The 120,463-nt window shown below is 63.9% G+C and overlaps 7 protein-coding genes across 13 annotated transcripts; 5 read left to right on the forward strand and 2 right to left on the reverse strand.

The window, feature by feature from the left end:
* Positions 1 to 592: 592 nt before the first annotated feature.
* On the forward strand, positions 593 to 22,960 carry AXL (AXL receptor tyrosine kinase). Its single transcript, XM_074937035.1, has 20 exons — positions 593 to 1,220; positions 4,646 to 4,844; positions 5,341 to 5,441; positions 6,392 to 6,574; positions 9,803 to 9,883; positions 10,173 to 10,288; positions 11,178 to 11,373; positions 12,072 to 12,211; positions 12,696 to 12,834; positions 13,530 to 13,556; positions 13,973 to 14,105; positions 15,102 to 15,193; positions 15,779 to 15,874; positions 17,222 to 17,299; positions 17,489 to 17,581; positions 18,465 to 18,586; positions 20,476 to 20,585; positions 20,867 to 21,026; positions 21,747 to 21,883; positions 22,588 to 22,960. The coding sequence occupies exons 1-20, from the start codon at positions 1,151 to 1,153 to the stop codon at positions 22,943 to 22,945; spliced, it is 2,631 nt and encodes an 876-aa protein (XP_074793136.1). The 5' UTR covers positions 593 to 1,150; the 3' UTR covers positions 22,946 to 22,960.
* A 4,467-nt stretch (positions 22,961 to 27,427) lies between these two features.
* Positions 27,428 to 35,757, forward strand: LOC141976764 (olfactomedin-like). Its single transcript, XM_074937926.1, has 5 exons — positions 27,428 to 27,493; positions 27,815 to 27,967; positions 29,073 to 29,285; positions 33,559 to 33,706; positions 34,313 to 35,757. The coding sequence occupies exons 1-5, from the start codon at positions 27,428 to 27,430 to the stop codon at positions 35,104 to 35,106; spliced, it is 1,374 nt and encodes a 457-aa protein (XP_074794027.1). The 3' UTR covers positions 35,107 to 35,757.
* Positions 35,758 to 36,901: 1,144 nt separating this feature from the next.
* Positions 36,902 to 61,847, forward strand: HNRNPUL1 (heterogeneous nuclear ribonucleoprotein U like 1). Of its 2 annotated transcripts, none has more exons than XM_074937923.1 (15): positions 36,902 to 37,088; positions 39,356 to 39,490; positions 40,339 to 40,651; positions 42,533 to 42,606; positions 43,415 to 43,554; positions 46,407 to 46,506; positions 47,008 to 47,120; positions 48,563 to 48,829; positions 49,891 to 50,013; positions 50,625 to 50,753; positions 57,084 to 57,252; positions 57,997 to 58,326; positions 58,962 to 59,164; positions 59,354 to 59,518; positions 60,959 to 61,847. In XM_074937923.1, the coding sequence occupies exons 1-15, from the start codon at positions 36,917 to 36,919 to the stop codon at positions 61,073 to 61,075; spliced, it is 2,550 nt and encodes an 849-aa protein (XP_074794024.1). In that variant the 5' UTR covers positions 36,902 to 36,916; the 3' UTR covers positions 61,076 to 61,847. The 2 variants fall into 2 exon arrangements, with proteins under 2 accessions (XP_074794024.1, XP_074794025.1); XM_074937924.1 differs by having other exon boundaries at positions 36,917 to 37,088; positions 58,962 to 59,182.
* Positions 61,848 to 64,606: 2,759 nt separating this feature from the next.
* Positions 64,607 to 69,339, forward strand: CCDC97 (coiled-coil domain containing 97). 2 transcript variants are annotated; one of them, XM_074937041.1, is made up of 5 exons: positions 64,607 to 64,697; positions 66,004 to 66,996; positions 67,655 to 67,897; positions 68,089 to 68,218; positions 68,627 to 69,339. In XM_074937041.1, exons 1-5 carry the CDS (start codon positions 64,655 to 64,657, stop codon positions 68,739 to 68,741), a joined length of 1,524 nt encoding a protein of 507 aa, XP_074793142.1. In that variant the 5' UTR covers positions 64,607 to 64,654; the 3' UTR covers positions 68,742 to 69,339. The 2 variants fall into 2 exon arrangements, with proteins under 2 accessions (XP_074793142.1, XP_074793143.1); XM_074937042.1 differs by having other exon boundaries at positions 66,007 to 66,996.
* A 20,201-nt stretch (positions 69,340 to 89,540) lies between these two features.
* TGFB1 (transforming growth factor beta 1) lies at positions 89,541 to 99,202 on the reverse strand. The gene is made up of 7 exons (XM_074937065.1): positions 98,551 to 99,202; positions 92,473 to 92,630; positions 91,993 to 92,110; positions 91,426 to 91,503; positions 90,906 to 91,056; positions 90,306 to 90,459; positions 89,541 to 89,793 (listed from the first exon to the last, which is right to left on the reverse strand). The coding sequence occupies exons 1-7, from the start codon at positions 98,906 to 98,908 to the stop codon at positions 89,635 to 89,637; spliced, it is 1,176 nt and encodes a 391-aa protein (XP_074793166.1). The 5' UTR covers positions 98,909 to 99,202; the 3' UTR covers positions 89,541 to 89,634.
* A 5,078-nt stretch (positions 99,203 to 104,280) lies between these two features.
* On the reverse strand, positions 104,281 to 117,359 carry B9D2 (B9 domain containing 2). Of its 5 annotated transcripts, none has more exons than XM_074937512.1 (4): positions 117,244 to 117,359; positions 105,732 to 105,823; positions 105,320 to 105,445; positions 104,281 to 104,709 (listed from the first exon to the last, which is right to left on the reverse strand). In XM_074937512.1, the coding sequence occupies exons 2-4, from the start codon at positions 105,817 to 105,819 to the stop codon at positions 104,396 to 104,398; spliced, it is 528 nt and encodes a 175-aa protein (XP_074793613.1). In that variant the 5' UTR covers positions 105,820 to 105,823; positions 117,244 to 117,359; the 3' UTR covers positions 104,281 to 104,395. The 5 variants fall into 5 exon arrangements, with proteins under 5 accessions (XP_074793613.1, XP_074793612.1, XP_074793614.1 ...); XM_074937511.1 differs by lacking the exon at positions 117,244 to 117,359 and adding an exon at positions 111,540 to 111,655; XM_074937513.1 differs by lacking the exon at positions 117,244 to 117,359 and adding an exon at positions 106,902 to 106,979.
* Positions 111,048 to 118,582, forward strand: TMEM91 (transmembrane protein 91). Its single transcript, XM_074937514.1, has 4 exons — positions 111,048 to 111,140; positions 113,557 to 114,001; positions 115,272 to 115,409; positions 115,949 to 118,582. The coding sequence occupies exons 2-4, from the start codon at positions 113,846 to 113,848 to the stop codon at positions 116,105 to 116,107; spliced, it is 453 nt and encodes a 150-aa protein (XP_074793615.1). The 5' UTR covers positions 111,048 to 111,140; positions 113,557 to 113,845; the 3' UTR covers positions 116,108 to 118,582.
* Positions 118,583 to 120,463: the final 1,881 nt, after the last annotated feature.

Consider the following 120,463-nt stretch of genomic DNA (forward strand, 5'->3'; position numbering starts at 1 on the left):
GGCAGCGCCTGGCCCGACAGGGCCCTGATCTCGGTCGGGGTCTGGGCAGCGCCCGGCGCGACGGGGCCCTGATCTCGGTCGGGGTCTGGGCAGCGCCCGGCGCGACGGGGCCCTGATCTCGGTCGGGGTCTGGGCAGCGCCCGGCGCGACGGGGCCCTGATCTCGGTCGGGGTCTGGGCAGCGCCCGGCGCGACGGGGCCCTGATCTCGCTGGGATCTGGGCAGCGCCTGGCGTAAAGGGGCCCTGATCTCCACTGCTCACTATTATCATGTTAATAAGAATAGAAAAGGTTGAATTTTTACTCGGCCCTGGTGTGCCCTGGACGCGGGCAGCAGCCTCCCGCCCCCCTCAGCACCCCAGCCCCACGCCCGCCTGCCCCGGGCCTCGCCTGCTCCTTTCCCAGCGCCTGTAACTTTAACAGACAGAAAACTTTCTTTCAGGCTTTCTTCTGCTCTCCTCCCATTAACCCCTCGGCTGCCGGCTGGAATTTCCCAGCCATTCACCCCAGCGCTGGGGACAGCAGCTCCCTGCCCCCTTCTCCATTCGGGCCCAGCCAAGTTTCAGCCCAGGCAGCGTGGGTGGGTGGGGAGCCAGGCGGGGAGGGAAGCGTCAGCAGCGCTGGCTCTGGCCCTGGCCCTGGCCCTGGCTCTGGCTCTGGCTCTGGAAGGAGAGAAGCCAGAGGGCTGGGAAGGGGCCAGGCACTCGCTGGGGTTGGGGTGTGTGTTTCAATCTTGCTTTGGGAACTTTTCTGACACCCAGGTGCCGGCGGCTGAGAGAAGCGGGGAGTCAGGTGCGGACACCGCGAAGGGGGACGCAGCTGGGAGTGAAAGGAAGGAGAACTGGAACCAGCTCTGTTTCGGGGGGGCTTGCGCTGTTCTGGCCCTTCGCAGGAGGGACTCGGCCGGGAGGAATTTCTTTCCCCCAAGCCCCGGCAAACCAGTCTTCGAGGCACGGATCCGCCGTGTGGAGCCAGCGCTGCTTCGGGACCCGCCTGGACCAATTCCGGCTGTGGGACAGTTCCCAACCCCTGGGTGTTTCTTTCCGAGCAGGGCTCTTGGCTCTGGCCCCCACCCCGGCCCCCCAGATCAATTCCGGGAGCTGGTGACTTGGGGGGAAATCGGAGCCGACGGCTTGTTTTGGTTTGCAGAACATGGGCAAGGCCCGCAGCTCCCTCCTGTGCGTGCTGGTGGCCTGTTGGATGGGCTCGGGCACCCCGGCGGGTGAGTACGGCGAGGCTGCAGAGTGACCCACCCTGAGCCCCTCCGCAGAGGCCTGGTTCCCAGGCTGGGCCAGGCGCTGTGGAAATCTGGCCCTTTTAAGGCAGTCGGGCCCCCCAGGCAAGTCACCCTGGCAAGTGTGACCCTCCCTCACAGTGCTGCTCCGCCGGGCCGGACAGATTGGTGGTGAAAGCCTTTGCAGTCCTTCTGGAAGGGCCTGGGCTGGAGGTCAGGACACCTGGGTCCAACCCCTGGCTCTTCCACTGCCTCCCTGGGCCTCCTGCAGCAAGTAGGGCAGAGCCAACCCACAGGATCGGGGCCATCTTCCCCTGTGCCCCACTGCATGCAGAGGCAGCTGGGTCCTAGAGGGTAGGGCAAAGGGCTGGGCCTATGGGAGATCTGGGTTCAAATCCTGCCTCTGCCACAGACTCCCCATGTGACCCTGGCCAAGTCCCTTCACCCCCCACTGTGCCTCGGTTTCCCCATTTGGGATCAGGATCTTGACCAATCTCAGGGGCGCGGGAAGGGTAAATCTCCGTTGGGTTTAGGGGTGGGCTGGGATAGAGAGGAGGTCAGACTCCCTGCGCTGTTGGGGAGGTGCCCAGAGCCCACAATGAGGAGGGTTGTAGAGGTGCCTAAATAGGTGGATGCTAAAAATGGCTTCACCAAAAAGTATGCTGCGGGCAAGGGGCCTGGTCAGAGCCCAGCAGGGCTGGTGAACTCAGGGCCCAGGGCTGGGCTAGCAGGGGGCTGCGAGTCGGGAGTGAAGGGCACCAGGGCACCGGCAGAGCTGGGGGACAGGGCTGGGACCCAGGGGACTGCGGGTCAGGGCTGAGGGGCACTGGCAGAGCTGGGGGGGGGCAGGGCTGAGATCCAGGGGGCTGCGGGTCGGGGCTGAGGGGAACCGGCAGAGCTGGGGGGGCAGGGCTGGGACCCAGGGGGCTGCAGGTCGGGGCTGAGGGGCACTGGCAGAGCTGGGGGGGCAGGGCTGGGACCCAGGGGGCTGCAGGTCGGGGCTGAGGGGAACTGGCAGAGCTGGGGGGGGCAGGGCTGAGATCCAGGGGGCTGCGGGTCGGGGCTGAGGGGAACCGGCAGAGCTGGGGGGGGCAGGGCTGAGACCCAGGGGGCTGCAGGTCAGGGCTGAGGGGAACCGGCAGAGCTGGGGGGGCAGGGCTGGGATCCAGGGGGCTGCGGGTCGGGGTTCCAGCAGAGCTGGGGGGCAGGGCTGTGCATGTCACACATGACGTCTCTTGGCTGGGAGAGTTTTGCACCTGCAGCTCCCCTCAGCCAGCGGCTCGGGGACCAGCACGCCCAGGGCCGGGCTGGTGGGTCGCTGCTCGGACCAGCCCCCCCCACCCTGAAGGGACCCAGAACAGCTGAGGAGCCCGCCCTGCTGATCGGGGCCAGACATCTGGGACTGGTTACAGCCAGGCCGGCCTGTACAGCCCCCGCCCTGAAGCCAGGCGTCCGGGGGGCCTTCCAACTGGCCCGAGAGCCCGACCGAGATCAAGCCCCCCCTTGCCAGGTGCTGCCCAGACCCCGACAGAGATCAGGCCCCCCCTTGCTGGGCGCTGCCCAGACCCTGACCGAGATCAGGCCCCCCCTTGCTGGGCGCTGCCCAGACCCTGACCGAGATCAGGCCCCCCCTTGCTGGGTGCTGCCCAGACCCTGACCGAGATCAGGCCCCCCCTTGCCGGGTGCTGCCCAGACCCCGGCCGAGATCAGGCCCCCCCCCTTGCCAGGTGCTGCCCAGACCCTGACCGAGATCAGGCCCCATCGTGCCGGGCACTGCCCAGACCCCGAACGAGATCAGGGCCCTGTCGTGCTGGGCGCTGCCCAGACCCCGACCGAGATCAGGCCCTGTCGTGCCAGGCGCTGCCCAGACCCCGGCCGAGATCAGGCCCCATCGGGCCGGGCGCTGCCCAGAGACACAGGCCCTGCCCCGACGAGCTCCCAGTTGACCAGCCCGGAGGAAGATGATTCTCCTCATTTCCCAGAGCGATGCAGGGACTGACCCCAGGCTCCCCGGGGTGGCAGTGGCAGAGCTGAGATTTGAATGCAGGTTTCCACAGCCCTTTCACCACTAACCCAGCCCTCCCCGGGAGCCTCTGCCCAGCCCCCCATCTCTGAGCCCAGCTGGGCTCTCGGGGGTGAGTCCCAGGTCCTGAGATCTCTGCAGCGGGCTGGGACATGCTGGGAACAGCCACCCGGGGGGGCCCTGGCCCCGGCCCCTCTGCCGGAAGCTCGGAGGGGAGAAATGAAAGAGGAAATAAATAGTTTTGAACCACAATAGGGGGAGGGGGAAGGGGGGGGTGTCATGCTCCAGCCCGGGTGCCTGTGGCTGATACACACAGCTGGGGGGGCGGGGGAGTTGGGGGCAGGGGCTGTACAGAGCTCTCAGGCTGCTGCTGTGACCCACAGGCTCCCAGAGTGAGGAGCGGGGCCCTTGCCAAGTTGCTTCTGCTTCCCACGCCCAAGGGTGGCAGGGGGCGGGGGGGAATCTGGGAAGATCCCTGCTCAAGGGGGCTGCAGAGTTATCATCTGTCAGTTGGCCGCTGGGGAAACCGAGGCACGGAGGGGCGGGCAGGGACTGTCCAAGGCAATGCAGAGAGTCAGTGGCCAAGCCAGGGATGGAACCCAGGTGTCTTGATTCCCAGCCCTCTGCTATGCACAGGCATTCAGGTGATACGATACCAGCATGGGGGCAGCCGTGCCTACCCCAGGCACCGCTGGCTGCCAGCTCGCCTTGCACAAGGCAGGCCACTCCCACGTAATGCCAGCTCATGCATTCCCTCGGCGCTGTGCCAGCCAAGCGCCTCCCGGGGGGGGGGGACAAGGGGCCTCTGTCCTGGGGGTCCCCCTGCCCCCCAGCCCAGGCCTCAGGGCGTCGCTGTGCAGGGGGGTCTGTCAACCCGGGACGGGCTCCGAACCCTGCCCCACCTTACCCAACACACCAGAGATCCGGGCCCTCGGGATGAGCCCCCCTGGGCCCGCTCCCAGCAGGTGCAGCGAGTCGCATGCTTCAGGGCCAGAGCCCCAGGGGTCAGGAGGGACATCCCCTCAAACCCCAGCCCACAGGCCGGCTCTGGGTGAAAACCAGCCTCTGACTGTCTCTAGGACTTCGGGACTGAGGCTGTCCCAGGGGCTCATGATGATTTATGTCCCTGGGATGTAGGCATACACAGGGATCCCTTTCCCAGCAGAGATGCGGCTGCTTCTGGGGTGGGGCGCGGGGGCTGTTTATCCAGGGACCCCTCACCCAGAGCTGAGATGCAGCCACCTCTGGGGTGGGGCGCGGGGGGCTGTTTATCCAGGGATCCCGCGCCTGGCTCTGAGGTGCAGCTGCTTCCATACCCAGGGGATTCTGGGGGGCAGCCTCTGGCTCTGGACCCCTTCATCTCATCCCCTCTTCCCCCCCCCCCCCGCAGACCTGCACTTCCTGGAGAGCCCCTCGAACCAGACCTCATCCCTGGGCAAGGACGTGCGGCTGCGCTGTGCCGTGCAGCTGAGCCAGGAGCTGCCCGAGATCAGCTGGCGGCGGGATGGGCAGGCGCTGGAGCTGGCCGACAGCAACCAGATGCAGATGCCCATAAACGACACGGTCTGGCTGGCCATCAGTGAGCTCAGGTGAGCGGGGACCTGGGGGGAGGGTCCTGGGGGGCACAACAGCTCCTGGGGACCAGGCAGGGTCCCCCCTGCCGCCTCCTGGTGTCGGCACACGGGGCGGCTGCCTGGCCCGGTAGGGGAGGAGCCAGGATCCTGGGCCAGATGGGCCCCTTGGTCTCACCTGGGGTAGGAAGGACGGGGACACGGGGCTGGTGGCCCGTTGCTCTGATCTGGCTGTCCGCGGAGGCCCCTGTGTTGGCCCCATTGGGGAGAGGCGGGTGGACTGGGAGAAGGGCAGAGGAAGGATTGGGGGGAGGTGATATTGGGGGACCACCCTCGCCATGGAGCCCATTATATCCCCTCATTAATAATGACTTGCCTTGGGTGGGCAGCCCCCAAACGACCCACCTGTCCCCCACCCCTGCCCATGGCCATGTCCCTATCCGGGGGCGAGCGGTGAGACCTCGCTGTGCCAGGGGGGTGCCCGCCCTGCTCACGCTCCCTCTCCACCCTGCAGCATCCCATCCGTGCAGCTCTCAGACGCGGGCAGCTACCAGTGCGCCATGTGGGTGAACGGGGAGGAGGTGCTGTCCGACACAGCCCACCTGGGGCTGGAAGGTGAGTGTCCCTGGGCCAGCTCAGGGCGGGGCATGCATAGCCCTGATCCTGCCACGGGCACCGCGCCGGGGGCCCGGCATAGATGCCCATGGGGTCAGGGCGGTGTCTGAATAAAGGGAATTGCAGCGACGCAGCCTGGATCTGCCGAGAGCCTGCGCCCGTCGCTGGGGAGTGATGCCCCAAGCGTGAGTGACACAGCGACGCTGCCTGGGTCTGCCGAGAGCCTGCGCCCGTCACTGGGGGGGGGCTGCCCCGAGCGTGAGTGATGCAGCGACGCTACCTGGGTCTGCCGAGAGGCTGCGCCCGTCGCTGGGGGGGGCTGCCCCAAGTGTGAGTGATGCAGCGACGCTGCCTGGGTCTGCCAAGAGCCTGCGCCCGTCGCTGGGGAGTGATGCCCCAAGCGTGAGTGACGCAGCGACGCTGCCTGGGTCTGCCGAGAGCCTGCGCCCGTCGCTGGGGGGGCTGCCCCGAGCGTGAGTGATGCAGCGACGCTGCCTGGGTCTGCCGAGAGCCTGCGCCCATCGCTGGGGGGGCGGCTGCCCCGAGCGTGAGTGACACAGCGACACTGCCTGGGTCTGCTGAGAGCCTGCGCCCGTCGCTGGGGGGGGCTGCCCCGAGCGTGAGTGATGCAGCGATGCTGCCTGGGCCTGCCGAGAGCCTGCGCCCGTCGCTGGGGGGGGGCTGCCCCGAGCGTGAGTGATGCAGCGACACTGCCTGGGTCTGCTGAGAGCCTGTGCCCGTCGCTGGGGAGCTGCCCCGGTGTCTTGTGGGGTGCTAACACCCAACCCCACTGCTCTGGGGATGCTGCGTAGGGCAGTGTGGGGAGATTGCAGCTAGAGATGCCCCAGCTCCTGGGGGCCCCCCAGTGCCCGTCCAAGTGGGGGCGACGCTGTGCATGGGCGGAGCCCTGGAGGATGGACTAGCCTGAATGCAACTCTGCCCTCCCCCAGGTCTGCCCTTCTTCTCCGAGGAGCCCCAGGACCTGGAGGTGGCAGCTGACACCCCCTTTAACCTGAGCTGCAGCGCCCAGGGCCCCCCCGAGCCGGTGCGGGTCATCTGGCTGCAAGACGGGGCTCCCCTCAACTCCCTGGTGGACCCCATGGCGCAGGCGCCCTCCATGCTGGCTGTGAGCGGTGAGTGTGGGGGAGGTGACCCCTTGGGGGCAGGGGGTGGGGGGCTAGAGCACCCCTTCTGTGGGCTCTGTAGAGCGGAGGAGTCCTTGGGAGCGGGGGATGGGGAAGGAGGCAGAGGCAGGAGTGGGGGGAGCAGCCAGCAGAGGCGTGCACTGGCCTCCATCGCCATTCAGTGGGGGGCCCTCGCTGCCCCCCCCACCAGCCCCGCTCTCAATAGGCCGCTTGTCTCCAGCCCGCGGCCCCGTTTGTCACCTGTCTGGAAGGTGGCATTGGTCACTGGCAGCGGCTGGTTCTCCAGGGCTGAGGCTGGAGCAGGGGGCCACTCTCCGGGCGTGGGAATGGCTTCTGCCAGCCCCCAGGGCGGGAGGCTCAGCCCGGGGCTCTGTTATTGTAGGGTTGCTGCTGGGCAGGGTGTTTATTGCAGAGTCGGCCGCTCGTGCCTGCTGGGTCAGCAGGGCTTGTCCCTCCCGCCCGCAGCTCGCCCGGCGCTCGACACAGGGTGAAACCACTGCGGATCCGTGGAGACGAGCACACTGATTCGGGCGACAGCTTTCGCAGGCTGGACCCCACTTCACCAGCTGCATGGGGGGAAAGTACAGAGGCAGGTAGAAATACACAGTGCCTGAAAAGCTGGGAGTTGCCTTACCAAGGGGGGGCAGTGGGGGTCACTACAAAAACTACTCACACCTTCTTGTCAACTGTTTGAAATGGGCCACCTTGATTGCCATGGCCTCGTTAGCACTACAAAGGTGATTTCCCCTCCCTTGGTATTCACCCCTTCTTGTCAGCTGTTGAGAATAGCCCACCTCCACCTTCACTGAATTGGCTCGTTAGCCCTGCCCCCCACCTGGCAAGGCAACTCCCATCTTTTCATGTGCTGTGAATTTCTACCTGCCTCTGTATTTTCCACTCAGTGCATCTGATGAAGTGGGTTCTAGCCCACGAAAGCTTAGGCCCAAATCAATGTGTTAGTCTCTAAGGTGCCACAAGGACTCCTCGTTGTTTTTGCTGATACAGACTAACACGGCTGCCCCTCTGAAATCTTTATACAGGATGTCGCTCATTACAGGGAAACTGAGGCGCAGAGCACTGAAGCAGCATCCCCATGGTCACATAGGGAGTCCATGATAGACCCAGGAGTCCTGCTTCCCAGTTCCCCCGCCCTCAGCCAGGGAGAGAACCCAGGAGTCCTGGCTCCCAGCCTCCCCCACCCTGCTCTAACCACTAGGCAGGGGTGGAACCCAGTCTAATTAGCCGAATGTTGAAACAAAAGGCATTTTGACCCGAAAACGGGAATTTTTCCTTGTGAACCATTTGGCTGGTTCCGGTGTCCGTGGGACTGCGGGGAGCTGGGAGATGTCGGCGGTTGCCCCATCCACGCTGGACGATCTGCATGGGGAGGGTCTCGTCTTGCGTGTGGGGAAGGGTCTGTCCCGCCCGGATCAGGACCAGGGAGGGTGTCCCACTGGCCCTGTGCACCGTGTGCAGGACCCCGAAGCCAGAAGGAGCAGGGCCCCTACCCGTGTACCTGGCAGTCCCGGGCTGTGACAGCGTCCGACCCCCCCCCGCCCCAGCCCCTGCGGACGTGGCCAGCCCGGCTGTGCTGACTCAGGCCGGGGGCACGCGCGGCAGATGCAGGAGGTGACCAGGGAGTGAGTCAGGCGCCCATCCCAGCCAGGCTGGGGGGAGGAGGGGCTGGAGAGGGGCTGAGATGGGTGATGGGGGCTCTGGAGCAGCAGCATTGGGGGCTGGGAATGGAGAGGCAGCGGTGGGAGGGGCAGGGGAACAGGGGTGTGGGTAGGGGGTGCAGTGCAAGGGGTGCTGGGGGCAGGGGGACTGTGGCGAACAGGGAAGGTGGGGGCAGGGGGTGCAGAGCAAGCGGTGCATGCAGGACATGGGGGGCTATGGCACGGTTGGCACAGGGGGGCCACAGGGGGTACAAATCCCTGGAAATTGCTTTGCCCGCTGCCCCTGGGCAGTGGTTCTGGGGCTGCTGCCCAGATCCCCACAGCCCTGCCAGATCCCCTGGGCTGGGATCCAGGCAGCGGCAGGAGTGCTGGGGGGGGGGGGGGCAGCACAGCCCCTCACCCAGGTGTCAGGTCTCATGGTGCTTGAGCAACACCTCAGGCCTTCCATTGGCTGTGTCTCTCCTGATCTGTACCTGCTTATCAGCCAGGAGAGAACCCAGGAGTCCTGGCTCCCAGCCCCCCAGCTCTAACCAGTAGACCCCACTCCCCTCCCAAAGCTGGGGGTGGAACCCAGGAGTCCTGTCTCCCGACCCCCCCAGTTCAGCCCCTAGCCCCGTTTGCAGTCCCTGCGCTGAGCAGCGAGACTGGCTGCGGCCAGGGAGCCAGCCCCGGAAATGCCGAGCACACGGTGGGAGCTGGGGACCCGCCTGGCAGCTGGGAGGGAGCCTGGGCCCCAGATGTGCGGGGGGAGGGGGGCACTGCCAGGCTGGGGATGGTGGGTCTGACTCCCCGGGCAGGCGCCGGATGGGTTCATGGAGCACAGTGTGGACAAACACACGCCTTGCTGCCCTGCCCCCCGCCCCGCCCCCTCTGCCCCCTGTCAGGCTGGGGCATCCTGGCTGGGCCTGCCCTGCCTGGTGCCCTGGGCTGCGGGGGGCTGGGGACCCCCTCCCATCACTGCAGTCGGGGGGGCCCCAGGCTAGGCAGAGGGGCAATGAGTGGGGAGGTGCCAGGGATTTGGGGGCGCTGGGAATGTGGGGCACTGGGGGGGCCTGGGAATTTGCACCACAGCCGCTCCCTGCCAGTCACCCGTCCTGGCGTCCTGAGCAATCTGGCCTTGGGCCGAAGAGCCAGCACCCCGCCCCCCGCGCCCAGTGCCCCTTCTCCCAGTCCCTGCGGGGGACGCCCCGATAAGCTGGAGGCGCCATGACCTTGGGGGACGGGAGGCTGCAGGAGCTGGCGCTGGGAACAGGGAGGGATGGGAACACTTGGCAAGGACGCCCCCTCGCCCGGACAGACCCGGCCAGGGAAGGGGCAGGGCCTGGGAAGCGGGGCGGGGGTCAGCAGGCGGGCGCTGCTGGGCAGGAGTGAGGGGCACGGGGGGGGCAGGGCTGGGATGGCAGGGGGCTGCCAATCGGGAGTGAGGGGCACCGGGTGGGGGTAGGGCTGGCTTTGGGTTCAGAGTGAGGGGCACCGGGGGGCAGCCTGGCCCCCTTGCCCCATGCTCTCATCACTCCCCCCCCCGCTTTACCCCTTCCAGGCCTGAACAGAAGTGCCTCCTTCTCCTGCGAAGCCCACAATGCCAAGGGTGTGGCCACCTCCCGGACCGCGGCCGTGACAGGTGAGGGGGCCGGGCCCTGCCCCGCGCTGTGGATCGGGCCCCGGGAGCCCAGGCTCAGGCCCCATGGCTGATTGGCAGCTGCTGGGCTCCCCACTGCACTGGGGGGAGGGCGCGCCCCAGGTTGCTTGCAGGGGGCAGGCCCCTGCCCCGACCCCCCCATGAGCCCACAGAGGGTCCCTCAGGATAGCACCTCCCTGCCCAGCCCCCCACAACCTGGAGCACAGAGGTGGGGTGACGTGGGGCACAGGCTGGGGCAGCCCCTGAGCCCTCCCCCATTTGCTGCCGGCAGTGGTCCCCCAGCGGCCCAGGAGCCTGGTGCTGGTGACGCGGAGCCAGAACGCCCTGGAGGTGGGCTGGGAGCCGGGGGCCAGCGGGGCGTCGCCCCTCAGCGTCTGCACCGTCCAGGTACGCTCGGCCGGGGGCTGGTCCGCGGGGATCGGGGCCCTGGGGGGCTGAGCACACAGGGGGCTGGTCCGTGGGGATCAGGGCCCTGAGGGGGCTGAGTACACGGGGGGCTGCTCCGCGGGGATCAGGGCCCTGAGGGGGCTGAGTACACGGGCTAGCTCCGGGGTTGGGGGGATGTTATGGGGGTGAACATCCCCGGTGGGGAGGGGGGCGGTCACACAGGGGGTTAAGCAGGTGGGGGGGAAGGTGACACGGGGGGGCAGCAGCCCCCCATTTCCTGTGACCCACAGCTGAGAAAGGGGAAGTGCAAGTTGCTGAGCGCCCGGATTTGGGGTTTTTGAAAGAAGTCGGCCTCCCACTTCTGCTTTCCCCAGAGCCCGGACGTCCCGTTCCCCCCCCACCTCCCGTGGCGGGCAGTGACCGCTGCCCACCCTCTGTGACCACTGGCCCCCCCACACTGTGTCTGCTGCCCAGCCCGGCACCCTGGGAAAATGAAACTCAGGAGGGGAAGGGAGTTTCCATGGGGGGACGGTTGCCCCACCCTGCTGCCCTTTGGCCCACGTGCGATGGGGATGGGGCTGAGAAACCTTCCGCCCCCCCGCCCTGGGGCTGGGGGCGGGGGTTAGGACTGGCCCAGCAGCGAATGCAGATAGGGGCCCAGTTCTGGGGAGGGGTGGGGGGGCTCTTGGCCACCCCACTGGTGCGAGAGCCTCGTCCTCTGCAGCCTGGAGCTGCCTAGCTCTGCTCCCCCAAGATTGGGGGTCAGAGGCCCGGGGGCGCCCCGTGGCTTGCAAGGGGGATTGAAGAGGAATCCGGACTCCTGCAGGCAGGGGTGGGGGCACCCCAGACAGGGCCCCGCCCCCACTAATGCCCTTGCTGTCTCCCCCAGGCCGTGCGCACAGACCCGGACCTCAGCACCGTCCCCGCCGAGGCCATGTACAACCAGAACCTCAACGTGCCGCCCTTCCGCCACCTCATCCAGGGGCTGGCGCCCTTCGCCTCCTACCACGTCCGCGTGGCCTGCCGCAGCGGGGCTGGCGCCTCCCGCTGGACCCACTGGGTGCCCATGGAGACCCTGGAAGGGGGTGAGGGGTGTCAACGGGCCCGGGGGGGGCTGAGCGGGGAGGGGAGTGGGGTCTAGTGGTTAGAGCAGGGGGGCTGGGTGCCAGGACTCCTGGGTTCTCTCCCAGCTCTGAGCGGGGAGTGGGGTCTAGTGGTTAGAGCAGGGGGGCTGGGTGCCAGGACTCCTGGGTTCTCTCCCAGCTCTGAGCGGGGAGTGGGGTCTAGTGGTTAGAGCATGGGGCTGGGAGCCAGGACTCCTGGGTTCTGTCCCCGGCTCTGGGAGGGGAGTGGGGTCTAGTGGTTAGTGCATTTTGAACCACCCTGCCCAGTGCCCACTCCCCGGTGCCAGCTGGGCATTCGCTGACTCATTACATGGCATCACCATGACTAAGTGCCCGGTTGCCCGGTGGCCTGGATTCCTGGGTCCCCCCTGGGGCAGGATGGAGCAGGGGGCTCTCCTGGCCCCCCAAGGCCACTCCATGTGTCGGGGCGGAGGCGGGCTGGGCTGAGGAATGTTTTGCTCTGATACGGGGCTTTGCGCGGTGCCAAGACAGACACGGGGGCAGGGCCGGGGGGGCTCTGTTCCCATGGGGGGGAGGGGAATCGGCATGTGCCCAGTGCTGCATGGGGGAGTTCTGCTCCAGGGCAGGGCCCTGCCCCCGCCAGGGGACAGGCCTGGAGAGGGGCAGCCCCCGAGTGACGAGTCTGTGCCCCCCGGCAGCGCCCCATGGCCCCCCGGAGAACGTCACGGCCTTCCAGAACGGCACCCGCGCCACAGTGCAGTGGCTGGAGCCCCGCGGGCCGTTGGGCGGGATCCTGCGTGGGTACAAGCTGGCCTATCAGAGCCCCGATTCACCTGAGGTGAGCTCGCCCCTGGCCCGGGACCCCAGCTGTGGGGCACAGGGGGCTCCCCCAGCCCTTGGCCTGCCTGCTGGGGCCACGCAGCGTTGGAGAACCCACCAGCTCACCACCGCCCCCTAAGCTAGGCCCCTACCACAATCCCGGCCCCCTTGCCGCAGCCAGAACCCCACGCTGGGGCCAGATTTGGGCTGGAGCCCCCTAGAGAGGACAGGCCCCCTGCCCCATGCCCTGCCCCCCTTAGCCAGCCAGTCCCTGCCCTGGGGCCAAATTGGGGCTGGAGCCCCCTAGATGGGACAGGCCCCATGCCCTGCCCCCCGAGCCAGCCAGTTCCTGCCCTGGGGCCAGATGGGAGCCAGCACCCCCTAGAGGGGACAGGCCCCCTGCCCCATTCCCTGCCCCCCTAAGTCGGCCATTCCCTGGGGCCAGCACCCCCTAGAGGGGAAAGCCCGGTGTCCCAGCCCTGGCTAACCCCACTCCCTGGCAGGTGGTGGTGGATGTGGGGCTGACCACCGAGAAGACCCTGGAGCTGGTCTCGGAGGTGCAGAACCTGACGGTGCGGGTGGCGTCGTACACCAGCGCCGGGGACGGGCCCTGGAGCGACTCCGTCATGGTCTCCCCGTCCTGTGAGTGCGGGGGGGCTGGGCCGGGTGGGGGACCGGCCCACGGGGTGGGGCTCTCCAACGGGGTAACCTGGGGGTGGTGCTGACGCTCGCGAACCCAGGGATGGCTCTGGTCCAGGTCCTGCTCTCAGCCCATTTCCAGGGACAGGTCCAATCCGGGTACTGTAGTTCTGAACTCAGTCCCCCAGCACCGATCCAGGTCCCATGGTTCTGAACTGGGTCCCCCGGCTCTGATCCGGATCCCGTGGTTCTGAATTGGGTCCCCCGGCTCTGATCCGGATCCCGTGGTTCTGAACTGGGTCCCCCGGCGCCGATCTGGGTCCTGTGGTTCTGAACTGGGTCCCCCGGCTCTGATCCGGATCCCGTGGTTCTGAACTGGGTCCCCTGGCGCCGATCTGGGTCCCGTGGTTCTGAACTGGGTCCCCCGGCTCTGATCCGGATCCCGTGGTTCTGAACTGGGGCCCCCGGCGCCGATCTGGGTCCCGTGGTTCTGTGTTGGCGCAGTTTCTTGCTACCAGCAGAGGCTTTGATTTCTCGCAAACCCAGAACCGAGGCCGGTTCCGATCCAGGTCCCATTTCTGGCTCAAAAGCCCCTGGACCTGCTGGTTGGGCGACTTATTGCACCAGCCCCTAAACTTGTCCCCCCCAACCTGCCCCCCCACGGCTAAGAGCGCCTCTCTTCTCTCTCCCCTCTGCAGATCTGCTCGCCCCACAGACCCAGCGAGGTGAGGAGCCCCCAACCCTCTGCCCGCCCCCACCCCCTCACTCTGCCCTGCCCCCTAACCCCCCTCCCCTCTGCCCACCCCCCCACTCTGCCCTGCCCCCTCTGCCCCCTCTACAGCACTGCCCCCCCAGTCCTGCAGGACGTTGGGGTCAGATCTCACAGGGATCTGTGAGGATCCAGCGCTGGGGGGAGGCACCTGACAGGGGCCAATTCTCCCCACCTGGGGTGCAGCCCCTCAAGTGACTCGGCCCCGCCCCCAGCAGGGAGGGGGTGTTCAGTCTGGTGGAGCTGGGGGGGTGGGGAGCCCAGGGAGAGCCTGGTTCCCGGGCGGGTCTGTGGCCAGGGCTGGGGCAGATCCACGGGGGGCACCGTGCTGCCCGCCCCCCACCCAGATAACCCTCCCCCTTGGCCCTGCAGTGAGGGAGAATGCGACCCCCGCCTTCTCGTGGCACTGGTGGGCCGTGATCCTGGCCGTGGGCCTGGCCGTGGCCTTCGCCGTCTTCTTCGTCCTCATCCTGGCCCGGCTGCGCAAGAAGGAGACGCGGTTCGGGTGAGCGGGGGGCAGAACGGGGGCTGGGAGTGGGTGGGTGGGGAAGGGGGCAGGGGGCCTTTCTCCTGTATGGGGCTGTCATGGGGTCCCCCGGCGATGCTCTGGAACTGCTCCCCACGAAGCCAGGCAGGACTCTGGGGGAGTCTCCTCTCGGGGAGCAGCCTGTCTGCAGGACACACAGCTCACCCAGCTTCCCCCTTCCTGGGTCTGACCTCAGAGCATTCAGCATCCCCTGCCCCTCCCTGCGCTTCCCCCAGCGAGTCCGCCCAGGCGGGGTCCTGGGGAAACCAGAGGGTCCTGCCCCCCAACTCCGCAGTCAGACGGGACTCTCAGCCAGCCAGGAAAACAGAAGGTTTATTAGACGACAGGAACATGGTCTAACACAGAGCTTGTAGGTGCAGAGAACAGGACCCCTCAGCTGGGTCTATTTTAGGGGGCAGTGAGCCAGACAACCTCGTCTGCCCTTCACTCCATGTCCCAGCCAGCCCCCAAACTGAAACTCCCTCCAGCCCCTCCTCCTCTGGGCTTGGTCCCTTTCCCCGGGCCAGGAGGTCACCTGATTCCTTTGTTCTCCAGTCCTTTAGCTCTCACCTTGAGGGGGGAAGGGCCCAGGGCATCAGTGGCCAGGAAACAGGGTGTCGGCCATTCTCTGTGTCCAGACCCCTGCACACACCTGCCCTCTGGGGCTCTGCAATGATCATACACCCTTACCCCACCCCCTAGAGACTTAAGAACTGCCTAGGGGAAACTGAGGCACCCCCACAATATTCAGAGGAAACATTAAGAACAGTCCCGCTTCGTCACAGGGGCGCTGGTCCCGATCCAGTCCTAGGGTGGGGACTGGCTGGCTCAGGGTGGTGGGGAATAGGGCACGGGGCCTTTCCCCTCTAGGGGGTGCTGGCCCCAATCTGGCCCCAGCGCAGGGACTGGCTGGCGTGGGTGTCCGGATGTTGCCGGCAGGGGGGTCTCTCTCACCGGCTGTCGCCCCTCTCGCAGGGAGGCCTTTGAACCCCACGTGGAGCGGGGCGAGGTGGTGGTACATTACCGTGTCCGCAAGTCGTACAGCCGCAGGACCACCGAGGCCACGCGTGAGTACCCTGCCCGCCACGCCCAGCCCCGCCCCGCCCACGGCTCCCCCCACACTCCAGGACCTCACAGTCAACCTGTGGCCAGCCCCCAGGCCAGGCTGGTCCCAGCTGCCCCCATCCTCCTCAGGACATCTCCCGAGAGAGCATGGGCCAGAGACTGGGCCCCACGCGGCTCCCGACACCTGGGTTCCCATCCTGGTTTTGCTGCTGGCTGGCACGCTGCCCCTGGGCCAGTCCCTGGCCCCCTCCAGGCCTCCTTCTCCTCCCGGCCCCGGTATCAGACTGAGAGCCTGATCTCGGCCGGGGTCTGGGCAGCGCCCGGCACGACGGGGCCCTGATCTCGGCCGGGGTCTGGGCAGCGCCCGGCACGACGGGGCCCTGATCTCAGCTGGGGTCTGGGCAGCACCCAGCGCGACAGGGCCCTGATCTCGGCTGGGGTCTGGGAAGCGCCTGGCACGGCAGGGCCCTGATCTTGGTCGGGGTCTGGGCAGCGCCCGGCCTGACGGGGCCTGATCTCGGCTGGGGTCTGTGCCCCACTCTTACTGCCCCAGAGTCTGACCCCTTGTCCCCGCCCTTGCGCTGCAGTGAACAGCCTGGGGATCAGTGAGGACCTGAAGGAGAAGCTGCGGGACGTGATGGTGGATCGGCACAAAGTGGCTCTAGGGAAGACCCTGGGTGAAGGTAGGTGGCTTGCACCCAATGCTGGAGGGCAGCAATGCATTGTGGGATCTGCTACCCCCTGATGGCGTTGGCGGGTTCCTCCCCACGCGGCCCAGGGAGCCAGGCCAGCGGGGTGCTGGAGGCTGCGTGCTCCCAGCGCGGGGAGCTGCGGGGCCGTGGCCAGGCCAGGTTCCCTACGCGCCGCCGACGTGGCCAGGGAGCTCCGGCTTTGGAAAGTCGAGGGCCCGGCTGGAAAAGCCCCTGGCTCGCGGCCCAGCGCTGCCGGTGTTTCCAGTCCCCGCCCCGGCCCGATTCCACAGCCCCGTCCAGCTCCCAGCTTGGCAGGGAGATTTTCCCCAAGCTGCTCCCTCCCCACGGAGCGGATTTAACCCTTTCCGGGCACATTTCCCTCCTGCTCTTGGCACTGAGATCTGGGGGGCAGCTGGGGCTGGTGGAAGTGGGGGTCTGCCTGTCAATTTCCCCACTGAGGTGCAGGCCCCCCCCAAGGCAGGGCCCCTGCGGCCCCCAGGTGGGCATGTAGCTGGTCCCTGTCCCACCACGTTCAGGGGTGCCCGCCGCCCCGCCCGGCGCAGCCAGGATCAGCCACGGGAAGGCTGCGTCCATGTGCGCAGGGGCCGTGCCAGGCTGACGGCGTCGTGCCAGGCAGCTGGGAAAGCCATTCCCATCCCGCCCCCCCGGCTTCCTGTCCCCTTGGGAGCCTGCCACCCGCCATCCCCAGCCAAGCCGACGCCCACGCACCTCGAGTTCTGTCCTGCCCCCCCGGGCCTGGCTCCCAGCTTCCGCATCCAGCCCCGCACTGGGGGTCGAGGGGCTCTAAGCCCGCAGGACACCCCCATGTGTTGGGCCTCCAGTGTCACTTACAGCAGCCTCTGGGCTCCTCTAACTCGCAGTCCACCCCATGGGCCCTGGGGGGCGGGGAATAGCCCCAGCACAGTGCGCTCTGGCTACATCCCTATTTGCCCCTGGCTTGGAGTGGGGCCCTTATTTCCAGCTCTGCACCAGCCGGGTGGCCCCTACTCGGGGCGGGGGCGATTCTCAGGAGGGGCCCGCGCATCGCTGAGACTCAGGCCCCAGAGTCAGCAGCGTGCGGGGTGGTGGGATTTTAGTCCCTGCTGCAGCAGGGGGCGCTGCGAGCAATGGGGGCCCTGGGAGCTCAACAGCCTGCAGGGTAACAACCCCCTACTGTGCTGAATGGGGGGGGTGCACTGCTGGGTGTGTGCACTGCTGGGTGCGTCTCTGTGCACAAGCTGCTGCCCCCTGGTGGCTGCCTGGGGAATGGCTGTGCTGTGTGTCCCAGCCCCCGCACTGCCGGGGATCTCACAGCCCGTCTGCCTCCGGCTTCCCCAGGCGAGTTCGGCTCCGTCATGGAAGGGCAGCTCAACCAGGACGACAGCGTCCTCAAGGTGGCCGTCAAGACCATGAAGAGTAAGTGTCCGGCAGGCGCCTGGGGGTCTGGCGAGTCCCTGGGACCCTTCCCCCCGGAACCCCCCTCTTGTTGCACCCCTAATGGGCCCTCCTGCCCCCGCCACCTCCCCAGGGTCCCCTCCCCTCCCCTGCAGCTCTGCCCTGGTGCCCGCGGCTCTGGCGTCACCCCCCATCCCGTGTCCCCCGCAGTTGCCATCTGCACCCGCAGCGAGATGGAGGATTTCCTGAGCGAGGCCGTCTGCATGAAGGAGTTCGACCACCCCAACGTCATGAAGCTGCTGGGTGAGAGCCCTCCGCCTGGGCATGGCACCCACAGGGGTAATGGGGCAGGGCTTCCCGGGGGGGGGCACAGCAGAGCCCATGGCACTGGCAGCTCCCAGCCCCTCACGGGGGTGCCCCGTACGCCAGGCCGGGGTGGTGAGCGGCTGCAGCCTGGCCCTGGCGGGACAGATGGCCTGGGAAAGCAGAGAGGAGGCTGGGGCCCCGGGGCGCAGGCTGGGCTGGGGGCGGGAGGTTTCCCTGGGAAAGCAGATGTGGGAGGGAGAGACGGGAACTCGGGGCAGCCGCCCGGGGAATTGGGCCCTGGATTCCCTCCCTCGCCGCGTCACGCCTTGGCTGCACAGGGCCCGGGTTCACGCCCTGCCTCCACCACTGCCCCCCGGGCGACCCAGGCCGGTCCCCCGTCTCCCCGGGTTGCCCCCCAGAGCAGAGCCTGCCCCTCGTCCCTCAGGGCCCATGCGGTGCCCAGCTCAGCCGGGGCTCCCCTGGCCACACGGAGCAACGGACCACCGAACCGGGGGAGGGACTCACCCACCTCCCAGAACCCAGGAGTCCAGCTCTAACCCCTACACCCCACTCCCCTCCCCAAGCTGGGGATGGAACCCAGGAGTCCTGGCTCCTAGCCCCCTCCCCCGCTGGAACCACTAGACCCCACTCCTTCCTTTTCGATTGGTATCTAACCCTGTCTTGGTGGCCCTGTCCCATCTCGGGGGCTGGGATCCAGGGGGAGTCTGGGGGTGGAGAACCAGGGGGTCTGAGATCCCGGGGGAGCTGGGATCCAGGGGGAGCTGGGATCCAGGGGGGCAGGTATTTGAGGGGGCTGCGATCTGGGGGGGCTGGGACCCCCAGGGGCGGGTCTCACGGCCACTCCGCTCCCTCTCGGCAGGGGTGTGTCTGCAGACCACGGAGAGCGAGGGCTGCCCCTGGCCCGTGGTCATCCTGCCCTTCATGAAACACGGCGACCTGCACAGCTTCCTGCTCTACTCCCGGCTCGGGGAGAGCCCCGTGGTGAGTGTGGGCCCCCGGCCCCACGCGCCGCCTCCCGGCCCCACGCACCGCCGCCCCGGCCCCACGCGCCGACGCCCCGGCCCCACGCGCTGCCCAGCCCCACGCGCCGCCACCCCGGCCCCACGCGACACCTCCCGGCCCCACGCGCCGCCGCCCCAGCCCCACACGCCGCCTCCCGGCCCCACGCACCACCGCCCCGGCCCCACGCGCCGCCTCCCGGCCCCACGCGACACCTCCCGGCCCCACGCGCCGCCGCCCCAGCCCCACACGCCGCCTCCCGGCCCCGCGCGCCGCCGCCCCGGCCCCACGCGCCGCCTCCCCAGCCCCACGCGCCGCCTCCCAGCCCCACGCGCTGCCCAGCCCCACGCGCCGCCGCCCCGGCCCCACGCGACACCTCCCGGCCCCACGCGCCGCCGCCCCAGCCCCACACGCCGCCTCCCGGCCCCACGCACCACCGCCCCGGCCCCACGCGCCGCCTCCCGGCCCCACGCGACGCCTCCCGGCCCCACGCGCCGCCGCCCCAGCCCCACACGCCGCCTCCCGGCCCCGCGCGCCGCCGCCCCGGCCCCACGCGCCGCCTCCCCAGCCCCACGCGCCGCCTCCCAGCCCCACGCGCTGCCCAGCCCCACGCGCCGCCGCCCCGGCCCCACGCGACGCCTCCCGGCCCCACGCGCCGCCGCCCCAGCCCCACACGCCGCCTCCCGGCCCCACGCACCGCCGCCCCGGCCCCACGCGCCGACGCCCCGGCCCCACGCGCTGCCCAGCCCCACGCGCCGCCGCCCCGGCCCCACGCGACACCTCCCGGCCCCACGCGCCGCCGCCCCAGCCCCACACGCCGCCTCCCGGCCCCACGCACCACCGCCCCGGCCCCACGCGCCGCCTCCCGGCCCCACGCGACACCTCCCGGCCCCACGCGCCGCCGCCCCAGCCCCACACGCCGCCTCCCGGCCCCGCGCGCCGCCGCCCCGGCCCCACGCGCCGCCTCCCCAGCCCCACGCGCCGCCTCCCAGCCCCACGCGCTGCCCAGCCCCACGCGCCGCCGCCCCGGCCCCACGCGACACCTCCCGGCCCCACGCGCCGCCGCCCCAGCCCCACACGCCGCCTCCCGGCCCCACGCACCACCGCCCCGGCCCCACGCGCCGCCTCCCGGCCCCACGCGACGACGCCCCGGCCCCACGTGCCGCCGCCCCAGCCCCACACGCCGCCTCCCGGCCCCGCGCGCCGCCGCCCCGGCCCCACGCGCCGCCTCCCCAGCCCCACGCGCCGCCTCCCAGCCCCACGCGCTGCCCAGCCCCACGCGCCGCCGCCCCGGCCCCACGCGACGCCTCCCGGCCCCACGCGCCGCCGCCCCAGCCCCACACGCCGCCTCCCGGCCCCACGCACCACCGCCCCGGCCCCACACGCCGCCTCCCGGCCCCGCGCGCCGCTGCCCCGGCCCCACGCGCCGCCTCCCCAGCCCCACGCGCCGCCTCCCAGCCCCACGCGCTGCCCAGCCCCACGCGCCGCCGCCCCGGCCCCACGCGACGCCTCCCGGCCCCACGCGCCGCCGCCCCAGCCCCACACGCCGCCTCCCGGCCCCACGCACCACCGCCCCGGCCCCACGCGCCGCCTCCCGGCCCCGCGCGCCGCTGCCCCGGCCCCACGCGCCGCCTCCCCAGCCCCACGCGCTGCCTCCCGGCCCCACGCGCTGCCCGGCCCCACGCGCGGCCTCCCCAGCTCTCCCCAGCCCCAGCCGCCAACCTGGCCCCACGTGCCGCCCGGCCCCACGTGCCGCCCGGCCCCACGCGTCGCTCCAGCCCCAGGCGCCGTGGGCCATGTGGGGGGATGCAGCGGGGGCCCGGCTCGGGGAGAGCCCCCGGCCCGGGCACTGACCGGCTCGTCTCCCCCAGTACCTGCCCACCCAGACGCTGGTGCGGTTCATGGCCGACATCGCCAGCGGGATGGACTATCTCAGCAGCCGGAACTTCATCCACCGGGACCTGGCCGCCCGCAACTGCATGTGAGAGACGCGGGGGGGTCGCCCCCCCCGGCCTGCGCCCCAGGGACGGCTCCGCACTCGGGGCACCCCATGGGGAGCCTGGCCCGCCCCCACCCCCCAGTGCTGCTCACTCCTCCTCCCCGGCCCTCCCAGGGTCCCATTCCCCCTCCTGCCCCCCTAGGCCTGCCCCTCCTCCCCAGCCCCCCCAGGGTCCCATTTCCCCCCTGCTACCTCCCCCCAGGCCTGCCCCTCCTCCCCCAGCCCCCAAGGACCCCCCTCACCGGGCCCCGTGCTCCCCGCAGGCTGAACGAGAACATGAACGTCTGCGTGGCCGACTTCGGCCTGTCCAAGAAGATCTACAGCGGGGACTATTACCGCCAGGGCCGCATCGCCAAGATGCCCGTCAAGTGGATCGCCATCGAGAGCCTGGCCGACCGCGTCTACACCACCAGGAGCGACGTGGTGAGCCGGGGGCGGCGCGGCTACGGACCCCTCCTGCCCGGCCACCGACCCCTCCTGCCTGGCCACCGACCCCTCCTGGCGTGGCTACGGACCCCTCCGGGCCCGGCCACCGACCCCTCCTGCCCGGCCACCGACACCTCCTGGCGTAGCTACGGACCCCTCCTGGCCCGGCCACCAACCCCTCCTGCCCGGCCACCGACACCTCCTGGCGTAGCTACGGACCCCTCCTGGCCCGGCCACCGACCCCTCCTGACCGGCCACCGACACCTCCTGGCGTAGCTACGGACCCCTCCTGCCCGGCCACCGACCCCTCCTGCCCGGCCACCGACACCTCCTGGCGTAGCTACGGACCCCTCCTGGCCCGGCCACCAACCCCTCCTGACCGGGCCACCAACCACTCCTGCCTGGCCACCGACCCCTCCTGGCACAGCCACGGACCCCTCCTGCCCAGCCACCAACCCCTCCTGGCACGGCTACGGATGCCTCCTGGCCCGGCCACCAATTCCTCCTGCCTGGCCACCGACCCCTCCTGGCGCAGCCACTGACCCCTCCTGCCCGGCCACCCACCCCTCCGGGCGCAGCCATGGACCCCTCCTGCCTGGCCACCAACCCCTCCTGCCCGGCCACCAACCCCTCCTGGCGCGGCTACGGACCCCTCCTGCCCGGCCACCGACCCCTCCTGCCACAGCCCATGCCAGCGCTCACGCTCTCCTCCCGCAGTGGTCGTTCGGGGTCACCATGTGGGAGATCGCCACGCGGGGGCAGACGCCGTACCCGGGCGTGGAGAACAGCGAGATCTACGACTACCTGCGCCAGGGGCATCGCCTCAAGCAGCCCCTTGACTGCCTGGACGCGCTGTAAGGGCACCCGCCCCCCGGGACCCCCTGGCTCCCCCCAGGACCTCCCAGCATGCAATGGGGCCACCCTCTGAGGCCCCCCCCGGGACCCTTCCAGTGCCCCAGGATCTCCCAGCATGCCACGGGGCCACCCCTGCAGTCCCCCGGGACCCTCCCAGTCCCCCAGGACCTCTCAGCATGCCACGGGGCCACCCCCAACCCAGGGACCTGCCTCCAGGCATTCCCAGCATGCTGCATCTCAGCCCCCCCCGAGGGATCGCTGTATAACCCCCCTCCCGCGCCCCACCCCAGAGATGGCTCTATCTCTGTGCCGGGCAAGGGGACCCTGTATAGCCAGCCCCCCTGTGCCCCACCCCAGAGGTGGCTGCGTCTCTGCACTGAGCAAGGGGACCCCCGTATAGCCAGCCCCCCCCCGCGCCCCACCCCAGAGATGGCTCTATCTCTGTGCCGGGCAAGGGGACCCTGTATAGCCAGCCCCCCTGTGCCCCACCCCAGAGGTGGCTGCGTCTCTGCACTGAGCAAGGGGACCCCCGTATAGCCAGCCCCCCCCCGTGCCCCACCCCAGAGGTGGCTGCGTCTCTGTGCCGGGCAAGGGGACCCCCGTATAGCCAGCCCCCCCCCCCGTGCCCCACCCCAGAGGGGCCACATCCCCATAGGCTTTGGGGCGAAGGCAGCCCCCTGTTCATCACTGCCCCTCTCCCCAGGTACCAGCTGATGAGCAGCTGCTGGGCCCTGCACCCCAAGGAGCGCCCCAGCTTCAAGGAGCTGCACGGGGAGCTGGAGAAGACCCTGCTGAGTCTCCCCCCCACCCAGGGCCCCGAGGAGATCCTCTACGTCAACATGGAGGACGGGGGCGCGGAGCGGGGCGCCGTGGGGGGGCTGGGCCCCCAGCAGCCGGCCAAGGGGCAGCTGCTTCCAAAGGGGGCCGTGGCGGCCCAGGTGCACCGGGCCGAGGGGGCGGGACGCTATGTGCTGTGCCCCGCCCCCCCCGAGAGCGGCTGGCGGCCGGGCGACCCCCCCGCCTGCCCCACGCCCTGCGCTGCCTCTGAGGAGGGGGCCTGAGGGGGGGCTGATCCCCAGGGGGCCCCGATCCCCGTCTCTCTGGCAGGGCTGGACAGCCTACGGTGGTGGGCAGGAGACCCTCCCTCTACCAGGTGCCCCCATCTCCTGTCTGACCCCCCCAACCCTGGACCCCCACCCCTCATCTCCTGTCTGACCCACCCTCCTGATCCTGAGCCTCCGCCCCCCATCTCCTGTCTGACCCCCGCACTGACCCTGGGCCCCCACCCCTCACCTCCTGTCTGACCCCCCCAATCTTGGGCCCGCGCCCCCCCACCCAACTCCATTCCCCAACAGTTCCTCCCCCAACATCGCCTGTTCCCACCGCCCCTTCCACCCCCAGCAGGGGAACCCGGCCCCCCAAACCATCTTCCCGAATCCCTCCCACCCCTCCCCACCTGCTACCCAGCCCCCCCACTCCCCAACTCCAGTCCCCCAGCTCCTCCCCACCCACAGCGAGACCTTCCCTCCCAGCGCCCTTTGCCATGCGGTGGGGCTGGAGCGTGGCCGGTCTCCCTGCCAAGCCCAGGCCTGGCTGCCCCCCATGGGAGGGACGCCGATTGCCCCCCGCCCCCCAGCCTGCTGGGACAGAGACACTTGGGGTGAGCAGGGGGCTGCCAGGCCTGGGCGGGGCAGGAAAAGGGACTGGCTGGGCCACTGCCCCCCCCCCCGGCCCAGCCCCCCAATTTCCCCTCCAGCTGTTTCACTGCCATAGGGCGGGGCAGGGCCCCTGCCCCTCGCCAGGCCGGGACAACCAGGAAGAGGACGACGCTGGGACAGGACCAGGCCCTCGGGGCCAGACCGAGGTCGCCCCGCGCCGGGGAATGGAGCAGGGGGTGCCCCACGGCGCCGGCCGCACCAGCGGGAGCTCGCAGGAGCCATCGGGAACCCGGCCACCGACTCCCCCGGGCTGGTCCGACGGAGCCGGCGCCGTGCGCAGAGTGTTGCGGGAAGAGAGTCACGGCGCGGGGCCGGCTCCCAGCGCCCTGGGGCCGAGCCGCCCCCTGGATGCTGCTGGCGTCTGGCTCCCCTCCGGGCGGGGCCTCGCGTGGGGCCCCTGTCAGGTCCTGTGTCGCTCCGGAGCTTCGGACCCAGCTGGCAGCTCTGCAGATGCGGCCCCCACCCCGGCCGGCGCCCAGGGTCGCAACGAACCCTGCCGGCGAGCTCAGCGAAGGGCCGCGGGGCCGGGGCGGGTTTGCCGTGGCCAAAGCCCTGGGCGAGGCCGGGCCACCCCCACGTGGGGCCAGGGACACGGGGCTGATGCAGGAGAATTATCTCCCCCCGGCCCGGGTTCGAGACAAAGCCACTTTTGCACTATTGTCCATGCTGGGGCGGGCGCACTCCAGGCTGAGCCGCTGCCGACCGGCTCCGGGTTCGAATCCCTCGTGCCGTGGAGCCGCCCGGACTCGATGCAGCCAGCAGCTCCAGCTGGCCCAGGGCGGCCTGTGAGCTCCGTCCGGCTGGGGGGCCTCTGGGGCTCACGTTGGTGCTGCTGTGGGTCCACGAGTGCTGTGGGGCTCCCCACGGAAAAGGGGCGCAGTGTGGACATGGCAGATACCGGGCCCCGGCCTGCACCCACCATCAGCTGTCAGGCTGGCGTGAAAACCACCGAGGCCAAGAGCTTCCCAGGGCCGCGCCCACCGTCAGCTCCCACGGGGCGCCCGGCTCCGGCTTGGGGGCTGCAGGGAATTCGGCCTTCGTTAGCCCCCCGGATGCAAACGCCGCGTGTGCTGGCCCATCCGGCCTGCGCGCCCCTGGCACCGTCAGCCCCAGCGCTGCCCCCAAGTGCCCGGCAGCAAACCCGGCCCAGCCGGGGTCCGGGGCGAGGGACGCGGCCCGTCTGCGGAGCGGAGCCGTTCCCGGGGACGTTTACGGAAATGTACATACTTTGTTTACACGCTGTATATGGACCGGCTGCTCCGGTGTGTAACGCACCCGCTGCCCTGTCGGGGCGCGAGCCGGGCGAGAGCGTTCGGCCACAGCCCTGCTTATAAATAAACGCTTCCTCCAAGAGACGGCCCAGTGAGCGGCTTTCATTTCCGCTTCAGACCTTCAGCAGGGGAGCAGGGGCTAGTGGTGAGAGCAGGGGGCTGGGAGCCAGGACGCCTGGGTTCTATCCCAGCGCGGGGGCGGGGGTCTGGCTCTGTCACTGACTTGCCACCCGGAGCCAGGCAGGTCCCGTCTCTCTGTGCCCCTGTGTCGGGGCCGCCCCAGCCTTGCGCTCGGCAGGCGGGGGGATTAACGGGCCCGTCCGGCGCTGGGCAAGTGGCCGGAGGCTGCAGCCTGAGCCGACCCCGCAGAGCGAGGGCTGGTCCCCCAGGGCGAACGGGGCCCAGGACAGGGGACTGGTCCCCCAGGGCGAACGGGGCCCAGGACGGGGGGGCTGGTCCCCCAGGGCGAATGGGGCCCAGGACAGGGGACTGGTCCCCCAGGGCGAACGGGGCCCAGGACGGGGGGGCTGGTCCCCCAGGGCGAACGGGGGGGGGGGCGGCGAGGTGGGGGAGCTAGAGCAGGCTCCAGTGTGTCCGTCCATCTGTCTGGGGAGGGGGGAGCCTTGCTGTGAGTATCCTCTTAGCAAAGCATGCTGGGAGTGGGAGGAGCTTCTGGGGCTATAAAACACAGGCCCCTCCGACCCCTGCCTAGATTCAGTGTGAGGGGAGCACTTGGGGGCTCTGTGGGGTCTGGTGCCAGCAGCCCCACCCTGCCATGGGCCCTGCGCTGCCCCAGCCCCACGGGAGCAGGGGGGAGGGGCTCAGCACAGCTGGTTCGGTTCTGCCGCGTGGGTCGGGCCCACGGCTGGTGCAAAGTGGGGTGGTTCTGGTGTCAGTTGAGTGATGCTCCTCACAGCCCCCCAGGGGCGTTCCTCCCCCCAGCCCTGCCGGTGCCCCTCGCTCCCGACTGCAGCCCCCTGGGGCGTTCCTCCCCCCAGCCCTGCCGGTGCCCCTCGCTCCCGACCCGCAGCCCCCCGGGGCGTTCCTCCCCCCAGCCCTGCCGGTGCCCCTCGCTCCCGACCCGCAGCCCCCCCGGGGCGTTCCTCCCCCCAGCCCTGCCGGTGCCCCTCGCTCCCGACCGCAGCCCCCCGGGGCGTTCCTCCCCCCAGCCCTGCCGGTGCCCCTCGCTCCCGACCGCAGCCCCCCGGGGCGTTCCTCCCCCCAGCCCTGCCGGTGCCCCTCGCTCCCGACCGCAGCCCCCCGGGGCGTTCCTCCCCCCAGCCCTGCCGGTGCCCCTCGCTCCCGACCGCAGCCCCCCGGGGCGTTCCTCCCCCCAGCCCTGCCGGTGCCCCTCGCTCCCGACCGCAGCCCCCTGGGGCGTTCCTCCCCCCAGCCCTGCCGGTGCCCCTCGCTCCCGACCCGCAGCCCCTGCTAAGCCTGTGTCTCCAAGCACCAGGTCTCTCGTAGCCGGGGGCTCGTGGCCTGTCTTGCCCCAGGGAGCTGAGCCCCCGGCTCTGGAGCCCTGATCTGACGGGGGCTGGTTTCCGTTTGCCACGGAGCAGGGCCCAGCCGAGAACAAAGGCTCCCCAGTGCCACGCTCAGCGTTCCCCTTATCGGGGGGATTAAGCCATTTTGCAATTGGGAGGGTGGGGGCCCATCAGAGAAGGACAAACACCCCTCCCCCCCCACTCCGGGGGCTGTTCCGCAAACTGATACGGGGGCGGGGGGGGGGGGTGGCGAGAACATGCCAAGTTCCTGCTGGGTGTCCGGCACCAGGCCCCTAATCAGGGCCCGGTTACGCAATGGGATTTACAGCAATTCCCCCCATCACCCTCCGCATCATCAGCACTGGGTTCGGTGCCCGCACTCCCGACCCGCAGCCCCTGCTAGCCCAGCCCTGGGCTCCCCCCCGCCAGATCTGCTCCCCCCGCCAGATCTGCTGGTGCCCCTCACTCCCGACCCACAGCCCCTGCTAGCTCAGCCCTGGGCTCCCCCCGCCAGATCTGCTCCCCCGCCAGATCTGCTGGTGCCCCTCACTCCCGACCCGCAGCCCCTGCTAGCCCAGCCCTGGGCTCCCCCCGCCGCCAGATCTGCTCCCCCCCCACCAGATCTGCCAGTGCCCCTCACTCCTGACCCGCAGCCCCTGCTAGCCCAGCATGGGGCTCCCCACCCCCCCAGCTCCACTGGTGCCCTTCAATCCTGACCCACAGGCCCTGCTCGCCCGCTCCAGCCTTGGCTCCTTAGCACCCCCTGCAGCCCCCCCCACCCCCCGCCGGGTTCCCATCAGGTCACACCCAGGCCTCAGGCCTCTCTTGCTTGGGCATGAGACCCCCCCGTTAATCCCCCTGCCCCGCTATCTCGCTGGCACAAGCAGCCCGTCAATCACCGAGCTGAATGAGCAAACCTGAAACCAGCCAATTTAGGGATCAGTGTCACGTCACCTGCCTAGTGAGCGGCTATTATCGGACCGTCCCTCCGTCATGCGCCGGCCCGCGGCGCCTTCCGCTGCCTATATAAAGGGCCTGGGGGCGCCGGGGGCTGACACAGCCGGGCCATGGCCACCATCGCGCTCGCCCTGTTCCTGGCGGGCTGCCCGCTCCTGCGCTGGACGGCTGCCTCCGTGAGTACCTCGGCCCACGTGCCACTTCGCCAGGGTGGCCCGGAGGGGAACAGCCGCAGGGTTGAAATCACCTGCCCGCCCTGGACAGGGGTGAAATCCTGCCGGGACGGCTGGCGATTCCATCCCTGTCTGTGCTGCGTGGCCATGAAATGTCCCCTGGGTTCCCCCTCCGCCTGCCCCGATCCCCTCTGCCCTGGCCACTGCGCCCTCAGACGCGCTCCTCCCCAGAGGTGGCTGCATTCCTGGGGCGCTTTGCGGGGGACTTGAGATGTGACGCTCCCGTAACGGGTCCCGCCTGCTCCCCCCTCGCCCCCCTTCCAGGCCGTCCAGAATCTGAGCAGCGTGATGGACGCCAGCGGTCACTGCGTCTGCACCGTCATCCTGCCCGACGACACCTTCCCCCTGCAGCGGATCGAGCTGCTGGAGACGTCGGCCCGCAACTTGACCTTCCGCGTGCAGTGGGAGATGAAGAAGGTGAGGCCGGGGAGGGGACGGGGCGGGATGAGGGGTCCTGGGGGGATCAGGGGACTGTGAATTCCTTCCCCACCCTGGGCGAGGGCAGCGCCGGCCCTGGGGCTGGTTCCCACCATCCCTGGTCAGGGCAGGCTACGCAAGGGGGGGTTGGCAGGCTGGGGCCCCACGGAGCCGCCCTGGAGACCGGGAGCGGCCGATCAGCCTCTGGGAGCTGCTGGGCACTCAGCCCTGGGCTGGGCTCCCCTGGGCTGGGCTGGAGCCCGCAGGCTGCGTGTGCCACGGCTGCCCTCTGCTGGCCTGGCTCTCGGCACTGTCGTGGGGGGATGCCCCCGGCCCTGGCCACCCCGAGGGCCAATTTTAGCCCACTCTTTGCCACGAGCGAATCACTCGCAAAACGAGGCCAATGTTCCTTGAGCGACCCCTGTCCCCGCTCTCCCTGCTCCCTGGGGCCCTTGGCTCCCAGCGCCAAGGCCCGAGCCCAAGGGAACCACGAACGACGTCGTCCCGGGACTCGCCGGGGCCCGGACTCAGCCGCAGTGGGCGCGACTCAGTCCCTGCCCTGGTCAGTCTCAGGCCTCCACCCCCCACAGCTCCAGGAGCCCTGTTGGGGGGAGGCAGCTGGATGGTTTTCGTCAGTGTGGCTAATGAAACTGACCCAGGCATGGGAACGGACCCTTTCCCCCGAACTCCCTCCCCGGGGAATCTCGCCTCTGACTCTGTCCCAGCTCGAGAGGAATTTGGGGTTTGTTTCTTTGTTCCCCAAACTGTGAAATTTTTAGGAAAAGGGATGTCTGCTGCCCAGCTGCTGGGTGTGACTGAGATGGGTGGGGAGCTCCCCCCACATCCAGCCTTAGGGGGGCAGGGTCTGCACATATGGGGCTGGCTTCTGGGCTGAGTAACACGGGTGTGAATCCAGAGTCACCCCCAACTGCAGTGGGGTCAGGGCCAGGTTCTGATCTCAGCTGCTCCAGTGTCAATCCGGAGTCACCCCTGACTGCAATGGGGTCGGGGCTGGTTCTGACCCAGGGGAGCAACACGGGTTTACACCAGATGAGGTCTGACACCCTCTCCCCACTTCGGGGTCTTTGCTTCCTCCCCCCGGCAGCTCCAGGAATACGGGCAGCGCCTGGCATGGTACGAGGCCAAGCTGCAGAACGCCAGCCGCCGGCTGCAGCTGCTGGAGGTGGGCGACCTGACCCCCACCGAGCTGGCCTTCCAGGAGCTGCGGAAGGAGATCGGCGAGATGGAGTCCTTCGTGGGCCACCTCCGCTCCTCCCTCAACGGGAGCGACACCACGGTGGAGGTGGTGCATCGGGAGGTGAGCGTCACGCGGTGCCGGGGTCTGACCCCCGGGGCCTGGTGGGAAGGGCCAGGGCCCCCCGGCGGGGCGGGGCTCAGATCCCGTGTGGATCAGACACAGACTGTGGGGGGTGTTCGGGGCGACCCGCAATTCCCACCTGCGCTCAGACCCCCGGCTGGCCATGGGGGGGGGTTCCCTGCAGCATGGAGTGGCCAGAAGAACCAGCCAATTGCAAGCTGGGAAGGCCGCGTGTCACTCTCACGCCTCTTCTGCATCCAATTGCTTCCCTTCCCGACACAGGCCACGCCCACAGGGGATAATCCATCTAAGCCCCACCCCCAGAAGAGGGTCCTGGGCCGTCCCACTCCGGAGCAGCCCCTGGCAGGGTGGGGCTGACACTATGAAGTGCCCTCGACACCGACTCCCACCCTCCTTGGGGCTGGCATGGGGCCCACTGCCAGGCCGGCCTTCCCTGGGCTTCAGCTGGGTTTGGGTCCAGCCCGCAGGAGGGAGGACTCAGCCCCTGCCTGTCCCTCCATGTGTGGGGCCCCCACCTGCCCCCACAGAGCCATGAGGTCCCCTGCACACACATGGGTCAACACCTGCTCCCAGCGACGGGCGCAGGCTCTCGGCAGACCCAGGCAGTGTCGCTGCATCACTCACGCTCGGGGCAGCCCCCCCCCAGCGACGGGCGCAGGCTCTCGGCAGATCCAGGCAGCGTCGCTGCGTCACTCACGCTTGGGGCAGCCCCCCCCCCAGCGACGGGCGCAGGCTCTCGGCAGACCCAGGCAGCGTCGCTGCGTCACTCACGCTCGGGGCAGCCCCCCCCAGCGACGGGCGCAGGCTCTTGGCAGATCCAGGCAGCGTCGCTGCATCACTCACGCTTGGGGCAGCCCCCCCCAGCAATGGGCACAGGCTCTCGGCAGACCCAGGCAGTGTCGCTGCATCACTCACGCTCGGGGCAGCCCCCCCCAGCGACGGGCGCAGGCTCTCGGCAGATCCAGGCAGCGTCGCTGCGTCACTCACGCTTGGGGCAGCCCCCCCCCCAGCGACGGGCGCAGGCTCTCGGCAGACCCAGGCAGCGTCGCTGCGTCACTCACGCTCGGGGCAGCCCCCCCCAGCGACGGGCGCAGGCTCTCGGCAGACCCAGGCAGTGTCGCTGCATCACTCACGCTCGGGGCAGCCCCCCCCAGCGACGGGCGCAGGCTCTCGGCAGACCCAGGCAGTGTCGCTGCATCACTCACGCTCGGGGCAGTCCCCCCCCAGCGACGGGCGCAGGCTCTCGGCAGACCCAGGCAGCGTCGCTGCATCACTCACGCTCGGGGCAGCCCCCCCCAGCGACGGGCGCAGGCTCTTGGCAGATCCAGGCAGCGTCGCTGCGTCACTCACACTTGGGGCAGCCCCCCCCAGCAATGGGCACAGGCTCTCGGCAGACCCAGGCAGCGTTGCTGCGTCACTCACGCTCGGGGCAGCCCCCCCCAGCGACGGGCGCAGGCTCTTGGCAGATCCAGGCAGCGTTCCTACGTTGGTTCTGCTCAAGTCACATTTTCAAGCTTTTCCTCGCAAGCGCAAGGGCTAGAAATGTAATTTCCTCCCCCTCCACCCCCACATTCTAGTCAGGCAAAGTTACAATAAAGGGTTAACCTCCGGCATACCTGATTCATTCCTCAGCCGGGCTCAGCTCCAGGCCCAGAGAGCCTGGCTGACGATTTGGGCTTGCCAGCTGGGGAGCCCCCCTCCGCGGAGGACGCCAGACAGGGCGAGCCCGTTTCCAAACACCTGTCCGCTTTGTGGCGAGTCTCTCGTGTTCGTGCGCGGTGGGGAACCTTTGCCGGGACCAGGACGGGCCGCAGTTCGCTCCGCGGCACTTGGAAGGAGAAGTCCCGTTTCTCCGGCGATGGGCCACACAAGGTCTTGCTGCTAACGATAACGAGAAACGCATTTGTGGTGCCATTTGCCGGAGCCTTGCGTCCGAAGGCAGGGGACCCTTGGGAGCCGGCAGGATTCTCGTAAACAATTCCTGCCCTTTCGACAGCCTCCCCGGCTCCGGTTCTTGGCCACAGACTTCTCCGTGGCCCCATGGGGCCTGCGCTGCTTTGACCCAGCTCTGCCCCCTACCCGCAGACGTCTCTCGTACCCGCAGCCCAGCCAGACGCCGGTGAATCCCGCGCCCTGCAGCCCCCTCGCCAGGAGGCTTTGGGGCCCCGGGCACCTTGACTCCTGCCCCATATCTTGGTCTTTCAGCTGTTTGTGACTTTCTGCCGCCCGACCAACTACATCCTGCCCTTCGTCAACGTCCGGGGCAAGTCCCTCATCGACCGGCGCTGGAACTGCCCTCTCATCTACCTCCTGCGCAGGACCCAGAAGGCCCGGATGTGCGAGCTCCTGGACGCCCCGCAGTGGCGAGGCGAGCCCAAGGAGGACTACGTCATCCTGGCTCCCCGGCGCTGGGACAGGAGGTCTCACAGGAGGTCCTTCGCCTGCTGGAAGCTGCAGTGAGCTGCCGGCCGGGGCGGAAGGGTGAGGATGGGGCAGGGGGACTGGGATCCTCGCTCACCCAGAGGCTGCCCACTGCCCACCTGGAGGCCACTGGTCACCCGCACAAGGGCTCGGACGCGCCCGGAACACTTCATCGTCACCTGCTCGCCCAGTCTGGCTCTGTGACACCCGCTCCGGAAGTCAATGAAGGGTTAATCAGTGCCAGTGATTGACAGTTGCCTCTCCCTTTGCCCCACCCCCCGGTGGGCATGGCCTATCTTTTAGCCACGCCCCAAGGCTTGGCTGGCTCTGGTGACTCTCAGGCACCCTTGCACGCCCAGCGTGACTGCAGCAATTGTGCACACAAGCTGGGCGCAGGGCGGGGAAACGTGCCCCTGAAATCCTAAACTCACCCAGGAGTCCCACGCGCTGGACGATCCGGCCCCAAGTTCTTGCCTCTCGCGGGCTACACACAGCCGGGGCCTGGCCTCCTTCCGCCAAGGATAAACACGACCCCAAGCTGTCCTTCCCAGTGAAACGGCCCCTGCTCCCTTGTATTTCCCCACAAGCTCTGCCCCACCTCGCCCCCCCGCCCTGCCTGCATGTCCCCTGGTGCCGTCCCAGTGTCCCGTTATTCACTGCTAAAAAGCTGAACTGCAATAAAAACGTTTCTGCTCAACCCTCCCCCGTGGTCCCGCTGGTCGAGTTCATTTCCGAGGCTCAGGCGGGAAATATTTCAGCTGCCAGGGCAGTGACACCAAAACCCGTGCGGAATCCCGGCAAGGCCAGGTACAAAAACCGGGGACTCCCCGGAGTCCGCCACACCGGCCAGCGTGGGCTGAGCACCCGGGCAGATTTCCCGGGACAGCGACCTCCGAAAAGGGACGGTCCTGGGAACCCCTGGCCAGATGGGAACGCCGGCCGCCACAGCACCAGGGATGGCACCGGGGGGCTGAGCTGTGCAAATAACGGATATTTGGGTTCGCTGAAGAACACTTGTTTTGCGTCGAACCGAAAACGAACGGTTTTGTGCTGCTTGGTGCATCGAAAAGTGTGTGTGGGGGGGGATTTATCTGGGGCCCAACGAAACATTTTGTTTGAAAACCTTTCGTTTTGCTTTGGAGCCTTTTTACACCTCTGCCGTGGGGCGTGGGGTATGTGAGATCGAAGGATGTTTCTAAACAAAGAGCCCCATTGAGACCCCCAAACTAGCACGAGTCCGGTTTGCTCGGAATTGTTTCAAGGTTGGGGCGGGGGGTTTCCGACCGAAACAATTTGGTGAAACTGGTGCAAATTCACAAAACATTTTGGTGTTTTGCCAAATCTGCATTTTTTCCCTAGAAAAATTTCCCTCCCCCTCCCCCCCAGCTCGAGTGGGGATTTGGGCCATGGGCTGAGGCTTCCCCCGGCTGGGGGCTTGGCCCAGTGATGCCTTGCCATCTATTCTCCAGGCTGGGTTTCTCGGTTCCCTCTGCTTCAGAGGTGGGGGAGGAGACCAAGGCGCCTGCGAGCAAATATCTAGAGCGTGACCTGAAGTTATTGGCTCATGGACGGTGCTCGGGACACGACATTTTTGGTGACGTTTGGCTGTGTGGAAAACATGCCCCGAGCTCAGCCGCTGTCAGAGGACGTTGCTCTTGAGCGGGGGTGTCCGCCGGAGCTGGATGATAAGGGTGCAGACTCCCTACTTCAGCAGCGGGCAGGGCTGGAGTTTGGGCATGCGGGGGATCCAGCGAGGGGGTGCAGGGAGTCCCCCGGAAAGGGGTGCCCAGGCCCCGTGGGGAAGGCCTGACGCTTGCCCTGTTCCTTGCAGCTCCAGAACATGTCGGTCACCGTGAGCGCCCTGGAATCCTACGACAAGAACCAGGTGGTGGCCATGAGGCGGGAGCTGGCCACGCTCAAGCAGCGCCTGGAGGACTGTCAGAAGGGCAAGTCGCTGGTGGGACGGCAGCCGCAGATCGGTGAGTCCCTCCCGGGGGCTCTCGCTGGGCTGGCGTTGGAGCGGGTTCTGGGGCCCTCGAGGGGAAGCGTTGCCCTGTGGTTAGGGCTCTAAAGGGAGACTTCGCTCCGGTCCCGGCGCTGCCCCAGAGCCCCCCGTGTGACCTACAAGTCACCGCGTCACTCCCTGCCTCAGATTCCCGTCTGGGAAGTGGGGCTTGCAGCCCTGGCCAGCCTGCCGGGGAGGGTGGGAGGGTAGGTCCAGGGAAGGCTGGGAGGGGCTCAGACGCTGTGGGGCTGGGGGCCAGACGGAAACAGGCAGCCGAAGACGAAGGGAGGCAGGGGAAAAAGTCAGTGAATCCAGGGCTTTCTGACACGGCTCGGGGCAGCGGGGGAGGCTGGTTTCCTCTGAATCTTTTCACCCACTGGTTGGCCTGAATCCCACTCCTGTCAGAGCTGGGGAGAGAACCCAGGAGTCCTGGCTCCCAGCCCCACTCTAGCCACAAGATCTCACTGCCCTCCCAGAGCCAAGTACGGAACCCAGGAGTCCTGGCTCCTAGCCCCGCTCTGCTCTAACCACTGGACCCCCCCCCTCCCCATCTAACCCTTGTGACTCCCCATCCCCCCAGGCACGTGCACCCACCAGGGGATCTGGCGCCTCAGCAAGCCCTCGGTGGTGCAGCTGAACTGGCGGGGCGCGAGCTACAAGGCCGGGGCCTGGGGCAAGGAGTCGTCCCTGCGCGCCTGGCGGAAGAAGCGCTACTGGGTGGCCCCCCTGAACCTGGACGGCCGGCGGCTGGACTCGGTGCGTCTCTACCGCTCCTACCAGGACCTGCTGCTGTCCCAGAACCCCACGGACCAGCTGATCCCGGGCTTCGGGCAGGGGGCCGGGCTGGTGCTCTACAACGGCTCCTTCTATTACAACTGCTACAATGCGCGGGACCTCTGCCGCCTGGACCTGGAGAGCGGGGCCGTGGACCGCCGGGCGGTGCCCGACGCCACCTTCAGCAACCGCTTCTCCTACGCGGGCACCAGCTGGCAGGGCCTCGACCTGGCCGCGGACGAGAGCGGGCTCTGGGTGCTGTACACCACCGAGCGCAGCGAAGGCGACATCGTCATCGGCCGCCTCGGCCCCGGCTCGCTGGCCCTGGAGAAGACCTGGCAGACCTCCCAGTACAAGCCGGCGGCCACCAACACCTTCATCGTGTGCGGGGTGATGTATGCCACCCGGGCGGTCAGCACCCGCCGCGAGGAGATCTTCTACGCCTACGACACCCGCACGGGCCGGGAGAGACGCCTCAGCCTGCCGCTGGAGAAGGTGACGGACGTCGTGCGGTCGCTGAGCTACAACCCCGGCGACCACAAGCTCTACATGTACAGCGATGGCTACCTGCTTCGGTACAACGTCCTCTTCCGGCCCTAGCGCCCGGCCGTAGGGCCAGCGCCCAGCGCAGGGGGGCCGTCCCTCCTCCGTCCCCCCTCCACCTCCTTCCCCCCGTTCCATTCGCCCGCAAGCTCCCCTCCACCCCTTCCCTTTCCCCCCTACCGCCTTCCCCCCCTTCCCTGCCCCTTGCTCCCCGGATCCTTTCGCTCCTTCCTGCCCTCTTCCCCAGCCGCTGCCCCGCTTCCTCCTCTCCCACCTCCCGCTGCGTCACTAAACAAAACCAACGTGATTTTTGTCTCTTTAACCTCCTGGCTATATCTAAGTTTGCTCAAGGGCCGAGAGGGAGATTCCCCCTCCCAGCTCCTGGGCTCTGCCTCCTTCCCCGATCGGGTTTCTGCCACCCCATGCAATGCAAGCACGGGTGGGGTTGCGATCTCGGCTCCCGATTCCCCTTTACCCTAAATCCCCTGCCCACGGCTGGATTGGGGTAAAGGGACCAGAACGGACAATCAGAGCTTTGGGGTTTCCGGGTCATTTGTTCTCTTGGCTTTACATTCATCCCATTGCCTCACTGGCGTTACAGCAAGGACCAGGTCGGCTCCGGGATTTGGGGGTTAGTGATTCCACTTCTCTTGAGTTTTCTGAGGCCCCATGGGAGCCTGATTTTGCCTAGAACTTCCCAGTAGTGAATAAACGTGATCATCTGACTTCAGACCCCGTGTCTGTCGCCACGTTTGTTGGTGTCACTCAGACCAGTAACCAATCGACCCGCCCGGGGCCGGGGCAGGGGTAGAAACGGGGGGATGGTCCCTGCCCCTCGCCTGCCCAGCGTTAAAGCCACCGGCCGCCCTGCCACTGGGCAAGTGGTGCATTGATTCGTGCAGGGCTGCGTTGCCTGAGCAAACGCAAACACACCCTTGATTGGCCAATGGGAAATGCACCAAGAATTAATCCCCCAGGGCTCAGCCAATGAGAAATACACTAAGAATAAATCCCCCAGGGCTCAGCCAATTGGAAACATACTAACAATAAATCCCCCCGGGGCTCAGCCAATGGGAAATGCACCAAGAATAAATCCCCCAGGGCTCGGCCAATGGGAAACGCACCAAGAATAAATCCCCCCGGGGCTCAGCCAATGGGAAATGCACTAACAATAAATCCCCCAGGGCTCAGCCAATGGGAAATGCACCAAGAATAAATCCCCCAGGGCTCGGCCAATGGGAAACGCACCCACAACATCCCCACCCCATGCTCAGCCAATGGGAAATGCATTAACAAAAGAATCCCTTGCACAAGCAGACAAAACATCCTCCAGGCTCAGCCAATGGCAGACAAGCTCGCGCCCTCTCTCTCAGGCTCAGCCAATGGGAAATGCACAGAAAACAAACAAACCCAGGGCTCAGCCCAAGAGAGACTCAACAGGAAATTATGGGGGGGCCACTGTGATTGGTCCGCAGGCGGTCTGTCTCCCTCCCCCGTCAGCTGTCCATCAAGCCCATCCTTCACGCCCTCGGGGCTCGGTTTGATTGACTCACCAGGGAAGCGGCCTCCCGCCAATGGCAAGGCCCGTTACGCCGCCCTCTCCACCTCTGGCCAATGGGAGCTCCCCTCACAAGCTCAGCGGGCGCGGGAGACGGGCGGCCAGGGGCGCGCGGAGGCTGCGGCCCAATCAGCAGCGGCCTTGCATCCCGGCGCGGGGCGCTCGGCCAATCGGCGCCCCCGTGGCACGGCGGCGCGGCGCGGGGCCGGGAGGCGGGCGATGGCGGCCATTTTGAGCGGGCCGAGCCGACGGCCGGGCAGCCGCGGCCCAGCGCGGGGGTCTGAGCGCGGCCGGGGCCCGGGCGGCGCCATGGACGTGCGGCGGCTGCGGGTGAACGAGCTGAAGGAGGAGCTGGGCCGCCGCGGCCTGGACACGCGCGGGCTGAAGGCCGAGCTGGCCGAGCGGCTGCAGGCGGCGCTGGAGGCCGAGGGGGCCCGGCGGGGGCCCGGCGGCGGCGGGGAGCCGGCGCCCGACGGACACTGTGAGGGGCGGGGCCCCGCGGGGGGAGGGGGGCCGCCCCCCCGGCCCTGCCCTGCCCTGCCCTGCCCTGCTCGCGGGCCCCGCCCCCCCCCCCGAGCGTCGCGCCCCTTTCCCCCCCCAATCGCTGCCCGAGCGTCAGCGCCCCCCCCGGCCGCTTGTGGGGGGCGCCGCTCCCGGGGGGTAACGCGGGGGCTCGGGGGGGGGGAACGCGGGAGCCCTTGGGGCCGGGGGGGGGCAACGCGGGGAGCCCTGGGGGGGGCAACGCGGGGAGCCCTGGGGGGAACGCGGGAGCCCTGGGGGGGCCGGGGGGGCAACGCGGGGGGCCAGGGCGGGTAACAGGCGCCCCGAGTCCGGGGCCTGCCCTGCTGGCGTCGCTCTGTCGGGTGCGGGCGGCCGGTTACCGAGGTCCCCAGGGGGGCGTCGCCATCAGCGCCCCGAGGCCCCTGGTGAGACGTCGTCTGGGGTCGCAGCCCGGAGAGCTGCCCCGGGGCCATGGCTCGGGCTCCGCAATGGGCCAGGCAACTCCACCGCGGCTGTTGGGGACCCGCAGGTTCTCCCCGGGCTCCCGTTGTCGTGAGGGGGGCAGGTGTGATGTGCGGCCCCAGCCCCAGGGCGTGTGGGGCTAGTGGTTAGAGCAAGGGCCATGGCGACACGAGTCAGGACTCCTGGGTACCAGTCCCAGCTCTGATGCAACTAACACGTCTCCCCCACCCCCCCATCTTGGACTGAGGTGGAGGCATAGAAAGTGTGTGTAGATATACACCCGATAGACCTCCACGCCCCTAATGAGGAAATATTGCATCCTTCTGCCAGTTGCGGATGCTTATTTGTTGCAGCACATGGTTTTGGTCCACAGCTGGGTCAGCTCCTTGCCAGAGTAGTTCCTCGTTTTGTTTTCTTGTTGATGGATTTTGGCAGATGGGAATCCTGCCCTCCCTGAGGACACCTCCTCTAGACTTCTGTCAGCGTCCCCCCATTTGCCAGGTGGTCAGGGTCTGCTTCGGTTGTAGAATTGGTGTTGGCAGGTGCTGTAGAATAATGTCTAGTCCGTTCTCCTTTTTTGCTGGCCTAATATTCCTACGTGGTGCGAATGTACGGCTGGAGGAGCTACATGTGCACGTGTGGAGATGTCTGGGTAATATACAGACTGAGTTTAAAAGACAGAAACTGAACTGCCCCTCAGGGATTCTGCATTGGGAGTATATATGGGTCTGGACTTGCTAGTCGTCTTACCGTTTAATTATATGACACTTCAAATCATGTGCAGGAATGCTCCCTAAATCTCTGGTTTCAGAGTAACAGCCGTGTTAGTCTGTATTCGCAAAAAGAAAAGGAGTACTTGTGGCACCTTAGAGACTAACCAATTTATTTGAGCATAAGCTTTCGTGAGCTACAGCATCCGATGAAGTGAGCTGTAGCTCACGAAAGCTCATGCTCAAATAAATTGGTTAGTCTCTAAGGTGCCACAAGTACTCCTTTTCTTTTTCCCTAAATCTCTGGTGCTGGGAAGCATGTGTCCCTGGGCAGCTTGTTTGCTTGATAATGTCCCTTTGAAGCATACCTTTATCCTTAATAATGGTGCATCTTGTACAGGTCGCTGGCATGTGGTATTTCCATGTAACTTGCTAAGATACCTCATCATGCTGTGAAAGGGAATGAGCCACCAGGCAATATTTCACTAGAAGACACTGATTTGCTTAGGTTCTGCACCGAGAGGCTCTTGCTATATCATTGCTGAATTTGTTTGATGGCCTCTGAGCAGATCACCAAAATTGGCTGATTTGCATTTCCCCTGGAAGTGGGTGTTCCCTCCCTTGCCACTTTCACTTTCATGTTTTGTGGCTCTTGTAAAGTAAATAGCAAGTTATCAGTCCTGCTCCTTACATCGCTGTCATGAGGGTCACAAGTCAATACTGCACATGTGGGAAGTGTTGTGTCTGTCATTGTTTGCTGGAGTGTTGGTTCGGAGACTCGCCTTACTCTGGGATTTCAGGGTTTTGTTGTTTTTAGTACAAACTGGGTTGTTTCCACTGGAAAAGTTTTGTGACTGAAACACATGACTTTTTTGCAGTGAACAAGTGATTGGTTTCTTTGCCTTCATGATAGTTTGCTGGGAGCCAGACCTGTTAGTCTTCTGTGCATAGGTCCCAAAAGTTGCAGGGACCAGTTCCCTGTTGATAAAGTGCTGAAGCTCACTTTTCCTCTGCATATGCTAGTTACAGTCTGTTGTAAGTACCGGCCTTAATGCATGCCTGTTTCTATTTGAAGATGCTGTCGACAACAATACTCATCAGAGTGACCCCCAGGGTTATCAGTCCTTTGAGCACTGCAATATTAAACAGGAGAACGAATCCAAGTACGAGAGGAGATCTCTAGACCACGAGCGTCCGATCTTACACTCAGGTAACATTCATTTTAAAGTCGGCCTTATCAGCAAAACTCTTTGAAAAGTAAGATTATAACGAATGGGCATGTAATTACTGCCTTAAGTCACTGTGGTGCCCGGAGCTCTCCTTTGCTGGTGGATCGGTCCCTACCAGAAGAAAGAAGCTTTCTTTGGTCCTCTTCCCCTCCCCTCCATTCCCCATGCTATATAAGGCTTTGATACAGGTTTGCAGTTGTATTGCCCCATTGTGTGGTGTGACTAAAGAACTGGTTTCAGTCTGACAAGCACTAAAAAGGCAGCATCAAGGGATGGAAGCTACACTGATCTGGCGTCTGAGACTTGAAATAGCCTGTTCGTAGACAGCTCTCCGAAACCCTCAGCTATAGATCAGTGGTGCATTTATGGTCCAGCGTTTTGTGGTTGTTCAAGGCTAGAAACAATTTCTGCCTCCCCTGGGGAAGCTGGGATTTTGATTTCCACCGGGGTACAGCAGCTGAATGTATTGCTGCCAAAAAGATCACAAAACATCAGCCCTTAAAATGACATCTCTCTGACCCCCAGCTTATTTGCTGCCATCCCCCAAGTTTGCAGTATTTTGCAGCCTAATAGGGCTAGAAATAATTTGGGACCAGTATGCTGCCAAGGACTGGTCCTGAACATGCGATTAGAAATAGGGGAAAAAATGGAGTCCTGTAATGTCTTTTAATCACACTGGGGGGAAAGGGATGAATGATCATAGCAAAACTAGCCTGGGGAGTGGTGGGGGGGTTGTTAACATTGAGCCGCTCTCGGTAAAGACAGAAGAGTCCCTGTCTTGTCATGGGTGACTGGAATATTTTAATCTCACTCCCTGTTTTGAATGCAGAGATGAAGACAGAAGTGAAGCAAGAAGAACCAGCTCCTGGCTATAACATGCCAGCTCCTGGCTATAACATGCCGGCTTCTGGCTACAACGCCCCTAGCTACAATGCACCCTCCTCTGGCTACAACACATCTAGTTACGGTGCCCCCAGCTCTGGCTACAACGCCCCCACTCCTGGCTACAATGCGTCCCCCTCTGGCTACAATGCGCCTGATCCATCTCAGCCCAGACAGCAGCAGCAGCAGCCACAGGGCCGCAAGAGACCTTATGAAGAGCAGCGAGGGCGAGGGTATTACGAACACCGGGAAGATAAGAGGTGAGCTTGCGAAGGGAAACCTGGATGAGTCTCTGGCTTATTGCGGTTAAAGACGTTTATTCCTGGGCCAGGGGCTAAGGAGGGTCCTAGAAGCTGAGTTTAGAAAGAGCTGGGAGCATAGCTTGTTGGGTCTGTCGAGGATTTTGCCAAAGGCCAGCCATTCACTTTCACTTCTTTCATGCTTGACCTAGTGGGTAGAGCACTGGACTGGGACTCAGGGGACCTAGGTTCTATTCCCAGCTCTGCCACTGGATGTCTGGGTGTCCTTGGGTGAGTCGTGCCTCCCTGTGCCTCAGTTTCCTCATTTGTAGAATGGGGATAATGATAGTGACGTCCTCTGTAAGGCGCTTTGAGGCCTAGGGATGAAAAGTGTTCTAACGAGATCTAAGGATTGCTGCAGTGGGGTTTGGGCTTTATTGCTTATGAATACTCCAGCACAGTGAGCGACCTGGCATGGCCGTTATCACAAAGATTGTGGGTCTCACGGTATCTAATGTCCCACATTAAGCAGGGTGTTAATGGCAGAAGGTAATCTGGCTCCGGGACCTCACTCCAATTGACTTTTTTTAAATGTTGCTTTTAATCTTGCGCAGTAGCAGAGAGGAAGAATTGTCTCATGTTTAAATCTCAGAACTGGGAGTCAGGAGATGGGGTGTTTAGAGAGGACCCTTCCATTGACTTCCTGTATAACCAAGGGCAAGTCACTTAACTTTGTTTCCCATGCATAAAACTGGAATCCGGCATAGCTTCATGCGGGTGTTATGGAACTTCATTAATGCTTAACAGGGAGAACTTTCAAAAGTGCCAGAGACTTAGGCACCCAGCTCCCCATGCCTTTCAGTGGGGCTTGTGTTCCTAAATCCCTTAGGAACTTTTCAGAAATCTCCTCCCTAAAGAGCTTTGAGATCATCCTTAAAGGAAGTGCTAGAGAGGGGGAAAATAACACATGCTGCATGTGAGTGAGTGCTCACCTAACTTGAAATAAGAATTATAAAGTGGTATCTCCTGTTAAAACTTTTGGTTCTTCCTGTTTGTGGCAGGTTCTCCCTTGTATTTAGGCTTGGAAGGATTAGATTTTTGTCAGTAAAAGTTGGTAAAGATTGATTTCATCGAACACACAAATGAGCAAAAAAAGTCCACTGATAATCAAGATGGGCAAAGTGAGAAAAATGCTGCTTGAGAACTTATTCGTTTGATTTCAGGTTGTTGTTTGGTATATTTTGACAATAAAGGTATAACTTTAATTTTTTGCATCTCAGAGTCTGCTGTTATTAAATAATCATTGACGGCTGCCCCTGTTGTCTAACCCTCCAGAATTTCCCTCAACTGTGAACATTTAAATAAAGTTAAAAGCAAATATATTATGTGTCAAAATGATAAACAATAAAAATCCAGTTCTGCCACGCCTGCTTGTATTTAACAAAGTGATTGTCCGTGACATTTTTTCCATCTAGTCTTAGTCAGAGTTCATGTTTGTTTTAAGAACAAGTCTGGTTCTGTGTTCCCCACACCTTGTGTGGTTATTGACAATGGTGTGTCAGTTTCACCAGTCTGATCTGGTGCTGTGTTACAAGCAGTTTGTACAGGGTCAATAACTCTACCAGATGCAGGGCCTAACGTAACATCCCGTGATGAAATCCTGGAAGCTTTCAGTGGTGGGGAGAAGGTTACTGTCAAACCTTCCTGGAGAGCCTCTTCACCTTTGCTTTTCTAGTAGGAGTCTCTGGTTGCAAATCCATACATAATCTGTCCCAGTGAAAGCCTGACGGTTTTTAAATCCCTCCAGGCTTTCTTCCCACCTTACTTGCTGCTCTTTGTCCCCAAAGCTCTGCCCTGCTGGTTGACATGAGTAACGTTTGTGCCTTTGTGCTTTTGCTCTAGGGGCCGATCGCCTCAGCCTCCTGCAGAAGACGACGAAGAAGAGTTTGATGAGACACTAGTGGCCATTGATACATGTGAGTGCGGGGGGCAAAGAATGGTGGCATCCTGCACCCCAAATACCTTTACATGATGGTCTCCTTCCTGCCTCTTCTCAACTTGAAAATTATCCAGGATAGCTAGATTTCTCTGGTTCGACTGGAGGACTCTTAGGGGATCCCAGAGATATACTGGCAGCTTTCTCTTTCGATCACTGGGGGGCAGGGCTATTGTGCCTTTAACACAGACTGCCTTTCTCTCTGGTGCTTACATATTGGAATTCAGAGTCCAAGGCCAGAAGGGACAACTGTGATCATGTAGTCTGAGGACTTCCCTAAATTCTTTCCTGTTTTAATTAAAAAGTGTTAATGAACACAGGTTTTAAGTCTGACTAAAGATCTTTCCTGTTCCCGTGTTTATTTTTCGGACCCTTGAGATGTCGTCATCTCTCATGTCCTTACCTGGCCCCTATCACGGTAGTACCTGAGCGCCTCACTTTCTGCAGTGTGTTGATCCCCCCACCACTCCAGTGAGGCAGGGGGTGCAACATAGGGATAGGCCCTTCCGTTATTCCTGTCTTACGGACGGGATCTGAGGTGGAGAGACAATTTATAACCCAAGTTCCTCCTTGTGCTAAGACAACATGTAACAGGTGGATGAGATAGACAAGCATGTCAGGGTGGGGGAACGCCAAGAATAGGGCTTTTACTGTATTATGGTAAGGCCTAAAACCTCATTGTGCGAGAGGCTGTAGCCATAGAAGGTGGTGCGCGGTTCTTAACCAGTCCAGTGCACTGATCACCTCCGTATGGTTCCAGTTAACAACCAGACCTCCTTGTCCTCTAGATAATTGCGACCTGCATTTCAAAGTAGCCAGGGACCGATACAGCGGCTACCCGCTGACCATAGAAGGCTTTGCTTATTTGTGGTCAGGCGCCCGAGCTACCTACGGAGTGAGGCAAGGGCGAGTCTGCTACGAGATGAAGGTAAGAGCAGCATGCAGCAGCACGTATAAGTCACCATGAATGGTAACTTCAAATTTCATGTTTCAGAGTAACAGCCGTGTTAGTCTGTATTCGCAAAAAGAAAAGGAGTACTTGTGGCACCTTAGAGTTTGTATGTATAAGAACATCTTCCGTATTTTCCATACCAGCAGGAGAGTGGGGTGGGGGGAGAGAAAACCTTTTGTAGTGGTAAACACCCATTTTTTCATGGTTTGTATGTATAAGAACATCTTCTGTATTTTCCACAGGATGCATCCGATGAAGTGAGCTGTAGCTCACGAAAGCTTATGCTCAAATAAATTGGTTAGTCTCTAAGGTGCCACAAGTACTCCTTTTCTTTTTTCAAATTTCATGTGCTAGAGATCTTCCAGTGGGGAAAGAGAGCTGGATGTGGGAGCATTTCCAGCAGGAAACAGGGCTTAGCCATGAATAGGACTAACAGCAAATAGGTTCCTAACGACTCGTCTGAATATCCAGCTTCACCAAGGGGAAGGAGTAAGATGAAATCGTAATCTCCACGTGTGCACTTCATGCCTGTTTTCATTGCAGCCTACGTAGTAGACGTAGAACGCAGCTTCCCTCTGAGCAGAGATAGGGACTGTAGCGTAACAATGCAGATTTCATTCATCTCCTTCCGGCTAGAGAGGAATGTCTATCCTTTCACCCACGTCTCCTTTTTCCATGGAGGTGCCCAATTAACTGATGGTGATCATTAAATCCTCTTTTTTTTCTCATCTGAAGCAGCAAGCCCTCTTTTTTCCTTACAAGTGGCATAATCAGCAAAGTTGGCTTCCTTTTTAAGATGGTCAGACTGAAATCCCTCCACTCCTGTTGTGGGGCTGGTAACTTCAGTCTAGCCTTATCCCTCAGGCAGAGGTCAATTGGGTCAGCTTGCAATGGCTTGGTGACCTGGGATTCTTTCCCTGGTGGCTGTATCTTGTCCTCCTGAGTCTATAGCTTCATTTTTCTAAAGTTACAAAAAAAAGTGTGAAGTGTAAGTTGCTTAGCACTTCACAGGCCTAAAATGTAAATCGGTGCAGGGCAGTCTTCAGGCATGGGCAGAGAGCCTGAAACTAGCTTTAAAGAGATGACTGTCTTCCTTCATTTCGGTTTGGTGTTAACTCTGGTGCCTAGTGATGATGCATTGAATGTCAGTGCTGACTGTTTCACTGCAGATCATAGCATGGGTGCATGGGGAGGGATGGCCGGCTGAAGACCTGTCCGGTCTGGCCTCTTGTTTTGAGTCATAAGTGGACAGCCTTTGGATTGTGGTTGTAGCATGGGAAAGCTTTGGCGCTCTTTCCAGTCTGACCCCTGGTTGATCGGGCTACGAGGCCACTTCTGTAGCGGAGCTCTCTGTTCATTTCCGGGTACTGTGTAGTTCCACTCCACACAGCTGGAAGCAAAAACCTTTAAAACTGGTTGGAGCAGGAAACAGGAATCTTCCCCAGAAGAGCTGTGAGGGCACCCGTACCTCCCCACGCTCACTCGGGACTGTCGTGTGCGATCTGTCAGGCCAGACCGTCTGCATTGGGATTCGTGAATTGAAACAGTAGGAAAACACCTCGCCCAGTTACCTACAGGGAGGTCTCATTTCCTGTCACCCTCCGTAGCTGATTTCATGAGCCTTAGCAGTAACACACGGCACAGTCCTGTCCTGGTGTTCTTTCCCTCCTCCTCCTCCTCCCCCCCCCCACCCCCCCCGGTTTGTCACACAGTCTGGAGCTGGGCAGAAAATTTCCAATTAGTAAAGTGGAAACTTACAAACGTCGGCTTAACTCAAGTCATGCCTTTAGCCAGTTCCTTACTGCTGCTTCATGTAACACAGAGAATTATTCCAGTAATCCAGGCTGCCGGCGCCTCTCAGCTGTGGTCTGTTAAAGCTTCTGAACAGAAATCTGGGGAAGAGATCATGAGTACAAGGAGCTAGGACACCTGGATTCTAATCTCACTGAGTGTTGCTTCACCTGTTTGTGCGTCCCTTTCCTCATCTTACAGATGAGGCTAATAGGAACCTATCTCCCAGTGCTGAGAAGGTTATAAAGCTTTTGTAAAAGTACAGTCCTATTCAATTGCAAAGTGTTACTTACTGCGTCACTACGGTGGATTCGGATTGCCTCACCAATGTTATGTAACAAACCCATGGTTTTTAAAAAGCGTTCAGCATTTCATCTTGTGCTTCTCTCAGCTTGGGCTGTGCAAATAGCCTTGTCAGTTTCTCGTTCATTTCCGTTCTGCTGGTCAGCTCTGGTGTGCTATACCTTGTTTGTCAGCCTTTTCGCACACAGCCCCCCCTTACATTTACCATAAAAGCGTATGTGACCATGATTCTAGTTATACTGGCGTGGGGCTGGACTAGATGTCCTCTTGAGGTCCCTTCCAGCCCCATGTTTTAGTGTGTTTCAAGGGGGTGACCCAGAACACACTGACTTGAAAAGTCATGGTGCAGGGTCTGGGTGAGATTTGGGTTGTAATAAAACAATTCAGTGCCTTGGGGGTCGCAACCCACGGGTGGAAAAACAGAGTTACTAGCACAATGGTTCTGTGACCCCATAGCTTAAAAGTTGTTACCCTGAGAAGTCTTTAAACCTTTGTGGAAACACTGAATTTTACAGACCCTGAATTTGGGACCACATTTTACTGCGTGTCCCTTTGCTTTCATGGCTCTAGATGAGACAGAATTGTTAGGCTGGTAATTTATTTCTCTGAAGTGTCTGTCCCTGGGTCTTGAATAGACCACTCCAGGCATTGACTTTTACATTTTAAAGGTTTTTTGTGAACCCTCCAGTTGTCCTGGGCGTGAAGGTCATTTCAACCTTGTTTTCTGTCCCCAGATCAATGAAGAAATCTCTGTAAAACACCTCCCTTCCACAGAACCCGATCCTCACGTTGTGCGCATTGGCTGGTCCCTGGATTCTTGCAGCACTCAGTTAGGTAAGAGCTGCCGCGGCTTTTCATGTGCGATGCCAAATAGACACATCACGTTACTTCTGTGGTGCACTGAAATGTATGTAAAGTCTTTGATGTCACTAATCACCATTGCACCCAGGTGCTCGTGTCCCTGTATGGGGTGGGAGGTGTACTCTTCCAACACCTCACTAACTGCGTATGAGGGTATTTTCTTCAGCTCTTGGTTTGCTCCAGACGTAGCCAGGTCATTCTGCCACTGTTAGGGGGTGGCTTGCTCAGCCCTTTATCAAGAGGGCCGTCCACTGAAAATGCCCTAGCCCCAGAGACTCTTCTCTCTCTCCTGAAACAGGGCTGTGAAGCTGGGAACGTTGTAGCCATGTGCAGCTAGCCAGGGCTGGCAGTAACCCTGAGAGGGCAGAGCAGGGCCTGTAGCCTTTCTGTTAGCTCTCGGTTAAGGAAGTGGCATGTGCAACCCTATGTTTGAATTGGCCATGACCAAGCGAGCCCCTTGGACTCTCTCTTCAGGGGAAGAGCCCTTTTCCTATGGTTATGGAGGCACCGGGAAGAAATCCAGCAGCTGCAAATTTGAGAACTACGGCGAAACATTCTCGGAGAATGACGTCATCGCTTGCCTTGTTGTGAGTATCGGTTTTCGCTGCTTCCAGGGGATGCCCCCTTGTGCTGCCAGTGCCCCCCCATCCACCCCTGTAGGCACCACTTCCAGCACGTCCTGGCATGGAAACTGACCTGGCCATACATTCCACCAGCCGCAGCCCTGGGTGACCTGTTGGAGCTGGGGAGTTATCGGTGCCACTCTTTAAAGTGTGTTCAGTCACTTCATTTCCATAGTCTCTGTTAAATCTTTTGGAGCAGCCGCAGCTACCACACCCTTTCCCTCCTCTACAGTTGCGTTATTAAATATAATGTACTCTGCTGTACTCTGCCAGCACCTCACTGACTGCTCACAAAGGTATTTTCTTCAGCTCTTGGTTTGCTCCAGATATAGCCAGGTCATTCAGCCACTGCCACCCTAAAGGGGTGGCTTCCTGACCATCTGTGTAACCATGGCTGTGGCTGGGTTGACTCCACACCCTTGGGAGCTAAAACCAGTGAAGGAACTGGGTCTCTAGGAGTTTGCTACTGCACGTCTGCCCGTGGTCCAGACGCTAGAGGGAGCTAGAGTCACGCTGTCAATGTGGGTTACATCTAGACAAGGAACCCGTCCTCTCAAGGCTGTGCCGTTTTCTGATACCACCCAGTGTGCTGGTTTGTTCTGTGGGCTCAAAGGGGCACCCGCAACTTAAAGCATCGCTTCTGTCTGCCGCGTTTTGTCCGCTCCTCTTACCTGTGACGCCGGAGGCTGCAGCTGAGGGAGGAGCTTCGCGTTCCGCTTCCAGGCTGCTTGCGTTGTGCGTTTGACTGCGCTCTGTCTAGTCATTTTCACTGTGAAGTTAGCCCACTTCCTCGGTCCCCTCTGCAAGTGCCCCATGGGAAGAGAAGCAGCTTAAAACCCCAAGACATTGACAGATATGACACTGAGCCAGGTGCTGCTTTCGCCCCCAGGGGTGTTAGCGTAGGTGGTGATAGGGGAGAGCCCCCTGCTATAGGTCGGGCTTCCTTGCAAAGTAGTGCTGGGAATCCACATCTCCGCACGCCCATCTTCCTCCCCTCCTGAGTGTCCGGTCACCGACTAGTTCAGTTCGGGGCAGAGTCAGAAAGCACCTGTGGCAGTTACTCAGACCATGGTATGGTAACGACCTCCCCCGGGGCACTGGGCTTCCATGCTGGAGCTGTCGGTTGCTCACTCTGTGCTGGCTGACCTCGGAGCAGGGCCTCCAGAGAATTACCTTGCCAGAGCTGTGCTTGCAAATGGCTCAGAGCCAGGGGAAGGGGCCGCTTTGGTGGAGCCAGCAGCGGCAGGGTCTTTCCCGTGACGCTGGGGGTGCTGTCTCAATGGGTGACTGTGACGTTAACACGCATTTGGGTAGTGCCGCTAGTGTGTGTTGTTCAGACAGTAACTAGCTCTGTTTACCACCTCCCTGGCCCTGCATTTACACGGACTCTCTTCCCCTGTAACTAGGACTTTGAGTGTGGGGAGGAGGTGGAAATGTCCTTCATGAAGAACGGGAAGTGGCTGGGCGTGGCCTATCGGGCACGAAAGGAAGCTCTGGGCGGCCAGGCGCTCTTCCCCCACGTTCTGGTGAAGAACTGTGCTATCGAGTTCAACTTTGGGCAGCGGGATGACACCTACTTCCCCGTCCCCCCAGGCTTCACCTTCATTCAGCACGTTCCGCTGGCCGAGCGCATCCGTGGGACCATAGGACCAAAGAGTAAAGCAGAGTGTGAGGTGGGTGTTTTGCGTTGCGCTCGGTGCTGTGTAGCCATATAAGCCACCCGCTTCCTGCCGTGAGGCGCTTGCAGTCAGAGCGTAAGGCTAGGGGCGCCTGGGGCTGACAATGAAACCGTTCCCATCAGCATGAAAGCAGCACCAAACAGCATGCCGGCTGCCTAACCACTGAGTGACTCGTAGGCATCCAGGCAGAGGGGAAGATTAGAGGGTGTTTGAAGGAGGACACCATGCGGTGGCTTTTTACTGCTGTCACTTCCTGTGACCAAAGATCTGAGCGGGGGTCCATCACCCCCAATATCCTGCCTCCAGTGGCCAGGATCTGCTAGATCAGAACTTGGGGCAGGAAACTCTGCCATTATGGAATAACTTGCCACTAGCAGGGGGCTGGCTCATGCTGTGAAGCAGGGGGCTTTAGATTCCTTCCACCAGTCTGGTTTAAATTGCTGTTCTCATTCTTCATATAAATCTCCACTCCTGCTCTCAATTCTGCTAAGCCCTTGGACTCAGTGGCCCCATGTGGCAGTGAGTTCCTCAGGCTAGCGTGCGTCTCGTCCAGGAGTAACTCTATGGCATCACTAGAAGGGAGAGAAGCAGGTATATTGGTTTTTAGTAAACATTGCCATGTTTTAAAGGCACCGCAGCTCTGGTCAGCTGGAGGAATGACGATTCTCCAGCGTGGTGTAGGTATCTGAGCATGTGGGATTCTGATCCAGACTCAGACCAGCTCTCTTGGTGCGTGGGTTTTCCTAGCTGTGAAGTGGGGGTGAGCTCAGATACCATGGTGATGGGCACGCACTAAATAATTGGATGGACAGAGAGGAGGAGGAGGAGGGTAAAGTTGTGTAGCCTTGTGGTTATGGTGCCAAACTGGGAATCAGAAGTCATTGGTTCGGCTCCCTGCATGACCTTGAGTAAAGTCACTCCCCTGCCTCTGTTTGCCCCATGTAAGAGGGAGTGTCTGTCTGTCAGAGGGAGTCTTGGAATTAGTGCGTGGAAAGGATGAAGCGCTCAGTGTTGCAATAGCTGATGCTCTGTGTGTGTGTGTGTGTGTGTTTCAGATCCTCATGATGGTGGGGTTACCTGCTGCTGGCAAGACCACATGGGCCATAAAACATGCGGCTGCCAATCCAGCAAAGAAATACAACATTCTGGGAACAAACGCCATCATGGATAAGATGAGGGTAAGAGATGAGCCCTCGTCAGTAGCTAAAAGTCTCCCACTTCTGCGCGTTGCTCCTCCTCCAGTGATCAGAGGGGTCGCTGAGTTGGAAAGCAGTCGCTCCTGTGTTAGACGTGACAGGGGAGCGCTGCACCTCTCTTACTCCTGGTCCCAAATCAGCCTTTTCTTAGAGCAGATCATTCGCTCCTTTCATTCCAAACCCTTTAAGTGGTTCATACTCGTGAACTGACCTCATACGCCCTGCACAGTGAAATGGGTATTGTCCACATTATGTAAATGAGGGAAATGATGTACAGAAGGTAATGTTGCCACAACTCAGAAAATAATCCCAAGAAATCCTGACTCGCAGCCCCCTGCTTCAACTGCTAGACCCTATTCCCCGCCTGGAGCTGGGGATGGAACCCCAGAGTCCTGACTACAGTCCCCTGCTCTAACCACTAAACCCCACTCCCCTCCCAGAGCAGAGAATGGAACCCAGGAGTCCTGACTTCCAGTCCTCTTCTGTACCCACTAGCCCCCACTCCCAGTACTACCACATGAGGTGCTGAGGATCCCATACCTGCTGCAGCACGCAGACCCCGCACTGTAATCTGTACCGTTTTTTCCTTCAAGGTGATGGGACTTCGCCGCCAGCGCAACTATGCGGGCCGCTGGGACGTCCTCATCCAGCAAGCGACACAGTGCCTGAACCGCCTGATCCAGATCGCTGCCCGGAAGAAACGCAACTACATCCTGGATCAGGTACAGAGTCCTTCGCCCAGCCGCCTCCCTGGCGTCCGCCTGTGTGCGTGACCTGTCGGAGCCGGCCCTTGTAAACGGGCAGTGCTGCGCACTCAGGCGTACCCGGTGCAGTGCGGAAGTGTTATCCATGTACACATACGTATACACCTGTTGTATGTCTGGGACTGAAGGAAAACTCCCACTGTAAAGAGCATACCAGAGAAATGAGGTTTAAAACATTCCATGGTGAGTAATAGGAAGCGCCCCCTTAGCTTAACCACACACAACTCAAAATATTGAGAGTGCTTTTGGAACTAAATTGTTCTGTTTAAAGTGTATCCAGGTAAGTGGCCATGCAACTAAATAGTGGCTTTTCAGGTCCAGGAAGATAGGCTAAGGTAAGTGCTGGTCTCTGGACGTTTCCTAGAGTGCCCAGGGGATCCGTAAGTACCGCCGGTGAGTAGTTTGTTGTCTTTTGTTGGGATCAGTGTCCTGAGAAGAACAGGTAAGCCCAGGTGAGTAGCAGCCAGGCTGGCATTGCTCAGGGTTATAGGAAACCAAACTTCCCTCCCGTTACACATGCAGACTTAAACCTCATGGCTGCATTTTCAAAGCCCATTAACTTTAATGGGAATGGAGCATCTCATTCCCTTAGGAGGCTTTGAAAAAACTCACAAAAGAACCCTGTTCTGAAGAGTCCAGCAGTTCTGGATCTTTATCACCTAGCTGGTAGCTTTCCCAGCGATCCGTAAAGTTCATTATGTGCCCATCTGGGGTTCCTTGTCAGCACACTTAATGCAAACCCTTGCTTTGGGTTAAGGCTTAAAGGCAGGTCTTCCTACGGCCGCCACTGTTCTCTAATCGTACTGCTGATGCGGTTGTCTCAGAGATGTGGACAGCATTTAGCGTCTTCCCTTTATTAAGACACTTTATTAAGACGGCGCTAGCCATATTGGATGGCAGCACTCAGTTTAGTCTGTCCCTGTTAACTAGGGCATACGTGTAACTGACCCGCACTCATTGGTCAATTCTGTATATTGAAACCTGAACCCTGAAATGTAGAATAAGTGTCTGAGGATTTTAAAAAACTAATGAAACCCAGTTTGGCCTAAAAGGTGCACGAATGAGATCTTTCTTTGCTTCATCTGTCTAAAATTCTGAATCCTGGTAATCTTTCCTTGTACAATATTGATTAAATTTGCCTTGAGCCTGCAAGTGAGATCTGGGTGCCAAGCAAACTATAGATCGTATGTGGAGTGAGGAAGTGTCTTCCCCTCTTGAGGCTGGAGAGTTGTGAGTGTGTGGGTGTCTGGAAGGTTTGGATTTAGCTCCTGCTGGTTTTAGTATGAGATTTCAGTTTACATGATAGAGAGGTGAATGCAGCGAGGGGTTGATGTCGTGTTAGAGGTTTAAGCATGTTTCCAAGACAGCTGGCTGCTTTCTTGATGAAGAGAGAAAATATTTTTCCACAGCTGCTATTGATTCTAAAACATTTAGGCATCTCAGCACGGAGTTTAGACTAAAGCAATGTAGTCTGTGAATTCTGATGTGGACTGAGATCTTTTACTCTTTTTAGGCAACTCTGCATTTCACATATGCTTCTCAGGCCTTGTCTGTCTGTGTTCTTACGGGTTTTCTTGAGTTGTAGCTTTTTGCAAGGTTTAAATAAGATGAAGTGTTAGTGACTGTTCTGTTTGAACTGTAAAACTGAAGAGGTGGTTTCTGACCTTCTTGTATCTGAAGAAGAAAGCCAAAAAGATTGTCCATGTGAACGTCTTTCAGTTCGTTGCTATGCGTTGATGCGCGGATGCTGTGGGTTTTTGTAAGCTGCTGTGCTTTAAGGCAAACTCCTTTGCAGAAGTGCGTTTACAAACAGACTGTGTATCTGTCATGTAGATGAGTTTAATATTTTTTTTAAAACCTTTAATGACCTAGGATTCAGGAAAGCTGTCCTGATCTCTATTTACTATGTGTTCTCTCTGTAAAACTTCCGTGATGTCAGCAGTAGCTGAGAAGTCTTGGCTGTTAACTTTTGAAGGTTCCATACTTGTTAAATGGCTGTGAGTTGCATCAGTTTGCCATATACGACAACCACAATGAACTGAAACTGATAAAGGTCCCCCCACATAATTGCAATGTTGTTTTGGGACATTTTGTGCTTTTCAGTCCCAAAGGGCATTATGTATTTTGCTGAAAGTGTCGTGGGCTCCTCACTGCGTATATATGGGTTGGCTCCTTGCCTTGCTTAGCACAGGGCCCCGTTGCACCGTGGCTCCAGACTGGCTCTGAGAAAATAACGTGGCCCGTTGAATTATCATGCGTCTTGTGGAAGTTAGGGGGGACGTCCAGCTGTGTGCCGACTTAGGAGAGCCGGTGGAAACACAGTACAAGCTGCAGCCAGCCAAAAGATTGCCAGAAATCTGGCTGGCCAAGCCGACAGGCTGGCTTATGCAAGCCTCGTCTTTGCTTTGAATGTGAGCTAGCCCTCCTTTGGGCCGTGCTGGCGTAGTGCGTCCCCTGCTGGGGGGCAGTGGTATAGCTAAGGGAAGGGAGCGTTAGCGCTCTGAGGACGAATGCATTGCTGATGTTTATTTCATTGGAATTCCAGTGAGCGGTGCAGTAGCCATGTAAAAGATTCAGGGGCAGGTCCTCAGCTGCTGTAAAACAGACGCTGATGGAGCTACGCTGATTTACACCAAGTGAGGATCTGGCCCAAATCATTGAAACCCAAGTTCCCTGGCTTGATCTGGTGCATTGTGGGAAGAATAGGATCCCCAGACCATTTGGAAAACCCTGCTCCAAAAGCAGGGATCTCAAACTCAAATCACCACAAGGGCCACATTGAGGACTAGTGCATTGGCCCGAGGGCCGCATCACTGACGCCCCTTCCCCGCCTCTTCCCCACCTGAACTCTGCCCCCTCCCTGCCCTTATTCCAACCCCTTCCCCAAATCCCCGCCTCTTCTCTGCCTCCTCCCCTGAGCGCGCGGGTCCCCGCTCCTCCCCACTCCCTCCTGGAAAGCGCTAAGCACTGCCAAACAGCTGTTTGGTGGTGGGAAGCGCCTGGAGGTAGGCAGAGGAGCGGGGATGCGGCGCGCTGGGGGGGAGGGGAGGCGGCAGGGGAGGGGAGCTTGGCAGCCGCAGGAAATAACTTGGTGGGGTGGGGTGAGGGGAGCTTGGCGGGCCGCAGCAAATAACTGCGGGCCGCGTGTTTGAGACCCCTGTCCAAAAGCATGAGTGAGACCTGAAGCCCTGGGCCCTGAAAGGTAACCAGTTAATGGACAGAGCTGTGTCCTCAGAGAACTGAGATTCTTGGCTGCATTGCTCATATTTAAGGGCATATAGGTCTCTGTGATTGGCTTAAAAACGGTGTGCTTGTGACTGGCCTTGGGCCATTCCCAGCTGTCACCTTCCTGCCTGCAAGGTAACCGGCAGAGCGTAGGGCAGCAGGGGGCAAATCCCCAGGTAGGAAGTGAAGCCGGGTATCTGGGTTCTCGGGTGTTCACACTGAGCAGCAGCAAAAGTAGCTTAATAACACTCCCCTTCTCCCTTTCCGGTGTTCTCCAGGCTGAGCCGGGGCTCAGTATCGTCCCAGCCCGTGTTGTGTTCGAGGGAAGTGCTGCTTGCCGTGCTGTTGGCATCGGCCCGTTTCCTGGGGACTGGGGAGAGCAGCTCAGGGTCTCCTTTGGAACCTCAGACCACACTCCTTCGTTGATCCCCAGTCCTGTGGCCCCTCCCTCGATCGAGGGGTAGGCTTTGCCCCTTCTGCTGGGCCATCAAGTAGGCCCAAAGCTCTTGCTGGAATGAGCCTCCTCTGGCATGCTGAATAGTAATGTAGCTGCCTGTAACTGACAGCAGGGGGTGAGAGCTTAGCTTTAGGTGCCACTCTGCCTTGAAAGGATGCCAAGAACTTGGTCCTTGTTTAATACATGCAGCCTAGGCTGCTGCTGGACCCAGTTGTGTTAGTCCGCCGAGGGCGGAAGGCGGCTGTGCTGGGCGAAGCCTGAGCGGCCAGTGGTTGTGCACGGGTTTGCTGGATGCTCAGCTTGGGCAGTGGTTACTGTGGAGTGCCTGGTGACCGCATGCTGGTCTGGCAGTGAGCGAATGCCTTTTTGCAGCAGCGTTCTGTGTCCTTGTCTCTCTGCTGTGGCAGTAGCTGTGGTGGTTTTTCCAGCTGTGGATATTCTCTCCTGCTTTGGGAGCAGTTTGGCCCGGTCTGGGACTGGCGCTTGCGTGAAATTTTATTTCCAGCTCATCACCACCGGTGAGCGTGTACAATAGATGCTGAAGGAAACGGAAGCATCAGTGTTTCAGCAACGCACGTATCTGGGTTTCACTGGCCTGTCGTGAAGATCTTAATCACCTGAGGAATTTTAGCTGAATAGATACTTGCATTGCAGGAACCACAGCTGGCATCTGTCTGTTGAAAACCATTGCATCCCTCAACCAGAGTGTGAATGTAGTGTGTGAAATCCCCAAGGAGGAGGTGGTTAATCCCATTTTATATTAGAACTAAAACTGAGGCTCAAAGCAAATCCAAATGTTGTGGTGGGAAATGTGCTTCGTGACAGACATGTAAGGAATAGTCTCATTAAACCAATGAGAGTGACATGATTTTGCCTTAACAAACCCATAGGTTGAAGTCCACTTAAATGTCAGTTTTTAATAGGAATAAAGTTAAAACATGCCGCTTCAGTTTCCCTGTTTATTATTAGATCCCATCTTTGAATTCAAGATGCCCGTATACCCAGTGGTAACCCCGCTGTCATGGCCATCCTCCCAGTGAAGAGAGCATCGGTTAGGAGCCTTCCTTAAAATAGCATATGTAAGAGACGGTATTTGATGAATCTACCCCACTGCGACACAAGACAGTGGTAACATCTGAGCTCATCTGGGAGACCCTCATGCAGTTGGAAGAACGCTAGCAGCTGTGCAGTCTAGCCATGTGAGTGCTGGTTTAGATGGCTCAAAGCTCCCTCCATCACCAGCCTCTGATTCCTGTGTATTGCGCCTGCCTCTCTTCTCCCCTTCACTTTCTCGGTCATTCTTAAAACAGCCAGCCTGCAGGAGCATGAATTTTTACCACTCCTCGGCAGTCATTGCAGAGAATACAGTTGGTGAAAATAAGCCGGGGGAAGGGGTGTCTCTAGCATCTAATCTGCACTGTTACAGGTTAGAATAAAAGAAACATTGGGCTGGAAAGGACCTCAGGGGTCCATCTCCTCCCGCCGGCCCTCCTGGGCTGATGCAGGATTAAGCAAACCTAGACCATCCTTGACAGATGTTTGTCTAACCACTTCTTTAAAACACTTCCAGTGATGGGGATTCCACAACCTCCCTGGGTCAGCTGTTCCAGGACTAAATTATCCTTCGAGTTAGAAAGTCTTCCCTAATATCTAACCTGAATCTCCCTTGCTACAAATTAAGCCAATTACACTTCTTGTCCCATCCTCGATGGGCATGGAGTATGAATGATCGCCGATGTCGTCTTTATAACAACCTGTGACCTGTTTGAAGACTGTCATGTCCCATACCCTCTCCCCACCCCCCTCCCGGCCCTGCCTTCTCTTTAGACAAAACATACCCAATTCTTTCAGCCTTTCCTCCTAAGTCATATTTTCTAAACCTCTTATTTTTGTTCTCCCCTGGACTTTCTCCAGATCGTCCACGTCTTTCTTAAAGCTGCTCAAAAGTACTGGATGGTCCCCCAGCTGAGGCCTTGCCAGCTCCTCCTGCCCTAAAATAAGATTTTTAATGCCTAAAAAGATTTAAAATCAGTTGAATACTCCGAGCCAGCCTTGCAATACAGAGGTTAAACCCAGTTTAGATGGAGAAACTGAGGCACACAAGGGCTGCGACTTGCTTAATGTGCTGATGTCAAAGTCACACCTAGATCTCGGACGCAGCTTTCAATCCTGTGTTAGCAACCATGCCTCTCAGGTGCTTGAAGATTAACACTGAATTCCCATTAGTCACACACAAACATTCCTTTCAGTGTGCAGGTCTGCATTCAGCCTGTCCAGCTTCCCACTTAATCACTCGCTTATTTGTAAAGAAAGCAAAGACATACCCTCGTCTTCATCAGTCTCTCTTGGGGGGAGAAAGCAATGAAAGATCTCATTTGAATTGCAAAAAGTACCAAATATGGGTGTTCTAGGTCCATCTCCCCCCTCCCCTCGGCTTCTTCACTTTAAAAGGTAGGTTAGCCGTCCAGGGTTCTTCACAACCATCTAAAACGCACAGGGGCGGGGGCACCATGTCTTCTTTCACCATTGCAGGCCACAATGCTCTGTTGAAAAAGAGAACGCCAAATAATGAACGGTTTTTGCCTCTTCTTTGTCACCATTGCTAGACAAATGTTTATGGATCTGCCCAGAGACGAAAAATGCGTCCTTTTGAAGGTTTTCAACGCAAGGCTATTGTAATTTGTCCCACGGATGAGGATTTAAAAGATCGAACAATAAAGCGCACTGATGAGGAGGGGAAGGATGTGCCAGATCATGCAGTGTTAGAAATGAAAGGTAGGATCCTAGAAACAAACCAAACCGATCCACAAACCACACGCGGCCAAAAACCCTGTTGTGTTGTTTAAGAGCTGGAAAGAGATTTATTTTTGGTTTCAAATGCTGACCCTGAGATTGATCTTTTGTCCTCCCTTCCTTTCGTCTCACTGTGGTCATCTTCCATCTGTTCTCCCCTATGCTTCTCCTCTGCCCTTAATAAGAGATGCTATAAACCCACGCTGCCTTTTTTCCAGGGGGGAAAATGTTACGTATCTTTCACGTTATCCTCCCGGAAACCAATAATCAGAGCAGGGCTGAGGGGTTGTTTCTTTCCTCTTCCCCCCAACAGGAAACCCTTTCCCTCTGCATTGTTGGCTGCTTTTTCACAGCGAGATCATGATTCTGTCCAGATGAAAGTGACCGCCTGGTTCCTCTGTGGCTGCATTTCTCGCAGCTGGACACCAGGGGGCAGGAGAGGTGACTGGTACTTGGATGCAGTGGAGACTGGAGTGTGTGGTCCGCCGTCCCCCCGCCATTGGCTGGGGAGGGGATGACATGCATACATTTTTTGTGGTTTCTGGTGTCTTTCCTTCCTGTTCACTTTTGCCTTCCGATCTCTTGCCTCCTTTGTGGTGGTCCGACGCTGTGGCGCAAGGCTGGGCTTCCGTGCGCGGCAGCCTTTGTCCCCCTGCCAGGCTGCTGCCGGCTTGCTCACGTCTCTTGTTTTCTCCCCTTTGCCCTCTCGCCGGGCCCGCCATCCAGCCAACTTCACGCTGCCGGAGGCTGGCGACTTCCTGGATGCGGTGATCTACATCGAGCTGCAGCGGGGGGAGGCAGAGATGCTGGTGAAGCAGTACAACGAGGAGGGCAAGAAAGCCGGGCCCCCGCCGGAGAAACGCTTCGACAGCCGGGGCGGCGGGGGTGGCTTCCGGGGCCGCGGCAGCTTCCAGCGCTTCGACAGCCGCGGAGGCAGCGGGGGCGGTCCACAGGGAGGCAGTCGCGGCGGCTTCCAGAACCGAGGGGGCAGCGGAGGCGGCTTCCGGGGCAGCGGGGGAGGGGGCAGCGGAGGAAGTGGCGGAGGAGGAGGAGGAGGTAGAGTCTCAGCTGTTTCAAAGCACAGGGTCCGAGCTGTTGGCGGGGGGGGGGTCTGAGCACGGATCTGGGCCGATGCTGCGGTCTGAGGCTGGTCCTGGGCTATCAGCGCAGGGCTGCAGAGCTGAGTTTGGTTCCCACCCCTGCCGCAGAGTGCCTGCGCGCCCCCAGGCTACGCTCGGAGGGTGGGGTCTCCCAGGTGCCTGCGGGGCTCACGCCCCATCTGTGCAGTGAGGGGTGCTGATCCTTCCACCCACCCCTTGTCTAGTGAGACTGTGAACTCTTTGGCGCAGGGAATGTCTGTCTGTGCAGCCCCTGGCCCCATGGAGGGGGAGGCAGGCTCGGTCAGGATCTTTGCAACCCCCCAGTACAATGCAGGGGGGACAGTCTCAGTGGGTGTCTGTACAGCCCCCAGCCCAATGGCAGGGGTCCTTATCAAAGCCAGTAGGTGCGAGGGGGGCTAATCCTCACTTCTTGGGGAGAGTGGGCTGTGCTGTCTTTGAAGAGCTGCCATGCAGGGTGGTTTTCAGGTGCTGGGCCCAGTCGCATAAACAGCCACAAGGGTTTATCAATGAGATTTGTTCCTCTTGGGTGTAGGGGTGATGCCTGATGACAGCCCCTGCTTTCTCTGCTAGGCTTCAACCGGGGCAGCTACACCCAGAATCGCTGGACAAGCGGCACCAGAGACAACAACTCCAGCCCCCGGGGCAGCTACAGCCGGAACACCCAGCCACAGAGCAGCTACAGCCCCGCTCGCAACCAAAGTAGCTACAAGCCTCCCAGCAGCACGCCCCCCACCACCAGCAGCACCCCCAGCAGCTACAGTCAACAGCAGCAGGTCAGAGAACCCATCAAGGTCTGTCCGACCCCACCCGGGGGGAATGTTTCATGCCTGTTCACCCCAGGGCAGCTCTGCCGTTGACCCGTTCCCTGCCGGGTGCGGCTGTTGGGCCGCATGGAGAGCACCTGGGAATGGTTGTCAGTGAACCATGCAGCACAGTAACAGTCCTGTCCCTTTCATTTACAGCCAAGTTACCCCCAGCCCTACACCCAGGCAAGCTACACCCAAGGAGGAGGGTACACTCCCAACTACAGCTATGGAAGCTACAGTGGTTATAGCCAAAGCTACACCCAGCCTCCACCGCCAACAGCCCAGACCTACAATCAGCAAAACTACAACCAATACCAACAGGTAGGCGGGAGACAGGCTCTCGGGCAAGCGGTCACCTGGCCGGAGGGTAAGCTAAGGGTGTATCTGACCGCAGGATGAATTGATGCTTGTAGGGATGGAGGAGGGGTCCGTGCATAGGACTGGGGGAAGGAAGTTTCCATGCTTCACCCTGGCTCTGGCTGATTTGCTGTGAGCTTGGGCCAGTCGCAGAACTCCCCTTTGCCTCCTTGCTGTTAGCAGAGGAGTTGAGGGTTAGTGAAATGTTTGCGGTGTCCCTGGGAGAGATCAGGCAGGTGACTTCCAGCTGTAGTTGTCCTAGGCTTGAATTCAGTCTTTGATGCTGATTATAGAAATCAGTTTGAATACTGATCTGTTGGCTTCCCACACTCGTTCCTGGTGCCTGAGGATCCATGCGAGATGCCCTGATGCTCTGGCTAGTCATTTAGAGAGTGTGCATAATGGTACTTTACAGAAGATAATCCAAACCCAAGGGTCTCTGCCCCAGAGGGCTTAGTCCTGAGGCCTTGTCTTCACTTGTACCGCGGCCAATGCTCGCTGTAGGCTCAAGGGAATTTACCCCACTCCTAGGCAGGGTTAAGCAGCACCCCTACAAATCCCACCTTACAGCAGTATGGCCAGTCTGCACGAAATGTTAATTGCTGTGAAATTGAGTATTGCAGGCCAGGGCCATCTGGGCCCCATTGTGCTAGGTGCTTAGAGCCATATGCGTGCCCCAGGGGAATGCCAGTCCAAAAGGCCAGTGGTCCGGTGCTGTGGGTGCCAGATGTGCAGCAGCACCTCTCCTGGGCACAGGGCATCTCAGAGCCTGAAGCTCCAGGATGAAGAGGTCGATCAGCGACGCCCCCTCCTCGGGCGCAGTGCAGGGCTCTGCCATCAGGGTGAGCCCTTCAGTGCAAAAGACAGAGCGTTCTTGGTGCGTTCCCAGCCTGGGGAACAAACTCCCCCAGGACCAAGGATCAAACCTTCCCCTCCCAGTGCCGGGCACACGTCTCCAACCTGCCTCTCCCATATAAAGACAGCAACTCAGATATGTAGAAAGTCCCTTTCAAAACGCTCCACTACCCGCTTGCCCCTGGGGAGTCAGTCACGTTGCGTAGTGCGCGCAGCAGGAGAATAAGAACAGCTCTTCTCCAGCACATAGCAGATCTCAGAGCACTGGTCAAAGGAAGTCAGTCTGGCTAGCATGGCTGTCCCCATGGCTAGCAGAGGTAAGAAGTTGCCGATGGTCACCCAACAGGCCAGTGGCAAGTCTCTTGACCGCTGGGCCACGCCCTGACTAGGTAGAGTCGTGAAAACCCTGGTCTTGCTGATTTGCCCGGGTGTCTGAAATGGGTAAATCCCCAGAACAAACGTGGCCTGGTGCTAAAGGGGTCTGGTGATTCTAGGGGCTGCCTGCCTCGCCAGCACGCTGCCCAGGGCTAACTCTGTCGTCTCCCCCAGTACGCCCAGCAGTGGAACCAGTACTATCAGAACCAGAGCCAATGGCCTCCATATTACGGCAGCTATGACTACGGGAGCTATTCGGGCAGCTCCCAGGGAGGCTCCAGTGCTCAGTGAAGGCCAGCAGGAGCTAAGGAGATCACACCCCTGCGTCTTTCTCTGGGAGCAGCCTGCAACCACTCAGGAAACCGCCATGGCTCCATCAGAGCGGTTCCTGATCAGCTTTGGAAACAGGCAAGGGAAGTGGAACCCCCGCCCCTTGTTTTCTCTCTGTAGTTTTGACGATGAATGCGTTTCCTTGTACACTCTCGACAGACAATGGCATGCTCCCTTCTTCCTACCCCTAAGAAAGTTGCATTATTTCTTTCCATGTGTTTAATACCATCTCCTTTCTATTTTTTGACTCTGAAAATGGTAGGATCTTAACCAGCTCCCCTGTTCTAGGTACTGTACTCCCAGGCCAGGACTCTCCTTGTCTAAAATCTCCAGTAGCAAAGGGCCAGCTGTGGCCCCTGATAGCCTTCTCCCTTCTCCCCTACGCTACACAATTGTGCTAGTGAGAACTTTCAAGACTTTACTGCAGTTCAGTGTCAGTCTTTCCTGGAGGTGTTTTATTCATCTATTCTGCAAAACGTTTTTAAAATAAAAAAAGAGGGAGGGGAGATGGCTGTTTTATGGTAATTATGCTTTTTTTTTTAGATTTTATGTAACTTTTTACTGTGGGTCAGCAGCTGTTAATATTTCATCAAGATAATTTCTTTGCTCAATCCGGGTGAGAAATAAAAGAAACCATCTTAAATGTGTAACTTTTTATACAATGTCTAAGTTTCTGTAACTTTGCACATGCTTTGTTTTGAGTTGAATTGTAACAGCTTTTTGTATTTGGAGAAAGAGTGAATATTGAACTTTAATGTCTTGGTGTTTTTCTTTTCCCCCTTTCATAAATCCCCTGGGGTTTAAAAAAAAAAATCTGATTAACAAGTGCCATCCGAAGCCTCTACTTCATGGAAAATAGCAGGCAGATTATTAGTAATGGATCCCATTATCTGTCTGCCACAGTTCTTGCGTACTAGCTGCTGCTTAAACCGTCTAAACTTCAATCAGAGGAACACTTCAGCTGATTTATGCATGAAAAGTGTCTTTTAAAAACAGCTTTTCACAAAACCTTAATGTCACTCAGAGGTATATCCAGAGAGAGTTTCAGAAAAAAGGTTTTTCAAAGAAAGTTTTTGTTTTTCAAGAAGGCACGTTCTCTGGCTGTTTTTCCCAAAGAGCGAGAAATTGATTAGCTCTATCTCCTTGGCTTTTTTTATAAACTAATGTGAAATTGATGCATCTGTTTTCATTACCCAGGCTTAGTGAAATGCAAACTAAGTGGCATAAACAGTGGAAAGTTAACTAGATTTTTAAAATATGGGGCCAGATCCCCAGTTGATGTGGCCCATGAATTTTAAATTGACTTACATCCCTTTTAAAATCCTTCAGTAAAAGCCACCTAGTGGCTTTTGGACATCAGAGGCTCAATTCACCATCACCCTTCTTGTTTCATCACTTACCAGTACAGTCTCCCCCTTTTCCTTTGGCCCTCTTGCCGATGGGGTAAATGACCACCAAGCTGTGCAGCTCAGCAATGAAGTGAGGGCAGGGTTTGTTGCACAGCTGCTCTGCCAAGAGCTTGTTAGCTGCCCCAACACCATCAGACAGATTCAGACCTCGAGCCTGGCATCTTGTGTAAAAACCACTACCGGCTTGTAACTGTGCTGGGGTCTGGGACAGGGCACTGTGCAGAATCACACTCTTAGAAGGGAGAAAAGGCCTTATTACTTCCTTAAGTGTACCAACTGTGATAGTCCAGGACGAGGCAGAGAGCACAGCCTGGACAAGAGCTGCATGGAGCAACCTTAAGGCGCATAGATAACCTTGGCAGAATTGGATTTTTTTTTATAATTTCAACAGACATCTATTTATTTTGAAGCATTTTTTCTGTTTAGTGACGTAGATTTTCACTGTTTGGGGACATTATGAGGGGAGGGTCAGTTATTGAATGAGAGCCATAGAGCTTCAGAAAGTTAACGCTTTGTAACCATTAAATTCCTTGAAGCAGATTCTAAGAAGTTCTCAAGCAGCATTTCTGTTTCTTTGCCTAGCCGTGAATTTTTATTGATGGAAATACTTTTTGGTAGTTGATGTGTGTGTGGTGAAATTGACCTTTATCAGGGCTCTACTCCTTCCAAGCCTACACCAATAGGCAGCAATTAGTGACCCTCCCTTCTTTAGAGCTCACTTGCTCTCCTGTTGTTAAAACAGCTCCCTTCTTCGGGGCGGAGGTGAGGGAGGCAGACCAAGCTGTGTCGAGCCCCACACTTGCTAAATGAGTTAAGTTTATAAAGTGTGGAGGACAAAATATTCTGGGAAGATTCCTTGTGTGCACAGCTGGAACTGAGCCCCTGGGATCATTCCAACCAGCGTAATATGATGCGATGGATGCACGAGCCTGATCTGAATACGATGCCTGGGATGTGAAAATCTCCCCTGCCCCTCTTGCAATGCACTCTGCCCTCGTTGTCTCAGAATGGTGGGGCATTTTGACACTTACCTCCCTGGTAAAGCACAGAGAGAGCTACTGATGTGGAAAGAAAAGCATGGTGTAAGAGCTCAGAGGTAGCTTGTGTAACCTTTAAGGGGAATAAAACCTGCATCTCCAGGGAAGCCTTTTGTGGGTAACTTGTCCACCAAAAAGTATAGATCCCCCTGTTCTCTTCCCTCCGACAACCCGAGGGACCACCAGCTCACTTCCCTGTGCAGCAGTATCTTCCAACTGAACGTAACGGCCAGCCTGGGTCAGACCTGTGGTCCATTTATCCCAGGGTCCTGTCTTCTGACTGTGGCTGGTGTCAGAGGCTCCAGAGGGAATGAACAGAGCAGGGCAACTGAGTGATCCATCCCCTGTTGTCCACTCCTAGCTTCTGGCAGTCAGAGGTTTAGAAACAGCTAGGGCATGGGGTTGTGTCCTTGACCATCTTGGCTTATAGATGCTCCCAGTCTACTCTCAGCGGATTTTCAGTTGGTTTCTCCTGCAGTCTGTACTGCTGCCGCCTCCTTACAGGTGAATTTTCCCTGGGATTTCACGGATTATAAAGCCCTGAACCCCCTGGGATGGTCTCGCCTCCTGTACAATAAGCCAGAGAACCTCCTGGCATTCATTCCTGTTTGAACATGAGCAGATCTTTGCAGGGGGACCAGTCCCAGCTTGATGTAAAAGCCATGACGGCTTGGTAAGTTGTTCCAGTGGTTAATTTACCCCTTGTTTGCCAGGCTTTCAGCCAGCAGCAGGTGTTAGTCCTGTGGGGTGGGGGGGCTACAAGCTGGGGGAGCGCCCCCCCCCAAATCTAATCCTTGCAGCGCCTGGGGCCAAATCCCCCTGCAGTGAGATTTGCCTCTGTGTCTGCGGGGAGTACCCTGGCTGCCCGAGCGGCCCCTGGGCGGATGAGGTGGGGCTGGGGGGCTGCCCCCCCAATCTGCCCCCTTTGAATGAGCGACGGACACCAACAATGACCCTTCCCCGCCCACCGCGGAACGGACCTGTCCCGGAACTAACGTGCCCGGGCTGCGTTTCCCCCTCCCGCGGGGAACCCTTTGGTCGCGGACCGGCGGGGGGACGACCCGGAACTTCCGGCCTGGCGCGGCGCTCGCGGGATGGAGGCGGAAGCGGAGGCCCGCGCGCGGCCGCCCCCGCCGGGTGAGCAGCGGGGCGGGGGGTGTCGCACCCAAAGGGGTCCCCCGGCGCCTTGCTCAGGCCTTGGGGTGGGGGGGGGTCGCTGTCTCCTCCTGGAGGAGATTTGGGGGCCCCCGAGTTCTGCCCTGACCACCCCCGCGGGGACCTCCCCGTTACTCTGGGGGCGTGCTCCCCGACCCCCCCCCGACTGAGTGACCCCCCGGGGGCTGGGGGTGGGCTCCCCGACCCCCCCCCGACTGAGTGACCCCCCGGGGGCTGGGGGTGGGCTCCCCGACCCCCCCCCCGACTGAGTGACCCCCCCGGGGCTGGGGGTGGGCTCCCCGATCTCCCCCCCCGACTGAGTGACCCCCCCGGGGGCTGGGGGTGGGCTCCCCGACCCCCCCCCCGACTGAGTGACCCCCCCGGGGCTGGGGGTGGGCTCCCCGATCTCCCCCCCCCGACTGAGTGACCCCCGGGGGCTGGGGGTGGGCTCCCCGATCTCCCCCCCCGACTGAGTGACCCCCCCGGGGCTGGGGGCGTGCTCCCCGATCTCCCCCCCCGACTGAGTGACCCCCCCGGGGCTGGGGGCGTGCTCCCCGATCTCCCCCCCCGACTGAGTGACCCCCCCGGGGCTGGGGGTGGGCTCCCCGATCTCCCCCCCCGACTGAGTGACCCCCCCGGGGGCTGGGGGCGTGCTCCCCGATCTCCCCCCCCGACTGAGTGACCCCCCCGGGGGCTGGGGGCGTGCTCCCCGATCTCCCCCCCCGACTGAGTGACCCCCCGGGGGCTGGGGGCGGGCTCCCCGACCCCCCCCCGACTGAGTGACCCCCCCGGGGCTGGGGGTGGGCTCCCCGATCTCCCCCCCCGACTGAGTGACCCCCCCGGGGCTGGGGGTGGGCTCCCCGATCTCCCCCCCCGACTGAGTGACCCCCCCGGGGCTGGGGGTGGGCTCCCCGATCTCCCCCCCCGACTGAGTGACCCCCCCGGGGCTGGGGGTGGGCTCCCCGATCTCCCCCCCCGACTGAGTGACCCCCAGGGCCTGGGGGTGGGCTCCCCGATTCCCCCCCCACATCTGAGAAATCTGCCCTGAGCCCCCGCCCTCCCCATGGGATGTCCCCCAGTTACTCCAAGGAGCAGAGCTGGCCGTGGGGCCCACTTGCCCCCAGCAGCCCCCCCCCCCCATATGGACCCCGCACACACACACACCCTTAGAGGGCCGGGCTGGCTGGTGGGTCCCTGTTCTCCCTCCTCCTCCCCCCACCCTCCCAGGTCAGCCCTGACCCCCCTTGGGGAGCCCGGCTGGCCCAGCGTTAATTCCGTGTCTCATCAGCAGGTAGCACGGGTGCCTGGAAGAGCAGGGAGCAGCAGGAGCTGGAGGCTGCACCTTCCCCGTCGTTGGCAGAGAGCCCAGCCCCGGGGGACCGTCCCCCCAATACCAGCGGGGTCACCGAACCGCCTCAGGGCACGTCACGCTGCGGGGAAGGGATGCTGGAAAGGCCAGCCCCGGGGCACCGTCCCCCCAGTACCAACAGGGTCACTGAACCCCCTCGGCAGACATGGCATTGGGGGGAGGAGATGCTGGAAAGACCAGCCCCGGGGGACCGTCCCCCCAATACCAACAGGGTCACTGAACCCCCTCGGCAGACATGGCATTGGGGGGAGGAGATGCTGGAAAGACCAGCTCCGGGGGACCGTCCCCCCAAGAGCAACAGGGTCACTGAATCCCCTCGGCAGACGTGGCACTGGGGGGAGGAGATGCTGGAGAGCCCAGCCCCACAGGACCAACCCCCAAAGAACACTGGGGTCACCACCCCGCCCCGGCACCCGTCGCCTTCGGGGGAAGCGATGCTGGCGACGCCAGCCCTAGGTGACCATTCACCCGACAGCAGTAGGCTCGGTGAACAGCTGCAGCGCCCGTCCCAGCGGAGGGGAGGGATGCCGGAGCCCACCCCTGCTGTGGGCTTGGCTCACCAGGAGCCCGGGGCCCAGGAGCCCGAGGCAGGCGAGCGGGCCCTGCTGGCCATGCTGACGGCCGTCGCCAGCAGCCCGCTGCCGGTGCGCAGCCAGCAGAAGGACGAGCCGGACCTGACGGCGGAGGAGAAGCTGGCCATCCTGCGGGCGCTGTACCGGGACAAGCCCGTGGTCTTCCTGGAGCGCTTCCGGCGGGCCCTGCGCGTCGAGCACCTGGGCTGCTTCGCCCACCTGGCTGCCCGCTACGAAGTGCGCTTCTACTGCGACGAGGTGCGCCGGGCCGCCCGCGGCAAGGCCGGCCACACCCGGGTGCGCAACAAGAGGTATGCCGCTCTGCAGCAGCTCATCAAAGGTACGGGGCCTCCGGCCCGCCAGGCCCTGACCCTCCCCGCGCTGCCCTCTGTTATTGCACCCAGCCCCACAGACGTGGGTCACAAGAGGGGAGGTCCAGGGTCTTCACAGTCTGGCACCCCGGTCCTGGTGCGACGGGGCACGGAGCAGCAGCGGTCCCCTGGCGGCCAGTGCTGACTCGGATGCCCCAAGGCAACGCTAGGGGGCGCTGTGCTGCAGGGAGGGTAGGTTGGTGCCCGCTGGGTGCCCTGGCTGGAGGCTGCTCTAGCAGGACGTGACCATGCCAGTCAGCCCAGCTGGTGCCAGGTGCCCCCCGCACAGGCTGCCATGGCAGAGGCTAAGGACGGCGTGGGTCAGAGACAGGAGCCCTGCCCGTGGGGGATCTCTGCAGGCTGAACAGTGGGGGCTAATGGTTAGAGCAGGGGGGCCTGGGAGCCAGGACTCCTGGGTTCTCCCCCAGCTCTGGGAGGGGAGTGGGGTCTAGTGGTTACAGGAAGGGGGCTGGGAGCCAGGACTCCTGGGTTCCATCCCGGCTCTGGGAGTGGAGTGGGAGCTGTGTCTGCCCTGGAGAGCCCCAGAAGCCACCTGCCTCTGGGGGCCCCAGCCCTGGTGCCCCAGCCCCATGGCTCCGGCCCCTCCACGCTCTCTCTGCCTTGCAGGGGGGGAGTATTTCAGCGACGAGCAGATGCGGGCGCGGGAGCCCCTGCTCTACGAGCAGTACATCGGGCAGTACCTGAGCGACGAGGAGCTGCTGGCTCTGGGCAGCCAGGCGCTAGCCGGCCCCTGCTCCCTCTCTGGCGTCCTGCTCGACTCCTACCAGGAGCAGGTGCTCCAGCTGCGGCTGCATATCCAGCAGGAGCAGGAGGACGCCTGCATGGAGGAGGAGGAGGAGGATGACGAAGGTCAGTATCTAGTCCAGCTTGGGGAGGGGAGTGGGGGCTAGTGGTTAGAGCTGGGGGGGCTGGGAGCCAGGACTCCTGGGTTCTATCCCAGCTCTGGGAGGGGAGGGGGGGTCTGACAGCCCGTTACTGGCTTTGCGGATGGTATCCGTCCTCTCCTTGCTGATTGTGCCCTTCCCCTCTCTCCTTGCTAGGCGAGGATTCCAGCTCGGCCTCGGATGCCTGGGTCCCTGACACGGAGGAGAAGGCCTTCCTGCGTGAGGAGTTCACCAGCCGCATGCACCAGCGCTTCCTGGACGGCAAGGACGGTGACTTCGATTACAGGTGAGGGGGCGGGCACCGGGCGTCACTCGCTGGGCCACTGCCCGGGGGGAACACAGCAGAAGTGGGTCTGGTGGGGGTGGGGCAATCTGCGTCTGTCCCAGCTCTGGGAGGGAGAGAGGTCTAGTGGTTAGGGTGGGGCGCTAAGCCAGGACACTGGGTTCTGTCCCCGGCTCTGGGAGGGGAGTGGGGTGTATGGGTTGTGGGGGCTGGGAGCCAGGTCTCCTGGGTTCTCCCCCAGCTCTGGGAGGGGTGTGTGGTGTAGGAGTTAGAGCAGTGGGCCAGGACACCTGGGTTCTGTCCCTGGCTCTGGGAGGGGAGTAGGGTGTAGGGGTTAGAGTGGGGGGGCTGGAAGCCAGGACACCTGGGTTCTGTCCCTGAGGTCACAGCTCTGGGCTCGTTCTCTCCCAGCGAGGTGGATGAGAACCCGGAGTTCGACAACCTGGACATTGTGTCGCGGGACGAGGAGGAGCGTTACTTCGACGGCGAGGAGTCCGAGGAGGCGGAGGAGATGGAGGCAGAGTAGGGGGCCCCCTGCGCCCCCACCAAGCCCTAGCACCCTGATGGAGTGGGGGGACACCAGGACCCAACTTGTGTACAGTAACCCAGACTCCTAGTCTGTGACCTGGCTCCTTCCCCCTGCCGGCTGGGGGCGTGTCCCTGCAAGGCGCTGCCCCCGGACGCTCTCCCCAGGTCGCTCCCCGCCTCTGATCTAGTCCAGACAAGTACCTTTGTGTAACGGGATCCCTGCCCCCCTTCTCTCCAAGGCTGGGGCACCCCCCCCGGGCTTCATTAGCCCCACGTTCCTGGCTCTCGTGGGCAGCCCAGAGCCAGGAGAGGCACTGGGGAGCAGCTGGACTGGGGAAGGGGCTGCCCAGACTCTGCCCCGCCCCGTCTCGCGGGCAGAGGAACCGCTGGATTTCTGGCCTCGGCTCTGGGCCTCCGGGCCCCCGAGGGCGGGAAGCGTCCCAGTGGCGAGGCGAGGCCCAGGGCTGGGAGCCGCTGGCCTCTCGACGCTGCACCGGGAAGCAGCCGCTCAGGGGAACAGCCCCCCTGCTGGAGCTGGCGAGGCGCGTGGGGCGGGGGGACGCTGTCACAATTAAAGCTCTTCAGTAACGGGTTTTGCAACAGCAGCAGTTTGGTCCTTTCAGCCTGGAAATCCAGGAGCCGGTGTCTGCGGCTTGAGCTGGGGCAACAGGGAGTGGGGGGCTGGAAGCCAGGACTCCTGGGTTCTCTCACTGGCTCTGGGAAGGGAGTGGGGCCTGGTGGTTAGAGCAGGAGGGGCTGGGAGCCAGGACTCCTGGGTTCTCTCTCTGGGTCTCTGGGAGGGGAGGGAAGGCTAGGGGTTAGAGGTGGGGCGGGGGGGTGGCTAGGACTCATGGGTTCTATCCCCAGCTCTGGGAGGGGAGTGGGGTCTCGTGATTAGAGCAGGGGGGGTGGGAGCCAGGATGCCTGGGTCCTGATGCCAGCTGAGGCAGGGCAGTGGGGGTCTAGTGGGTAGAGAAGGGGGCGGTTCTGTTCCTGGCTGTGCCAGGGGAGCACTCTCTAAGCATCACAGCTGGGTTTGCTGGAACTGGGGTGTACTCCCAGCCCCTCTCTCTGTGATGACTTACTTTGCCTCTCCGTGCCTCAGTTTACCTTACCCCAGGAGTTAGTGTCTGTTGGGTGCTCAGGAAGCTCAGAGCCTTATCCCCCCTGCCGAGCTCCTTCCTGTTGGCCAATCGTCCCTGCCGGCCCTGGGCCCTGCTTGATTCCAGCCCCCACTGTTTTGGGGGGAGGGTGGCCGGGGCCCATGCAGGGACCTTCCGCTAGGGAGTGTTGCTGGGCGGGGAGAGCTGAGGATCCTGATCCCTGCAGGTGACTCACTTTCCCTCACCGGTTTCGGTTCCTTTCCCTGTCCCTCGTGGGGTTTTCGATCCCTTCCCAGCTTCCCTGTGGGAAATTCCACCAGCAGGTGGGGGTGCTGCCGCTCAGCTGACTGCCCGGGGCCGTCACCGAGGGGTGCTGGGAGCGGGCAGGAAATACCTGGTCCCAGCCAGCTTCCTCTTCGGTGACTGAAACCAGTTCCCCTGGGGCAGTCCCAGCTAGGCCCCTGCTCGGGCTTCCTTGTCTCGGGTCTGGGTCACGGGCCTGGCCCCTGGTGTCGGTTACAGCAGCCTCAGGGCTTCTCTCACTCCTACTTACACCCCTGGGGGGCAGGGAATAGCCACCGTGCAGGGCACCCCAGCCACTGGAATCCACCCCCTGTGGGCCCTGGGGGGCAGAGAATAGCCATAGCGCTATGCTCTCCGCCCACACCCCTGATCCATCCCCTAGCCGGGGTGACCCCTGTGTGAGGAGATTCCCAGGGGCTGACTCCTCACCCCAAGGGTCTGGGTGTGACTGAGAATTCCCAGTTGTCCCATGGAACTCACTGCCACTAGATCCGCCCCGGCGCTGGCAGTAGGGGGAGGTGGGGTCCCCTGGGCAGCTGCCTGTGGAAGGCGCGAGCTGGGCTTGCCGGCGCGAGCGACCCCGCGGTGGGCGAAGGAAAGTGGCGGGCGATTCTCACCGCCCCTCGCCGCGGGCACTCGGGGTCAGGGGCGGAGAATCAGCTGCCGGCTGCAGGGCCAGTTCTGCCGCCTCCGGCAGCTTGGAGTGAGCACCGGCCAGACGCCTGGGGACATGGGCCGGGGGGGTGCTCTCCCCCCACCCCATGTGTGTCATCCCTCGCCCCCCCACACACACACGCACACGTGCCTGGCCTCATGTGTCGGGTGCCCGGGGCTGGCTCTGGCCCCACTTGGCTCCAGGGGGCGACCCCAGGGTCAAAGCAGAGGCTGTGGGAGAATGGGGTTCATGAGTGTGTTGGGGGGGATGCAGCAGATCACTGGGGTTGCTCAGCCCCCTGGGCCCCCTCTGCCAAGGCTGCCCATGGGTTTCCAGGGCTGAGCCCTGGGGAATGGCTGGGACCCTTACGCTCTGGGGCCAGACCGGGCCAGCACCCCCGAGAGGGGACAGGCCCCATGTCCTAGTCCCCACCCAGCCAGTCCCCACCCTGGGGCGGGAGCAGGGCTGGCGCCCCCGAGAGGGGACAGGCCCTGTCCTCATCCCCTGTGGGAAACGCGAGGACCCTGCTGGCCTGGATCCTGCCCCGGGGGCTGCGTTGGCCCAGCCCACGGCCCATTTGCTCGGAGCCCCAAGGTCAGTGCTCAGCAGGGAGCCCCCCGCCCAGACCCAGCTGCAGGGGGCTCTGGGGGGCTCAGCCACCAGCAGCTGGGCGGCCTCAGGCCTGCGACGAGTTTGCCAGGGCTCAGCACTGCTGGGCCTGGAGCTGCGGGCAGCATGTGGCAGGAGCGGGGGGGCCAGGGTTCGCGCAGGAGGGTCCCGGGGGGTGGGGAGAGCTTGTCCCACCAGTCCCTCCCCAGCTCACTTTCCCTGTGCTCCAGCGCTCCCCCACTCGGCTGTGGGGACCCTGCCCCTGATCCCAGACCCTGGCCTGGCCCAGCATTGGTGCTGGCTCCTGCCAGGATTGGGCCCTGCCTTTCGGCTGCTGCCCCCTGGTCCCACCGCAGCTGCCCCCCCCACCACCACCACCACACACACGTCTCGGCTCCAGCCGCCCACACACCACCACTGCAGCCACTCCCACAAACCGCTCGGAGGGGCGTGGGGCCTAGTGGTGGGAGCCGCAGGGGGCAGGGAGCAGAGTCACGGCTGGTGAAGCACCGATCCCCGAAGGGCTGGGAGCCAGGACTCCTGGGTTCTCCCCCGGCTCTGGGAGGGGAGGGGTCTAGTGGTTGGAGCAGGGGGGGCTGAGGGCCAGGACTCCTGGGTTCTCTCCCGGTTTGTCAGTGATGGGCTGTGGGACCTGGGGAAGCCCCCTGCCTCTGTGTGTGCAGGGTGCGGCAGGGCCCTGATCTCCCCCAGCGGGGGGGCGGAGGCCCTGGGAGAGCCCCATGTAGGGAGAGCCCGAGCTCTCTGGGGTGGGGGCTGGCAGCCACAGCGGGCCCGTTCTGAGGGGAATCACGAGGGGCAGGAGCATAGGGGGGTCCCTGGGGCTCCCGGCAGGGCCTGGTTGGGGGCGGCTGGGATATTCCTGTCCCCGGCGCTGGGTAATTCGGGTGTTGGCACCGAAGGTTTGTCATCAACTGCTCACCGCTAACACGCCAGGGCACCGCGGAGTGGGGGGAGCCGGGCCTGGGCTAGCAGGGGCTGCGGGTCGGGAGTGGGGGGCACCCGGAGAGCTGCTGGGGGGCCCCCAGGGCTGGGCTAGCAGGGGCTGCGGGTCAGGAGTGGGGGGCACCTGGAGAGCTGAGGGGGCCCCCAGGGCTGGGCTAGCAGGGGGCTGTGGGTCGGGAGTGGGGGGCACCGGGAGAGCTGCTGGGGGGAGCCGGGCCTGGACTAGCAGGGGCTGTGGGTCAGGAGTGGGGGGTCACCAGGAGAGCTGAGGGGGCCCCCAGGGCTGGGCTAGCAGGGGGCTGTGGGTCGGGAGTGGGGGGCACCGGGAGAGCTGCTGGGGGGGGAACTAGCCCAGTTTATATCAGTCTCCTCCCAGGGCTGCCAGCCCCACATTCCCTCTGCCCCAGACCGCGCTGTACGGGGTGGGGGGGATTGGCAGCAGGGCCCTGGCAGTGACTCAGCCCCCGACATTCCCCCCCGGGGGGGGGCTTTCCATGGAAATTCCGGCTCCTCTCGCTGGGGGCTATTTTTGGAAACTTTTCTAAACATCCCGGGCCCCGCCCCTGCCTTTGATTCACCCCCAGCTCCTGCTGCTGGGCCCCCGGCCTGGGGAGCCGAGGGGGGCTGGGCTGGGCTGGGCAGGGGGGTCCCCCTTGGGGCTGGTGCCCCCAGACAGACCCTGTAGCCCAGGGGTTCTCAAACTGGGGGTCAGGACCCGTCAGGGGACGCGAGGTTATTATATGGGGGGTTGCGAGCTGTCAGCCTCCCCCCACATCCCGCTTCGCCTCCAGCATTGATAATGGTGTTAAATAGATAAAAAAGTGTTTTGAATGTATGGGGGGGTCGCACGCAGAGCCTGGCTGTGGGAAGGGGGGGCACCAGGACAAAGGTCTGAGAACCCCTGCTGTGGACCGCAGGGGGGCTCCCCTCACCCCACACCCTGCAGCCCAGCGCCCCCTAGCGCCACCCTGGGGCCAGCCCCGCCTGCCAGGGGAGAACACCCCCTGCTGAGCCCCCCACCCTGCTCCCTGCCCCACAGCACCCCCTAGTGCCCCATGGGACCCCAAGTCCCCTTGCTCTGGCCGTTCGCTCCAGCAGCAGCTGCTGTTATTGGTCCCCCGAGGGGGACGTGGCTGGTGCTTGGCCCAGTCGTGCGGCGCCGACTCTGGGGAAGCCCCCGGGCTTGTGGCCACGAGCACAGCTGCTTTCTCCATGCCCTCTTGACCTCCCGCAGCCGCTCTGCTGACACGGGGCTGTCCCACCCCAGAGGTGGCTGCATCTCGGCGCCGGGCGAGGGATCCCTGGATAAAGAGCCCCCGCCCCCCACCCCAGAGGTGGCTGCATCTCGGTGCTGGGCGAGGGATCCCTGGATAAAAAGCCCCCGCCCCAGAGGTGGCTGCATCTCGGCTCAGGGCGAGGGATCCCTGGATAAAGAGCCCCCGCCCCAGAGGTGGCTGCATCTCAGAGGCGGTGGCAGCCAATTTCACACGTTTTGTTTCGGGGGGCGGAGAAGGAAACTGGGAACTGCCTGGCTCCCAGTTCTCGTCTCTGCCGCTAGGGGGAGCTGAGCGGCTGGGATGTGACATGAGCTCTGCAGGGCTGCTTCATTCCACGCTGTGCCCCTGTGCCAGTCCCGGGGGGCTCGTCCCTTGCCCCCCTGCCAGGGGGTTCTCCATGGCCCCCTGCCCCCACAGCCAGCAAATGCCCCTTGTCTTGCCAGCAGCTAGGCTGAAACCCAGATCCACCCCTGACCCGGGCCCACGGCCACCGTCACCCCCAGATCCACCCCCAACCGGGGCCCATGGCCTCCGCCACCCCCAGATCCATCCCCGACCCGAGCCCACAGCCCCTGTCACCCCCAGATCCACCACCAACACGGGCCCATGGCTCCCATCACCCCCAGATTCACCACCACCCCCACTTGGAGCCACAGCCTCTCTCACCCCCACCCCCAGATCCCCCCCTCAATCCAGGGCCACAGCCCCCATCACCCCCAGATTCACCCCCGACTGGGCCCACAGCTCCCGTCACCCCCGGATCCACCCCCCCACACCTGGAGCCATGCCCTCTCTCACCCCCCCAGTTTCCCCCTCAATCCAGGGCTACGGCCCCCAGCGCACAACCCGCCCCCCCAAAGCCCCCGGGCCACTGCACTTCCAGGCCTGCCGTGCGCTTGGCCTAGTGTTGAGGGGGGAGATTCTACCGTCGCGTCACCGACCCACAGCCACTTGGACCCAACGGCGCGGATTGAACTTGGATCACCCACACCCCCCAGCTCCCTGAGCTAATGGGGACTCCCCGTTAGTGACGTGCAGTGCGGGGCCTAAGACACACGGGAGCAGTTCTGATTCCAGCCAGGAGGGGGTGGTAGCGCCCCCCCCAACACACACACACACACACACACACAGCTCACGTGCAGGCTCTCGCCTGTCCTGTGTAGGGGGTGCCGGCAATCTCCCCCAGGCCAGGTGGGCTGGGCGGGCCCGGGCCACACGGTGACATTGTAGGGGCGGCCGGCCAAGGCAGCATGTGGGGTGGGGGGGTTCTGTGTTTGCTCTGGTGTCGCCGGCAGCTGCTTTGCAGGAACCCATGGGAGGGGGCTTGGCTCTGTGTGTGTCGGTGTGTGTGGGGCGGGGGGTGTGCGCAGAGCCCCCTGGTGCTGACCCAGCTTGGGGGGATTCGGATGCCGGCGGAGCTGGACCCACCATCACCCAGTCCTGGGTCGGCCCCGCTGGGATGCCCCGGCTGCCTTCAGCAGCCCCCTTGCTGCCCCCCAGAGCATGTCAAAGACCGATCAATGGGGCCGGGGGGAGGTGGGTTTTCCTGATCCACTGGGGGGGTCTCGCATCCAAGGGCTTTTTCCCATTTTCTCGCTGCACCCCCCAGCCCAGCCCCTCCGATGCCCCAGGCAGCTCGTGGGGCTCACACCAGCCTGGCTGATCCCTCCCCCAGAGGGGCTAGGTTCTGGGGCCCTGTTTGCAGTGTGATCTAGGGCCCAGCCCCTGCCTGATGCCTCTGTGGATCAAGAGGCGGAAGGGCAGTGGTGGGCCAGCAAGAGAGGTGGCTCTGGCCCCACACTGAGCCCCCAGAGCAATGGGGCTGGGGGTTAACCCCCTCCGTGAGGTGCCTGGGCAAAGGGCTCAGGCTCTCTGCACACTCAGGCAGCCTCGCTGCATCTGACACACTTGGGGCAGCTGCCCCTGCTCCCAGCGACAGGCTGAGGCTCCCTGCAGGCGCCTGGTGTCACATTTTTGAGCTTTTTCGCCCCAGCCCCGGGAGCTGGAAGCTTCGACCAGAACCCCGGGTTGCCAGAGCCGAGACCCAGGGTACAGGAGACAAACCCGTCTCCCGCTGAGCTGAAGGGCTGGCCCCGGCCGCCCCAGGGAACTGTCTCTTCGGCATGAACAGAGCTGGCGCGGCGCGTTCTCCCTCCGAGCAATGCCCGGCATGACCCCCGCTAACGCCCGCGGCTCTGGCTGGTTCTTGCCCTTCGAGGCTGGCACTGGGCATGTGGCGGGGGGGAGAAATTAGCATCCAGGGACATCTCGGCGTGTCGGTTAACTCTCCTGGCGCAGGGGCGTACAACTGGGCAGCAGCCTCAGGGGCATGACCCAGGGACCTCTGCTCCAACAGCCTAGCCCTCTGCGTGAGAGGGGAATCACCCCCCTGGGTGAGCAGTGTCGGGGATACGACACACAACATACAGTGCCGTATCCATGCTCTAGAGGGCAGTGAGTGGTGTGCAAAGCTAGCTATAGATACACATATATGTCATAGACACAGACGTGCGAGTGTGCACAAACGCACATAGAAACACACACACACCCCTGCTCCTTGCACACCTGCGTCTCGTGCCCTCCGCTCACTCGCCCCAGGGGCTCCCAATGCTCCCAGTGCTGCACAGACAGACCTGGTCCCTCCCCCGACAAGTTCAAAGTCTAACAATGACCCAGGACACCTGGGTTCTCTCCCCAGCTCTGGGAGAGAACCCAGGACTCCTGGGTTCTCTCCCCAGCTCTGGGAGGGGAGTGGGGTCTCCTGGTTAGAGTGGGGGGTGGGGGTGGGGCTGGAAGCCAGGACTCCTGGGTTCTCTCCCCAGCTCTGGGTGGGGAGTGGGGGTCTCATGGTTAGAGCGGGGGGGGGGCTGGGAGCCAGGACTCCTGGGTTCTCTCCCCAGCTCTGGGTGTGGAGTGGGGTCTCGTGGTTAGAGCAGGGGGGGCTGGGAGCCAGGACTCCTAGGTTCTCTCCCCAGCTCTGGGTGGGGAGTGGGGGTCTCATGGTTAGAGCGGGGGGGGCTGGGAGCCAGGACTCCTGGGTTCTCTCCCCAGCTCTGGGTGTGGAGTGGGGTCTCGTGGTTAGAGCGGGGGGGGCTGGGAGCCAGGACTCCTAGGTTCTCTCCCCAGCTCTGGGTGGGGAGTGGGGTCTCATGGTTAGAGCAGGGGGGGCTGGGAGCCAGGACTCCTGGGTTCTCTCCCTGGCTTTGCCCTGACTTGCTGTGTGACCTTGGGTCAGCTGAGGGGGGCCGGGGGGTGCGATGGAGGAGGAAGGGAATTCAGCCGGGGGGGCAGCACGGGCAGGGGGGCGAAAGGGGGCAAGGGGAGAGGAGAGGCTGAGGAGCGCAGCGCCCCCCCCCCCGCCTGGCACATTCCTTCCCACTTGGTCAGTGTCTGAGGCTCCTGCTGCCTCCACTTTCCCCGGCCGCAGGCTGATGGAAACCAGGCCGTTCCCAGGCCCCGGCCCCCGCACACGCGGCCTGGCGCTGCCGGGGGGGTCTCCCCCGGGGCCCCTCGCTGCGGGTGGGGGCAGGGCCTTTCTCATCGCAGGCTGCTCAGGGGGAGGGGAACATAATGCCCCACTCTGCCCCCCATGCACTGGGGGTGACGGGCTGGCTGGGGGAAAGGGGCCTTTCCCCTCTGGGGGGCGCTGGGCCTGATCCGGCCCCATGGCAGGGACTGGCTGGCTTGGGGGGGCAGCGAATGGGGCATGGGGCCCTTTTCCCCGGGGGGGGGGGGGGGCGGCCCTGATCCGTCTGTAAAAGTTGAGCCCTCTCCTGCCCCCTAGTGGTTGGTGCACAGGGAGGATAATGATCTGCTACTGCTACCAGCTGGTGGAGAGACTCCCCTAGCTCAGCTGGGCTGCGATGCTGCAGGGCCTGGGTTCAAGCCCACTTAGCCTGGCCCATGTGAGCCCAGCACTCGCCTCTTTGCCTTCCAGCCACGGGCCTCCCTGGGTGGGTCCCAGGAGCTCCCCCAAGGTGCCACCCACGCCCCCGTTCGAGTCCTGCAAAAGTGGGTGAAACGGGGAGTGATGCAGGAATTGCCAGTGACAGGGGAGGGGGCTGGGAGGCAGGACTCCTGGGTTCTCTCCCTGGCTCTGGAAGGGGAGTGGGGTCTAGTGGTTAGAGCAAGGGAGCTAGGAGCCAGGACTCCTGGGTTCTATCCCAGCTCTGGAAGAGGAGTGGGGTCTAGGGGTTGGAGCAGGGGCGGCTGGGAGCCCGGACTCCTGTTTTCTCTTCCAGCTCTGGGAGGGGAGTGGGGGTGGGGTGGGCTGGGAGCCGGGACTCCTGGGTTCTCTCTCAGCTCTGGGAGGGGAGCGGGGTCTAGTGGGGGAGGGCTGGGAGCCTGGACTCCTGGGTTCTCTCGCAGCTCTGGGAGGGCAGCTCCAACCTCACAGCTGGGCCGTGTTGAGGGGACAGCTCCTGAGCAGTGAAATCCTGGGACTGTGGCAGGTCCCGGGACAACCCCCCAGCCCACCCCCGAGGAACCGTTCCCAGGCCCCTCCTCTGCGGCTCCCGCCCACCCCAGGCGGGTCTGTCTGGCCCGTTCGGCTGCAGTGCCCAGGGGGAACACCCGCCCGCCTGGCACAGGGGCCCACCCAGGGGAGGGGGGACTGTGGACTCCACAAATACCGAAACATCTGGAGCAGCTGGTCCGGCGTCACTGCGATTCCCACAGCCCCCAGCCTGCGTGTCCCCCCTGTCTGCACCCCCAGGGCAGACTCCTGGCTATCCTGCTTGGGCACCCAGCCCTGTCCCCCGCCCCCAGTGCTCTGGGTGCATCTCACAGCCCAGGGCGGGGGCCCTGGGGCTGGCCACACACGTCCCGGCGGGGTCCTGCCACCCCTGGGAGATGAGCAGCATCCAGCCCAGTCACTTCCCGCCGGGGTTACTCGCGTCCTGGGGGGACGAGTCAGGCCCTGGTGAGGTTCCTCCCCACGACCCGTCGCTCAGCCTGCCTAGCAAGCAGGACTGGGCCTGGGCCACTGTGGGGAGATTGAAGTGAGACCCCCACACTCTGTTCCCAGAGCTGGGAGAGAGCCCAGGAGCCCTGGCTCCCAGCCCCCCCCCCCGCTCTAACCACTAGACCCCACTCCCCTCCCAGAGCCAGGGAGAGAACCCAGGAGTCCTGGATCCCAGCCCCCCCTCCTGCCCTGCCCGGAGCCACCCCGGCATGGTTCGAAGGCACGCGGGGCCCAGCAGCCACCCAAGAAGCGTGCAGCTCCTGGCCGGGCTCCAGGGAGGAGGTTTGGAGGCCGTAGCTACGCGCCAGGGCTGACCACAGGCGTCCGCGGGACCCGCACACAGCCCTGGGGGCAGGTACGGCTCAGCCGCCGACACCCTGCCAGGCCGTGGGACTTCACCTTGGGGAGTCTCATCCCCCAAGCATTCGTGGGGTGAGAGGCAGTCGGAGCTAGTGGTTAGAGCAAGGGGACTGGGAGCCAGGACTCCTGGGTTCTCTCCCAGCTCTGGGAGGGGAGTGGAATCTAGTGGTTAGAGCGGGGAAGGGGAGGGGCTGGAAGCCAGGACTCCTGGGTTCTGTTTGCAGCCTTTGAAGGACTCCCAGGCCCCCTGAATTTGGCTTTGCATTTAGCCCCAGAGCCTGGGGGGCAGCAGGGTCCTGCCCTGGGGGCCCCTCTCTACCGCCCCTCCCCCCATGGTGCGGGACCCTGCTGCTAGGACTGGACCTGGCTCGTCCACAGCTGGGCAGGCTCTCCAGCCTCCCTCGGCCCTGGGAAAGCTGCCTTGCGGTTGGGGCCGGCTTTGAACTTCTCCTGCCTTCGCCCCCCGCCTTCCCCCCGGCCTCCCATGGCGAGAGCCGGCAGGAAATGCCTGCAGCATGGGTCAGCAGCCTGGGAGCGCAGGCCGGGGCAGCAGGAGAGACCTGGGCTCCGCAGGGGGCTCCCCCATCCAGGGACCCTGACAGCTTTGGCCCCCCGCAGCCAGCCTCAGCCCTAGTGCTCTGGCTCTGACTGGGGCCTAGTGGGGGAGCGGGGGAGCTGGGAGCCAGGACTCCTGGGTTCTATCCCTCGCTCCACCACAGACCTTGTGTGACCATGAGCAAGTCACTTAGTCTCTCTGTGCCTCAGTTTCCCCGTCTGGCAGAGGGTAGCACTTCCCCCCCACCGGCCCGAGGAGCTCAGATACCCCGGTGATGGACACAGGGCTGATTGGGATCTGGCCTGGGTCAGGAGCAGCGAAAAGGGATTAAAAGGGGCCATGGCTGAGCCCACCCGCCATGACAGAGGGAACGATCACGGGCTCATCTGTATTCACCTGTTAGGTGTGTGACGGTAGCAGCTACAGGCCCCAACCCAGGTCACGGCCCCGTCGGGCCAGGTGCTGCCTGGGCCGAGTGTGAGACACTCCCTGCCCCTAAACCCTCCCAGTCTAAACAGACAAGTGTGGCAGGGTGAGTATCCCCATTTACAAATGGGGAAACTGAGTCACGGGGCCAGGCAGTGACTTGGCTGGGGTCATGCGGGAAGCCCCTTCCTCTGAAGCCGCTGGTACCGGTCACCGTCAGGACAGGAGACGGGGGAGAAGGACCAGTGATTAGAGCTGCCAGCCCCATGAGGCCCCCCCACCCCCATAGTGTCAGCGCTGCCCGCCTGGCCCCGGGGCGGCCTGTTGGGCAGGCTGGCGAGGGCGGTGCGGGATAATTACAGGCTTGGAGCCGCACAGGCCAGGAGGGGTGGATGGAGCCAGCTTGGCAGGGAGTCAACCTGTCGGAGCCCTGCAGCCAGGCATGGGGCGGTCGTGTGCCAACGTGGCAGCGGGTCCCAGGGCTGGGACACAGAGTGGGGAGCAGGGGGGAAAAGGGGACACCCAGGGTCACAGGGCATCCCAAAGGGCCCACCCCAGGGTGCCCCCTCAGAGGTGGGCAGGCGGGGGGGGGGCTCAGTCTCTGTGGCCCATTGCGAGCCCTGATCGCACCCCTGATAAAGTTGAACGGCCTTTGGATTGGGCCCCTCGGCCTGTAGCACACCAGGGGGCTGGGGGGGGCGGGGGGAGCTCGTTCAGGGTGGTGCCAGAGGAGTGGGGGGCTCAGGACCGAAGCTGGGGCGGGAGGGGAGTGAGGTCTAGAGGTTAGAGCAGGGGGGTCTGGGAGCCAGGACTCCTGGGTTCTCTCCACAGCTCTGGGAGGGGGGTGGGGGCTAGTGGTTAGAGCGGGGGGGGGGGCTGGGGGCCAGGACTGTGGGAGGGGGTGGGGGCTAGTGGTTAGAGCAGGAGGGGTGTCAGGGTCGTCCCCCCCCTGCATCCTGCATGGCCCTGCTGCCCTCCAGGGCCAGTGGCTGAGCCCTCTGGTGCCAGCCATCCTCGCAGTTCCCAGGACCGGGGCTGCTGGGCCAGAGGGCTCGGGGCCTGCCTGGTGCAGCCATTTGCACCCTGGCCTGGGCACAGACTGTCCCTGGAGCAGGGGGCCATGGGCCAGGCTCCAAACTTCCCACCCTGGCCGCAGGAACCTGCTCCCTGCTCAGCCTGCCCCACAGACGGTGACCTACAAAGCCCCTGGCACATGGGGCAGCCCTATGTGCATGGTGCTGTGGGCTGGGGGGCACCCTCCCCTGGTGGGCTGCGCTGCCCCCAATGCCCCAGCGCAGCGCTAGGGGGCACTGTACCCCGTTTTCCATCGTACACGCTCTGGTCATTGAAAGCTCCTGGCCAGTTCCCCAGGAGTTGGGGGTGAACCCTGGCGTCCTGCCCAGTCAGGTGACTCCATCCTGCAGCCCTCAGTCACACGCAGGATTCGGGGCTCCTGGTTCGACCTCGTGGTGTTAGCAGCAGCCGTGCTACCCCCCAGAGCTGGCTGCATCAGCACCAGGTGCTTTGTGGTGAAAAGCGCCACTGAGGTGGCTAGTGGCTGCTGGTCCCCTGGTGTGTACCGGGGGCGCGGTGCAAGCCGTACCAGCCTGCCTCGTGTGCTCTCCCCACCCCCCTAGCCCTGGGCGAGGAAAGCCAGCTCCTGGCTCTCCCGCTCCCAGCCATGGCCGCAGCAGCCACCCCCAGGGCTGGAGAAGCAGCTCTGACCCTGCGGCCCTTGGAATCTGCCATCACGGGGCCCAGCTCCCCTCCCAGGCCAGGGCCTGGCTCGCATTGATGGCCCCCACCCCCTCTTGGGGCTGGCAGCTCCGCGGCTCATTAGGAACACGCTGGCCCCGGGCCATGAGCCCAGTGCCGGATCCTGCAACCCCACACGGCCAGCTGCTATGTTGTGATTCAGGGAGGGGTGGGAATAGGACCCAGCAATCCTGGCTCCCAGCCCCCACTGCTCTAACCATTGGACCCCACTCCCCTCTGAGAGCTGGGGAGAGAACCCAGGAGTTCTGGATCCCAGCCCCCCGCCCCCTCCGGCTCTAACCACTGGACCCCACTTCTGCTACCCGCCATGATCTCATACTTCACACCCCATCCTGCCCCCTCTTCCTCTCTGCAGCCGGGGATGCTCTGGGGCTCTCCCGCAGCCCCACTTCTGCTCAGCCGGGCCCCGGGAGCAGGTATCCCTGGGGCACAGGCCGGGCTGGAGCAGAGCTGAGAGCCCCGGGGCCAGGGGCTGCCCGACCGGCCCCGTGGCTCGGCTCAGCCCCACCCCGGTACCTTTTCCACCCTGAGGGGGGCAGATTCCAGCGCCGTAGCCTCAGGGCTCCAGCCTGTAGCCCTCAGGGCGGCAGCGACCCCGACGGGCTGGCCAGCCTCCCCCCCGCCCCGCCCAGGGTCTGTCTGGTCACCGGTGCGCCCCCCCCCCCCCCCCCCCGCCCCCAACCCTGGGCTCAGACAAGGCCACAGGCCAATCAGACCAGCGGGGCGGGCGGCTTCCCCCCCTCGACTTCCCCCCCCGCCCTCCGTCCGGCGAGACAAGCAGCTGCCTTTCATTTGGGCCGGCCTCGCCCCAGCCTTGCGGGGTAGACATGAATCGTCCTGGGCGGGGAGTGGGGCATGGGGCCTTTTCCCTCTAGGGGGCGCCAGCAACAGGGCAGGGACTGGCTGGCTCAGGGGGGCGGGGAATGGGGCCCGGGGCCTTTCCCCTCTAGGGGGCGCCAGCTCGGATCGAGACCCGGGTATTTCTGTACTGATCCGTCTGCCCGGCGTGGGCCCTGCGCTCGCCGGGTTATTGCCAAGGGGTCGGGCTCCTGCTCAGCCCGGGGCTGGGTCAGCCCCTCGGAAGGAGGGCAAAGCTCGCTAGGGCTTGGAAGACCCTGGTGTATTTGGCTTCTTAAGTACTGAGGAGTCGTTAGCCGGTGACAATACTGGGCGGCCGGGGAACTGAGCGGAAACCGATTCCTCCCCCGCCGCCCCAGACCCCCAGGGTCTGTGGGTCTGCAGGACCTGACCCGAGCAGGGTCCAGACAGGCCTTCATCCCTCTTCTTCTTCATCCCTCTTTAAAAACCACTCCCTGAAAAACCAGCCCCCGCACCCTTCCCCAGAAGGTAGCTGCATCTCAGTGCCAGGCAAGGGGTCCCCGGATAAACCGCCCCTGTGCCCCACCCCCGAGGCTCCAGCTCCAGATGAGGACTTAGGGGGTGTTTATACAGGGATCCCGGCACTGAGGTGCGGCCGTCTCTGGGGCGGGGCAGGGGCCCCTCAGACGGCGCTGAAGGGCGAGTGTGTCAGTCCCATGTCCTGGGTTCAAATCCCGGCCCCAGAAGCCGCCTGCACGGCTTGGCTCGGGCCCGCTGGGTCCTTTGCTCACTTGCCATGTGGGCGAAGGGTGCCGGGAGCCCCTGGGGGCGGGGAGGTTCCCAGAGCCCATCTCCGCCCCGCTGGCACCGGCCCCAGCAGCAGGGACCCCGCCCGCCCGCCTGGCACGGGCCCCGCCAGGCCACCCAGCAGCTGCTCTCCCCGAACAGGCCCGTCACTGTCACTGCCAGGGGAGGGGAGTGAGGGAGTCGCCCCAGAGACGGGCCCGGGCGGATGAGTCAGGGAAAGAATAACAGGCAGGCGGCACCCGCCACTCAGCCCGGCTGATTGACAGCGGGGGGAACCGCGCCGCTGACGCAGAGCCCAGGCTGAGTCAGAGCCTGGGACCCAGGCGTCCGGTCACCGCAGGCAGGCCTCAGCTGTCTGTCTGTCCTGCCCCTTCCACCCTCTGCCATCCGAGTGTCTGGTCATCTGTCCCCAGTCACCATTTATCCATCAATCCCTCCGTCCGTCCCCAGTCACCCCCTCATCCGTCCCTGGACACCTTCTGTCCGTCCGTCTGTCCCCAGTCACCCCCTCATCCATCCCCGGACACCTTCTGTCCGTCCATCCATCCCCAGTCACCCCCTCATCCGTCCATCCATCCCCGGACACCTTCTGTCCGGCCCTCTGCCCCCAGATACCCCCTTATCCAGGGCCTGATCCTGGGCTGTGCTGGCTCAGCCCTGGTTGCCCCTCCCCGAGGCCAATTCCCCAGCGTGACGCAGGCGCCGGGGGTGGGCGCCGGATGGTCCCTGTCCGTGACTCAAGGGACGTGCACCAGCCTGTCCGACCCTGACTTGCCCGGGCAGGGCGAAGGGACCCTACTGGGAATCCCTCGGGAGGGGGGGCTGGCACCAGGGCCCAGGAGTGTGGGTCCCCCTGAATAGGGACGGCCCCCATGGGTGTGACTCAGCCCCCACCCCCACGAGGTGAGAGGGGATCCCGCTTTCCAACCCCTACCCAGCCTGGAGCTGATCACCCAGTGCCCCACATGCCGGGGCCTGTCTCTCCCCATAGAGACTCCAGCTAGCTCGCTATGCTTCCATCCCCATACGCCACTGTCTGTCTGTCTGTCTCTCTATCCCCATACACCTTATCTATCTATCTATCCCCATCCACCCCCACTATCTATCCACCTATCTAAGCAACCCCATACACCCCCTCTCTCTATCTATCTATCTATCCCCATACACCCCCTCTATCTATCTATCTCCATACACCCCTCTATCTATCCATCTATCTATCTGTCTATCTATCTATCTATCCCCATCCACCACCCCCCTCTCTCTATCTATCCCCATCCACCCCCTCTATCTATCCACCTATCTAATCAACCCCATCCACCCCATCTATCTATCTATCTATCTATCTATCTATCTATCTATCTATCTATCCATACACCCCCCTCTATCTGTCTATCTAATCAGGTGAGGAAGGAGACCGGCAAACTGCCAAGTTCATGGTCCAGCTTCCCCAAAACAAAGGTGAAAGGTGACTAGAAACAAAGTGAAACTGACAAGTTCATTTGCTTCGTTGCAGCTGAGAGAAATGCAGGAAAGAAACAAATGGGGGTGTGTGTCCATCGGGCGTGTGCGTGATCGCGTGTGTGTGCGTGTGTCTGGGTGTGCGCACGTGCGGGGGGTGTTTGCAGCCGTGTGCGCGCGTGCGGGTGTGTGCGGCGCGGGGGGTTGTTCGCGCGGGTGACTGGCCTGTGACACCGGCAGGCAAGAATTCCCCAATCCACATGCCAGCCCCTTGTCAGTGTCACTTCCTGCCCTGGTGGGGGTCAACAGGCCGGTGGGGGGGGCTGCGGTGGGGGGCAGAGGAAGCCTCATTTCCTCTCCCCGTGATGCAGCGACTTCTGCTTTTTGACTCTTGCCGGAAATATATTTTTAATCTGGCACCAGGTTGCCCCCCTCCCCCTTCCGCCCCAGCTCCCGGCTCTGCAGCTGCGGTTTGACCTCCCCCGGTCACGTCAGAGCTGCGCCGGCAAACCCCCCCCACCGGGCCAATGGCTCCGCTCCTGGGGCTGGGCGGCTGGAGAACTGGGGGCAAACTCGGGCCCAGTGCTCCCCACCACAGCAGCCCCCTCGGGCCTGCCCTGGTAGCTTTTTTCACTCCCGTTTTGCTCCAAGCCAGCAGCAGGACGGGAGGGAGCTGAGCCCGGATGCCACCAAATTCCCCAGGCCAAGACTTTCCCAAGCGGCCGGATCCGCGGGGAGTGAAGGCTCAGGGCTGTCCGGAGAGCTGGCTCGGGCTGGGCACGGGAAAGCTTTGCTCAGCTGGCCCTGCTGCGTCGGGCGCTTGCGGGCCCAGTCTCAGCTCTGAGCGCCAGCTCCAAACGGGAACCTCCTCGCAAACCCCTGCGGGCATCACGGCACCGGCACGAAGTTTTTTGCCTTGGCATTTCCTTAGTTTTTACTGAGGTCAGCGCCTCGCTCTTGGGGGGGGGCCTTTTCGCCGGCCGATCTCCAAGCGCTTCATGCCACATGATTTAAACTACCCAGAGCCCGAGCCGCAAGGCCAGTGGGGCGGGAGACAGCCCCCGAGCCTGGGGCCAGCCCGCTTGGGGCAGGGGCTGTGGGGCTGCCGAGGGCAGGGCTGGCTGTGTCTGGCCGGCGAGGCTGAGGAGGGGCTGAGGGCCGGTAGCTGCCTGGCCGCAGCGGAAGCGGGAGGAAGGCCTATTTTGAGCTGTGGAGTTATTGTGGCGGCTGTTTATTTTCCTAGGGCGATTTTAGCTTCCCCGCCGTGCAGGGCACCACACGCCGCCCACCCGCGGTTGCTGCTCACACACTCGGTGACCGTCTGGAGCGCAGCCCGGCCCCCCGCTGTCCCGGGGAGCGGAGCCGGCTGGCTCCCGGCGCAGGCTGGGACCGGGAGAGGCTGTGACAGGCAGGGGAAAAGCACCCTTGTTAGTTTTAATTTCAGTGCCTTTCGGCGGGGATTTGGGGGGGAGGGGGCGGGGGTTTAGAGCTCGTTAACCAAAGGCTCGTTCACCTCCCGGTCGGCGGTTCAACGCCGGGCCGAGTCCAGCGAGAGCAGGCGCCTGTCCCAGCTGTCGGCGGGCCGAGTTTGTGGGGTCTCAGGCCGGGTCTGAGCAGCGCAGGCCACCAGACTCTGTGCCCAGTGGGGTGACGCCGGCTTGACCCCCCCACACACCATGTGAAGGAGCCTGTCTGCTCTTCACCCCAGCGCCCCCCCCCCCCCGCCAGAGGCTCCTGGGGAGCCGAGCCCTCCCAGACAAACTGCGGTTTACACAGGAGCCAGGCTCCAACCCCCCCTCCCCTCCCCTTGTTTGTGTTTATGGGCCCTAGAGGCCTTTCCCATGGGGGGAGGGAGATCCCCGGCTTTTCCCCCACTGGATCAGCCACCCCCCAACACACCACCATCCACCCAGCCTCGACCGCCTGACCCCGGGGCAGGGGCCGCCCAGCACAGAAGGCACATGGGGGCTCTAGGGAAAGGGGGGGTGTCATCCGGGAGTTCCCCTTCCCCCACATTCATGTGTCTGCCCCTCCCATACACCCCCCAACCCCTGGGGCAAGCTATCGCCTTCCCCAGTCTCCATGTTCTACACCTGGCTCCAGGAGGGGAGTGGGGCGGGAGTCAGGACTCCTGGGTTCTAACCCTGGTTCTGGGCAGGGGAGGGGCTAGGAGTCAGGACTCCTGGGTTCTGGGGATAGACTGCAGTGGTGACATCAGGGGAGGGCGTGGGCCACATCACATCCCTTGTTTGGGGTGGGGGTGCTGCTCTGGTCCCCCCCCCTTCCCTTTCGCCAGACCCTGCTCAGCCCCCCCTGCAGCCCGGGATGCCAGCGGGGGGGCACCTGGGGCGGGGGTGGGGCAAGAAGCCGGGCCCCATCCCCTGCCTGCCCCAGCGCCTAGCTGGTGCCGTGTGCGAGGTAAGTTTGGCAGGTCTCAGCCCAGCTCCCGGGGGGGTGAGACCCACAGGTCACCTGAGCAGAGAGCCCAAGGCCTGATATTTGGGGGACTCTGGGGTGCAGGGCAGGGAGGCCCAGTCCCCCTCCCATGGGATGGTGACTGTGGGGGGGGGCAGTCCTGACTGAAGCGATTTCCCCCCATCCCCCTCCGATCAGGGGAGCTGCTGAGCTTGTCAGTTTCACTTCCCTCCCCCACACTTGACATGGAAAAGGGGAAACTGCCTGTGACCTTTTCAACATGGCCCTGCTGCCAGCCGGGGCCGCGGGTCGGGAGTGAGGGGCACCGGCAGGGCTGTGGGGGGGCAGGGGTGGGCTGGCAGGGGCTGCGGGTCGGGAGTGAGGGGCACCGGCAGAGCTGGGGGGGGCAGGGCTGGGTTAGCAGGGGGCTGCGAGTCGGGAGTGAGGGGCACCGGCAGGGCTGTGGGGGGCGTGGGGCTGGGCTGGCAGGGGCTGCGAGTCGGGAGTGAGGGGCACCGGCAGAGCTGTGGGGGGGCAGGGGTGGGCTAGCAGGGGCTGCGGGTCGGGAGTGGGGGAGGGGCACACTCCCATGCCCCCTCCTCGGTCCCGGAGCCCAGGCCAGGCCCCTCCCTCCCGTTCCCAGGCTCCTGTGGTGGGCGCGGGGGGGGGACGCAGGGGGGCAGGGGGGCCGGGCCGAGCCTGGCAGCCACCCGCAGCCGCAGGAGAATCAAGCCCTTGTGCGTCTCTGGCACGTCCCGCCAGCCGCTGCCAGGGCCAGGGCCGCGGGCATCTCCAGTCCTCGGACCCCAGTGTTGGGCCCAGAGAGACGTGACCCGAGTGAGGCCCAGACACCCCCTGGCGACAGCCAGGCCCCCCAGCCCCTGGCCAGTCATCGATCCCATACCTCCCCCCAGTACCCACCTAGCCCCCCCATCCCGCTACACGCCCTGTACGGGGCCGGGGGTCCCCCAGCGGGGGGGGGGGTGGACACAGCCTGCAGGGTGCTGTGCTGGGTATGCTGCCCCCCCCGGCTTTGCCAGTGCCCCTCACGCCTGCCCCCCAGCCCCTGCTAGCCCAGCCCTGAGCCCCCCCCGCCCCTGAGCTCGGCTGATGTCCCAAGGCCTCCCCAGTGCCAACCTTAGCCCTTGACTGGTGGGCGGTCGGGGGGGGGCAGCCCTGAGCCAACCCCTTTGTGCCCGGAAAGCTGCAAGGGGGTCCCTGGATAACCAGACCCCCCCCCGCCGCCAGAGGTGGCTGCATCTCAGCGGTGGGCGAGTGCACCAGGATTAACAAACAGGACGCTCCGAGGGGCCCCCCCGCGTCACCGGCAGCCGCGGGCCTGGCCGGGACGAGGACCGTTTCCTGGGCAAGTCGTAAACATTCCCCGTGGCGTCAGGCTCCCGGCTGGGGGGCTCGGCTCAGCCTGGGCTGACGCTGGGGACGTGAGGTACGCGGCTGCTCAGGCCACTGGGACGCCCCCCAGGGGCTGTGCACACAGGACTCCCTCGCCCAGGCGTCCAGATGCAGCCACCTCTGGGGTGGGGCTCAGCAGCCCTGAGCAGAGCCCAGCAACGGGGCGGGGGGCAGAATCCAGCTCTGAGGGGCAGCGGGGGAGGAGCTGTCTGGAGGCGGAGTCACACCCAGTGGGCGGAGCTATGCAGTCTGCAATGAGCAGAGCCACCTGGCACGCGCCCCCGCCCGGCCAAGGTGGTAGAGCCCAAGGTGGGCTCCCCTCTTGAGGAGGTGGGGTTTGGGGTCAGGAGGCGGAGCCATGTGGTGGGTGGGAGGAGTCAGATCAAATGGGCGAGGTCACAGTTCACACAGGGTCCGCCCCCTGGGGCTGCCAAGCCAATACCCAATCAATGGTGGAACAGAAAGGAGGACCTGCTAGTGAGGAGGCGGAGCCATGTTGCACGAGGGGGCGGAGCCACACTCCTAGCCACGCCCATTCCCACGGTACTCAGTTCACACAGTCTCCGCCCTTCGACGTGTCCTCCACTGGCCTTCGACTCAGGCTGCCATGGCGCCCCCTGGCCCCGCCCCTCGGTTTGAATTAAAGTGACGGCGACCCGTTAATCCAGCGGGGGGGATCTCATCATTTTTAACTCAATGCCCGCCCCCCAAAAACCCCCCCCGAGGATTTTCGATCGAACCAACAACAAAACAAAACCTCATTAAATAATTCTCTTTTTCTTTTTTAAATTACAAAAAATTCAAGATTTTCACCCAAAAACACTGAGGGAATTTACAAAAAAAATTATTAATAATAATAATAATAAGAGAAACTCCAAGTCCAAAACCCCCTAGTTCCCCCCCCCATGACCCCCCTGCCCCGTTCTCTGCGGTGCGGGGGGGCGGTGAGTCCGTGTGTCTCGGCCTCGCCCCGCCGGCGTCCGGGCGATCAGCTGCACTTGCAGGAGCTGACGATCATGTTGGAGAGCTGCTCCACCTTGGGCTTGCGCCCCACGTAGTAGACGATGGGCAGGGGCGCCAGGGCCTGGGGGACGCAGCAGGGCGCGGCCGAGGCGCCCGGGTTGTGTTGGTTGTACAACGCCAGGACCTGCGGAGAAACAGCCCTGGTTCCGCATCTGTCCGGGGACAAGCTGGCCCCGGGGGTGGGGAGCGGGAGAGGGGGCCTGTCCCCCTGAGGGAGGGGGCCGGGCGCTTGGTGCTGGGCTCATGCCAGCCTGGAGGGGCTGGAGGGTGCCGGGGCGCCTGGATCCTGGGGAGGCCGATCCCACGCCGGGCTGGGGGGACGGGGCAGCAGTAGGTTGGGGGCAGCCGGCAGCTTGAGGTGAGCTGGGAGGGGCCGTCTGGCCCCAGAACCCCCACCAAGGTCCACACTGGGCTAATCAGCTCCCGACTGGGCTTCCCTGTCTGCCTACCCAGGCACCCTGGCTCCCAGCCCCCGCCCGGCTCTAACCACTAGACCCCACTCCCCTCCCAGAGCCAGGGAGAGAACCCAGGCGTCCTGGCTCCCAGCCCCACTGCTCTAACCACTAGCCCCCTCTCCCAGAACTGGGGACAGAACCCAGGCGTCCAGGCTCCCAGCCCCTCCCCCGGCACCCCCACCTTGCTGTACTGGGTGTCGGAGCTCCAGATGTAGGGGCAGGGGCCCATGCAGAAGTTGGCCATGTAGCCCTTGGGCTCGTGGATCCACTTCCACTGCAGGTCCTTGCGGAAGTCGATGTAGAGGGGCCGCACGCAGCAATTCTTCTCCTCCGTCCTGCCGGGGGCAGAGCCATCAGGGCACCGCTACCACACAGCCAACCCAGGGGAGGCAGCCAGAGCCCGGAGAGAACCCAGGAGTCCTGGCTCCCAGCCCCCCTGCTCTCACCCCTAGACCCCACTGCCCTCCCAGAGCCCGGAGAGAACCCAGGAGTCCTGGCTCCCAGCCCCCCTGCTCTCACCCCTAGACCCCACTGCCCTCCCAGAGCCCGGAGAGAACCCAGGAGTCCTGGCTCCCAGCCCCCCTGCTCTCACCCCAGACCCCACTGCCCTCCCAGAGCCCGGAGAGAACCCAGGAGTCCTGGCTGCCAGCCCCACCGCTCTCACCCCTAGACCCCACTCCCTTCCCAGAGCCGCGCCCCCCCCCCCCACACACAACAATACCCCCTGGCAGCATCCCCTCCCCGGAAGCCGGGGGAGCCCCCCATTCGGGCCGCAGCTCACCCAAAGCAGTAGTCGGTGTCCAGCGCCCGGCGGTGGCGCGAGCTCTGCAGGTGACTGGCGCGCTCCAGGGGCGTGGACATCACCAGCACGTAGGGCACCTTCTGGGCCGTGGAGGAGACGGTGCCCAGGTCCCCCCGCCTCTGGTCAAAGCCTTCAGGGAGCAGACACCCCGTTAGCGGCATGCATATGGGGGGCTCCCCAAGCTCTGCCCCAGGGTGAGGGCACACTGGCTGGCGGAGGAGGGCTGGGACACACACCTGGGGGGAACTGGAGGACGGACCCGTCGGCCCAGCCAGGGAGCCTGGCAGCTGCAGGCGAGTCCTGGCCTGAGACTGGAACACGCCAGCCCAGGGCCTCAGGCCGATACCCAGGGACCAAGGGCAGCAGGGGCAGGGGAGGGGGTGTCTCCTTGTGCAGGAGGAAACTGAGGCACACAGGGAATTGCCTGGCTACCACCCTCTGCTTTATCCACTAGACCCCACTCCTCTTCCAGAGCTGGGATAGAACCCAGGCGTCCTACCGTCTATGGTCACTTTCAGTTCCTCACAGGTGGCCTCGCAGGAGCAGTGAACGCTGAGTTTAAAGATCTCCAGCGGCTCTGAAACAGACGAACGGGGTGAGATTCCCGGCAGCACAACCAGTCCTCAGTGTTTCGCCTCCGTGCACAAACCAGGAAATCCCCACCCCCCTCCCAAGGCGGGGGAGAGAACTCAGGAGACCTGGCTCCCAGACCCCCCTGCTCTAACCACTAGACCCCACTCCCCTCCCAGAGCTGGGATAGAACCCAGGAGTCCTGGCTCCCTGACGTCTCAGCTCTAAGCCACCAGACCCCCTGCGCTGTGGCTGTTCTCTGCCCCCAGAGCCCACAGGAGGCACAGCACGAGTTAGAGCAGCCCGGAGGCAGCTCTAAGTGACACTGGGAAACAACGGGGGCAGGGTAACCCCCCAGTGCAGGGACGGGGGACCTCGAGGGGATGGGAAAGGACAGGACACTGTGCCGGGTGCAGGCTGCAGGGGCCCCGGGGGGAGCTGGGTGCCCAGGAAGCAGCGGCGGACACGGTGTGCCCTGGATCGGGGCCCCCCTCACCTTGGCCACTCAGCCACTGGCGGACCACCTCGGTGACGTCGAAGGCCAGCCACTCCTCCTCGGGCGCCCGCCCCACGGCGCGACTGTCCAGGTAGCGCCAGGACCTGTTCCCGTAGTGCTGGGGGGAGACGGGTGTGAGCCAGCGCACCAGGGGAGAGACGCCCGCCCTGGCCACCGTCTGCCCCATGGAGCCCCGCCTACCCCCAGCCTGCCCCACAGGCCCCACCCACCTGTTCTCCACCCTCCACCCACAACCCACTTCACCTCCTGTAGCCCCGCCCTCCCTGGTTTAACCCCACCAACAATCCACACTGCCCCACCCCATTCTTCTAACCCCGCCCTCTCTGCCCTAGCCCCGCCCATATCATGTAGCCCCGCCCTCTCTGGCCTAGCCCCGCCCATATCATGTAGCCCCGCCCTCTCTGGCCTAGCCCCGCCCACAACCCACACTGCCTCCCGGGCCCCGGGGGCCCAGCGCACCTGGTACAGCTCCACCCGCTGCTCCGTGCCCGGCTTCTGCAGCATGCGCAGCTCGGCCCGGTGCAGCAGGGCCTCGCTGCTGATCTGCGCCCGCACCTGCGAGGCGTTGAACAGGAAGAAGGTGCCGTGGCGGGTCTTGCCCCAGTCCTTGTAGCTGTCTGCGGGGAGACAGGGCGTGAGCAGGCAGCGCGGTGCCCCTCGCTCCCGACCCGCAGCCCTGGGCCCCCCCCCAGCCCTGCCGGTGCCCCTCACTCCCGACCCGCAGCCCCCTGCCAGCCCGGCCCTGGGCCCCCCCAGCCCTGCCGGTGCCCCTCACTCCCGACCTGTAGCCCCCTGCCAGCCCGGCCCTGGGCCCCCCCAGCCCTGCCGGTGCCCCTCACTCCCGACCGCAGCCCCTGCCAGCCCGGCCCTGGGCCCCCCAGCTCTGCCGGTGCCCCTCGTTCCCGACCCGCAGCCCCTTTGGGCTCCTCCTTTAACCCTAAATACCCCGGCCAGATCCTGCAGCAGGGGTGGGGCCGGGTTGTCACGAGGCTGCCCAAAGGGGTCGGAGGAGCCAAACGAAGGGACCAAACCCCGGCGGCAGCTTCAAGCAGCTCAGCGTCAGTCAGACATGTGCCCAGGGGAGGAAACACCAAGAAAGGTCTGGGATGGTCACAGCCTGAAACTGACCTATCCCCAGCCCGCTGAAAGCTTGGGCCCGATCCCGACCCCCCGTCCAGTGGAGCCAGGCCCACCCCAGAGGTGGCCGCATCTCTGCATCAGGCGAGGGGTCCCCGGATAAACTGCTCCCACACCCCACCCCAGAGGTGGCTGCGTCCCCGCACTGGGACGGGGGGCCCTGTGTGTCGAGTCATGGTGCCTGTGGGGGGCAGGTCTCAGGGGCCCGCGGTTCCCAGATCATTCCAGCGCCGGTCTCAGCCCTGTGGCTCTGGCTGCATTATTCAAAGGCCCGTGACCTCGGCTCTTTGCAGCCCCCCAGGACTCATGCCACAGCTCCCAGCTGCCCCCCACCCTCAGCTCCTGTCCCCTTTGCGTGGAGGAAGCTGGGAGGGGCTGGAGCCACCCGACCAATCGGATTTGAGTCTCATGGGAGGAGGCGGGGTTAACTGCCCATTCTGGCCATGCCCCCCACTCTGCCCCAGCCACCTGCTCATGGAAGTGTTAACTCTGGAGCGGAGTGGTGGGGAGAACCGCCCACATGGGACTCAGCACCTGACGCCTCGTTACCACGGAGCACTAATCACCCCAGTGCTACGTGGCACGAACCCCCTGTGCTCAACAGTGGCCCGCAGCTGATTGGACACGCCGGGCACCCCGGAACGGCCGGCTGGCGACTCTCAGGTGGTTTCTTGTTTTCCTCTTTTTGGCCCAGACGGCGAGTTTTCAGCCAATCGATGAAATCAAAATACAGCTGGGAGGGGAACCCCTCCCCCGGCAGCGAGAAACGGGGCCACGGGACATCGGGGCGAACACACCTCCCCCCCCCCAGGGTCAGGGCCTTGCAGGGATCGCAGAGGGAATGTAACATGGGGGGGGCTATTTTAAGCACCTGGCCATGATCCCCCCCAGCCATGTGCTCTGCTCCGTGCCCACGCATATGCACCCACCACGTTCCCCTCACCTCTTGGCCTCATGCCCCCCCCCATACACAGCCCCCCGCCATGTCCACTCCAGGCCTCACTCTGCCCGGCCCCCCTAGGCCCCCGGCACGTCCTCCCCTCCCCGGCCCTTTGCCTCTCCCTCTCCCCATGCCCCCCCCGCCACACCCTGCCCCCCCCAGACACCCCCGGGATTTGTGCCGTTTCCTGCCCCCCCAACATCTTCCCCTTCCCCCAGGCTCGTCCTATCTCCCCCCCCCCCCCGCCAGTGGCCCAGCTGGTGTTTTTACAGCAGGAAGAGGTTATTTTAAGCCATTTTCCCTTTGGCTCCAAGGGGCTTTTGACTCCGTCCATTCCCCCCCCCAGGTCTCGCCAGGCCGATCCCGGCGACCTCCGAGGCCCAAACAAACAGCACTCGGGGCGGGGGGGGGACCCGCACACTGGGGGGGCTATCAGGGATTAATGGGACTGGGGGGTTGATGGAGCGGGAAAGAGGAAAGCAAAGAGAAAAGAAAGTGATGGAGAAAAGGAAAGGAAAGAAAGAAAGAAAAGTCGGAGCAAATGAAGAGGAATGAAAAAGGGGGAACCGACGGGGGAACCGACGGCCAGAACGAATGCAAAGCCGGAAGGGAGGAAGGAAGGAAGGGAGGGAGGGAGGGAGGAAGGAAGGAAGGGATGCAGGGCAGGAAGGAGCGAGGAGCCAGGGAACGAGGAAGCTGCAGGGGGGCTGGGGGGTCTTAGTCCTGGAGCCATTTGACATGTTCCCCCCTCCAGCTAGGGGTGGGGTGGGGCTGGCACAGAGGAGCTGGCAAGGCGGACGGGGGCCACGGCTGGGGGGTGGCGGAACTGGCCTGGGACCCAGGAGAGCTGCATTTAATCCCCAGCTCTGCCCCGAGTGTCCATGGGTGAGTCCCTGGGCCCAGCTCCCAGCTGGGGCTCAAACCCCTGCCTGTCCCTGAGCTCGCCAGCACCTGGCACCGCTCTAACCACGGGACCCCCCCCTCCTCTCCCAGAGCCAGGGAGAGAACCCAGGAGTCCTGGCTCCCAGCCCCCCCCGCTCTAACCACTGGACCCCCCTCCCCTCCCAGAGCCAGGGAGAGAACCCAGGAGTTACAGCTGGGAGGCTGGGAGCCAGGATGCCTGGGTTCTTTCCCCGGCTCTGCCGCTGAGTGGCTGGCTAGGTGAGCGCCTTCCCCGCTCTGACCCTCACTTTCCCAGCATGTGCTGGAGGGGCAGGGGGTCAGGCCATGCTCAGCGCCAGACAGACCCGACAGGGCCTGGCTGGAAGGTGTTTAATCCCACCTGTCCTGTGCGGGGCGGATTTGAGGTCGGACCCCTGCCTTTGCCACGAGCCCCAGGGCCCACTGAGAACAGCTTGCCTGTGGCCATGAGATCCCCACCTACTTCAGGGTAAGTATTTGAGCCCCAATTTCACAGGCCCTGGTGGGAAACTGAGGCACAGACCAGGTGAAGTGACCTGCCCAAGATCCCCCAGCAAATCAGTGGCAGAGCCAGGGATAGGTCCCGGGGTCCTGGCTTCCAGGTCCCCTGCTCTAACCCCTAGACCCCACTCCCCTCTCAGGGATCCTCAACCTAAGGAATCCTCTGCCTTCCCAGGACTCAGTGCAGAGTCCCAGCCCGGCCAGAGGCAGAACCCAGGAGTCCAGGCCCCCGGACCCGCTGCCTCGCCCCTCACCCCCCGCGGCCCTTCTGGCCAATCTGCAGCGCACACAAGCCAGGCCGACCCCTCCTCTGCCCCCTGCTCCAGCTCACCCCCAATGGGCCTCCGGGTCACTGTGGAGTGTGCATGGGCCAGGCTGACCCCTCCTCTGACCCCGCCCTGGTGTGGCGGGGCCCGGATCTCGATCAGGGTCTGTGCAGCACCCGGCGCGGCGGGGCCCGGATCTCGGTCGGGGTCTGGGCAGCGCCCGGCGTGGCGGGGCCCGGATCTCGGTCGGGGTCTGGGCAGCACCCGGCGCGGCGGGGCCCGGATCTCGGTCGGGGTCTGGGCAGCGCCCGGCCCGACGGGGCCCGGATCTCGGTCAGGGTCTGGGCAGCGCCCGGCGCGGCGGGGCCCGGATCTCGGTCGGGGTCTGGGCAGCGCCCGGCCCGACGGGGCCCGGATCTCGGTCGGGGTCTGGGCAGCGCCTGGCGCGGCGGGGCCCGGATCTTGGTCGGGGTCTGGGCAGCGCCTGGCGCGGCGGGGCCCGGATCTCAGTCGGGGTCTGGGCAGCACCCGGCACGGCGGGGCCCGGATCTCGGTCGGGGTCTGGACAGCGCCCGGCACAGTGGGGCCCTGGCTGGGGTTGAGGCTTCTGGGCGCTCACCTCCCATATCAACAATATCCCTAGGCCCTTCCTTGGGAGCACAGACGCTGGCATCCGGCTCCGACTTGGCAAACGCATCCCTGTTATTGAAAGCCAAAAAGCACCCGTCTGCCAGGGCTGGATGGTGGAGCCAGGGGAGGGGGGGGGATCCCCTTTGTGTCTGTGGAAAGCCGCCCCTCCCATAGCTGAGCCTCCCCCCGGGGCCCGTGCAGCCAGCAGCCGACTGGGGCAGGCCCAGGCTGTAATGACGGGCGGGAAGTTCCACGCTGAGCCACGGCCCCAGGGCTGGGCTGGGCCATTTCACCACCGCGGCGCGGGGAGACAAGACGCTCTGGGCCATGACAAGCTCCAGCAGAGGAACCAGACGCCTTCCCCTGAGCAAGCCGCTCCCGGGGCCAGAAATGGGATCTGGGGCAGGGCGGCAGCTGGGAACTGCTGATTCGGAGGCAGCCGAGTGGCTGGGCCACGGGACTTGGGCAAGAAAAGAATTCGGGACGTAGCAATAGTCAGAGCGGGGGCCCGTCTACCCCGGTATCCCGTCTGCTGCAGCCGCTTCAGGGGAAGACGCAAGGGACTTCCCCGGCTGGACGCAGACGGGATAACCTGCCCACCAGGGACTGGGGGTGACTGGCTGGTTCAGGCCCTGGCGCGTGGGGGCCTCTCGCCCAGCCCAGATTCTCCGCTCCGTTTTAACCCTTGCTGTTCCCTCTCGGGATGGTCGCATTCTCTGCCGCAAAGCCCAGCTGGGCGCAGCTCCCGGCCCCAAAGAGACCTAGTGGCAGTGAGTTCCACCAGCTAATCCTGCTTTGGGGGAGGGAACTTGGGACCGGAGAGGCCCACGGGGTCTCAGCTCCCCCACTCTGCAGGGGGAGGGGTTGAAGTCGCTTTAACCCTTTGCACTCTGCATTGTGGGAACCCGCCCAGCCCCAGTTACAGCAGCCTCAGGGCCGCTGTAATTCACGCTCTGCCCATGGGCCCTGGGGGGCAGGGAATACCCACTTCGCAGTGGGCTCCGGCCATACCCCGATCCACCCCCTATGCTGGGGCTGGGAGCAGAGCCCGTACGCCCGCTCCACACCACCTCGGGGAGCCCCTGCGTGGTGGGGACTCTCAGAGGCTGATCCCACCCCAGAGGAACCCGAGCGTGATTGAGAACCAGGCCCCAGATCTCGGTTGGGGTCAGGGCAGCGCCCGGCACAACGGGGCCCTGATCTTGGTTGGGGTCTGGGCAGCGCCCGGCATGACGGGGCCCTGATCTCGGTCAGGGGCTCTAAGCTCTCCCATCACACACATCATAAAGAGTAATTCTATGAAGCTGAAAGGATGGAAACATTCACAACAGATTAAAAGGACATTGTTTATCCACCCCACGGCTTTAGCCTGTGGAACTCACTGTCACTGGATCCCAGTGAGGCCGAGGGCTCAGCAGGATCCAGACAGGGTGGCACATTTATGTGGAGAACGAGCAGATCCAGATGGCGAGTGCTGCAGGTCAAGCTGAACCCAGCACAGCTATGGACACTCATGCTTCAGGGCATCCGCTGACCTTTAACCAGCAGGGTCAGGAAGGGACTTTCCCTGGGGAAAGGTTACCCATCGGTATCTAGTAGAGGCAGAATACCGGGGTAGATGGGCCCCTGCTCTGACCCAGACTGGCACTTCCCTGTGCTGCTAACTCTGCCTGGTAAGGACTCAGTGGCCACATCCAGCGCATGCCGGGCGCAGATCTCAGGGCCCTCAGCGGATGCTTCGCCCACCCTAGGAGCGTTTGCGGTTCTCCCATGATGCAGAGAGAGAACCCGAAACCCAGACACCTCAGTCCAACCCCCCCCCGGGAGCCCCTTCAGCACCGATGGACTGACACCAGGTGTCACCTGGGCCCTGTGAAGTCAAGGAACTTGCCTCGAGTCACGCAGGCGATCAGTGGCAGAACCAGAAATAGGACCCAGGAGTCCTGGCTTCCAGCTCCCCCCGCCCCCTAGACCCCACTCCCCTCCCACAGCTGGGGACAGAACCCAGGAGTCCTGGCTCCCAGGCCTAACCACTAGACCCCCCCCCCATAACCACACACACACTAGACCCCACCCCACTCCCCTCCCAGAGCTGGGGACAGAACCCAGCGGTCCTGGCTCCCCCCCGCCCCGGACTCTCACCGTCTTTCACCGACAGCATGGAGAACTTGTGCACCTCCTTGGCGTAGTACTCGTCCTGGGGGCTCTCACGCAGCTTCGCCGCCTCCTGCTGGCGGGCCATGTCCCGCACCATGTCGCGGGTGCTGTTGTAGAGCGACATCACCTCCTCGGGCAGGCGGAGCAGGGCGGCGTCCCCCCCCTCCACCTGGGGGGGGCTGTCCAGCCGCAGCTTGCTGAGGATCTGCCCGCGGATGGCCTCGATCCGCTTCCTCTTCACCAGCTCCATGTTGATGGTCTTGCAGGTGGACAGGGCCTGGCTCGCCCAGAGCCGCACCAAGGCCAGCAGGAAGAGGAAGAGCGGCCCCATGGCCTGCCCCATGGCGGGGGGGCCCCTGCGGCGACAAGCAGCTTCCGGCCCGAGGCTGGGAAGTCGGCCTAGCGCCTGCCCCCGGGGATCCCGGCCCGCAGCAGCTGGAGGGAACCCCAGCGACGTCGCCGGCCGCCGGCCAGGTCCATGGGCCACGCTCCTCGGGCGAGACGGAGCCGCTCCGGGGCTCAGCCTGGCATCCGGCCCGGAGGGTGCATGGAAACGTAGGGCTGGCCGGGGGCCAGGCCAGCCGGACGGATTCCACCCGCTCCCCGCTTGGCTCCTCGGCGCTTGCTGGGACCTGCTGGCTCCCGCGAGCTGGGGCTGGAGGCTTTTAAAGGCTTTTGCCTCTGCCCAGCCCCAGCTCCACCCAGGAAACGAGCACGGGCGGGGGGACCCAGAGCCCGGCTCCGTGTTTCACTCCCACGCCTGGCGGGGCATGGCCAGTTCGAGGGAGCTCCCCTCGCCTTCCCCTCCCCCTCCCGCCCCCTTTCTGTCCCTTGCCCTCCGCCCCCCGCTTCCACACTCCCCCCTTCCGCCTCCTCCGGCTCCCTCCCCCCGACTTCTCTCCCTCCTCTCTTCCCTCCTTCTCTCCTTCCTTCCTTCTTTCGGCCCGTCAACTTCCCCTTCTTGGCTGGCTTCTACATTCCAGCACTTCCCCTTCTCTTCTTCCCCAGCTGTCTCCTTCTCCATCCCTTCTTCACTCTCCTCCCCCCTTGCTGTCTCTTCCACCTCCGCCCCCTGCTCTGGGGGCCTGTCGTCTCCCGAGGGGAGCTGAGCCGGCCCCCCCTCGGGGTCAGATCAGTCCCCAGCCCCTCTGCTTGGGCAGCGACTGCCCGAGGGCACTGCGAGCGCCCCCGCCCCATGTCGCCGACTCCCCTGACTTTGTCACGGGTCTCAGGATCGTTATCCTTTTCCTTAAAGCCCCAGCTCCCGGAGTCAAGGGGCGATGTGAGGATTTCAGCCTTTGTTCTTAAAGGAAAAGTATGTTTCTAGCCCTCGCGGCTGTGGAGAAAGCTGCAAAATGTGGCCCCAGGGCACCCTCGAAATGCAGACGACAAACAAAAAGACCCCCCCCCCTCAGGGAGTGTTACAGAATCTCGTGATTTTGGCGAGCCTGACTCGCGATCTTTGAATGTTTGGGGCTGGAGATGCTGGATGCGGGCTGCACGGCCAAGGGGGGATTGGGGCAAACAGAATTTACCCCTGTCTCCTCTGGGGCCTATGGCATTCACTCAGCTCCCTGCCCCGAGCCGCCCCCCCCCCCACTCCGGTGCTGCCTTTTTGACCCCCCGCTCAAACCAGCCGTTGTCTCTTCGGAGCTGCTCAGCCTACACCCAGGTCCTGCCCCCCACGGCGCCGCCCAGCCAGGAACACCAGAAAACTGAGTTCACCCACTTCTTTTTTTACCACCGCCCCACTGCAGAAAGGTGGGGGGGCATCGGGAACTGGGGTCTTTGCGGGCAGCAGACAGGGCCTCAGGGGGTGACAGTTGGAATGTGGACCCCAAGCCGGGCCCATCGGCCCCGATTCCTGGGGACCAACTCTGGCTAGGGGCTCTGCAACAGGACAGGGAGGCGGACCCCAGCACCCAGGCTCGGCCGGATCTGAGCTGCAGAAGGCCTAAAGCCAGATGGGGAAAAGGGGAGGAATTTAAATCCACCTGCTCCAAACTTCCAGCCCCCTCCCCGAACGCAAGGAGAATCCCCAATAGCTGTGGCCACTGTAGAGCACATGCCATTCAGACAGGAGCAAAGACCTCATCAGTTTCCCTCGGGGCAGGGGGAGCAGCCTAGCGGTTCTCCGCTGGGGTGGGGAAGTTACTTTCCATTCAAACCCAGACCCAGACATGTTCGTGCCATGTAGCCCCAGCTCTGCTGCCCTCAGCAGGATGGAATGGGTATTGCGTGGCTGGGTGTCAGATGCCCTGTACCGCGGGCAGTGATGAGGATTTTCTGTTAGCTCAGGGAGCAAGCATCCCTCTGCCTTTCAATCCCAAGCCCCCAGACATTATCAAACTCATCCTCACAAGCCTCCACCAGCCCATCACAAAGCAAGAGCCAAATGGGGAAACTGAGGCTTTCAGCAGGGCAGGGACTTCCCTAAGGTCACAGAGTGAACCCGTGGCAGAACTGGGAAAGGAACCCAGGAGTCTGGACTTCCAGCGCCAACCCTCCCCGGCTCTAACCACTAGACCCCGCACCCCTCCCAGAGCCTGGGATAGAACCCAGGAGTCCTGGCTCCCAGCCCCGCCCCACCCCAACCACTAGACTCCACTCCCTTCCCCGAGCTGGAGAGAGAACCCAGGAGTCCTGGCCACCCTCTGTGTACATTGACCTACCAAAGTCATGGAGCAATGGGCCTGGCCCCCTGGGGTACAGCCCTCCCCAGCAGCATTTTCCAGCCCCGGAGGGCTCCCCCCCGCACCCCCACATTCCTGGGCCGGGGGGCTCCAGGTCACCCCAATGCTCCCTCGGTGTCTAGCCAGCAACTCCCAGCAGGCAAACGGGGACACCCCAAAACTGCTGCTCGGGCGCCCTCTGCTGGCAAGCACCTGAATTGTGGCTTCTCTGAGCTTGGGGGAGCCCTAGCCCTGGGCCTGCCAACCTGGGTCAGCTGGACGGGGGGCCCCGGGGCCCCCGGTTTTAATCCCAGCTCCGATTTGCAGCACGGCCTCCGGCGAGTTCCTGCCCCACTTGGTGCCTCGGTTTCCCCTCCACCCGTCTCCCAAAAGTGGGAGGAGAGGGCAACCGATGGGATGCGGCTCTCAAAGGGCCTTGGGACTCCAGGGAGAGACACAGGCAGGATGCGGAATGAATGCGACAGGCCTCAGCTCAGCCCCTCCACCAGGGGGCATTATTCACCCCTTGTTCTAAACAGTCACGTTCCCCCCTCCAGAGATGGAGAGAGAACCCAGGATTCCTGACTGCCAGCTCCCCTGATCTTACCACTAGCCCCCCCTCCCCTCCCCTCCCCTCCCAGAGAACCCAGGAGTCCGGCCTCCTGTCCGCTGGGCAGTGGATGAGCTGCGTCCCATCTGGAGGGCGAGCACAGCTCTTCCGAGGGATGCTGCCCCGTTAACGGGATTCGCCACAGAGCCGGAGGGTTAATGAGCCCTGGCTCAGTGGGGGGCCTTGGCAGCCAGGCCCCCGCATGGGCCCAGTGCCCAGGGCCGGGGTGAAAGCCGGACCCACCTGCCAGGAAGAGCTGGTGCTGGCACCAAGACTTCCGGGACAGCTCCCACCAGCCCTTCCTGGAATTTCACCCCCAATTAGGCCGGGCGGAGGTAAGAGACGGGGGGGCCGTGAAGGTCAGTGGGCAGCGGAGCAGCAGCTGGCTGCAGGTGGGCACCGGCCTGGGGCCAAGTTGGCATCAGACACTGGCTCCAACAGGCCACAACCTGCACCAGTCAGCCAGGGAGCCTGCGGCCAGGGCTAGGAACAGCGGGGCGGGAGTCAGGACTCCTGGGTTCCCTACCCGAGCTGGTGCCCCTCACTCCTGACCTGCAGCCCCTGCTAGCCCAGCCCTGGGCCCCCCTCAGCTCAGCTGGTGCCCCTCACTCCCAGCCCGCAGCCCCCTGCTAGCCCAGCCCTGGGCTCCTCCCCACCCTCACTCCTGACCCCCAGCCCCCCACTAGACTAGCCCTGGGTGCCCCTCACTCCCGACCCGCAGCCCCCCCACTAGACTAGCCCTGGGCTCCCCCCACCCCAGCTCTGCCGGTGCCCCTCACTCCCGACCCGCAGCCCCTGCTGGTCCAGCCCGGCCTGGCTCTCTCAGCCCCGATGAACTCAGGCTCCGAAGGGAGAACGCCAAGCAGCCGGATGGGGGGGCCCGGGCCCGTCCGTCAAACTGGAGGGAGCCGGAGGGCGGCTGGGGGGGCATTAACTGGAGCAGACGTGGGCCCCATCCTGGCCAGGCTCAATCCAGGGACACACGTGGCTGGCATGGGCCAGGGGCGCCCTCTCCTGGGGCAACACTGGAACAGCACCAGCCACTGACCCCTTGGGGACACGGACAGGGGGCAAAGCGTGAGCTAGGGCCCCCCCAACGGGCCGAGAGCCACCTGCCCCCCCGAGCTAGGGGAGAGCAGGAGACACTCATCCCCTCCCCGAGCTCCCGGGGATATCGTCGCCCTCCCGCTGGCTGTTCTCGGCCCACGGAGCGCGCCCACCCCGCTCGGCCCTTGTGGCAATGAGTTCCACGGGCTATGGCACTCCTGGGGGGCAGCGGGCTGGGGCAGGAACAAACGCGGTGCAGGGGTCTGGGGGCAATCGCTGATTATGTTTCTACCCCGCCCAATCAACGGGCCCCCCACCGTTCTGCAGTTACACCCCCATAATCCTTTGCTGTAGGGGTCACCCTGGCGATCGGTGGGGGAGAAGAGAAACTCTCGGAAAAGCCGTTAGTGCAAAAGGATCTTTATATAAGGGGGGGTTGTTCAATGGCGGGGGGGAGAGAGACGGGGGAAGATGGGTGGGGGAGCTCTTTGGGGAGCAGGAGGCAGAGGGGACTCCCTCCCCCCGCCAGCCCCCAGCGCTCCCCATGGAGCCAGCGATGGGTCCAATTCCCACCGGCCCCCGGCGGCTCTGCGCCCTGCCCGGACAGCGCTGCCCCATGTTACAGAGGGCAGGGGGCACAGGGGCCAGCCCCAGGTCACCAGGGTCAATGGCAGAGCAGGGGAAAGAACCCAGAAGTCCTGCCCCCCCCATGAAACATAAACAGACTGAAACCAGCCCACCAGAGGGGAAAGAGCTCATGGCCCCTTCCCCACGCCCTGGGCCAGCCCAACTCCCCCCCCCAGCCCCGTTCTTACAAAAGAGCCCCATCAAGCAGCTGAAATGTCCACGCTGTTAAAGGGGGGAAGGCTTTGCGGTGACCTCCTTGGATCCAAGGGCTTCCCCAGCGCCCCCGCCCCAACCCTGCAGCAAGGGCAGGATCCGTGCAGACCCCTCGCACCCCACCCCGCGGCAGGGGGTCCATACAGCACCCAGTCCGCGATGGGGAGCCTGCCCGCTCCCTAGAGCCCCGCCCCATGGCAGGGGGTCCGTACAGCACCCAGCCCACGGAGGGGAGCCTGCCCGCTCCCTAGAGCCCCGCCCCATGGCAGGGGGTCCGTACAGCACCCAGCCCACGGAGGGGGGCCTGCCCGCTCCCTAGAGCCCCGCCCCATGGCAGGGGGTCCGTACAGCACCCAGCCCACGGAGGGGGGCCTGCCCGCTCCCTAGAGCCCCGCCCCATGGCAGGGGGTCCGTACAGCACCCAGCCCACGGAGGGGAGCCTGGCCGCTCCCTAGAGCCCCGCCCCATGGCAGGGGGTCCGTACAGCACCCAGCCCACGGAGGGGAGCCTGCCCGCTCCCCAGAGCCCCGCCCCGCAGCGGGGGCCTGCCCGCTCCCTAGAGCCCCGCCCCATGGCAGGGGGTCCGTACAGCACCCAGCCCACGGAGGGGGGCCTGCCCGCTCCCCAGAGCCCCGCCCCGCAGCGGGGGCCTGCCCGCTCCCTAGCACTCCACCCCGTAGCGGGCGAAATGGCGTAGCACCACACCCAGCTCCAGGTGCACGGTGCCCGCGGCGGTGGTCTGCAGGCGGTACCGGTCAGCCCCCGTGTAGACCAGGTCGCTGTTCAGCAGCTGGGGCCCCCCGCCCACGAAGAGCTGGGAGAGCCGCTCCTGCCACGAGCCCAGGGGCTGCCAGGTGACGCAGGCCAGCACGTGCCAGCCCGGGCTGCAGGGCACGTGGCAGACGCCGTAGCCGTAGAGCTCCCGGCGCCCGAAGGGGTCCTGGTGCCAGACCTGCACGTGCAGCTTGGGCCAGCCTGACGGCAAGAGAGAGGGGACCCGTCAGTGCCCAGCTCCCTCTGCAAGCCAGGTGCCCCCTGCCCCCCAAGCCAGCCAGTCCTGCCCTGGGGCCGGATGGGAGCGTTTATCCATCCTGGGGACACTTCTGCAGCCGAGGACACAAGGCGCTTCCGGAAGCAGGGGGATGTACGGCTGCACCTACCCCACCCGGGCTCTGCCCCCCACCCCAGACCCATCCCCAGCTCCGGCGGGGCTGAAGGGAGGGGAAGAAAAGCCCCGGGGGAGACGGACTGGAAAACAAACGGCCTCTGGTGTCTCACACAACTGGAGCCAAATTCCCTTCACTGAGAGAAACTAACTCACGCCTGGCCAGGGCTGCCACACACCCCCCGCCCACCCGAGCCAGGGCTGCCTTCCCCATCCCTGTCCACACCCAAGCCAGAGCTGCCATGCACCCCCAACCCGCCCGAGCCAGGGCTTCCTTCCCCTCTCTGCCCCACTCTGAGCCAGGGCTTCCTGCCCCCCCACCCCCAAAGCTCCCGTCTGGAACCCGCAGCCTTCCCCGGATCTCCTGGGCCATCAGTCCAGGGGACACCGGGGCTGGAACCCGCAGAGGGAGGAACTTACCCTGCAGCCCCTTGGTGGCAAAGTGCACGTCAATGGGGTGGGACCAGTAGGCCACATCGTCCAGCTGGGGGTGATCCACCTGTGTCTGCCCCTCCCGCAGGCCGGACAGCAGCTTCCAGGCGCCACCTGGGGGGGGAAGCGCAGTCAGTGAGGGGGGCAGAGGCTTCAGGAAGGGAGCACATAAGAGCTGAGGAGAGAACCCAGGAGTCCTGGCTCCCAGCCCTCTCCCCCCCTCAGCTCTAACCACTAGGCCCCACTCCCCTCCCTGAGCCAGGGAGAGAACCCAGGAGTCCTGGCTCCCAGCCCCCCTGCTCTAACCCAAAAGCTCAGGCTCTGGGCCTCTGCAGCCCTGTTGCCCCAGCCCACGAGCGGAGCCCCTCTTTCCCCCGGGCGGCCCAGGGCCCCGGCTGACCTGCGTGGATTCCCCACTTGCAGAAGAGGCTGCTGCGGGGGAAGCCGCTGGCTCCCACGATCTGCCCGATGAGGTGCACTTCGGCCATGATCCTGCAGCAGGGGGAGGACAAGGGGGGGGGTTAGAAATAGATCCCAGGAGTCCGGGCTCCCAGCCCCCCCTGCTCTAACCACCAGCCCCCACCCGAGACAGGGAGAACCCAGGAGTCCGGGCTCCCAGCCCCCCCCCGCTCTAACCACCAGCCCCCACCCGAGCCGGGGAGAACCCAGGAGTCCGGGCTCCCAGCCCCCCCCCTGCTCGAACCATCAGCCCCCTCCCAGAGCCAGGGAGAGAACCCAGGAGTCCGGGCTCCCAGCCGGGGAGAACCCAGGAGTCCTGCTCCCGGCCCTGCCCAGCGCGCGGCTCCGTGTTCCTGTGCGCTGCCGCCCGGCCCGCCCCAGAGGTGGCTGCATCGCCGGACACACCCCGCCCGGGGCTGGGGGGGCGCGTGCTCGGGGCGTGCCGGGGGCGCGCACGGGGAGGCGGCGCGTACCCCCGCCTCAGCTCGCACCGGGGGGGGGAGAGGGGCCACCCCGCGCATGCGCACTGCGCGACGCCCGCCGTGCCCCGCCCCTCGCTGCCCGGGCGCCACGGACCCGCGAGCGATCTCCCGGCCCCGGCCTCGTCTCCAGCCGCCTCTCCCGCGCCCCGCCCGCCGCTGCCACGGCAACCGGGGAGGGCGGGGCCCCAGCCCCGCGCCGAAGCCGGATTGGCGGGCGGATGAGGCACGTGACGGCGTTTGGGCGGAAGCCCCGCCCAGGAAGGCGGAAAGCGGGCGAGGGTCGCGGCCATCGTGAGCGCGGCAAATGACAGCCATCGTGAGGGCGGCGCCATGTTGGGTGGGTCATGGAAGGAAGGGGGCGCCTCCACTGGGCGGGGCGAAGCCCTGCGGCAGCCATCTTGGGAAGGGCAGAGAGATTGACAGCTGGGGGGCGGGGCTGGGCATCGTGGGAGTGGCAGGGAGACCCTGCCCCAGCCAGCCCGTAGCTGATGGGCGAGCTAGAGTGGGGGGGGAGGGGAACCCGCCCCCCGGCTGCTCCCCCTCCCCATCGCCCTGGCCCCACCTGCCTCCCTGCCCTGCAGGGCCTCGGACTCATGGGGCTGGAGGAGAGACGGGGGGGGGTCACTCACGTGGGGGGGCCCCCTCTGGCTTTGTTAAATCAGCACAAGAACCCGAGACACAGGTGAGCTGGAGCCTGCAGAGCTCTAGGCCGTGGTGACATCTTGCGGCAGTGAGTTCCGCGGGACCACCGTGCCGGAGAGAGCCAATTACAGGATAAGACACCCCTTCGGGGGCGGTCGCTCTTGACCTCAGGTGGGTGGCGATTGGCTCGTGCCTCAAAGTGGGCAGGGCTTATACCCACCGCTGATCAGTGAAAATTGATCGGCTTTTGATCAGACCTCACATTCCTCCTCCAACCAATGAGGTGCATTGCCCAGGCCTGGGCACCCTCCCCTCAGCCACGTCCATAGGCCCAGGGCCATTTCGTTTGCTGGTGACCAGGAATAACCCTTCCCAGCTCAGGGACCCTCCGGGAACCGTGGGGCTCTGGCCAGCCCCGGCTCCCTGCACGGGGCCCTACGACAGGGGCTGGAAACGCCTCTTTCAGCAGCCTGGTTTGCGTTTCCAGGTCCTACCTAGCACCTGAAAGTGCTAGGGGGTGAACCGCCTTGAGCGAGAGGGAAACTGAGGCGCAGAGAGAGATGGCACCTGCCCGAGGTCACAGTGGAAATAAGTGGCAGAACCAGGGAGAGAACCCAGGAATCCAGGTTCCCAGCCCCCTGCTCTAACCACAAGACCCCGCTCCCCTCCCATAGCCAGGGAGAGAACCCAGGAGTCCTGGCTCCCAGCCCCCCTGCTCTAATCACTAGACCCCACTCCTCTCCCATAGCCAGGGAGAGAACCCAGGAGTCCTAGCTCCCAGCCCCCCTGCTCTAACCACTGCTCCTCCCTGCCGCTCAGCCAGGCATCCCTGGGGCGATTCGCTCTCCTGGCCCCGCGGGTTGACCCTTCGTGCCAGCATCGTGCGGCTGCCGGGCTATTGCCAGCTGCCCGTGGCCAGCCCGCCCCCAGCCCCCCAACTCCGAGCCGGGATTATTTCCTGCCTCTCGCAATTAAACTAAAACGCCAGAGTGCAGCGAAGACAACAAAGGCGCCTAATGCCCCCGCCCGCCTGCCCCCACCTCCATCTGCTTCCCTGCACAGAGAGCCTGCGAGGTGCCGTGGGAGGGGGCTGGGGGCTAGCGAGGGGGAGGGGGCAGCCGGCTGAGCCCTGGCCCATTCCCGCTCTGCATGAATCCCAGTTAGCCCAGTTCCCTTCCTGGTCTGGAGTCCTGGCCAGCCCCACCCTGGGGTGATGCCCAAGGCAGGACGGCCTACAGTGAAGGCCAGTTCGAACCCAGCCGAGGGCCTGCGTCCTGGCGTCAGGGGGTGGCTTGTCAGAGGGCGTGGGATTGCTGGGGCTCAGAGACCCCCGGGGCCGGCCAGCTCCAGCGCGAGGCCCTCGGAGCAGGGAGCCCTGGCTGGGCTTTTCTCCGGAGAAAGGCTCAGGGACCAGCAGGGCTCGGGGGGAGCCCAGGGCCGGGCTGGCAGGGACTGCGGGTCGGGAGTGAGGGGCACCGTCAGGGCTGGGGGGGCCCAGGGCCGGGCTGGCAGGGGCTGCGGGTCGGGAGTGAGGGGCACCGTCAGGGCTGGGGGGGCCCAGGGCCGGGCTGGCAGGGGCTGCGGGTCGGGAGGGAGGGGCACCGGCAGGGCTGGGTAGCGAGGTCTATTAATAGCAGCCGCGATGTTGGTTTGGCAGCAGGACTCCTGGGTCCCTGGTGGCTGCTCCCGCCTCCGCGTGCGTGGGGAGGAGGCGGCGTTGGGGAGGGGGGGCTGTTCGCACCCAGATCGGGGCCTTTCGGTAACTCAGCACCCCACTGGCGGGAGGGAGACGGTTCCTTAGCCCCCCCCCCGCGCTGCTTGGCCCCTTACTTTCAGCTCATGGATTCTCCCCCCCGACCCCGCACGTACCCTCCCCTGCTCCCCGGGCACTTCACGGAGCGGGGGGGGGGGGGTCACCAGCCCTCCTTTCCGGCTGGGGAGACCGGGGGACTGGAACCCTGGGGCCCCTGGGGCCCAGTCTAGGGCCCTGTCCACTAGGCCACGCTGCCAATCTTCCCCCTCCCGCCACCGTGGCCGGCTGAAGTCCCCCCGGGGGGGCCTGGCAGGGGGTTACGGGCCCCCAGAATGGATCAGACCAGCCGTCCGTCACGCTGAGCCCCCCAGACACCATCCATCTGCCTCCCCTCTCCATGCACCCCCTGCCATGGGGGGTGGGGGCGGGGCCCAGCTGGGGGGGGCAGGCTGTGCAGTGGGCAGCCTACCCCAGACCCCCCCACCCCCAGCAGCTCGGCTGGGGGCCCCGGGAGCAGAACCTGCAGCTCGGGGGGGGGTGACGCGGGGGGGGGGAATTGCTTGTGCCACCCCCTCCCCCTCCCCCGCCTATCTGTGAGCAGCTGGCTGGTGGCTGCCCAGCGCTGCGGGGGGGCGGAGGGAGGGTGACAGTTCCAGCAGATGGCAAAGGGGGGGAGGGGAGCTGGGGGGAGGTAAACGCAGAATGCGGGGCGGGGGGGGTGCTGAGCTCCATCCCTGGTCCACAGGGCTGCACAGAGGCTGCGACTCCCCACGTGACCCCCAGCCTGCCCCCCGCCGCAAGGCCTGGGCCCAGCATCCCCAGCAAAGGGCGATAACGCCCCTGAGGTGGGGGAGGGACTCCCCAGGGCAGGGCCCATCCCCTGCAGGGTCTCTGCAGGGTCTGTGCAGCGCCTGGCACCGGGGCGGGGGGGGCCTCCAGCTCCCGGCCCAGTGGCACCTTCGGACCCTGTGGGAGACGGGCCCTGCCCCACAGAGCCTGGCGACCTCAAGGCCCACCAAACATAGACCCATCAAAGCCGCCCTCGCAAGCCAGCGGTGCCCCTCACTCCCGACCCGCAGTCCCTGCCAGCCTGGCCCTGGGCTCCCCCCTGCCCCCCAGCCCTGCCGGTGCCCCTCACTCTGACCCGCAGCCCCTGCCAGCCTGGCCCTGGGCTCCCCCCTGCCCCCCCTGCCCCCCAGCTCTGCCAGTGCCCCTCACTCCTGACCCGCAGCCCCTGCCAGCCTGGCCCTGGGCTCCCCTCTGCCCCCCAGCTCTGCCGGTGCCCCTCACTCCCGCCCTGCAACCCCCCCATGTGCCTGTTCCCTTCCCTCCCCCACCTCCCCCCCACGCACGGAGCCCATTATGAATGATTCATCAGGCCGCGGAGCGTTCCTCTTGAAGGAGCCCGGCTGCTACGGCCCCCGGCTCGGCTCTGCTTCTCCAGCCCCCTCAGTCTTCCATGGGCCCCTCGGCTCACAGGCCGGCCGGGGACGCGAAGCCGGGGCCAGCCCTTGTGCAAGGAGCTGGCTGGGTCAGCTGGGGCCGGCGGCCTCCCAGAGGGAAGCCCCCGGCCACTGAGAAGCAATGGGCCCCCCGACCTGTGGAAGGGGGAGCCCAGGGCTGGGGGAGCAGGGGCCGCGGGTCGGGAGTGAGGGGCACCGGCAGGGCTGGGGGGCAGGGCTGGGGGAGCAGGGGGCTGCGGGTCGGGAGTGAGAGGCACCAGCAGAGCTGGGGGGCCAGGGCTGGGCTAGCAGGGGCTGCGGGTCGGGAGTGAGGGGCACCGGCAGAGCTGGGGGGCAGGGGGGAGCCCAGGGCCGGGCTGGCAGGATTCCCTGCCCCCTGGCATTGGCTGGGTCCATGGGATGACACCGCCCGGGCTCTGCCCCCCCCCCCCAAGTGCTCAGCGGGGAGACCCCGTCAGCGGTCAGGGCGATTCTTCAGCCCGGTTAATTCGCTCCCTGCATATGCCCCCCCAGCCGGGGAGAGAACCCAGGAGTCCTGGTTCCCATACCCCCCACATCTCTACATTGTGGGGGGGGGGGAGGCAGGTCTCACTGCCACGCCAGATCCCCTAATGGTGGTAACAAAGCAGCGGTACAACCCCCCCCCCAGCGCCTCCCCCCTCCCTTTCCAGCCGCCCCCGGCCCAGGCGCGTGGGAGCGATCCCGGAGCAGGCAGCGCTTCTGGGGACCCCCAGCCCCCCACCCCCTCTGCGAGCCTGCCCCCCAGCCCCTCCCAGCCCCCCCGATCCTGCCCCTTGCGGGGGGCGGGGGGCGGAGCCGGGCTGCGGCTGCATCGCGGAGCTGCTGCGGGCTCCGTGCGGGGGGCGCGGGACGTGCGGGGTCGGGGGATTTTCGCCTCTCCTGCAGCGGGGGGGCCGGGGGCCCGGAGCAGCCCCCCGGGATGGAGGTTTGGGGGGGCTGCAGAGCGGCTGGCGGGGGCCCGGCGGGCGGAGGCGGGCGCTGAGGTGCCGGTAAGTGCCGGGGGCAGAGCCGGGCAGGGGGGGTCCCTGGAGCCGGGCAGGGGGGCAGGGCCCCGGCGGGTGTCAATGGGGCCGGACCCATGGCTGGGGTCAGTCGCTGGAGACCCGCTCGTTACACCAGCTGCGGATCTGGCCCAGAACTGAGGCGGGAGGGGGCTGCTAAGCTCAGCACAGCCCCCCCCCAAAAAAAAACCTCTCCCCGAATCCGAAGGGGTCCGGGTCAGAGCCGCACCCCCTGTCCCTAGCGGGGGGGACACAGGTGCCGGTGCGGGGGGGGGGGAGCGAGTCAGTGTCTTTCCCAGCTGATTGCGTGGGGGGCGGGGGGGTGAGAAGCCAAATCTCCTTCCTGCCCCTCCACAGGGGGCTCTGCCCCCCCATTCACGACCTCACCTATTGCCATAGGAGCGACTAACTCGGCGGGGGGAATGGGGACGCCCCCCCAGGTAAAGTCTGGGCTCCCCCAGGGCCAAGGCTGGGCGTGGGGCCGCGATCCCAGAGCTTCGGGTGGGTTCCTTTGTTTTAGGAGTGCGGTCCGTGGGGCAGCCCCCCAGCTGGGGTCCGTCGGCCGTCGCTCCATTGGGGTCGGTGGGGCCAGCCCCCCAGGCTGGGGTCAATCGGCAGTAGCTCCATTGGGGTCAGCCCCCCAGGCTGAGGTCCGTCGGCCATGGCTCCATTGGGATCCGTGGGGCAGCCCCCCCAGCTGGGGTCCGTGGGGGTCGCCACACGCTGGAGCTCGGCCCATGTACCCAGCCCGCGTTGCAGACCCAGGGCCGACGCTGCGGCCCCCCTGCCCCGGTGGCCGGAGCCGGGGGCTCTGCCCGCGGGAAGGAGCTGGGTCCGGCGGGGCCCCGTCGGGCTGGGACGTGGATTGACCAGCCCCGGCCCACGGGCGCCAGGCGGGGACAGGCGGGTGCAGGGCAGGGGGGTGCGACCTCTGCTTGGGGGCAGCGCCGGGCACAGAAGCGGGGCTGGGAGCCGGTGGCCAGTCCGCAGCGGAGCTGGCCCAGGGAGTGGGAGAGAAACCGGCCTCCCCCACCTCCCCGGCCGGCTTCCCACGCCCCAGGGGGTGGCGCAGATTCCCGGGGCTCCCCAGCGCCGCCCGGCACAGCCCCAAGTCCTCACCAAAGCCCCGGGGAGCGATGGGAGCTCATGGACTGGGGCAGCTGGGCTGGGTAGATGTGGACGGGGAGAGGAGTGGGGTCTAGTGGGTAGAGCAGGACTCCTGGGTTCCATTCGCGGGTTTACCACTGACTTACACCAGGGACTCCGGCCCCTCCCTTTCCCCTCTCCGTGACTCAGTTTCCCCCCTCAGCCCGCAGCGGCGGCACCAGCTTGCCTCTGGGCGGGCGGGGACTGGAGGCCAAATTCATCCCAGCGCCCTGGGCCGCTCCCCCGGACGCCCTCGCCCGCCCCCCAGGGCTCAGCGCGTCCTTCCCTGCACCTCCCCGAGCCCTCCGCCTCCTGCCGCCCCGACCCCACCGCCCGGCTGCTCCTTAGGGCCCCGCTCGCCCTCCTGCCCCCCAGAAGCGGCGGAGCAAATCGGCAGCCCGCTGCAGGAGCGAGAAGATTGGCACTAAACCGGCAGCCGGGCGGGGAGGAGAAGCCCAAGCCGGGAACAGCGGCGGGAGAGGGGCAGGACCTCGGCTGAAGGGGGCATGGGACGGGGGGGCTGGCAGGGCGGCTAGGACTTGCTCGCCCAGGGACCCATCCACCCTGGTATCCCGGCTAGGGGAGGGGAGGTTTCTGTGTCCACCCAGAGCCCGGCCCACGTGGCGGATCCAGGCTCTCGGCAGGAAGCCGGGGGGGGCGGAGGGGGGGGGCGGCATCTCGGCGGGGTTGGACCGAAGGTTTTGGTTTGCAGGGGGCCTCGAAGGGCCCCGTGAAATGTGCGCTCCGGGGGGCGGCCTGCAAGCAGCCGGTCTAACGCTGCGGGAAAGGAGCTCCAGCCCCCTCCAGGCAGCCGCCAGCGAAAGACGCTGGGCGAGGCAGGGACCCACTGTTGCAACGAATGGCCTAATCGGCACCTGGGCTCCCAGCGTCAAGACCAGCTGCTCTTTGGTTCAGCCAGGGGGGGTTCCCCAGGTGGCAGAATAACGCCCCAAACGTCTCTTCCTCTCCTGGAGGCAGCTGGACTTTGTCCAGGCCCCCGGGGTCTCTGGGAGGGGAGTGGGGTCTAGTGGTTAGTCCGGGAGGCTGGCAGCCAGGACTCTGGGTCCCTTGGCCAGCTCTGCGAGGCCTTCCCTTGTGTGTCACTGGGACAACGCTCCTCCCTTCCTCGAGTGCAGGGGAGAACAGCCTGGGCACCGCTGCCAGCGGAGGGAGCTGCTCCTCCGGCTCCAGCCTGGCAGTCTCCTTTTTTGTGCCCCTACTGATTCACCGTGTTTATCCCTTACTGCCCCCCCACCAGGTGACCTGGGAGCCCAAGACCCCGCTGGACCCCCTGCCGGAGCAGGGATCTCCCCCCGCCTCATGGAGAACAGCCACGAACTACAGCGCCCGCTGCTGGCCAAACCCTCCGGGGGCGCCCTGGCTGGGGAGGCGCGGCGGGAACACCCTGGCTTCTTCTCTCGGCCCGGCTGGAGGCGCCTGCCCCCGCCACCCCCCGAGCTGGCCCAGCAGCTGCTGGACGCAGGGACCCTGCAGAGGACAGTGGAGCCGCTGGCCAGCCCCGAGCCGGCCCTCCCCCCGGGCTCCACATGGAAGACCGGGGAGCCCCCAACTGGAGGAAGCAGGGGTACTGCGAGACGGCTTTCGGGGAGCCGGCCGAGCGCCCCAAGAAGCTCTGCCTGGAGAAGGACATTCACACGGTCTGCTGTGAAGTGGGGGATGGAGAGCTGCTGCCTGAGTTCGAGGTGAGGGGGGGCTGGGAACCCAGGCGTCCGGCTGAGCCCTGCCAGCAGCTGGAGGGCACTGGCCAGGGGGATGAATCACTAGCCACCTGCCATTGCTCTGTGAGCTCCAGGACTGGTTCACTAGCCAGATCAATAAATCAGTGGCCTGCAGTGGGGCTGGTCACAGTCCACACTATCCCGGAGGGTCTTTGGGGTTCCCTGCTTGCCGGGTCTGGGGAGCAGTACCAGGTTTACAATGGCACGAGTGGGGCCCCTGGGACTGGTGCAGAAGCCTGGCCAGTCTCAGTCAGTTGTGGGGGGGACAGTGTGGGGGGCTTGGCTGGGCCCCTCCAGGCAAGTGGGTCCTGAGGGACCCCTGCCGGGGCAGGCCCTGGCCTGGCTGATCGCACCACTCCGGAGTTGGTGGGTGTTGGGCGGGGGGGCCGGGGCTGCGTGGCGTGGCATGGGCCCGCCCCCGAGGGGAAGGGGCAGGCTGGCAGCACGGGCCGGGCAGGCCACTCTGCGTCTGGCAACTGCCGGTTTGTAAATAGTGCCCTGGCGCTGGGCTGGGCGGGGCAGGGCGGGGCGACCCCTTCCATGCCCCATTGCCCTGGCTGGCCCCTCGCTCTGGGGACCAACCCCGCCCCCCACCGTGCCATGCACCATTGCCCACATGGGGGCCCACAAATGGTTAATCTGGCCCTGCCCAGGAGTGTCCAACCAGGCCCTCGCCACAGGGAGCTCCGTAGCCCAGGGACGCTGCCCCGCAGCCGAGGGGCCCTAGACTCGGGGTTCAGAGCTCTGCTCCTCTGATGCAGAAGTGTGGCTGGAAGCCAGGACTCCTGGGTTCTCTCCCCAGCTCCGGGAGGGGAGTGGGGGGCTAGTGGTCCGAGCAGGGGGCTGGAGCCAGGACTCCTTGGTTCTATTCCTGGCTCAGGGAGGGGAGTGGGGACTGGTGGTCAGAGCAGGGGGCTGGGAGCCAGGACTCCTGGGTTCTCTCCCCAGCTCCGGGAGGGGAGTGGGGGCTAGTGGTCCAAGCAGGGGGCTGGGAGCCAGGACTCCTCGGTTCTATTCCTGGCTCAGGGAGGGGGGTGGGGACTGGTGGTCAGAGCAGGGGCTGGGAGCCAGGACTCCTGGGTTCTCTCCCCAGCTCTGGGAGGGGAGCGGGGGCTAGTGGTCAGAGCAGGGGGCTGGGAGCCAGGACTCCTGGAGTCAACCCTGGCCGCCAGGGGTGCGCACTCCCCCCAGGCCCCTGATCTGGATCCCCCCCACCCCCACATCCCCCGCCCAGAACGACTCGGCGAGCGAGAGCGAGAGCGACAGCGACTTCGGCCTGATGCTGCCGCAGGATCACCTGGGCCTGGCCGTGTTCTCCATGCTCTGCTGCTTCTGGCCCCTGGGCATCGCCGCCTTCCACCTGTCCCAGAAGGTGAGCGGGGCGGGGGCAGGAGCGGCCCACCCGGGAGACAAGTTTGCTGGGCCTCCACCTAGCCCCTCCCCACCCCCCCCGCAGTAAAATCTGGACGATTTGCATACATTATGGGAGATATTTGCATAACTTCCTCTGCCCCCCAAAGACTGGTCCAGTCCCTCAGGGGGCCCCCAACCCCACACAGGGCACTGTCACAGTGCCCACCCCCCACCCCCCCATCCCCAGAGCTTGGGGGGTCAGGGCAGAAGGGGCACTGCGTGGCCATAGGGCCTATGGGGTGAGAGGATCTGGCCTGGGAATGGGGGCGGGGGGTGGCTCAGGGTACCCAGCTGTGGACTGGGGCCCAGGCTGGGGCTGGAGCAGGGTACCCGGCGGGGCAGGGGGCAGATGGCAGGGGGATCTAAAGCATACGGGAAGTGTGTGTGGGGGGTCATGGGGTATCCAGCCAGGGGTGGGGTTATCCATGGGGGGGTGTCTCGGGGGGGAGGTCTCAGGGGATTCCTCCTCCCCCCTCTAACCGGCTCTCCCTCCCCCAGACCAACAAGGCCTCGGCCGAGGGCGATTTCCCGGGGGCGCGGGCGGCCTCGCGTCGGACCTTCGCGCTGGCCGTGCTCTCCATCCTGCTCGGTGTCTGCACCTACATTGGAGCCGTGGTGGTGCTCATCGCCTACCTGTCCGACAAGGGCCCCCCCTAGCGCCCCCAGGGGACGGACAGACGGGGGGCCGGCCCAGCTGCCGCGGGCTCCCTGGACACGCCCGAGCCCAGCGCCGTGGGGATGGAGGCCAGCAGAGAGATTTGGACTAGCAGTTCCCTCCCCCGCCACCAGAGACATGGGCCCGGACACCTGGGTTCACCAGGGAGCCTGATTCGTGGTGACCGACCAGACCCACTTCCTTCCTTCCTCCTTCACTGCACCCCCAAAATGTGTCCCCATTTTGTACGTCCCCCACCCCCCAGCCTTCCACTCAGGGTTGCGATCAGTCCGAGGGGGGCGCCCTATCCAGTAAAGGCCCCATCCACTTTGCCTGCATCTGCTGGGCAGCAAGGGGTCAGCCCCAGAGGGGAGGGGAAGGGTTAATGCCCCAGGCGGGGGTGCTGCTTTCCCACTGCCCCAGGGGTTGGAGGCCCATAGAGAGGCCGTGGGTTATCTCCTGGAGCCAGGGGGCTGGGAGCAGGACTCCTGGGTTCAATCCCTAGCTTCAGGGGAGAGAGGTCTAGTGGGTTACAGGGTGGAGGCTGGAAGCCAGGACACCTGGGTTCAATCCACAGCTGGGGGGTTAGGGCTAGTGGGTTACAGGAGGGGGAAGAGCTGGAAGCCAGGACACCTGGGTTCTATCCCTGGCTGTGGAAGGGGCATGGGGTCCTGTGGTTAGAGCAGGGGGGTTGAGGAGCCAGGACTCCGGTGTTCTCTACCCGACTCCCTGTCTGACCTCAGCAAATCCCTCCCCCTCTTGGTGCCTCAGTTTCTCCCTCCAACCCCATGACATCCTCACGGTTGAGACAATTCATCCTCAAACGAAGCAGGATGCAGCCGCTTCCATCCTGCGGCAGCCAAGTAAGCCCCCCGTGCTCTCCGCTGTGGGGGGATGTGGCCGTGGTCCTGCCCCACTGGCTGCAGGCTCTCCCCTCGGGCCCAAAGCGTCTGAGCAGCCCTGCTCTGGCTTTTTCAGTAAAAGCCTTAAATGTTCCCTTGATCCCCGCTCAGGCGGAAAACTTCCCCAGGAGACGGCGTGGCTGGCTGGCTCACCAGCTCTGCTCTGACAGCGGGGAAACCGCGAAGATCCACCCCACCCCGGTGCTCCCCCATCCCACTCCTCCCTCCCCGCTCACCGGAGATCGGGGGAGAGACAGCGAAGCCCCTGCTCAGCCAGGGGAAATAGTGGCTTGGTGCCGGCTGGTGCTTTCGAGAGGCACGGCTGGGTGGGTTTAACGGTCTGCTCGCACGGTACAGCAGCGCCAAGCTGGAGCAAACGGGGCCAGGCCCCCAGCGGCTGGGAATCAGCGTCGCTCCCGTTGGAGTCAATGGGGCCAGGCCCCCAGCGGCTGTGAGTCAGCAACAGAAAGCAAATTAGAGCAGCTGAGCTGCGCTCAGAAGCTATTCTAGGTTCACACTAGTGTCAGCAGGAGAATTTGGCCCTAAATTGGTTCAGGCTGGTGCCACTCCCAGGATAGCAGCCCCCGCAACCCGCCCCTCTCAGGCCAGGTTTTCTAAACCCCGCACCCCACAGAAAGCTTGGGGTTAAAAACCTGTCTGCTGCGTTTGGGCCAACCCTTCCCTTCCCACTGCGACAGCCCAGCCCTGGGCCAGAGTGGGGTGCCCAGCCTGCAGGGCGCACACGGCCCCCCAGCGCATTTCGGGAGGCCCCTGGGCCGGCTTTAACACAATCTACTCACAGCCGATTCCTTAGCGCTTGGTGGTCACGTTTACAGCCGTTTAGGTCACACACGAGTGCGTAAAGAGCCAAGATTAGACAAAGAACCCAGCTAAACACACATGAAACAAGCAGAACTTGAATACACGTGCCCACTGGAGATGGCTGCATCTCAGTGCAGGGTGAGGGATCCATGTATGGACAGCCCGTGCCCCACTCCACCCCAGAGGCAGCTGCATCTAAGCATTGGGTGAGGGGTCCCTGCACAAAGTCCCCGTGCCCCACCCCAGAGGTGGCTGCATCTCAGCTCCCGGAGACAGGTCCCTGTATCTACAATGCTGTAGCAACTGGAAGAGCGTTAACCTTCGCAGCACCCCTGAAAACAGCAGGGGGCATTGCGAGCGGAGAACTGCTCCCGACAGAGTTTTCAAAGCCAGGCAGCAGATTGAGCCTGCCCCCCCGCACCGCAGAAATTAACTGGAGTCACGCGGCTAAATCCACTGGGCAGATGCGAAATGTCACGGCCCAGCTGGCTGGGTTGTTTCGGTGCAGAGCCCCAGGGTGGGGGCCGGGGGCCGGCTTTGCTTTTCGGCCAGCCCGGGCTGAGGCCTGCTGGGCTGGGCCTGGACACTAGCAGCTCGTGGGTCCGCACCCCCACCGTGGCTGGGAAAGATGGGGCAGGGCTGCGGGGAGTCGAGCTGGGGGCACCGCTCTCAGCCTGGCGGGACAGAGGCTGGGGTCTAGCCTGAGCCCAACACCCCCCCGAGTTATTAAGTCATGCAGATCTCTCTCCACTGCCTGCTGGGGTTTTCGGGGCGGCGGTGGGGTGGGGGGGTTTGCCGCAAGGTGCGAGCATAAAAAGAATAAATCCCGTTCCCCGGAGCCAGAGTCACGTCACTGGCTGGGTCTTGGGGAGCACGAGCAATGGGCCATTGGGTGCAACTTCATTTTCTGCTACAGGGCCTCAGGAAGGTGGGGTGGGGGTGTTCAGCACGGTCCCCCAGCCTGCACCGAGGGGCAGCACCCGGGGTGGGAGGGTCAGGGGGCGTGGTGTGAAAGTGGGAGGAGGTTGGAAAGGGGGCAGGCAGACAGGTTAGGGCAGGAGACGCACAGAGCTCCCCAACAGGCAAATACAATCATTTCATCAAAGCGATTAGGCTCCTTAACCAAAGCAGCGGCCTGGCTCCGCCAGGGAGGCTGCTGACGGTGGAGGAGGGGGGGAGCCCCATGATTTCAGGGGGGAGGAGAATCCCCCCCCCCCGAATCCAGAGGGGGCACGGCCAGGGGGTCTTGCCGGCTACCTCCCCGCAGGCTGTAACTGCAGGGGACCCGCGAACAGAGGCCACGGCTGCTCTGGGGTGGAGCACAGCAAGGGCCCAACCCAGGGACTGCAGCCGGCAGAGGAAGGACGCTTCATGGCCTTCAGCAGACCAAGCCGGGGGGGTGCCAGGTCCCCAAAGGACCCCCGGGGAGGAGGGAGGCTGAGTCGGGGGGGGTCACAGCTCATGCTGGGACCCCAAAACCAAGCTGAGCGGCCAGATCCTCCGGGTCGCAGCAAACCCGGCCACGCTACCCTGGGGTAGCCAAGAGCGGGCGGAACGTGCTCATTAACAGCCTCCTTGGTGGAAACGGCAGAGAGCACGCTGGGCTAGGACTCCGGGGTCCTGTTCCCCCTCGCAGTGGGGTCTGGGGTTAGAACGGGGGAATCCAGACTCCTGGCCCCACTTCGAGGAGGGGAGTGGGCTCTAGGGGGGAGGACGCTGACAAACCGGAGAGGGGTCAGAGAGGAGCCAGTGGAATGACCCTGGGATTGGAAAACCTGCCTGAGCGCGAGCTGCAGACCAGCCGAGCAGGTGACCTGATCCCATGGGGGGAACGAGCCGGGAAAGTGAGGGGGCTGCAGTCCACGGCCAGGCGCCGGCCGGGAGCTGGAAATAGGTGGAAACGTTTAACGGGAAGGGGAAGGAACCAGGGAACCACTCGCCAGCGGGGGCTGGTTTTTCTCCTTCGAACAAGAGCTCCTTGGGGGCCGCCCCAGGGCAGACAGGATCACCCCACCCCGGCTGGCCTGGGCCCCGCTCCCGGTGGGGGAGAGATCAGAGCACAGAAGAGGGACTCCGGCCAAGGGGACTCGGAGCAGGCTGGGGGTAGGGCAGAGGGGAAAAGCCACGGAGCGGGAAGGGGGGAACGAAGGAGGGGAGAAAGGAGGACACAGGGAAGGAATGAACATGTCACCTACTTTCACCCTGGGGCACAGCAGTGACCGGCTGCAGCCGTCGAGCTGGGCTCAGGCAGGTGGGTTCGGCCCCGGTCCGGGGTGCGAGAAGGGACGGGGGCCGGGGCCGAGAAGGGTAAATAAAATGGGGGAACGAGCCAATGAAAGGAGAGAGAGAAATCAGCCCATGGGTCACTGACATTTCCTGCCTGGGTTTACACTGGATTTCCCCTGCAAATCCGCCCCTGACCCGAATCCCCTGACGGTTTAACCCTCGTCATCACCCCGCAGCACACATTGGGCAGGGGCTTTGGCCAACAACCCCCTGCCCTCCCCAAATCCTTGTCCCAGTACACAAGGGGTTAACCATGGGGGGAGCACTGTGGGCCGGGGCTGGCCCTGACCCAGCTTGGTGACAGATGGGCTGAAACACCTGGGTGTGGAGGGGTCCAGATGTCTGCCC

The sequence above is a fragment of the Natator depressus genome, chromosome 23 (assembly GCF_965152275.1).
Source record: "Natator depressus isolate rNatDep1 chromosome 23, rNatDep2.hap1, whole genome shotgun sequence".
NCBI classification, from domain to species: Eukaryota; Metazoa; Chordata; order Testudines; family Cheloniidae; genus Natator; species Natator depressus.

Coding starts and splice junctions, on each gene's coding strand:
- TMEM91 (XM_074937514.1), top strand. CDS start 113,846: ATGGAAGACCGGGGAGCCCCCAACTGGAGGAAGCAGGGGTACTGCGAG. Junction 114,002..115,271: donor AGCTGCTGCCTGAGTTCGAG/GTGAGGGGGGGC, acceptor TCCCCCGCCCAG/AACGACTCGGCGAGCGAGAG. Junction 115,410..115,948: donor CCTTCCACCTGTCCCAGAAG/GTGAGCGGGGCG, acceptor TCCCTCCCCCAG/ACCAACAAGGCCTCGGCCGA.
- TGFB1 (XM_074937065.1), bottom strand. CDS start 98,908: ATGGGGCAGGCCATGGGGCCGCTCTTCCTCTTCCTGCTGGCCTTGGTG. Junction 91,504..91,992: donor CCAGTGGCTGAGTGGCCAAG/GTGAGGGGGGCC, acceptor CGTCTGTTTCAG/AGCCGCTGGAGATCTTTAAA. Junction 89,794..90,305: donor CCGACACCCAGTACAGCAAG/GTGGGGGTGCCG, acceptor GTTTCTCCGCAG/GTCCTGGCGTTGTACAACCA.
- AXL (XM_074937035.1), top strand. CDS start 1,151: ATGGGCAAGGCCCGCAGCTCCCTCCTGTGCGTGCTGGTGGCCTGTTGG. Junction 17,582..18,464: donor CAACGTCATGAAGCTGCTGG/GTGAGAGCCCTC, acceptor CCCTCTCGGCAG/GGGTGTGTCTGCAGACCACG. Junction 21,027..21,746: donor ACACCACCAGGAGCGACGTG/GTGAGCCGGGGG, acceptor CTCCTCCCGCAG/TGGTCGTTCGGGGTCACCAT.
- LOC141976764 (XM_074937926.1), top strand. CDS start 27,428: ATGGCCACCATCGCGCTCGCCCTGTTCCTGGCGGGCTGCCCGCTCCTG. Junction 27,494..27,814: donor TGCGCTGGACGGCTGCCTCC/GTGAGTACCTCG, acceptor CCCCCCTTCCAG/GCCGTCCAGAATCTGAGCAG. Junction 29,286..33,558: donor TGGAGGTGGTGCATCGGGAG/GTGAGCGTCACG, acceptor TGTTCCTTGCAG/CTCCAGAACATGTCGGTCAC.
- B9D2 (XM_074937512.1), bottom strand. CDS start 105,819: ATGGCCGAAGTGCACCTCATCGGGCAGATCGTGGGAGCCAGCGGCTTC. Junction 105,446..105,731: donor CAAGTGGGGAATCCACGCAG/GTCAGCCGGGGC, acceptor TTCCCCCCCCAG/GTGGCGCCTGGAAGCTGCTG. Junction 104,710..105,319: donor TGCCACCAAGGGGCTGCAGG/GTAAGTTCCTCC, acceptor TCTTGCCGTCAG/GCTGGCCCAAGCTGCACGTG.
- CCDC97 (XM_074937041.1), top strand. CDS start 64,655: ATGGAGGCGGAAGCGGAGGCCCGCGCGCGGCCGCCCCCGCCGG. Junction 66,997..67,654: donor TCTGCAGCAGCTCATCAAAG/GTACGGGGCCTC, acceptor TCTGCCTTGCAG/GGGGGGAGTATTTCAGCGAC. Junction 68,219..68,626: donor GACGGTGACTTCGATTACAG/GTGAGGGGGCGG, acceptor GTTCTCTCCCAG/CGAGGTGGATGAGAACCCGG.
- HNRNPUL1 (XM_074937924.1), top strand. CDS start 36,917: ATGGACGTGCGGCGGCTGCGGGTGAACGAGCTGAAGGAGGAGCTGGGC. Junction 58,327..58,961: donor TGGCGGAGGAGGAGGAGGAG/GTAGAGTCTCAG, acceptor TTTCTCTGCTAG/GCTTCAACCGGGGCAGCTAC. Junction 59,519..60,958: donor ACTACAACCAATACCAACAG/GTAGGCGGGAGA, acceptor CGTCTCCCCCAG/TACGCCCAGCAGTGGAACCA.